Source organism: Glycine max, chromosome 14 (genome assembly GCF_000004515.6).
Source record: "Glycine max cultivar Williams 82 chromosome 14, Glycine_max_v4.0, whole genome shotgun sequence".
Lineage (NCBI taxonomy): Eukaryota > Viridiplantae > Streptophyta > Magnoliopsida > Fabales > Fabaceae > Glycine > Glycine max.
In genome coordinates, this window is record NC_038250.2 from 47,529,890 (window position 1) to 47,648,640 (window position 118,751).

General features: G+C 31.5%; 14 protein-coding genes and 1 pseudogene across 22 annotated transcripts; 7 read left to right on the forward strand and 8 right to left on the reverse strand.

Annotated features, from left to right (window-relative positions):
- Positions 1 to 9,247: 9,247 nt before the first annotated feature.
- On the forward strand, positions 9,248 to 16,530 carry LOC100810630 (protein TIC110, chloroplastic). Its single transcript, XM_003544871.5, has 15 exons — positions 9,248 to 9,808; positions 9,899 to 9,958; positions 10,121 to 10,244; positions 10,381 to 10,449; positions 10,564 to 10,662; positions 10,945 to 11,011; positions 11,407 to 11,471; positions 11,590 to 11,684; positions 11,886 to 12,013; positions 12,114 to 12,214; positions 13,026 to 13,242; positions 13,471 to 13,625; positions 14,236 to 14,361; positions 14,450 to 15,418; positions 16,071 to 16,530. The coding sequence occupies exons 1-15, from the start codon at positions 9,345 to 9,347 to the stop codon at positions 16,311 to 16,313; spliced, it is 2,982 nt and encodes a 993-aa protein (XP_003544919.2). The 5' UTR covers positions 9,248 to 9,344; the 3' UTR covers positions 16,314 to 16,530.
- A 7,267-nt stretch (positions 16,531 to 23,797) lies between these two features.
- LOC100794128 (cationic peroxidase 1) lies at positions 23,798 to 26,965 on the forward strand. Its single transcript, XM_006596394.4, has 4 exons — positions 23,798 to 24,087; positions 25,091 to 25,282; positions 25,929 to 26,094; positions 26,255 to 26,965. Exons 1-4 carry the CDS (start codon positions 23,872 to 23,874, stop codon positions 26,638 to 26,640), a joined length of 960 nt encoding a protein of 319 aa, XP_006596457.3. The 5' UTR covers positions 23,798 to 23,871; the 3' UTR covers positions 26,641 to 26,965.
- Positions 26,966 to 29,317: 2,352 nt separating this feature from the next.
- LOC102669565 (cationic peroxidase 1-like) lies at positions 29,318 to 30,905 on the reverse strand (annotated as a pseudogene).
- A 1,301-nt stretch (positions 30,906 to 32,206) lies between these two features.
- Positions 32,207 to 36,020, reverse strand: LOC100811170 (peroxidase 4-like). Its single transcript, NM_001254186.2, has 3 exons — positions 35,776 to 36,020; positions 34,005 to 34,199; positions 32,207 to 33,118 (listed from the first exon to the last, which is right to left on the reverse strand). Exons 1-3 carry the CDS (start codon positions 35,995 to 35,997, stop codon positions 32,552 to 32,554), a joined length of 984 nt encoding a protein of 327 aa, NP_001241115.1. The 5' UTR covers positions 35,998 to 36,020; the 3' UTR covers positions 32,207 to 32,551.
- Positions 36,021 to 40,369: 4,349 nt separating this feature from the next.
- On the reverse strand, positions 40,370 to 43,052 carry LOC100811869 (biogenesis of lysosome-related organelles complex 1 subunit 1-like). Of its 2 annotated transcripts, XM_041008844.1 has the most exons (4): positions 42,517 to 43,052; positions 42,257 to 42,419; positions 41,971 to 42,176; positions 40,370 to 40,780 (listed from the first exon to the last, which is right to left on the reverse strand). In XM_041008844.1, exons 2-4 carry the CDS (start codon positions 42,369 to 42,371, stop codon positions 40,484 to 40,486), a joined length of 618 nt encoding a protein of 205 aa, XP_040864778.1. In that variant the 5' UTR covers positions 42,372 to 42,419; positions 42,517 to 43,052; the 3' UTR covers positions 40,370 to 40,483. The 2 variants fall into 2 exon arrangements, with proteins under 2 accessions (XP_040864778.1, XP_003544921.2); XM_003544873.5 differs by lacking the exon at positions 42,517 to 43,052 and having other exon boundaries at positions 42,257 to 42,465.
- Positions 43,053 to 48,911: 5,859 nt separating this feature from the next.
- On the forward strand, positions 48,912 to 54,324 carry LOC100812415 (peroxidase 4). Of its 2 annotated transcripts, none has more exons than XM_003544874.5 (4): positions 48,912 to 49,445; positions 51,962 to 52,144; positions 52,524 to 52,692; positions 53,653 to 54,324. In XM_003544874.5, the coding sequence occupies exons 1-4, from the start codon at positions 49,221 to 49,223 to the stop codon at positions 54,048 to 54,050; spliced, it is 975 nt and encodes a 324-aa protein (XP_003544922.2). In that variant the 5' UTR covers positions 48,912 to 49,220; the 3' UTR covers positions 54,051 to 54,324. The 2 variants fall into 2 exon arrangements, with proteins under 2 accessions (XP_003544922.2, XP_040864779.1); XM_041008845.1 differs by lacking the exon at positions 48,912 to 49,445 and adding an exon at positions 51,668 to 51,851.
- Positions 54,325 to 57,912: 3,588 nt separating this feature from the next.
- Positions 57,913 to 59,548, reverse strand: DAD1 (dolichyl-diphosphooligosaccharide--protein glycosyltransferase subunit DAD1). The gene is given in 5 exon segments (NM_001249297.2): positions 57,913 to 58,165; positions 58,386 to 58,429; positions 58,585 to 58,672; positions 59,287 to 59,334; positions 59,410 to 59,548. Coding segments are annotated over 5 exon segments (351 nt in total). The 5' UTR covers positions 59,497 to 59,548; the 3' UTR covers positions 57,913 to 58,081.
- A 2,898-nt stretch (positions 59,549 to 62,446) lies between these two features.
- LOC100794660 (U-box domain-containing protein 4) lies at positions 62,447 to 65,565 on the reverse strand. The gene is given in 5 exon segments (XM_026125462.2): positions 62,447 to 62,868; positions 62,966 to 62,981; positions 62,983 to 63,755; positions 65,228 to 65,427; positions 65,562 to 65,565. Coding segments are annotated over 5 exon segments (1,053 nt in total). The 3' UTR covers positions 62,447 to 62,808.
- LOC100795726 (tyrosine--tRNA ligase, chloroplastic/mitochondrial) lies at positions 65,415 to 67,488 on the forward strand. Its single transcript, XM_003544282.5, has one exon. It carries the CDS (start codon positions 65,878 to 65,880, stop codon positions 67,348 to 67,350), a length of 1,473 nt encoding a protein of 490 aa, XP_003544330.1. The 5' UTR covers positions 65,415 to 65,877; the 3' UTR covers positions 67,351 to 67,488.
- Positions 67,489 to 69,907: 2,419 nt separating this feature from the next.
- Positions 69,908 to 73,924, forward strand: LOC100796249 (pentatricopeptide repeat-containing protein At1g12300, mitochondrial). Its single transcript, XM_041008846.1, has 2 exons — positions 69,908 to 71,764; positions 73,446 to 73,924. Exon 1 carries the CDS (start codon positions 70,116 to 70,118, stop codon positions 71,751 to 71,753), a length of 1,638 nt encoding a protein of 545 aa, XP_040864780.1. The 5' UTR covers positions 69,908 to 70,115; the 3' UTR covers positions 71,754 to 71,764; positions 73,446 to 73,924.
- A 5,291-nt stretch (positions 73,925 to 79,215) lies between these two features.
- LOC100813489 (LOB domain-containing protein 13) lies at positions 79,216 to 80,642 on the reverse strand. 2 transcript variants are annotated; one of them, XM_003544876.5, is made up of 3 exons: positions 80,492 to 80,642; positions 80,009 to 80,262; positions 79,216 to 79,890 (listed from the first exon to the last, which is right to left on the reverse strand). In XM_003544876.5, the coding sequence occupies exons 1-3, from the start codon at positions 80,511 to 80,513 to the stop codon at positions 79,417 to 79,419; spliced, it is 750 nt and encodes a 249-aa protein (XP_003544924.1). In that variant the 5' UTR covers positions 80,514 to 80,642; the 3' UTR covers positions 79,216 to 79,416. The 2 variants fall into 2 exon arrangements, with proteins under 2 accessions (XP_003544924.1, XP_006596459.1); XM_006596396.4 differs by having other exon boundaries at positions 80,009 to 80,258; positions 80,492 to 80,641.
- Positions 80,643 to 89,372: 8,730 nt separating this feature from the next.
- Positions 89,373 to 92,880, forward strand: LOC100814029 (probable beta-1,4-xylosyltransferase IRX10). Of its 2 annotated transcripts, none has more exons than XM_003544877.5 (9): positions 89,373 to 89,469; positions 89,581 to 89,904; positions 90,075 to 90,221; positions 90,329 to 90,393; positions 90,497 to 90,566; positions 91,557 to 91,775; positions 92,111 to 92,254; positions 92,352 to 92,487; positions 92,574 to 92,880. In XM_003544877.5, the coding sequence occupies exons 2-9, from the start codon at positions 89,593 to 89,595 to the stop codon at positions 92,801 to 92,803; spliced, it is 1,323 nt and encodes a 440-aa protein (XP_003544925.2). In that variant the 5' UTR covers positions 89,373 to 89,469; positions 89,581 to 89,592; the 3' UTR covers positions 92,804 to 92,880. The 2 variants fall into 2 exon arrangements, with proteins under 2 accessions (XP_003544925.2, XP_040864781.1); XM_041008847.1 differs by having other exon boundaries at positions 89,443 to 89,459.
- Positions 92,881 to 94,408: 1,528 nt separating this feature from the next.
- On the forward strand, positions 94,409 to 99,287 carry LOC100814556 (uncharacterized). Of its 5 annotated transcripts, none has more exons than XR_005888193.1 (4): positions 94,409 to 95,491; positions 95,572 to 95,635; positions 95,720 to 95,802; positions 96,025 to 96,353. XR_005888193.1 is itself a non-coding variant. In XM_041008849.1 (4 exons), exons 1-4 carry the CDS (start codon positions 95,429 to 95,431, stop codon positions 98,307 to 98,309), a joined length of 279 nt encoding a protein of 92 aa, XP_040864783.1. In that variant the 5' UTR covers positions 94,409 to 95,428; the 3' UTR covers positions 98,310 to 99,287. The 5 variants fall into 5 exon arrangements, 3 of the variants coding, with proteins under 3 accessions (XP_040864783.1, XP_003544926.1, XP_040864784.1); XR_005888192.1 differs by having other exon boundaries at positions 94,409 to 94,669; positions 94,799 to 95,491; positions 95,720 to 96,353; XM_041008849.1 differs by lacking the exon at positions 96,025 to 96,353 and adding an exon at positions 98,241 to 99,287.
- Positions 99,288 to 99,611: 324 nt separating this feature from the next.
- Positions 99,612 to 100,321, reverse strand: LOC102660135 (uncharacterized). The gene is made up of 2 exons (XM_006596398.4): positions 100,075 to 100,321; positions 99,612 to 99,974 (listed from the first exon to the last, which is right to left on the reverse strand). The coding sequence occupies exons 1-2, from the start codon at positions 100,261 to 100,263 to the stop codon at positions 99,870 to 99,872; spliced, it is 294 nt and encodes a 97-aa protein (XP_006596461.1). The 5' UTR covers positions 100,264 to 100,321; the 3' UTR covers positions 99,612 to 99,869.
- Positions 100,322 to 108,942: 8,621 nt separating this feature from the next.
- LOC100815088 (CBL-interacting serine/threonine-protein kinase 11) lies at positions 108,943 to 111,296 on the reverse strand. The gene has a single exon (XM_003544879.5). It carries the CDS (start codon positions 110,473 to 110,475, stop codon positions 109,156 to 109,158), a length of 1,320 nt encoding a protein of 439 aa, XP_003544927.1. The 5' UTR covers positions 110,476 to 111,296; the 3' UTR covers positions 108,943 to 109,155.
- Positions 111,297 to 118,751: the final 7,455 nt, after the last annotated feature.

Genomic DNA, 118,751 nt, shown 5'->3' on the forward strand with positions numbered 1-118,751 from the left:
TGAAATCATGAGACTAAAAACAAAATATGTCATAAAAATATAGAGATTAAAAACAAATGATGACTTAAATATCTTTTTAGTCCCTCAAATCTGTAGAATGATATTTTTAGTCCCTTGGTGTGAATTGTAACAATGTTTTTTTTATAATTAATTTACAATTGATTTAATTAAATTACAAGAGATACATAATTTAATTCAAGTGCTTGAGATAAATTAACTAATGTTTTTTATGATTTGAGGATGTGTATTAGTGTGTTTGGGTCTAGAGGGATGGGCTTTTGAATTGTGAGAAAGGGTGGGTGTGTTAGTAGGAGGCAAGGTATGAAAAGAGAGAATTTATAGAGTTATAAACCTATAAAAACCCTCATATTTCATAAATTTGTCTAAAAAATCTTTCATTCTCACTCACTTCCTCTTCTCCAAGAAACCCAACCCTTGAGTTTTTGAGTTTTTGGTGTATTTATTCAAAGGAGATTCTTCTTCCTTCTTGTTGGAACTCCATAGTTGTCCTTGGTGTGGTATTTTTTTCCTCGTCCTCCCTTATTCTTCATTTTTATCTTTCTAGAGCACCCATGGGACTTCATGGAAAAGCTTGATTTTAACGGGTTTTAATTTTGTTTTTGGTTGGCTTTGGAGTTTGGTTGATGCTTATGTAGTGTGGTTGTTGTGGAAGGGGAGAAAAGTTCCTCACTTGGACTCAAAGCTCATTCATTTTTTTTCCTTCTTCAAAGAGTCATCATCTTGGATACGTGTAAGGGAAGCTTACCCATTTTCTTGATTTTTGATTGTTTTGAGTTGTTTAGTTTAAATCTTGAGTTCTTTTGTTGGAGTTTTGTGATTAGAAGCATAAATATTAATCATTGATGTGTTTATTGTGGCTTTGGATGCTTGGGTAGCCATTAATGGCATCAAAAGCTTGGACTTTCGAAGAAATTTAAGTTGTAGACAAAAAAATGGCTTAATCCACAATTTTTAGCTTTAGCGAATTTTGGACAGTATGTGATAATGAGCTCCGAACAAATTTGGCTTAAGCTATATTCTTGGGCTTACTTGAAATTTGGACAAAATGTTATTTTTTTAATGTTTTCTTGAGAGTTTCCAAACCCCATCCAAATATATACATATATAATTGTTTTGTGAGTTATAAAGAAGAAGTAAAGTTGATTTTTATGATGAGATCATGAAATTTACATTGATAGAAGATTTTGGTGTGATGAAAGTAAGAATTCAAGGTGTTGGAATATCTTACTATATTATTTCAACTATAGGTGGATTCATAAGTCTGATGAATATATGAATGGTGAATATATGATATGATATATCCTCTTTTTTTGGCGTTGAATGGGTGAATATGATTATGATGGTGTATGTTGATTGTTGAATGAATTAGCATATCATGCATACATGAATAAATGACATTACATGTGAGTAGACACATAAGTTAGGGGTACTAAGAAGGCTCTCAGCCTAGTGCTGGAGGTTATCGTGGTGACTAACTATGAAATGACATATAGAATGGATGATCGAATGGGCGAATCCCTATATAGGTTAAGATCTTTGCAAACTTTACTAATGTAAGTCACTATCCACGTTCATCCATTTTCGATAATATCACACATTTTTCATAAGGTTAATTTGAGTCTCCTCGAATGGTCAATGTGTGACTATGTTAAGAGATATGTTTAGGTTAATCGTTCAAAAAGGTGAAATCTCTTTAAAGTAAAGAGTCAGCATGATATAACATGATAGTTAGACACGTACATTAATAATTATAACTTAAGAATGATATGTTTACTTGATGAGTTGTATAATTACATTATTATCGAATGTGAAAGATTTTCCTATATCTCTTTTAAAATCATGATCATTTAATGTTTCAACATATGATTTTTTTAAAATGAGCTTACCTTTCCATTTTTTCTATTGAACTATAATGGTTGTGTCATTTGACAAAGGAACAGATTACGATATAACTTCTAAGAAGCATGTCACTTATGGTGATGTGGACTTGTTGGTGAGCTTAGGGGCGAAATCCAACCCTTTGTCATTTATTTATATTTTGTCTTAGTGAGAATCAGTTTAGGATTTAAATATGATTATGAATCCATATTGTATTTATTCTTTTAAAGGAATCCTTGAATTTTGTTTTGGAGATTTGTTATGATGTTTTGATAATACAGTGTCTTAGAATATAAGTACCTATATAGTTTATGACTTAAAGAATTTTATGTGTGAGGTTTATATGACGTACTTGAAATAGTGAAAAATCTCAACTTATTTTTATTAATTAAACTAATTTAAAAATTTTTTAAATGACTAAATTTCAGACATTATTTCAACAACTGATAGCACCGTTAAATGTTAATTATCACAAAATTGCATCAGCTATAATTTTCCAGTCTATAATTATCATATACAGAATGATCGGACAAGGTCAAGCAGTTTTTCCAATGCCCTAGCATTTTTCCATGCGCACCATGCATGGAGAGATGAGGGTGAAGCTAACCAATGAGAATTGAAAACAGAGAGGAGTTGGTGGTGATTGGTGAGGGGCAACAACTAATCTCGGGTAAAAATGCTTCTCATACTTTTTTGTGATCCAACAAATCAAACTCTTTGCTAAATTACTAGACTTTTGACTCATGTCATTAATTTGAATTTTGAAGGACGTTTAAGTCTTTAACTGTTTCCTTTCGCTGACTAAAATTCCGATCCAATAACTCGGCTCGCCATACACATAGACGAGTGGAGATGTTTTATTGACTTTCTCATTTCATAATCTTATTGCACTGAATTTGAAAGCTAGCTTCTAGAAAGTGTTTATTCCTCTAGTTGTATTTGTCATTAAAGATAAGGTACACATATTAAAAAATTATTTATTTTATATTAATTCCATGATAAAATAATTTTATTTGATTAAAATATTCTTATTAACTACTTTGTATAGTTACAACAATAGACTTTTCTGGTTCTTTTTATAAAAACTAATTAACTAATTCATGAGGATTAAGATCATTAGTCAATTTGTCCCCCAAAAAATAATTAGTTAATTTAGTAATTAGTAACGTTAAGTTTGATATAAATTTTATATGTTCTTTTCTAAATATTACTCCCTGCATTAATAATATATACTCTTATTTCTTTTCTTTAAAAAATATTTTTATTGACTTTAACTTTTTAATCTCTTATCAGTAATATATTTATTAATTTAATTTTTATTGAGTATGCATTTGAAGAGACAAAGTAAAGTTTCTAAGTGCTCTACATATGAAACAAAGTTAGACTCCCATAAGGTTAAGACATCAATGTATTACTCGTTTATTTAAAACAGATAAATATTTCACAAATAAGGATATTTTGTGAAAAAAAATAACGTAAGATACATTATAATTTGGTTATTGTAAAAAAATCAATGAAAAATTCTAATTTGGTTCTCTTAAAAAGACTAAAAAGAGTGTCTGTTAATGTATTTATTTCTTAAGGATATTATTAAAAAAATTAGTTAAGATTTTTTATATTTTAAAATGAAAAATTGTTTGAAAAACAATCCAGAAAGTAAAAGGCACTAATAATCTAAAATAGTTCTATTATTTAATCAAGTATTTTTATTCTTTGTTAATTATATAAAATTATAGAGTTTATTAGTCATGCAATAACAATCTAAAATAGATCTACAGTGCTACTCAATCAAAAATCTTTATTTATATGACTTTTATAGTCAACAATTAATTTACCATATATCATAATTTATAATTAAATGAGAATATAAAACTCTTTTATGCTTGTTAATACATGGCGTATTTTTTCAAAGTTTAAACACTAAACTAAAGGATAAAATGTATAAATTCAAAAGTTAAAAAAATTGCCAGTTGGTTTCGATTGAAAAAGATAAATTAATCTAATCATTCAACAAGATAACAAGTTGTAATTAATTTGGTTCAAACTTATCAATTTAGTTTACTTTGAGTCGTTGTGATTCTCAAGTCAATCCATCCTAATCACCAGAAAAATATGCATTGTGGCCAGTATACATATAAATACAAGAAGTCCATTATCCATACATTTTCTGATCCTCACAGACATACAAACATGAGATTTTTTTGGTTTCTTCAGTGCCTCTTCTGTCTGGCCATGCTTCTCATCAACCCCTCTGTTTCTCCCAGGTAATAACTTTTCTCAAAACCTTTTTGCAACTGAGTAAACTCTTACTTTAGTTTTTGAATTTGAGAGTTGTTATAATAGTTATTGAAATTAGAAAAATATTAAATAAATCCCTAAATTCAAATTATTCTCATTTTAGTTTCTGAAATATACAACTTACTATACTATTATTATTGTTGTTATTATTACTATTTCTAAATTTTACAGCTTACTATATGATTATAATTTCTAACAAAGATAACAACAAAAACTAATCTAACTAAAACATTTAATTTCAAGAATTAATATGACATTATCTCATAGATTCAAAAACTAAAATATGGTTTATTCTTTGCAGAGTCCTTAAAGCATTAAAAATTAAGAGTAATTTAAAAAGAATCATTCCTCATTTTAGTCATTTATTTTCTTGAAATCTAAATATCATAATGAATAAATAACTTTAGCCATTAAATTAAAAAAAAAATAGTGAGAATAGAAGAGTTACTCTTGGTTAGGGGTACTTGATCCTCCTCATATATAATTTTTATTAACCATAAATAACTAAGTTTGTTGTTGTAATGAGATGGCTTGTTTTGTGACAGAGCACCAGCTCCTCCTACAAGCCCAGACCCACTCCATCCACTGCCACCCAAGGTCTCTGATGGTTCACGGCCATGAAGAATTTCTTGATAAGCTTATATAGTTATAGTTATATATATATATATATATAAAGTTTGGTTCTTCTACATTTATGTAATATCTCTTTCCTTCTAAACCTTTTCTGCTTGGGATCACCAGAAATAAGAATAGTCCTACTCCAATGTTTTTGACTATATTTGTACAATTAATACTTTGATCTTCCTTGTTGCGTGCAACATATAATGCCTCCAGCTAATCTAATCTAATATGCATTTAGAAGAAGAGAGAAGAAGGAAAAAACACATCAGAGAATACAATTGCTTATAGAAAGTAAGAAGAAGGAGAAGTAATCATTAGGAGTCATTCCTTCCTTTCATTTCCTTCTCTTATTTTATTTCTCTTTACTAAATATTCTCCTCTTGCAATTATAAAGTCTCCTATGACTATGAGAGACTAAATCTCTTTTGGGAACTTGATAGCTAACTAATCTTGATTTTTTCTATCTATTTATGAATATTACATTTGCATTATCATTTCTTGTGCTTAATATTATTGTTTGTGGCTTGATCACTCATTTGCATGATAAGTTTTAAGGATAGTGTTAATAGACATTATTTTCTAATAGAACTGGGAAAGGGTATCTAAATAAAATTATCACTAGAGATAGGTTGATATTTGTTTAGCATGTTATACATCTTTATTCTTAATGCAATTTACTATTTTAGTTCTGCAAAGAGATCTTGGAGAGAAAATAGATAAATTAGGCTCTTTCATGCGGGAATCAAAGTTAGAGTATACTAGTAGATGCAAGTGTAAATTGAAATAATTATAAATAAAGAAAAATCATTAACATTATATCAAAGAGTAGTCCTAATAGGCTAAGTTCCCAATATTATTGGGTTCTCTAATTTTTTGTCTTTAATTAATCAATTTAAATTCTTGTTTAATTTAATTTTCTGTCAATTTAAATTACTGTTTTTCTCATAACCTTTTTTTGTCAATTTAAATTACCGTTTTTCTTATAACATTTTCCAGTCAATTTTCTTTCACTTCTTTTATTAATAAAATATCAATTTACCTAAGTACAAATAAAGTCTCTGTGGATTCGACACTCAGACTTCTATTTTAACTTTACTACTTGGGACTAATTAATGCACTTGCCAATCCATCAACACATGATTGGTATGACTTAATTTGTAGAAAATAAAAATAACATAAATTAACTTAATCTTAATTAGTTGTGTTTAGTTTATATTAACTAAACTTTTTTCATAACTTAAATCATATAAATTGATTACACCATAAAGAATGTTCTTTCACTATTGATTTATGAATGTTTCCTAGTAAGTCTCAATCCATTTGCATGATTGATATAACATAATTTGTAGAACATAAAAATAACATAAATTTGTATCTTAAACCTCAAGGGCATCTAAGTACATCCATGATGAAATCTTTGTTAAGATTGTTGTTATAACTATTGACATTTATGTTGTATACATGCATCAAGCATAAGTCCACAATTGTAAGCATGGTGTGGTCATCCACCTAAGTTACGATTACTTGGTAGGACCTTTAACCTAGTGTCAAAGAGTTGGTGGGGTCAAGTGATATGTCACAAGTGACAAACCACTTCTACATTTTCATAGATTAGTTGTACGTCATTCTTTAATGATTTATGACACATGTTGTGTTGAGGATTCATGTGATCCATTATTATTGTATCATATTAAAGAAAGTCTTCATGTTGAACGTTCAAGTTGTTAAAATAGTCTTCATTGAGTGAATCTAAATGCATTACGCAAATGTTGTCTTATCATCAATATGATGATTCATAATGGTTGATCTTTTATATATTATTTGATTGATTGTTAATTAAATTATGCTTAGAATGCGATGTTGATATTTAAGGAAATTTGTTCATATATTAGCTAAATTTTGTAAGTTTTACTCAAGTAGTGTATACATGTTGTGGTTGTGATAATCACATGATGTTCACCAAAGTTTGTGTCAAGGTTGTCAATAGATTGTGTGCACATAGGCATCTACTGCATTAACTTTCAAGAGACCATTTGTTAATTGTGAAAATTATATTTATTCCTTGAAAAGAAAACATTTTTGAAATGATAAATGAATTTTTACTAAATGATTCTATTAACAAAAAATGTTTAAAGATGAGACATATAATTAATTCTCGTTTGTGAGTTCTTTTTAATTAAATAAACAAGTTTATAATTTTCAACTTATCAGAGAATTGTCTAATATTTAATGCATACAAAAATTATAATTTTGATAAAGACATCCATTTTTATAATAGTAATATAATAGTTTATAAGATGATTAGTAAGGAAACTTGATAATAGTATTTTTAATTTAAAGGTTATTTTTATAATAATTTCAATTTCGATAGTGATTCTAAAAGCAATAAGAAGTTGAGATTGGAAAAGTAAAGTTTTGAGAAGAAATGAAGATTGAAAAAAGTATAAGGTTTAAAAATGTGCAGTAAACTAGGTAAACATGAATTCATAAAGGATAGAAATAGAATACATATGCACTGACTTGCTGAAATTGTAGCCAATTTTCAATGGTAGGCGTTATTTGTGTTTGAGGAATTAAATGATAGTGTTTCAATCTCCTGAAAATTGATCGTCAATAATTTTATTTATAGACTTCTAATACTAATGGTCACATTATATGATTTCAACATCCATACAATGATATTCCTAAATACATTGATTTGATAATACATACACACTTACTTGATGAGATTGTAGCCAATTTTCAATGGAAGGCGTTGTTGGTGTTTGAGGAATTAAGTGATAGTGTTTCAATCCCCCAAAAATTGGTCCTCAATAGTTTTATTTATAGACTTCTAATACTAATCGTCGAATTATATGATTTCAATATGTATACAATGATATTCCTAAATACATTGATTTGATACTAATAATTGTTTTCGTATAACTTCTTCGCAATTGTGTCAATTAACACTTCATTTGTCGAAAAATATCTTGCTTCCCAACACTTTCCAATTCAGATGCCTGAATGAAATTATCAATCCCAATTGAAATACCTCTCTTCGATTACACAATCAACTTTCTTGAATTTTTATTTTATCATATTTCAATCGCTTTTGAAAAAATTCTTTTACTCGTCTCGAGACAAATATATCAAAATAGAATCGTCACACCATCATAAGAGACCAAAGTACATGGAAGATTGGTTGAAAACTTTAGATGATTTGGTATATAAGATGACTTATATTTTCTTGTGTGCTCACAATAAATTCATATTTTTATATGTTGTTTTACGTAATTTCTTTCAATTTTGGCTACTCATTTAAGAGATATGGAAAGAACATGATGTCACTTAACTGCTCATGTGAGCTTTTACGTATTGACATCCATTCCTTAAAGTACCTTGTCCCTAAGAGACTTTCTACAATAGAACAACCTGATGATATTTCACATATTATTTATCATTTTTAGACATAGTGTATAATTGTTATGTTTATTTAGGTTGTGCGTGATATATTTACCTGTTGAGATAGTTTGATGTTGACAATGGTTATAGTTTTGTAAGGCACAATAATATTTATTTGGATGACTCATGATGTATTTAAATATATTTATCAAATTTGATGTTTCTTTTTCATTCCTTGTATGTGAAGTACTGATTGATTAAAAAATGTAGAATGAACACAAAAAATTTACACTAAATTATATGAATAAATTAATTAAGTGCTTTTTTAAATCAATCTATTTTTTGTTCTAGTTATTTGGTGTCATATAATGACAACATGTCCTTACAGTAAGTGCTTTTTTAAATCAATCTATTTTTTGTTCTAGTTATTTGGTGTCATATAATGACAACATGTCCTTACAGTAAGTGCCTTTAGTTTCTATATAAAAAATTACTTTTAGTATAAATGACTTTTAGCTTAGTTCTAAAGAATTACAATATGAAGAAAAATTAACTTTGAAGCCAAAAGAACCATAATAAATTTATCAATATGTTTGGATGTTTAGTCTTCAAAGCAAGCTTGCTATAAAACTTGGTATACTTTTTTGAACTCAATGCAAAAATACTTTTAACTACTTGTTTAAGTTTAATTTTCAAAAGTATTTTTTAATAAATAGAAGAATTTTATATTTTTGATGTGTTTGTTTAAATTATTTTTCTTACAAGAGGTGGTTTTATACCTTTTTTTTTTTATTTTAATCTTATCTCCTTTTTTTCAAATACTATTTTTTATAATTATTCATTTTGAGTTTAAACAAACTAATAAAAAATTGAGACAAAATTAATTTTACTCAATAATTATCAAACATTTATAAAGATAAACAATTGTCTGTTTTTTTGTTCCATTCACCAAACTCTATCATAATAGCAAATAATCCCCACAACTTTTGAATATTTCTCTATCACCCACGTGTACCATTTACCATCTTCATACTTAAACGAGGAATAACTTATCTACAATCTGCCCCTGTATCTTCTTCTTCTTCTTTTTTTCGTTAAACCCTATAATAACAACTACTCTACTCTACGACGTCGTCTCAACCATGAACCCTTCCACACTCACCCCTTCCCACACCCACCGTCCTCTCCTCCTACCCTCTCCCTTCTACAGCAGACGGCATCGTTTCAGAGTCTCCCTCCCTCGCTGTTCCTCCGACGCCGCCGCTCCCTCTCCTCCGCCACCGACGCCGCCGCAGCGACCGCCCAAGGACCTCAAGGGAATCGAGCTCCTCGTCGACAAGCTCTCTCCGCCGGCCAGGCTCGCCACCTCCGCCGTCATCGTCGCCGGCGCCGCGGCCGCAGGCTATGGCCTTGGCTCCCGCTTCGGAGGCAGCCGCTACGCCGCGCTCGGTGGAGCTGTTGCCCTCGGCGCTGCCGGCGGTGCTGCGGCGTACGCTTTGAACGCGGCTGCTCCGCAAGTCGCCGCTGTGAATTTGCACAACTACGTCGCGGCGTTCGACGACCCTTCGAAGCTGAAGAAGGAAGAGATTGAGGCCATTGCCTCCAAGTTAGTTTCAGCTGCTAATAATAATAACCGTTAGTTTTTTTTTTCCTTCGTTAAATCGATTTTTTGATTTTGAAATGGTTGATTTTTCAGGTATGGTGTGAGCAAGCAAGATGAGGCATTCAAAGCTGAGATTTGTGATATATATTCCGAGTGAGTGACAAATTATTATCATTATTATTGTTGGTGTTGTTTGTGTAGTGGTAACGAGTTATTATTTGTTACTTGCATTTGTGTAGTGATAATGTGTTATGATGATTTGGCTGTTTGATTTTATAACTGAATGATTGATTTGTGGTATAACGTGTTGTTCAGGTTTGTTTCTTCTGTGCTTCCTCCTGGTGGTGAGGAACTTAAAGGTGACGAGGTTGATAGGATTGTCAGCTTCAAAAATTCTTTGGGAATTGATGACCCGGATGCTGCCTCTATGCACATGGAGGTATTTTTTGTTTGTTGTGTGTGTGCGTGTGTGTGTGTGTAGACACACCTGATTACCAGAGTAGATTGAGTGTGTTTATTATGAGGTGTGAAAGCAGTTCCGTTTCTTACTGGTTTGGTGCTTGTTGACTCCCTAGATTGGGAGGAAAATTTTCAGGCAAAGGCTGGAAGTTGGGGACCGTGATGCTGATGTTGAGCAACGTCGGGTAAGATTGTTGTGTTGTGATGTTATCTTAACCGATTGGTGGCAACACCATCATGGGTTTAGATGAATAATATGGATACTTGGAGCTTGACCATTGTTAGAGTCTCCAGTGCAGGCGTTTCAAAAGTTGATATATGTGTCAAATCTTGTATTTGGAGATGCTTCATCTTTCCTTCTACCTTGGAAGCGTGTATTCAAGGTCACCGATTCCCAGGTATTTATTACTTATTTGTTAACTGGTATGCCTGGCTTGTGTAATGTGATATTAATATGCAATTAGGATGAGAGATTTGGAGCATAGGTTTATGACTGTGTATAGGCATTTGCTTGAAAAGGGAAGACCTAATGTGCTGCACGAAATGCATTTTGCCGTGTTTGTGATCAGTGACATGCTGGCAACATTTCTTAATAATTCTTATATGTCCTCATTGCCATTTCTTATCTTAGTGTTTTTGTTATTTTTCATTTGACTAGTTGACCATAATCTATTTACCAGATTGAAGTAGCTGTACGTGACAATGCGCAGCGATTGTTTGCTTCCAAGCTGAAATCAGTTGGCAGAGGTAATTGTGTAGTCAGTAATTCCCCTTGGTCCTTGTTTGCTCTTACTGTAACAAAGTTGATCAACTAACTCATGCTTACTCCTCATGAAGTTGTCATAACTTTATACTTTTAAATTTTTCTTATTAATGCGAGAAGATAGTTTTTTGCACTTTTAACAGTCCAATGTATTTAGTGGAGAAATGATTGTAAATGATACTCTTGTTTTGTAATTGTGCATGCATTTCTCATTAAATAAAGCCTTAAAATTTTGTTTGTACTCATCTGACATGCTGGATTTTGTTCTGTAATTCTCTAGAATTACTATCATCCAAACTAGCGAATTCTTTCTATAGCAATTTTTAGAAGTTTTAAATCCTGTTGGCTTTCTAAGTGCTAACCAATGATTTTTTGGCAGATATTGATGCAGAACAACTTGTTGCACTAAGAAAAGAACAACAATTATGTCGCCTTTCTGATGAGGTTCATTTTCATTATTTCTTCTTTCATAACTTTCAACTTCTCTGGGTTAAATTTGCCATCAAATAGTTCCTAGGTATAGTATAATCTTTTTATTAATTAAAGGAAATTTTCATTGAAGCTTGCCGAGAACTTGTTTAGAACGCACACAAGGAAATTGGTTGAGGAAAATATTTCAGTGGCAATTGGCATACTTAAATCTCGCACCAAAGCAGTGTAAGATTCATGGTTTTTCTAAGTATTCTTTTTTGAGAGATCAGGTCATTGCAGTTAATTACTGAACCAAAGATGGTTCCATATTGAATTTTGAATTCTGGGCATGTTTTTCTTGCTATTTGTTTCATTAGTGTTACTATTCATTTCTTAATTTTTACAAAAATAGAATTTGCCATGTCTGATCATCTGTGAGTTTTTCAGTCCTGGAGTTAGCCAAGCAATTGCAGAGCTGGATAGGGTATTGGCATTTAATAATTTACTCATCTCATTTAAGACTCATCCAGATGTGGATCGCTTTGCCCGTGGTGTTGGTCCAGTTTCTTTAGTGGGTAAGTGTCTGTGATTAGGTGTATGTGTGTATATATAACATGCTGTTTTCTCTTTTTAATCTAAATTCTTGAAGTTTACCGCAATTCATTTTTGGCATAGGTGGAGAGTACGATGGTGACAGGAAAATAGAGGACTTGAAACTCCTTTACAGGGCATATGTTTCAGATGCTTTGTCTGGTGGGCGCATGGAAGATGACAAGGTAAATGGCCATGACAATTGGATATGAACTGTGAACTTCTCAACATGCTTTTTCTCAATATTCTCATTTATTTTGAAGTTGAGTTTGGGTTAGTGTTTTCCAGATGTATGTTTGGATTGAATAATTTATTTTCTAAAAAAAATGGAGTATTCAGCAGCTATTTATATTATATTGGGACAATGAATGGTGCTATAGTATGACTATGTATTGATGATCTATAACTTCCCATGGGTTTAATAGAGATTGAAACCTAGCAGTTTAGCCTTAGTTATTCTTTATCGTCTCTATTGTTTTATCTTTCTTTTTTGATGTAGTACCAGTTACCAAAGCATGATTGAACAGGCTGTTCAGTGCATGCTACCATATCCTTATTTCTCTTAAATTTATTTTCAGTACAAGGTATTTGTTTACTGTTTCAAGCCTACTGGATTTTCGCTTATTGGAGCATTTTTTAGTGTTATAAAACAATGTCCTGGCTCCTTGCTTAACACTAACAACTTAAAGCTTTTAGGTCAGGTGGTTTGTTGACTGTTAAGATGTACTAGCATATAGGTCAGGTGGTTTGTTGACTGTTAAGATGTACTAGCATATGATTCCCCTTTGAATATAGTTACATATGTTCTCTAATCTTCCTCTCATGACGAGTCAGCATTCAGATAAGCAAAGACACAGCAATGACTCGAAAACCATGATATCCATCACTATAAAGAATTCTTATTGATATAAGATATGAAACTTGATCTGTCAAAATACTTATTTTTTTAATATAAAATAAAATATTATATTTTAAATATATTTATTATTTTTTCAGCTTGCTGCACTAAATCAGTTAAGAAATATATTTGGACTGGGTAAACGTGAAGCCGAGGCGATTTCACTTGATGTTACGTCGAAGGTATATCGCAAACGACTTGCACAGGCTGTTGCAGATGGTGAGTTAGAAATGGCAGATAGCAAAGCAGCCTTCCTTCAAAATCTATGTGATGAACTTCATTTTGATCCACAAAAGGCCAGTGAACTTCATGAAGGTAAAACTTATTCATGCTTACAGTTAGTTGGAAGTTGACCATATTTTAGGCCTTTATTATTAAACACTTTACGTTCTGTCGGTTTTTATTCATGTGCAATTCTTAAATCTTAAGGTTGTAAAATGTAAACTTGTAAAACCCTTTTTACATGATGTGACTGTTGTCTTCTTTTTAATATTATATTTATTTAGCTATACCACAATCTAACGATAGTATATTATTTTTAAGAAATTTATCGGCAAAAGCTTCAGAAATGTGTAGCTGATGGGGAGCTCAATGAGGAAGATGTTGCTGCTTTGTTGAGGTTGCGTGTAATGCTCTGCATACCGCAACAGATTGTTGAAACAGCTCATTCAGATATATGTGGCAGTTTGTTTGAAAAGGTAGTCGACGTTTACTTTTCCCTATCTAATTGTTTGGTCCTTCATAGGTGTCAAATTAGTGAAATTACATATTTCTTGCTGTGAAGAAGTACGATCCGTCCATGCATTGTAACAAACTGATAATGATAATATGAATCCATGGATGAACACTAAAATTGCTATCCATATGAATATGGGTTCAAGATGATTATGGAACTGTGATTATCAAACTCATAGGTAGCATGAGAAGTTACAGTTGTCAAATTTTAATGTGGTGATAAACCTGATAATGCTTTCATTTACTGGTAGCATGGAGGAGACCATGAATCTACTGCATTTTTTTTATCTTACAGGAAGGATACACTGTTGTAGTCTGTACTCTGTACATGCTAGGATTTGTCTTGAATTTCTAAAATGTGTATCAATTGGAATTGTTACTATAAAATCTGTTTGTTGGTTTTATTATCTTATATCAAAGTTGTACAAGTCTAGAGTGCTTAACTTGATGACATTGATATGTGAAGAAATGGGTTAGTTTTTATTTTGGTGTATCATGAGATATGTTTCAATCTGTCAAGAGATATTCAAAGTTTTATTGCATTATTACTAATTCATGTTTCCCTTTTGATAGGTTGTGAAGGAGGCAATCGCATCAGGGGTTGATGGATATGATGCTGAAATCCAGAAATCAGTAAGAAAAGCAGCACATGGCCTGCGACTTACTAGGGAGGTTGCTATTTCTATTGCGAGCAAGGCGGTGAGTATCAAGTTATCAAGAAATTCAATGCTCATATATAGGTTTGAATTGGTTTAAATTTTGCTCTGATGTTTTTTTGGCATTACAGGTAAGGAAGATTTTTATTAATTACATAAAACGTGCACGGGCAGCTGGAAATCGTACAGAGTCTGCGAAAGAACTGAAGAAGATGATAGCCTTCAACACCTTAGTTGTAACTAATTTGGTGGAGGACATTAAAGGGGAGTCAGCTGATATTTCAACTGAAGAACCTGTGAAAGAGGACATTACACAAACTGACGACGAAGAATGGGAATCACTTCAGACACTCAAGAAAATAAGACCGAACAAAGAACTTACGGAAAAGTTGGGAAAACCTGGTCAGACAGAAATTACTCTGAAAGATGATCTTCCTGAAAGGGATAGGACTGATCTTTACAAGACATACTTGCTTTATTGTCTAACTGGTGAAGTGACAAGGGTTCCGTTCGGTGCTCAGATCACTACTAAGAAGGATGATTCTGAGTATCTTCTTCTAAATCAGCTTGGTGGGATCCTGGGATTGAGTAGTCAAGAAATAGTGGAAGTGCACAGGGGTCTAGCTGAGCAAGCTTTTAGGCAACAGGCTGAGGTAATTTTAGCTGATGGACAGTTGACAAAGGCCAGGGTGGAGCAGCTTAATAACCTCCAGAAGCAAGTAGGCTTACCTCAAGAATATGCTCAGAAAATAATCAAGAGTATAACCACTACAAAAATGGCAGCTGCCATTGAAACTGCTGTAACTCAAGGGAGGCTCAATATGAAGCAGATTAGGGAACTCAAGGAAGCTAATGTTGATTTAGACAGTATGGTATCCGAGAACTTGAGAGAAACCCTCTTCAAAAAAACTGTTGATGACATTTTCTCATCCGGTACAGGAGAGTTTGACAATGAGGAAGTATATGAAAAAATCCCATCAGATCTCAACATTAACAAAGAGAAGGCAAGAGGTGTTGTTCATGAGCTTGCAAAAAGTAGACTATCTAACTCATTGGTTCAGGCCGTGTCTCTACTAAGACAGAGAAATCACAAGGGAGTGGTAAGTAATATTCAAAGCTTCATGTTCACTTAGTGCATGTTTGGATTCACGTTGGATTATCTAAAATTACGTGCAAATACTAGATCATATGATTTCAAGTAAATGCTCATATATGTTTGGTTTCACTTTAAGAAATTGATTCCGAGTTGATCTTGAGTTGAAACAATTTTAGGTAGTTTTTTGTGTTGAATAAAAAAGGTTTATATTAAGTTTTATTTTTAACTTGCTTTCTGAAAAAAAAATCATCCAAACATAAGTGATTTCACTTCAAAATCAATTTTGCAAATGTTTGTCCCAACATGGTTATTGTTTGTTTGGACGAGCGTTGACAAAATTGATTTTAAATTGAATTGATTTTGCAAAATTGATTATTGATTTTAAATTGAATTGATTTTGCAAAATTGATTTTAGTTAAAATTGATTTTGAAGTGATATGATTTATGCTTGTGTTTTTATTATAAAATTAAGTTAAGAATAAAACCCACTATAAAATTTTGGATCCAATTCCAGCGTAAAAATTATTTAAAGTTGTTTCAATTCAGAATCAATTCTGAGTTCTTCTTTAACCATCTAAAATTTATCTAAAATCAATTCTCCAATGTAAAACAAAGCATGCACTTATTCAAACATATTTTTACGTTTGGTTGTACAGGTTTCTTCACTCAATGACTTGCTGGCATGTGACAAAGCAGTACCCTCACAGCCAGTTTCATGGGAAGTGCCAGAGGAGCTTGCTGATCTATACACCATATACTTGAAGAGTGATCCAACTCCTGAGAATTTGTCTCGTTTGCAGTATCTGTTGGGTATAAATGATTCAACAGCTGCTGCTCTTAGGGAGATGGGAGATAGATTACTCAATACCACTGCTGAGGAAGAGAAGTTTGTATTCTAGTGTTGTGATAAAATGTTTGGCATTTTAGGCATACTAGAGATGCTTCAAGTCCCCTTAATTTTGCCATTTTTTATTTGCCATTTTGTTTAACGGTAGCAGAAAAAGAATATCACCATGTATAAACTTTGGAATAGAGATGAGTGCAGTGCTGAAATCTTAGATAATATTTTGTTTGAGATAGTTAAATTAATCAATTGTTATTTTGTATGAATGAAAATAAGTTCTCATAATCGTGAACAAGTTTTTCACCGAGCTTGTTTGTGTTTGTTTTTACATTTAAAACTCAGTTTAACGCAAATCCAACATTTTTTTGGACCTTTTACGTTGGAAAGTTAGATCGTGAAAATGAACATTAATTTATTTATATCATAAAAGTTTAATTATTCATTTAATCTTTATAATTTTTAAACTTATTTTTTTAATTTTTATAATTAACAAGTAGATTTTTTAGTTTCTAAAGTTTAATGAGTAGATTTTTTAGTTCTTAAAATTTATATTTTAATTCTTAAAAAGTTTCCGTTGTTAAATATACTTCAAAATTCCTCCTTTTTCTTTATAGATCTATGGTGATTTTGGAGACCAGTGATTGTGGAGTATTTTTGTTGTATGGTACCGTCTTTATATCCATCTTTAAAAATAATATTTCATATTTTTGCTAGTAATAATTTTAATTCCTATTCACATAGCCATCGGATACTTATATATTGTTGGATATTTTTCTTTTACATAGTGTTAATAATAATAAATCAATAAAAATAATTTAATCAAAACAAACAAATATAAAATTAATTCATTTAAACTCAAATGATAAGTAAATAAAATTATAAAAATAATCATTTAATATAATGATCGTTAAAGTTAATTAACATATTTTAATGTTTTATTCGGTTAACAAAAATTTTAAATTAAAAATTTAATATTTTTTATTCTTTAATAGTGATACTTAGAGACTTAAAATATTAATCATAAAAAGGATAGTTATATATTTTTTTAAAACTATATAAATGTTACAAATGAGTGAAGCTTTTATATATTGTCAGTGTTGCAGGAAGGCTCTTGGAGTTTTCAAAGAAATACGGCAGAGGATGGCTGGAGAGGGTGGAAGTAGCCAGCGGCAACAAACAGTGGTAGTCAGAGAGTTAGTAGGAGGAGTTACTGGAAGGGAGTGAAGATCCTGTGTTGACAGTACCATGAGGGTAAAAAAATAATAGTTCATGCTAAACCTTATAAAGTAGTCTACCCTAGTCTTGTTTGTTCTTAATTTGTTTAGAGTGTTGCTAGGTGCATCCAGTATTTTTTTAAAATGGCAAAATTATCCCTGCTTTCTTTCTCTCTTTACGGATTAAGTTGATCTGTAAGAAGCTTGCAGATCAAGTTGCTCCGTAAAAGACTTACAGATCAACTTGATCCGTAAGTCTTAAAAATCAACTTGCGGATCAACTTGATCCGTAAGAAGCTTACGGATCAAGTTGATCCGTAAGTTTATGGATCAACTTGATCCTAAGTCTTAAAAATATATTTGCAGATCAACTTGATCCCAGGAAGCATGCGGATCAAGTTGATCCGCAAACTTCTAAATGATCAAGTTGATCCGTAAGTCACTTACGGATCCACTTGATCCGTAAGAAGTTTATTATCTATATCAACTGCGGATCAATTAAAATCTATGCGAATCAATTCATTGCATATGTGGATCAACCTAAATAAACTGGATGTACAAAAATATTTTAAAAAATACACATGGGTATTTTTGTCTTTTCATGTTAAGTGCTGGGTGCACCAAGAATAATGCTGGTGCACCAAGCAACCCCCATTTGTTTACCCTCTTGTCTTGAAACCGTACGTTGTTCATGCAAATTCTTTTTCTTCAAAATTTTCCTATATTTTATTAGATAGATCAACAGCAGTATTTTTTCTGTGTCCATATAAAAGAATGCAAAAGAGACTACAGTAACACATGCCAGCATTTATTGATCTGACATAAGTATTCCAACAAATGAATAAGAAAAAAGGAATAATTTGGCCTAATTTGTGCCGTGAGTGTCAAAATGGTATAGAATCCACCAACCCAATGATCATCACCCCCCACTTGATACAAGAAGTATTGGTAATTTAGCTGTTTGCGCTAACATTGCATGAAGTGCTAACAAATGCTACACCTTGTTTGACTAGATGAAGAAAACCTTACAAATCATGAGGTTTGTACCACCTATTCTTTTAATATTTATTTATTTGAGTTTAATTTAAAATGGATATGTATTTATTTTGGTGCTAAAACTATGAGACAATGACAAATTAATTCTGAAAAATAAAAAATTTAAATTTAGTTTTTGAATGTAAAAAAAAATGTTAGAGGTTGATTTGGTTAAATTTTTTAGATCATTTAAGAATTAATTTAATAATAAATTATTTTTTAGAATTAATTTAATATTAAGTTGTAAAATTTAAGAATCAATTTATTATTAAATTATTTATAAGATTAATCTATCACATTTTTTTATATATTTAGAAATTAAATTTAAATTTTTCATTTTTTAAAATTAATTTTTTATCATCTCGTACTTTCATGGACCAAAATAAATATTTTTTCATTTAGAATTTTCATGAAAGCACTCCAAAAACAACAACGGGCACTCGTGCTTAATGGAATTGAAAGGAATACTTTTGATTATGCTTGAAATAAATAGTTAGTGTAGATAATACATTGTCGACTAAGACGAACTAAATATAGGGGAAGATGAAAATGTTAAGAGAAATGAAATTAATTTATTTGATTTTTGCTTTTAACACAACCAAGGATACACCAGTATAGTTTAAGTAAAATTATAATAATGTCCAAAAAAATCCACAAACATACTTTTCCCAGGACACATTAATTTTCTATCAAATATTGATGATACATTTTCACTATTTTTGCTTGAACGACTTATTCCAATAATGAAAAATGTTAATATATAAATATATAGTATTTGCTTTCATAAATATCTTCCATTTGGTCATCATCGATATACCTCTAACCATACTAATCGTATATTTATAAATTCGCTGCACAAATCGTATATGATAAACTGAATTTTCTTCAGATAATGGCCAATAATAATTATTAGACAATAATAATAATTCTTTTTGATTGTTCTTTTGTTAGAAAGGTATATACATAGTAACTTGAAACTCCTGCTGTATAGTTTCAAACATGGATCTTAATTAAAAGCGTTAGTGGGGTGGTAGCGTAATGGAATAAAGAGTACTAGAGTAGGTATTCTTTCATATACGCAAATTAATTCTAATGAAAATTCATAGCCTAATGAATATGAAGCATAAATATTTTCAGCATTACAGCATAGGAGAGGAAGGTAACTATCTAAAAGAGAGTAAAAGGATAGATGGTTTGCTTCACTCAAAGCTTTAACTAGATATCTCAATGAAACGTGTTTATGCTGCTAACCCTGATTAATTAAGTACTACGTACTATTATGCATTTTTTTTAAAGCTCTCTGATTAAGTACTAAATTGGTTACAATTATCTCCAACTCTTGGTTTAGAATTGACTTGTGCACGCAGCACACTTTTCACCTGCTTAGTTAGAATTCTTCACTTACTCTCACAAACCATACTTAAATATATGCCGTTTACTTTTGGGAATTATTACTATTATCACTATCATCATTTTCAGACAAATTAAAGACAATAAACACTAATAAGTCATAGTTGAAATTAACACTTGAGGATGTTAATAGGTTCGGCGGGTTTGCAGAACTTGGTTTCCAAGTTTCTCAAATAATTTTGTTGACTAGTTTGATTCCTTTTATCGCGTGTTCACACTCCAAACTACCCATTTAGTGGCAAATTCTTTTATTAACTATCAAATAAATGTTATCCCATTTATTTATAATTTTATATAAAATATGAATCAAACGTATTTTGAAACTTAAGCTTAGCTCAATTTATGTTCTCAGGGGATTTTATTTCATGATATAATTTTACATTTATGTGAATCATATTTCTAAAATTATTATGCCCAGAATGTTATTCTCATAAACATGTTTAACATGTTTGGTTGAAATTTAATTATTATAGAAAATTTAAAATTTTTTTAATTAATTTTTTTAAAAATAAAAGTAAATTAATGTAGTGAAAATAGGTAATTATTGTAAAAAATAACATTCATTCTCACGAGAACATTATATATCCAGAATATAGTTTCCTTGAAACATACCCAAAAATAAATTCTCATAGCAGTCTTCTAATAAACATGAACATATATTATTCCCACCTTCATATTTCTGGGAATAAAAGAGAACATGACGTGATGTGTGTGGGTAATATGACATGGGAAATTTTATAAATCACATCAAAAAGAAAATTCTGACAATTATTTTGTCAGAGGTTATAAAATGTTGCAAAATTCTTTAATTGAATGTGGATATGTTGAACAAGGAAAAACAATAGTGACGTACTGCACATCAATTTTTCATTTTAGACTTCCAAATTCATATATTGTTTAATATATAATATAGGTTCTCTATTTTGGATATTAAAATTACATAGACTTGGGAATTTCGATGGCGAAGTCCACATCTGAGTAATAACTCTCAAGTCCTTAATTCAAAATAAAATTAATTTATATCATAACTACTTTGATTAGTAAATGAAAGGCTTTTTGATCATTGTACAATTTCAATTCTCCAAATTTCAATTGTACTAACGGGTCTTTCAGGTAAATTTGTGATTTTTGTCTCTCAGATCCAATTAACTGGACTTTTAGATACTATAATTATACAAATTTAGTATATTATATAATATATTAACATTATTTTGGTTTATATATATGAAATAATATATATACTCGAGGACTAAGATTGTACAATTATAATATCTAGGAAATTTAATTAAACAATTAGAACCTATAGGTTAAAATTTACAATTGTGATCCTTAAAAGATTTGTCCTTGACACAATTAAAACCAAAGAAATTAAATTCTCTAAAACCAAAGAAATTAAATTCTCACAATTATGATAACTGAGATACCAAAAGTACAATTAATTAAGCTTAAACGAAAACATAGCCCAATTTATTAAATTAACACCAGCGCTACTCGTAGCATTTTAATAAATCAGTTGTATAACTTAAATTCGTTTAATATACCTGTGTTTGAATTCATATGGTCGATGACAAATCAGCAAAATTCACTAAAATGACTTAATGGTGGAGGGTTTAAATAACTTGCATGATATTTTAGATTTAAACTTTTTTGTTTTTCGCAACATATGTTCGATCTAGACGTGGTAAGGCGAACCATTTAGTCAAGAACAAGATTATTAAGAAATATTTACCCACGACTCACTAATAAATTTTATTGAAATTCACATATAAAAATATATATTATTGTAGTATTAAACAATTTATTGAAAGAGATCTAAACAATATAGAATAAATTATATACTGAATGATGTTTCATCCAATTCCTTCCATCCTCCATTTCTTACTATTATACTAACATATGTTAATTATTTGAAATACTTTACAATTAAATTTTTTATATATTACACTGTCTATTTTCTCAGTAAGAGAGGTTATTGCAAACTATTAAAAAACAAGAAGTTTAGTGCAATCTGAATAAACTTGGGAAGGATGTATAGGTATATTATTTCTATAATTAATACAACAAGTCTTAATTAACTTTGATGTTAAGGTAGAAAACCAAACCTAAAATGACTGAATTAAATATATAATGAAAGTAATAGAACCTAAACCTAATCCAGCAGTTTCCCATAAAAGTCAAATCTTAAGACTATGGAGGAAAAGTGAAAGAATATTTGACTGTAAATAAACTTTGGTAGCATTATAACTACTCTGCATTCATGAAGATTAGGCAATAGTCCAAGCGTGCTGGACCCAACCAGCTTCATGAAGATTAGGTCGACGAAACTGGCAATGTTATTGTGGATGTAGGATTGGGGGCTTGGGTGGCACGGTTGAGGGAGAGGGAGACATGGGAGCCGATGAAGATGGCAACGTCAATGACTAGGATAGAGAGGCACGACAACGATGACAAAATGAATGCGAATAAGAAGAGTCAGCTGATGTGTCACATTTAAAAAATTAATTAAAAATTACATGTTTTACATTTAATCTAATGTGGTACAATAAATAGATAATTGATGTGTATTTAATTAAAGGACTCTGTTAATAGAAGAGACATAAATCATTTTTTTTAAATATTAAAAGTAAAAATAGTTTTTTTTATTAGAGATCAAAAATAAAAATTATATATATATATATATATTCAATTTTTATTTTTAACATGAACACATATTTAAGTCTAAAATATATATTGGTTCTATTTTAATATAGGAACATACATTTAAGATTCCCCTTTCTGAATGTGAGAGTTAATTACTAGCCGTTAGTTTCAATTTCCATAAATGAAAGCCGTTAGATTTAATTTGTACACCTTGATCGTTACTTTGAAACATTAAAAATTATATTTTTTTAAATCTAATAATATAAGGGTTTATATAAAGTTTAGACTTTTATTTGTTCTAAAGTCTTGAAGTTGGCAAATATGGGCCTCAAAACAAATTATTGGTGATGTTGATCGAGTTTTTTTAAATCCATGTATCAAGGATATGATAATTATCTATTGACTATGTTATAGCATGCATGCTGTTTGGTGATAATTATTTGTTAAAGAACATGGCTATTTATAATTGAGACTCATTAATAATTGTTGATCACCATTCTATTCATTTATATTAAAATTTACCTAAAATACAAAATATTTTTAATTTATAAAAAATGAGACTATAGTTTTTTAAATTAGACTAAAGTAGTATAATTAATTTGAGATTCTTCTAAGCAAGCACAGTGTAATTTAGCTACTTTAAAAGACTGGTAGATCGGATTTAATTGCATAATAACAAGCATAGTGTAATTTCTGCCCCTTCCATACATGTAATGATGAGCATATTGTAGTAGTGTCTTTGGTGGTTCTTCTTAAAGGATTACACCAATACAAAAAAGGCTAGGCACTGTACACAATCATTTAATTATAAATTATATATTAATTTTTTTATAAAATTATCTAAAATGTCATATCAATAATAATTTTTTATTTAATAACAAAATGAATTGTTTTTAGATTGTTGGTGCATCCCTATTAAAACTCTTATATTAAATTGAGAAGTGCCGGTGAAACTTTGTCTCTAAGATATTCTCTTCTATTGGTTACGAGGGTTCTGCTAATATACAAATAAGAGTTACCTAATAATTAAGAAATAAGACGCACATATATAGTGAGAGTCATCACATGCATGCATGGATTTTACTTAATGGAATAGAGTAGAAAAATGTTAAAATTAATATGTCTCTTGTAGCAAATTTGAAGTCATGATAACCACAGACAAATTGGTCCATAGGGTCCAAAATGGAGCTATACCGCGCGCACCACACTATAAATAAAGCTTGAGGAGCAGTGTTTACTTCACAAGTTCAAAGAAACATGCACCATTAACTACTTTAACTTCTTCTAAGTGGTGTGCTATCACATATTAAAACAATGGCCTTTCACTCCCGTGGTCACATGTTTTCTTTCTCCACCATTTTTCTTTGCATGTTTTCCATGGCCTCTTCTCAGTTAACTTCAAATTGCTATGAATCAACATGCCCTCAAGCCCTCTCTATCATCAGAACCGTGGTGATCGGAGCAGTTGCCAAAGACCACCGTATGGGAGCTTCCTTGCTCCGTCTTCATTTTCATGACTGCTTTGTCAATGCACGTTTTCTCTTCCTTCCTAGCCTCATTAATTTTTCTGATCATTTTCAATTAATCTCATGCATATATATAGGATTAAATTCGATCCGAAAAAATATATATACTAGCATGATCGGCATGCATTTACTCTGCTTTTCAAAATGTACTTAGAGAAGCCTACACATTTTATTAGTTTTGTTTTTGTATACAAAGGTCGCATTGAAATTTAAATCTATAACCTCTTACATACTAGTGGTTGTGCATTTAGTTTTGTTTAAAGTCATGAGGGATTTATTTTAGAAACAAAAATAAGACATACATCAATCTTTAATGAGAAAATCATGAAAATAGATTTTAATATAATTTGATTTATCTAATTTGTATCTGTTTAGAATATCTAGAATTTATTTTCCCATTGTTAGGATTGTTTAAAATTCTATTTAGGAAGGCTTATAGTTTTGGCAAACCTTTATACAAAATTACCGTTCTTATCCTTTTATACTTGGGCATTTTTTCCCATAAACTATATATCATGCAATTTTTTTCGTCATATATATGTGTGTGTACGTGTAAGCACTCATGCATCATGCATGATTCTTGTTTTCGTGGTCTAACCTAACATGCATGCGCATCCGGTCCTTGATAAGTATGATCGAGTGTGAATTTTAAATTCAAACTGCTTTTTGTGAGTGGAAGAAAAAAAACATTGTTTGGCGTAGTAGTTGAAAGTTAATTGAATTTAATTATAGCACGCATGAAAATAAAAGTTGACATATATCCACGTTCAGTTTAACCAAATAATATTCTCATATACCTTCCTAGCTACATCGTTTTGCCAAATTAATTAACTTAAGCTTTTAGATTAGTTAGAAATATTTCTTTAAATCGTAGAGGATGTCATGAAAATATAGCTAATTAAGCGTTTAATGCAGATTAGAAGAATGAGACATATTAAATTAACTGCATTTTTAACTTTTTGGATATTGGTAATTAATGTGTTACGTGATACAAATTTGTATTGTAGGGATGTGATGCATCTGTTCTGTTAGATAACACTTCGACCTTTACTGGAGAGAAGTCAGCTGGTGCAAATGTGAATTCTCTGAGAGGTTTTGAAGTAATTGATGACATCAAAACTAAAGTGGAGGCTGCTTGTCCCGGAGTTGTTTCTTGTGCAGATATTCTAGCTATTGCAGCCCGTGATTCCGTTGTTGCAGTAAGTTTAATAAATATGAACAAATAAAATCCAAAATGATAAACATATTGATATATAGATATACTTGTTGGCTTGTTACACTATTATTATAGAACATGTCTCGTTATAAAATTTGATAAAGTTTCACCTACTCGTATTATAAACCAGATGTACAAGAATTATAAATTTTTACAAAGCTATTGTTTTTCTCTCTTCATCTCATTATCTATATATCTTATCTCACACATTTCTCTCTTCTCTTCCTATTTAGAAAGTGTGTTGTGAGAATTTTGGTAATCTCATTATCTATATATCTTACACTTTTCTCTCTTCTCTTCCTATTTAGAAAGTGTGTTGTGAGAATTTAGGTAAGTAAAAATAGTATTACATACATGATTTTTTATTTAACACTTTCATTTAAAAAAGACATATTAATTTGAGCTTGAAGAGTAAATGATTCTAATAATCATTTCAGCTATTATTTAGAAAGATGGGGGTGACAAGGACAGAAATTCAGACCACAAGGCCGTTATAGTAGTTTTAAAAATACTACTATCATAAACTAATTACTCCAAGAGCTTAAAATAGTAGGTAAAATTACATAAAACAGTGTTATATCTAACAATTCACTTTTTAACAATTGAGTGGTATTTTGGTTTTATCTCAGTTGGGAGGACCATCATGGAATGTTGGGTTAGGCAGAAGAGATTCAACCACGGCAAGTAAGGATTCTGCCACTACGGATATCCCATCCCCACTAATGGATCTTAGTGCCCTTATATCTTCTTTTTCAAAAAAGGGGTTTAACACCAAGGAAATGGTAGCCCTCTCAGGTAAATAAATATTAGAGGATCTCTCATAATAATCTCTAACTTTGACTTTAACTAATTAATTAATGGCATTAATATAAATAAGATTATATATTATGTCAACAATATATATTATCACACATATGAATCTTGAATCATTTAATAATTTTTCATGCATAAATAGGAGCACATACAACGGGGCAAGCCAGGTGTCAGCTATTCAGAGGCAGGGTTTACAATGAAAGCAGCATTGAGTCAAACTTTGCAGCATCACTCAAGTCAAACTGTCCAAGCACTGGTGGAGACAGCAACCTTTCCCCGCTTGATGTCACCACAAGTGTTCTATTTGACACTGCTTATTTCAAGAACCTCATCAACAAAAAGGGACTTCTACATTCTGATCAGCAATTATTTAGTGGTGGTTCAACAGATTCTCAGGTCACTGCCTATAGCAACGACCCTTCAGCTTTCTATGCAGACTTTGCTAGTGCCATGGTCAAAATGGGAAACCTTAGCCCCTTAACAGGGAAAAGTGGCCAAATTCGTACTAATTGCCGCAAGGTTAATTAATTAATATGAACAAAAAACATGCTCATTCAGTCACAATATATATGTATGGCCTTTTATTTTCTAGTTTATGTTTAGTCATAATAAGCTAAGAATATTGAAGTGTAAGGTGCTGTGGTTAGAAGCTTTAGTCCTCTCAAAATAGAGGGGAATAAAGAAAAGTTTCTGTGGTTTGTTAGTTAGAGTCTTGGATCAATGTATCATCCTTTACCAACAAGAAAATTTCAGCTCCGTATAACTATATGTACTTTTAATCTAGAGTTATTTGTACTGCCGTAATGCATACTTGTGCCTCAACTATATAGTATATACAATAAGATAATCACTCCAACCAGCTAAAAATGTAGAACAGTGAATAATGCTATTCTTTTTAATAAATTTGGTTAATTCCGGGTTAATTATATGAAGCGCAAGGACCTCAAGTTACTGACAATATATATATATATATATATATATATATATATATATATATATATATATATCAGCACATGAAAAAACTACCTTTGCCAATGATTTTTTTTATTTGTTACTCTCCTATCAATATTTTTTGTTAGGGGATCTTCTTCCAATTAAGTCAGGGGAGTAACTGGTCCATTATAACATACTATACCCTGTCAAATAACCATAATGATTTGATAACTGTTAGAGATGCCTCAGCTTAAATTTTTGAAATAAATGATCCTTAAATAGGCTTAGTTTTAACTGAATATATGTTTTATACAATTCTTTCTACCAAATAACGACCTTAGCATTTAGAAAGACGACTTATGCATGTACCATGAGATTTCTAGTCTCAATATTACATATATTTCCTAAATTTTATCAAATAATAATATAGTTGAATGTAATTAGTGCCACACATGATTTTCTGTGACATGCTTTAGCCAGATCCCGATCATCATCCGTTGAAAAAAATTGCAACCAATCTCCACCATCAAAGAATTTTGCTCTGTAAAAAAAAAACATAGTCAATTAAAAGAATTGCAGACTTCAAAATTGAACTGCAATGCGTGCAGCTGCATGCAGAGTTGGCTATCATATTTTCCAATTTCAGAGGTATGACTACTTTATAAATGAAGCTTCCTAAGTGCCATGGCCAATTGAGTCAACGAAATGGGAAAAAATCAAAAGAGTATAGTGTTAAGCACCAAGTAAGACATTCCAATTATTGAACAGTGCAGCAAAACGCGTGCTTTGTCCTTTAATAGCGAAGGAATATATATTCCTTATGCTTTGTTCATTAAATTTGAACCATTCAGGTATGGCCTTATGAAATTTCTATGAATCAACTAAATCAGCTTCTGAAAATTATTAGCCAAATGTCTATTGCAGGCGAGTAATACATAAATAAGTAATAATTGATGGATGACACGTTTTCTAAAGCTCATTGCACGATATGAAGCTAATATAATAGCACGTTAACCATTTAGCAAAAAGAAAAGCAAGTGAAGGAGTTTGCTCCTAAATTTCTGACATAGATCATCTTATTTTCAAAAACAATTTTTTTTTCAATTCATAAATGTTTCAATTTTTTTTTTAATTTTCAGATCGAATTTTAACATCTTTAATATAGTCAACTTTAATGAATCTGTAATTTTTGTGGATCTAAGTTTAATTAAAATGAATTTTGGTTTCATTGTCTTAGGTACTTAATTTGCAGTACAACCGTTTGTTCTTTTTAAGGTTACACTTCAAAAGGTAGGGTGGTGGGGGGCAGAGAAAACCTACCTTAGTTATCATGATAATGACCCATTCAGCAGTTGATATGTCAGATAATAACTATTCAAACAATTAGTCATAATAATAACTATTCAAACAATTAATCATAGGTTTGTTTGAATAAATTTCTCTACAAGTACTTATATATAGGAGAAAAAAAATAATAAAAAAATAATTTTTTCATAAATTAAAATTAGTTGTGCCAAAAGAATTTGATTGACCATTTTTATTAAAATTTTTCTTTTTAATCATATTATTTTTATTTGCAAAGCTCTATACTTAAAATAGATCCGAGTTCAATTTTACTTGCACCAGTGGTTACTACACGTGTAATTTGATGGTTAAGGGCAGGGCGATACTATATAGGGGAATTTAATTAATATAAAGGGTTTATCATGCTTTGTAAAGTAATTAATATATATATGATATGACATTTTAATTTCTTAACGTTTTGGGGTTGTTGCCCGATCATCCCATACATAATTCTGCTCTACGCAAGAAAGTAGGTGAGAAGTGTGCTTGTGTAAAATCTGTCATGAATATATAACTTTTTGAGATGACTGTGTCAAGAAATATAAGAATCATGTTTTACCCCAATTGAAAAAAGTAAGAAGGAATTATATAAATATGTATGTATCTTTGAACTACTTGATCTTGACAATAAACATGTCCCATTATGATGGGAGTAGGCAGCAACGTGTTATCACATAGTTTAGAAATATCAAATAAATATAATCCATGGTATGGAAGAAATTGCCTAGTTCGCTGGCCTTCACTTCATACATGCATTTTTTTCTTTCAACTCTTGAATGAAATAACATTCACATCAGTTAAATTGCATGATGTTGTTTTTTACTCAAACAAATAGGTCTTGATGCGTTACTGATACGTTACATTTTTATAACCATGCATGCACATGTAAAATTTTAAGTAATATAAACACTTTCATGTAAACCATCCAATATCACTTTTTGATTGTGATTACAACCGAAACAAATACATTTTGATATAAACACTTCAAAGGCAAGAGCCAATTGGTCTCACAACGAAACAAATGAAAATAGTAATAGTAATAGCAACGAGGTTCATATTTTTGAACCAAGAGTCTTATTGCCACAATCAATAAACAGTATTTTAAGATAAGGATTATAAAAATTGGCACATGACTTTATATTAAACAGTTGCTCAATCAATATTCATGACATGCAGTGCTAGTAGTTGACTTTTCTGCAATTGTACACCTGATCTCTCCCTCATAGCCAGTAAGAGGCTTCAAGTTACCCATCTTAATCATGGAAACACCAAAATCTCTTGCAAAAGCATAAGGGTCATAGGTGTATAGCTGCACCAATCTATCACTTTCACCACCATCAACCTTGAATAGCTCTTGATCAGAATGGAGGAGACCCTTTTTGTGCAATAAAGCCTTGTAGTATGTGGTGTCAAATTGTGAAGGAGAGGAGGCATCAAATGGTGATAGATTAGTGTCTCCACCGCAAAAATGGCGCAAAGTGGCTGCGAAGTTGGGGTCTATGTTGGTGTCATTGAAGATCCTGTCCCTGAAGGTAATGCACTTTGCTAGTCCAATGGTATGGCCACCAGAGAGGACCAGGCCATGAGATTGGAAACTAGCAAGAAGCTGTGGGAAGTTGAAGAATGGGGGAGGGAGACTGGCATTTGCAGCATCCTTGCTTGCATATCTTGCATCTCTTCTGCCAAGTAACACTTGGTACCAATATTATGGACCCCCCAACTGTTAATAGATACATACATTATGCATAATTTGTTACTTTTCCCTTTTTACTGTGCGTGAGGCACACAATTTACAAGAGTCCTATAATAATATTTAACACACTCTTTTTAACACATTCAACTTGAAATTTGTATACACAATAAAATAGCATATCAAAATAGAGTGTTCAATAGTGTGTTGAGAGTTTTTTTTTTAATCAAAGAGTATCAATATGTTCAAGAACAAAACGTTGTTATATGATTTGAGACTATCATGTGTTCACATAATCTCAACTAATTTTTATGTGATATATAATTGAGTTTTTTAATTTAGGATTGAAAATTTTGATTACATGCTATATAGAGATTGAATGTATAAAATATCATAGACACGTGCTAGTTTTAGATCATACGATAATTTGTTGTACGAGGAGAATTTAATTTGTATGGCACTCACTATGGCTACTGAGTCTCGAGCTGCTACAGCTAAGATATCTGCACATGATATTACAGGACGATTGCATGCTTTGTCAACTGCTGCTTTGATTTCATTAACCACCTCAAATCCTCTAATTGAATTTAGATTTGGAAGTGCAGTCTTCTCCCCCGAGAAGGAAGGTGTGTCATCTAGCAGCACTGATCCATCACAGCCCTGCACGTGGACATTTCAGATTCATGGTATTTAATAAAATACTACTACTATAAAAGAAGTGATATATGTCATATGTAATGCTCCTGTTCTGAACTTTTGCTATGGGTTCTTAGTTTATCATAGTTGGAAATTTTTGTGATTGGGTTCTGACTTGTACCCTACGCATCATGTTACATCACACTTGTTTCATTTTGCTACTTGCAGGCATTGGAAATTAATTAATTGTTTGACACGATGATAAAAATATGGAATTAACCTGATGACTACCTGAGCTAGCCAAGTCTGATATATATTTTATATTTATTTATGCAGAATAATTGGATGATGAGAGTTGACGAGGTTTTTCAATCATTAGATTTGACATACTAACAGTTGAATTATTGGTTAATTAATTAGTTGAAACAAGCAGCACTCGAAGCTTATAAGTTTACTAGTCTAATTAAAACATTAGTTAAGAAGCTTGACATATAGAGTTGATTCATGCGAGGTTTTATGGAAACCTAAAGGAGATATTTCTAAACTTGATTTAATTGGAATTGGGCCTTGTGGTTGTCATATTAGGCTTCAAATACATAACTGCTGAACAGAAATGCTAAAGGCAAAAAGGGAGTTTTTCTCTCCAAGGAATAGAGGCAATTGCTTCAGGCATCTTTTTAAGCTTTCGAAACACTTAATTTGAAATGTAAAATACATTGAAAAATAACCTTTCCTGACGGATGCAGGAAGCAACTATGGAGACGCAGGAAATACGTAATTGCCAAGAATAGAGTGCAATTGCATAACTACTTCTTTATTATTATGAAGGAAAATGCTAAATTGGAGAGTTGCTTCATTAGCAAATGGTCCCAAATGAAAATCTAAAGTGGTTTTTTGTATCAGACTCTTCTTAATAGTTGGATGTTAATTATTGTCCAAGGAAGGAGTATACTACCAACTATATACTATCAGAATTAAATTTGCTTAACTATCTTGTTGCTAGCTAATATATATATTTTTAATCTGCATTTGGCATAAATTCCAAATTGGTGTCTTGGTTGCGATGACGACAGGCATGTTAGTATGTTACTGATAAAATAAACAGGAACGTGAAATTGTTCTTTTGTAATTGTTGCTCTGATACAATTCACGTGATTATAAATTTTATATGCAAACTTAACAAGTGTAGGCTTTCCATTGGATAGTTTAAAATTTAGAGTATTAATTATTACTCCATTCTATTCATTTAATATTTTGTGCATACTAACTAAGCTGACAAGAAATTATCTGTGCATGGATTGAACATGACCATAAATTTTTAAGTACTGATTATTTGCATCCAAAAGGCACAAATTATTGTATTTTTTTGAGTATTTCAAAAGATTTATGTCCTATTTTATTCGCCTTCGAGTATTTATATACCAATATTTGTCTAGTACTTTTAAACAAATAAGTAAGAAGTAGTATTGGTTTGCATGCATAACATTGGGCTTAGAAGTTAACGATGTAATAACCATTTGAGTTCAATTCACGATACATATGAAGTTGCTTAGTACTTGAAAAGAGTAATTCCTTTTGGATTGAAACCAACACATACAACATAAAAATACAATTGAATCTTAACATAGAAACTCAGCATCTCAACCCAACGGCTTAAACTTTTTCGGAATCCAACTCACTTAAACTCATTGAGTCTTGATAAGTTTCCGAATCCAACCCACTTAAACTTTTTTATAGCAAAAATAAAAACTGACATGACTAACCTTATAAAACAATACAGTTTCTTATTCTTTCCACTGTATATGCCATTATTGTAATCCAGACCTTGCAATCCAACTAGTTGACCCTTCTGCAATTGCATCTGATTTCTCCCTGCCTCCCAGTGAGAGGCTTCATGTTCCCCATCTTGATCATTGAAGCTTTAAAATCTCTAGCAAAAGCCAAAGGGATTCTACTATATAGTTGCACCAATTTGTCACTTTCTGTGCCTTTTCCCTTGAACAGCTCTTGATCAGAATGGAGAAGACCCTTTTTGTGCAGCAAATCCGTGTAGTATGTGGTGTCAACTCTTGTGGGTGTAGCATCAAGTGGATGCAAGTTGTTGTCTCCTCCGCTTTTCGGACATGTCTTCCTCACAGATGCTGCAAACGTGGGGTCTATTATGTTGTTGCTTACGTTGTAGATTCTGTTTCTGAAGGTGGTGCACCTTGCAAACCCTATGGTGTGGCCTCCAGAGAGGGCCACAAGGTCCCTCACGTTTAAGCCGTGAGATTTGAAGTTGGAAACAAGCTGTGAGAAGCTGAATGTTGGAGGAGGAAGATTGGAGTTTGCAGCAGCTTTGCTTGCAGTTCTTGCATCTCTTCTGCCCAACAATACTTGGTACCAGTAGTGTGGACCCCCATACTATTAACAGTGAAAGAAGCATGTTATGTCATTACATTTTCAAAAACTTTCAATATTACTACTATCACAATAAAAAATAGTTGTTAGTCTAGACTTGTTTAAGTTGAAATTGATTTTGTTGAGTGGAAATTAAAGTTTAAGTATAGATTTACACTATTTTTACATGTAACAAAACGAGTTATCCGACTCGATACATGTTACAAGTTACCATAGGCCGGACCAAAAAAAAAGTTCATATTTAATTTGGATTTTTAAAATGAGATGAGTCAAGTATGACTTTTTGTTCTTTTGCTAGTTTTTTGCAAATTAGATCCCATTCAGACTAACTCAAACTCAAAATTTTATCAAGTAGATTTGGCTCAGCCCTTCTATATATCTTGATTCTTGACCCATTTTACCATCTGAGTATTGATAGGATACCTTAATAATTATTGTTTAATAAAATATAGTGATGCTTGGGTATACTTAGGGTGTGTTTGTTTTTTTCTTTTGCTTTGGCACACATTCCGAGGTAAATCTAACGATTCAACACAAAATAAATGCAAAAGCAAGAGTATTAATCCGTTGATAAAATTACATTTGATTTCTTTTCTCTTTTTTGTTTTTAATAAATATTTTTCTATTACATCATGTTATCTATACTACTTGCATTTATTTATCTTCTCTTTCTATCTCTTTAGGTGTTAAAGTTTGGTCTTCACTATAATATTTTCTGAGGGCTCTCGCAATGGCAGATCGAACTAATAGTTTCTGTCAGATCGATAAAATATTATAACCATATATATGACTCATGAGAGCAAGCTTATTAATTAATCTTTTCTGTTAGTAATGACATTTTCTAATAGTGTTAGATATGAGAATGAAAAGTTTGTTAGTAAGTACTTACTATGGCTATAGAATCACGGGCTGCAATGGCCAAGATATCTGCACATGAGACCACATGGCGTTTGCAGGCTTTGTCCACCGCAGCTTTGATTTCATCAACCACAGAAAAACCTCTGACTGAATTAAGATTTGGCAATGCAGTCTTCTCGCCAGTGAAGTTTCGGGTGTCATCTAGCAATATTGATCCATCACACCCCTGTAATTTCGAATGCATTCATATTATATTTCAGTACGTAATTAAATTAAATTATGGTACCATTACTATATATAGTAGAAGTGACATGGTGAATTAATTAATATTGTCTTGGTTTTCTTTGGACAATTTTTTTATGTGACCAATTTTACCCTGTTATAAACCTTTTACAGCTCACAAAAACAAGATAAAGCATTGAACATCAAAGAAGATTGAAATTTGTCTTGAAATTGTAATTACAATAAGCTACTGTTTTTATTTGAAAAATTAATGAAAGCTAGCAGCCATGAGTTAGGTGTGCATCGTTTTCCAAACAATTTAAAATTTGTATATAGTTTCATTATTTCATATCATAGTAGCATGATTTTTGTCAGTTTGTCTAGCATATATAATAATAAGTTCAATTGATTATTGCTTGCTGGCCCACTGTTACTGTACGTGGATGATAAGATAGGATAAAAAGTGGTTATAGGAGCAATAATTGCAAAAAGAAAAGTAAAATATAAAAATAGATTGGTACGTAAACTTGTTATGAAGTTCCTATCAACTATGCATGTAATCAAGTTAAGAAAATTTTAAAAGAATTTATTTCAGACCCTTTGAGTGATGTATATATTTTAAAAGGGAAAAGATAAACTATAAAGATCATAAAGTAGTGATATGATGATAAAAAAAGAGAAATATAAAATTAATGTTAAAATTAGAGTGCTAAAAAATTACAATAGAAAAAAAACATTTATAAATTAGCTCTAAATAAGAGGGTTTCGGGACACAAATTAAAATTACGAAAAAATATGTGTTAATAGTATAAAATAATTTATATTATTAATTATCTAATTATAAAATATCATATATGATAATTTTATATATTTTTATAATAATTATTTGTAATTGATTGATAATATAAATATTTTTATAAATAGTCATTAAACTTTAAAGTTTACCTCTGAGCTTCATTTACTTTTTTTCCAGCCATGGTTTTACACGAATGGACCAAAAACTAATAGCTAATTTGATTTTTCATTTTCATATTCCGAGAGGTTTATATTGGAAACAAAACTGTAATGATTCTTTGTTGTGTCTAAATGGTGATACTACACAAATTTAAACATGCCATATATGCACACTTAAGCATTTTTGTTAACAGTAACATAGGCATTCATATACAACAGCTTAATGGAAAAATTTAGATGCTCTTAGAGTGAGAAATTTCATATTCTATACAATCGAATGAATATTGCATCTATATATATCATTAAAAAATAGTTATAGTGAGGCACAATAATAATTTATAAAAGGACAAAAATGTTTTTAATCCCTGTACTTTTAGTTAAATGTGATCAAGTTTCTTATATTTTTACATTAATAAATGTTGTCCTTAATTTTTTTTAAAAAAAAATATGAGTTATGTTCCTGCGTTAACATTAAAAACATAAAAGAGACTAAATTTACATTTTTTTTTTTATTTAAAAAAACCCTTTATGAAACTAGCTAGCACATGTTAACTGGTTAAAAGCTAAGATATTTTTCTTGTTCCATATAGCACATTAATTGAGAGTGTTTAATAGTAGTAACTTACATTTACGAAACAATCATGGAAATGCAAGCGCAGAAGAGATGCTCCGATGCGTCGCTCACGGATAATTGCTCGTTGAACCACTGACTTTATAACTGGCAATGCCTGAGGGCAAACTTTATCATAGAAATGGGGAGAGAGGGTTGCATTGGTAGGGTTCATCAATGTGATCACCATAGCAAGCACAAGCACAAGGAATGAATATTGGATATGAAAAGAAGCCATCTTGTTATATGTTTGGGTGTTACAAAACATTGCTAACAAAAGAAAGGACTTATATAAAGTGAAGGTACAAGGTACCCACAAGCCATCCAGCCTCATTATTGTTCATTGGTTTAATAATTTACATTAACAACATTATATTTTAGTTAACTATATGTGATACCTTTGACCAAATTAAAGTTGGCTGGAAAGTTGAATATAAGTTAATTATTACTAGTGCATCAAATAGAGAAAGGAGGAAGTACATAGCCAATTGTCTTCAACATCGATCAAAACCAATTGCTTCAAATACAGTAGACGGCCATCACCTTTAACATTTATAAAGTACATTTTTATATTGCAAAACAGCAGCTGGCATCCATAACAAAAACCGTTCTTTTCTTCTTTGTATCAATCTACATAATTTTTTTTATTAATTTAATTAAAATTTATTTACAATATACAATAGTTTTTAGTATATATATATAATTCAAGTATATATATATATAAAAGATTGTTAATTTTTGTAATAACCACTAAAAAGTTGTGATAAGATTATTTCTAATTGTCTGAAGATGTATCAAAATTAAGTTAAAAGGTTATTAAAATACTTTGGGAACTTTATTACGTAGACGTAGTAGCTATTAATACTGTTACAAATCAATGTAACACATGCAATAATACGGTATAGGTATATAGTCATATTTAACAAATAAAATTATTTGGTGATTAATCGATTTAGAATTATAGATCTAAGATGTATATAACTCAACCTAAAATCAAAAGAATACATAATCATTTAGCCTCGAATCAAAGAATCGAAGCTAATTAATGTAACTTAAGAAAACCATATAAGGAGAACATCACTGAAATATGGCTTGGTCTAAAATCAAGAAATTACATATAGATTAGTCTTAAAAAAATATGTTGGATCCATTAAAAAAGATACAGCAACTTCTATTTAATCTATCAAGATCAATCTAATAATAAAAGATTTAGCATAAAAATTTAAGTTGAGTTTTAGTGAAAAAAAAACATAGGGTGAATTGAAATTAATCTTTGAATCAAAGTCATGCTTGGTGGCCCATTAATGACTATGTCATCAATTTAATCCCGTCATCACAGGATTCAATCATCTTCGCTACTATAGACAAGTTTTGCTGCAATTAGAAGCACCAACTTAGGTGACAAGTAAAAATATTAGGTTAGCATTACTAAATAATCCCAACTCGTCAGTTTACAGTACATATATTATTTTTCATCAACAAATTGTTAACAGAACAGCTAATATTCCCAAAAGTTGTTGGACAAGCATTTGATTTCTTCATTCTGAAAAGACTGAAAGGTTATAAATTACAACAACAACGACAAGGAGCCTTATTACAGTCAATGGAATTCGTTAAATTATTCAACCGACAACATCATTGAGTTCTATAAAAACTAAATCTTTTTATCAAATAAATAAAATCAAGGCGACCATTTTCTTATCTCTAAAAAAATAGTTTTTAAATAGTAACAATAATACTATAAAAAAAAGGTTAGCATCCCCATCATTATCTATTTGATATGCACGTGGGACCCTTTATAAATTATAAGAGAGGGTGGCATAGAGAAAAGGGACAAAAAGCATCTTATTATTCTTTCCCACCACCAAGAGGCATGCATGCACAGACAAGAGAGCAGCTGCCAAAGCAAGACCCATAAAATAGTGATGGCTAAGAAACAAAATCACTTAGAATCTTTTTCTTTTAATGAATTAAGAACAACCTATTGCCAAACCAACAATAGTCTCTCTATTCCTAAGCTAAAAGAAACATATAAATTTCTTCCTCTCAAAAAGTTTTTTTCCAATCAGCCAACCCTATTAGAAATTTCTTCCTCTCAATCAAAGGTTTACTGGGCATATCGGCAGACAAGTCGGAAGCGATGATCTCAATATCCCTATGGACACCAACTTACTCAAGCTCCAACATTTTGATTAAGCTCATCCTTAGCCTCATTTTTTGTGTGTTTCATTTGTTTCTTCCTAAGCAAAATTTCATACTAAGTCTTAGCCTCTGCCCCCTAACACTAAGAACCTCATCAAGAGTCAAGACTATGCTTCCAATATATCACTCCCATCTTTTCCTTGAGAATACTGATTTCCTCATTAATATTTTTTTTTAAAAAAAAAAACATATTCAGCCTCATGTTTTCAAACCTAAACAAGGTGGGACCCTATTTCATCTTACTAGACTCTAAAACAAAGAGAAAATTGTAAGGAAGTAGACAAGCCAAACTCTCTTGCTCATGATCAGCAAAAGCATATATCACATTAGATTATATACATGGTCTTCTTGCCAAATAATGTTGATACATGATCACCATCTAGTTCTCACTTAATGGTCATTTTATTTTGGCTCATCAAGTTTAAGGATTATTCTTCCTACACCCAACAAATTTTAAAAAATTTTAACTTTATCTTTTATTCTATAAGGTCAATCTATAATTCATAGAGTCATACGAATTGTTAAAAATATGTTTTACAAAATAATTTCAAATTAATGACATATATAAGTCTCAAACTTGTGACTTTCAAGTTACTAGTACGTCACTTTAACCAATTGAGCTAACAAATCAATTATGTTAAAAAATAATTAATCTTGATATATATGACACTACAATTTTTAATATATATTTAATACACACATAAGTTTACTTAATAAATTTTATTACAATTAATTTTGATTTAATAATTTATTTTTTTACATATATAAATTTTTATTATGGATTGGTAAAATATGTAATCCTCTTATGAATTCGTATGGATTGAATGTAAGTATATTTTTTATTTTTTCCTCTTATTGTTGGGCGTATTGAAAAAAAGTTGAATGCATGAAGAAATCCCCCAAGTTTAATAAGGTGATTCTAGCCACATGACGGGGAGATTTGGGTCAACTTACAACAAGTGTTAGTTGGAGCCCTTTTGGGTTGATTTAACCAACACCATTTACCTGATTTTTTTTTAACTCAATTTACCAGAGATTTTCGAATGAGACTATATAGGGAAGTTGTCATCGTTATAATAATGTTTATCACTTAGAGATACTTGCTGTATCAAATCATAATCACAGATGAGATGTAAACCTTTTTTTAAGTGACAGATACCGAAATCGAATGAAGGAAAATAAGTACATCAACTTCTGATGCCACTCATCATTCTACATAAACCACATAGATATTCTTCTAAGCACGAAATTGACCTTGGGTGGAGAGTTTCAACTCATTTTTCTTGAAAATCATACTTGGTCATCTCAATCTTTCTCCTACATAACAATCACTGTCTAATACACATTGCCATAAAATCAACAAGTTTAGGATTCTATGTAGAAAAATAGAGTTGGCTCACTCTCAAATGCATCTCTCAGTAGAATTGAGTAAACTCGGTTAAGCTATTTCACACTTACAGAATTTTGAGCCACAACTGAGTTAATTAGCCTGTTCTTTTAATACATACCTGATCCCAAATTGTCCAAAACAACCATGCTTTGGTTGTCCCCTTCAAAGCACTGTTCTGCAACTAAAAACACAAAATGCAGATGAAACACCTACACTGTTTCTGCTCATAGCTGCAACAAATTCTTGACCCAGCAAGCTATGACTCAAGAAAGCAGCACATTTGTATCCAGCAATTCAACATATAACCAATTTTTATGCAAACCCAGAAATGCATTGCATAGTAACTTTTGAACCCAGGCACTCAACCACAAATTCAAATCATTTTCTGCAAATCTGTTATGTTATAAGTGTTATCTGCAAACTGTTTTATCACTTATGATTTATGTGTTCAGTTATCTGTTCTATTCTGCAAATCATTTTGTCTCTGGTTAAATTATTTGCATGGTGATTCTGTTTCATTGATTGTCTTCATATTTGTATGTTCTAAAATGTTGGGGACTTCGATTTTTGTTTACAAGTTTAGTTCATCAAATGCATTGTATATGATATAGTTGTAGTTATATAACCAGGTTATGTAATACATTATGTACAGAATTCAGTAAGGGGGACTGGGTGAGTGCAAATAATAACTCAAATCCTTTGCAAGTATGACTTAGAAATTCCATGGATAAAATTTGAAAAAAATAAGGCAAAATGCCACAAAAAAGCTAGGTTGCCCATTCCATAAAAATGGCATAGGAAGATACTTGTTGCTAAAAATTCTGCATTTGTGCTGTATCTTCCAGATACACCAGACTCTTGAGATAAGAGCATAAGGCAAAGCATCCTGTTTTTTTTTGTTTTTTTCTTTTAATCCTTTCTAGTTTTGAAAATTTTATAGTGTTTACAGGGAAAAAAAATTAAATTGAATAAAAAGTAGAAAACATAACTTATTCAGAATAAGGGTAATAATCAATTCTTGCTTCTTCAAGCTGGTTACTTCACTGAAAACAAAGTCAAATGACTAATACATGATATTCGATATTATGCGTAGAATAGAAAAATGAATGAAAAGGGATTAGAAATTTATATTTCATTGTGATATGCATGGATAAAGTTGTGCTTTGGTGACTTGTTGGTCATGGGTTCGAATCCGGAAACAGCCTCTTTGCATATGCAAGGGTAAGGCTGTGTACAATATCCCTCCCCCATACCTTCGCATAGCGAAGAGCCTCTGGGCAATGGGGTACGAAGTTTTTTTATTGTGACATGCATGAAAACTTGCTGTAATATCACTCTTGGAGTCTTGGTGAATATTCTGTATAGCTGTGGTGATACTTTTACAATCAAATTCCATGATCTTCATCCAGTTCTCAAAGTCTCCAATTTCCTGAGTTCAGATGAATGTTTACAATGAGTTAATAACCAAATTTTATAACAGTAAATAATTAAATAATAAATTATGCACAGATCACCTCTAGATGGCATGCCTTTGACGATTACCATTGCACTCCAAAGAAAATATACAATATACAGTATGCATTATTATAATATAAGCCAAATTTAATAAGAAAGTAGGCATAAGTCCTCTCCTCCAATTCCATCTTTATACTTGATCATATGACTGTGAACAAGGAGTCTCTTAAAATAAAGGATTCTAAGTACTAAACCGTTTATTCCATGGTTACTCTGTAACCAGATTAATGCCTTATTTCCAGAATTAAACCTCAATTACAGGGATATCCCCGTCCAAAGAACCAAACCTCTAAAGCTTTTCATAAGCCAAAAAGTGCCAAAAGAGAAACTAAAAGACAGTGCCATCAATCTAAAGCACAATGAACATCAGGTAAGAAGAAACGTCACAGTCTAGGTTTACTAAAATTTAATTATCAGCCCAATTACAAACCCAATAACAAGGTCTCTAATTACAACCCAAAACCACAACTGCAGCCAAAATGCCAAGCTTTTTGTAGTCTTATGATAACACTTGTGGCCATTAGCCATAGATGTATGCAATTTTTCACAATAACAAGGATCATGACAAAATTACAACTACACAAGTAATTTAAAACCTTGCCCAATAAATTCAAATGCAGCCATGTCAATCACACTCACACCCTTTAACTCGTACCCTGATCCGCAGTCAGGCAACAACAACAACCACAACAACCATATACAAATAAAATTCTGTCTTGAAAACTGACTTCAGCCATAGTCTATGCACTCAAGCAGGGTAGACGGCATGCGTCAACAAACACACCACCCTAGGTTAAGGGTTCATCAGCAAATGGAGTAATGCGCATTTGCTATCCTAGTTTTAATCAGAACAGAACCATCCTTAACATCACAATAGCAACACTCCAACAATCATAATCAAGGTTGTTGCTTTCTTACGTGTCCTTTCTAATCCATACAAATTACCCAGACTCATGCCCGATGCACAACACAATAATAACAAATACATTGCAATAAAAAAGCAAGGAAGTAAACTAAATTATAAAGTATGCATCTCAGAATATTGTAAATGCAGCATATTGATCGAAATAAAAACGATGAATGATAACAAGTGAATAGCAGTACCTTGAGAGCAGTGTTGAGGGCATGAGTGGCAGCGAGCCATTGATCGGTTTGCTTCATGAACCTGGTGATGGTGGCAGCCAGAGTTCGAATTTCAAGCTCAATTCGCTTCTGGTTGATGAAAGAATCTTGGACCCCACCATTCACTGCTTCAACCAGCAAATCAGAAACACGCTCGGCTTTCCTTATTGCGTCCTTCTTGGCTTTGTCTGCATACCCAGATGAAGAAAGTTGGTGTTAGCAAAACAAAATAGGATTTTGAAGGAAGGTGGAGAAGGGGGGAAAAGACCTGTGTGGTGGGCAAGGACAAGAGATTTGTGGTGGTGAAGATCAATCAAATGTTGCAAGGAAGCTTCTAGACCTTTTGGCTCTGCGTCCATTGCCATGTACCCTTTTTCATTCATTCAGTTCTAACTTCACTTTGTAAAGTTAAGAAGCCCCAACTACTTACCCTGCAAATTTGACAATGAAATATTAAGTGAATGTTGTTTTAACATTTTCTTTTGACTTAAATATCACTTTGATCCCTGAAATTTGGGTTAAGTTTACCTTTGGTAGCTCAAATTTAAAAGTGATTTTTTTTAGTTTCTGTAATTTGGAAATAACTCACATTTGATCCTCCTTATCATATGTAACTATGAAACTAACTCTATTCATATTTATTTAGTGGTGTTTACAATTATTTTTGGGTATAGAATAAAACATTTTTCATCGTTGAGTGAATGGCTTTTTGAAAACTAGAGATAATCTCAATCCGGAACAAGTATGTGTTTGTTTCTCATGAGTAAGTTTGTCATGTAAGAGCTGTGTGCCAACAAGTTGGGTTAAGGAGGTGAGAAAAAAGGAATACCCTCTCTGATGGGCAAAAGGGTACCCTTGGTCTCTTCATTTCCTATGGCTATTTGTGAAGCAGTACTGCCACCCATTTACTGCGTAGAGAACACTTACTAACATGCTGGTTTAGCTTATAGGATCAACTGAAAACAATAAAACCTGATTTGACAAATCACAGCTTAATTTTCTTTTTTTTTTCTTTTATCATCAAATATTATTTGTTAAAATGTTAATTTTATGAGTAAAAAAATTAAACCGTGACCTTTTTCTTCCTTTCTTCTATCATTCTTCCTTAATCATTTAACTCATTTTATATCTCTTAAACCACAACTTAAATAATATGGTTGATTAAACTAAAACGAAATTTATAACCTCTTCAGTTTGAAAACAATAATCCAGGCAGAAACAACATTTTGGCAATTGAATTCAGTTGTGGGTTAGCATCTACCAGAGGATTGTGCAGAAAAGATGATAAAGCTATAAATTTAGTGTTTTTTTAATATATCAATAATGGGTTGTCTTTCTTTCGGTTTTGTTGATGTTTTTTTCATGAGTTTTAGTCTAGTTTCCTCATGTTATCTTGCTCCTTTATCTTTTTAAATAAATATTGTTGTGCTGCACAAATATTTTTTTATGGGCAAAAAATTTATATTAATGAGGTACCTAGGGTACCACAACCCGTTTACATACAGGTATACCACCCTATTATCAACCAAGGTTACTAACTGTCACTAACTATTTACCAGACCCAACTCCTAAATACCTAGTAAAAATATCTTAATAGATTCTCCTTCCATATGATAGAAATCGATAAGTGTATTCCCTCACAAATCCAACTGCAAACACGCACCAACACCAAATTCAGTAGGCACCTGATACACATGTTGTGCTGTAGATGATTGATAGGATTTTGAGGTACCAACGTCGTTGGAATCATGGGATGTCGAGATCCTATAGTGATAATAGTGCATGCCAAAGCTTATATTAAAAAATATTTGTAATTAATTATTAGTAGAACCAACTTTTATTCAAATTCAATAAATATCTATCCACGTATAAAGGGTTTAGGGGTTTAAGGAATTGCATCCATCCCCACACTTCTATCCAAATATTAATCCAATAAGACAACCTTAGCTTGATAGGATTGATACATGCTAAATTAACAAGTATTCCACCCTTCCAAGTTCAAACATGAATGTCTAAGGTCTTCATTTTGAATTCATAGTTATCCTAATTCCTAACCTAGGTCTAAAACTGTAGCTCGGCTTTGATTTTTCAGCAGCCTTGGCTCAAACATCTATGCAATTTTAATAAAAGATAGTAGTATAAGAGTTGGTACTTGGTTGAGTGGAAGTCGTCAACCTTATGTACCTGCTTTATTGGAATTGTTCAGAAAATTTGTTCAAATCAATTTTTAATTAATATTATATAGTGAAGAATATCATGTACACCAATTATGGAGATATAGACATTCTATTTGTTTTTTCTTCCTTTTTCCAACAAATTGAGAAAAATGAAAATGACTTATTTCTTTTGCCCGTAAAAGAAACGAAAATGATGCATTAGAAATAGCAGATATCACTAGCACAACTCATTAACTAATTTGTCATATTGGTATTTGAATTAAGTGCATAAACAAGTAATATGTGTTTAAGTTTTCAAAATCCGAAAGGGACTAGTATAACGAAGTGATAGCAACCAAATTGCTTCTCTTCCACACCCTTCTCACTTTTGGTGAGCTTGAATGAAAGTATACGTATCCCTCTGGCATGCAACGATTGAATATGACGAATTTTAAAAGCTTAGACTTTAAGAGCAAGGTAAGAATGATAGTTTATAAATAATAATAATTATCACAAATTTTAGTCATATATGTTATTATACTTGCTTGCATATTAAACAAAATTATTGAAATTTGACTCAAGAACTTACGACAATTATTAACTGCAAAAGAAATTATATAAATTTCAATGTTAATATGCCTTCGTGGTAGATGCAAATAATTAATATTCCTAATGTCGATGCAAAATTGCATTTTCTATTGTTTCTCTCACATTCAAACTACTAAAGTGTAATTTGTTAAAACGTGAAGTGTGTCAAACATATTCATCGCAGACAAACAATAAAACGAATGATTGCTTTATGGAATTATAATTAAGTTAATTCCATGTTCGAGGTATGCCAGCTTTGCTTTATTGATTGAAGTTCAAGTTTGAGGGGCATTTATCAAGAAAAGCAAATGTTGGTATGTGATTGGAGCAGCCTCTATTGGTAAAGAAGTTAATTATTGTCTTGAATGAAGATGTTTCTGACCCTTTTCAAATCTTTTACATACGTCCCATATACACAGCCATCACTAGTATTCGTGTGTTATCATCATTCTTTTTTCCTGTATATTTTATGCATCTTGATAACTAGTGTATTTAAGATATTGATTTAAAAAGTTAAAAAAATAAAATATTATATAAAAATGTTAAAAAATGAATAATATAATATTTTTATTTAAATAAAAATATTTCTTCTAATTATCTTAATTAATACCCTAAGTATACCGAATTAGCTTTTTTCATCTTTTATTTACTTGCCTCTTATTTGGTTCCTTTTCTCCACCCACGTACGTTAACGGCACCATTGGTTTTATGTGCATGTTCCTTGTGATTTTCGCTCTATGCAATGCAAGTGTGCAACAATAGTCTTTGCAAATTGCAAGCCTAGCACGCCATCATTGGTTGGTGACATTAACATACTATTCTACTTCAACTTTACTAACTTGTCCTTCTCAAATCCCATGTGAGTTTTAGCATTATTATATTCTTAAACAAGTACTAAGTCGTAACTTTGGCAGCCATAGCTTTCTTTATTTTCCTTAATTCCATGTTTTGTTCTGTTTAGCACAGTGGCATCCACAGGAAATTCAAAGAGACGTTGTACTATCAAATTATGTTTGTGTTAAGCACGATAATCAATGATAGAGCAATAATTAATATAATGTTAGCTTGTTGCTCAGCTCTTACATATAAGAACCAATTTAAGAAATTATATGTAAGTGCAATTACATGTGTGAAGACCTGCATGTACTATTATATGCAAATTAAATTAAATTGTCTCTTGCTAAATATTAGAAAGATAGAGTGGTGACTGCTATCTCTTAAAGTCAAGAAAAGCTATCATATTCGTATTGCATTTAGTTGACTGAAATTGCATGCCAAAATTATTCTTAAACAGGAACAATAAATATGATTAGGATAGTTAACAAATGTTATTAAAGTAGGAAAAATACCAATATAAACAAGGCAACAACTTCACGGTATTGGTTTTTGGGAGCATAAAAACTGTAGAATATATATAATCTTGTTTTTTTTTTAATTCTATCCACTGTTATTTTAATATAAAAGAGCTTGAAAAAAATTTTAAAAAGTATTATAATCGTTCAGATATCGACTCAAATTAATATTGACTATAGATTTTGGGAGAACTTTTCTCACTCGAAATTCTCTCACGCCACAGAAAAGAGAAAGATTAAAGAGAGAATTGAGAAACGGTAATGAAAAATCTGCACTACCTTTATTAGTTACTATTTATCATCGAATCCGGATCCTGATTTCCTGCATTGTTATGCCTCTCCAGTACTTTTGTAAGCCCTTTGATCAATCACGTGGTTTAGAAAAATTTGTCTCTTTTATACTCATCCCAAAAACAAATGATTTAGAAATCATAAAATTAATACTAGGTGAGTCTTTTTTTTTTTTTTTTTACTTATAATGCGAAACTTTGTAATAAATTGTGTCTTTTTTTTGTTACTTAAAATTGTATTAGAAGATAAAAAAAAATGCTATCAAATACCCTTAAGCATTTGCTAAGAAACCAAAAGTAAAACTTTTTCTTATTAGAAAGTGTAATGTGCATTGCACCATGACTTCTAATACAATTTTAACTTAAAAAATTTCTATTTATTGATTTTTTTGACACATTAATTTATTAATTCATTAATTAATTAGTGTTTTAGGACATCAATAAGCAAAACCCAAAAAGAATAATGCGAGAAATTAAACATGAATTTACAATTTTTATTTCGCAATTTGACTCAGTTTAGTAATTTACTGGATGTAACAAAATTGGAATAAAAATTGTAAATTCATGTTTGATTCCCCACATTATTCTCTTTCTTTTCTTGTCTAATTTTTCTTCACGACTTAACGTTTTATTCCAATTGTGCACTCTTAAAAAGACTGATCAAATAGCATTTCTTTACAAGGAAATGGAGATTAGACACGTGTTACTGTGTATTGTTTAGGGAAAGAAACAAGAGAACATGATTAGTAACATCAGACGACAGTAGTAGAATGAAGAAAAGTCTTAAAATAAAACGAAGAATAAAAAATGAATACATGCCGACAAAGGGCGAAGAAAAGTAAAGTAAAGAAATAGAGACACCAACAAACACTCAAACAGGCATGATTAGGAAAACATATTTGCTGTATGTCATGTAAAAAAAAAGAAGAAGAAGAAGAAGAAGAAGATGAAAATTTGGTATCTGCTATAAGGGTGCATGCGTATTCCAAAACACAGAACAAGAGTTTCTTTTATTTTGTTTTGGTCTTCCCATAGACTAGCACGTGCATGCTGCCACATGCACTGCGGCAATTAACTCTCTAACTCTATTTGATTTTAAAGATCATTTTATTTTAAGAGTTTTTTTTAACATTTTCTCAAAATAAATGTTGGTTGGCAACTTCATCTTCATGTTTTTTTATCTAAGCTTTGTGGATATCATAGATCGACTAGTCAAGTTTCTGATTGCGACACTGTCAAATTAATAAATAGTTCACTAGAAGAAAGTTTATGTATATTGACAGATTATTTTCGACAACATCAAATTACTGAAGATCAAATTAATATATAGTGAGTGGAGTTCGTATGCTCGTGACAGTCAATTTTCAGTAATTTTCGTGTTGTATATATTGTGCAAAGCAGTGACAGCCAATAATCATAGATTGGTAGTCATAATATATTTTTATTAAAAATAAAAATAAAAAGATTTTACAGATGGCTTTGATCATTAGTAACGAGACTTTTTGTATGTGACAACTTCAAACTAAAACATTCGTATTAATTTTTTGCACAATGATTAGGGTATTTTTCTTGTAGGAAACATGTATGAGAATCCTACATAAGAATCGATACCCGCAAAAGAAAGTAGTATGAAAAAGACAAAAATATTCATATTGTGATTGATGTAATAATTTTATAACAGCGTATACTTTACGCTATTGTTTTATCTCATTTCTAGCTATGAATGTGTAAATTCGATTGAAAAGTATATATAATACGTCTTTCACTTGTTTTAAAAATATTGAAATATATAGAATGTCTGTTTTCCTGCATGTGTAATATGTAGTAATAATCTGTAGCCGAATGCAAGTGATCGATAATGGTAACATATATAGTACTGTACTAAATATTAATATATGTAACTCGGTGGTGATGTTCGTGGGATTAATTAGAACCACACAATACCCGGTCTTGATGCTGGTGTAGTGGTATTAGCTAGTACTGAAGCTAGCAAACAAGCATCGAAGTTTCCATCATCTTTTCTAAGAACTGGTGCAGCCGTGGCCTTCAAATTTTGATTGAAGCTCCACCACACTGGTTTCTATAGTGTTTTCAATATTAAATAATGATGATGATTGATAATGATCCAGCCCAAATAATAATACTTGTATAAAAGTATATATTTTTTATTATTATAAATGCAGGCAATTTTGATTGGGTAAGTTGATGACTTGTTATCTCTCTGGGCTCTGTTGCCTGAAAAGCCTGCATGCATCTTCATTGTCAACTTGCCAACATGAGATATTATAGATCTTGGCTGGTTATTAAGATTCGACTTTTTTTTTCATCACTTTCCATTAAATAATTTATTCGATAATAATAATAGCATCTAGTGCAATACTTATACAAGTAGCATTTCTCTTTATTATATAATTATATGATATAATAATAAACAAATAGCATGGGCTTTTGCAACTTTTGAATAGTCAACCTCGGCATATATTCTTTAACAACAACAGCCAAACAAATAAGAACCCTATTTTTTCACTAATAATAATGACAAATGCATAGCTAATGATTCGACCAAGTTCATTTCACCAGAACCTTGTGTTTTCCTAATTTAAAAAAAGTTACCACCTTATACAATAATTTCATACTTTTCATTTTCAACCGGTCAATTCAATCCACATTTCCAGACATAGATAAACGTTATATGTGTCATGCACTAATTTGTCAAGTTCTTGATGATTAGGTGAGCGTTAATGAGTTGCCATCTCACACATCCTCTCCTATATATATTGTAGTATTTTCCTTGCATAGTCTATAAGATCACCCATCTTCTCATAAGCTCTACTTAGCAAATCAAAATGGCACTTTCTTCTTCATCTTCAACATCCATATTTGCTTTAGCTTTGTTCACTACTCTTTTGCTTATAGGAAGTTCTTCAGCTCAACTCTCTGAGAACTTCTATGATAGTAAATGTCCCAAGGTTTTCTATGCCGTAAAATCCGTTCTTCAATCTGCTTTGGCTAAAGAACCTCGCCAGGGAGCATCTATCGTTCGCCTCTTCTTTCATGACTGCTTTGTCAATGTAAATTACTCTTCATCTATGTTTAGTTTTTATTTTTCTTTAGTTATATATACTATAATACTATATGTTATTCTATGGTTTATCAAGGGTAATACTTTTATTTTGTCAGCTATCAAGGGTAATAATACCTAACTACTTTTAGCATCAATCAAACAAAACCTATAAATTCATATGATTGTCAACAAATTTTTTTTCAAAGATTTCAAATCGTTCATTTATTCATTCATTAGGAACGTAATGGGTTGTGTGTGGATAATCGTAATTGCTAAAATACAAGTATTTAATAATGCAATACTATGTTCTTTTTAGTTGCTACCGGTCATTTATACGTATTTTTCTTTCTTTCCAAGTTTAATCGCTTTCAACAAGTCTTATTCGATGATGTGACATCACCAATAATGACACGTTTGAAGCATAAAAAAAATGAAGTGAAAATGTTGTTCTCATTATTGAAAAAATAACATTTTATGACTGTTTTTAAGGATTTTTAATAATTAACGGTTTTTAATTGTAGTTGTAGTCATTATTGTGAAATTTTTTTAACTTTTCACCATAGTTCACAAACCTTTTTAAAAGTTACAATTTCTAAAATAGTTTTTTTAAGAATCTTTTTAATTAGAAATTATTTTCTTTAAAAAAAATAGATTATTTTAAGGATGTTTTGCGTAAAAATCATCTTAAAAAATAAATTTTCTAATACAATTTTTTAAAAAACTGTCTTATAATATCTTATTTTAAAAAGAAAAATTAAAAATTAAGGATTATAAAATGATTTTTTTAAAAAATAATCTTAGAAGTAGACTTTTTGAAATTATTTTTTAAAAAATATCTTAAAATATATATTTTTTAATTAAAATAATAAATTATCAGATGATGAAAAACCAAAATTATTATATGTTATAAAAAAGAAATATTAAGAGACAAAATACAAAGAAAAGGTCTGAATATGAAGATATATCCAAATGTTTTTATGGTTAATTACGTACACCACTTTTTTTTAAAACACAGGGTTTTGGTTTTTCCGGCCATAGGTCCGAATCTCTAATAGAATAAATTAGTATATTTAAATATTTTTAGTCGAAGTTGAGTCATCATGCAAGATAACATAATAGAGTTTTTAAGGTGGCGTGAATAATACTGTTAATTTTTTAATCAATCAAATTATATATTATTTTTTATTAATAATTTTTTATTTTTAAATTAGTTATTATTATTATTTTTAAATTAAAAAATATGATTAAAAATAACTTTAATTGATTAAAAAGCTAACCGTATCAAAATTTCTAAAATTATTGGAGTACATGAGTACAATCTCAATATAAATTCTATTTATTTATAACTAGAATAAAGTGTTTTACATGAGTACAATCTTTCATAAATAATTTATACATCTATTTTTCTTTTCAATTAATTTCCTTTGCACAGTAAATTAATTTATCACAATGCACATTAGATGATGCAAATTATGGTCACACTTGGGTTGAATGTTTATTTTTTGTTTTTATTTTTTGAAAATAACTTCTTTCTAAAATTTTCAAGATTTATAAAACAGCGAAAAAAAAGACTCTAACATATTACCATGTTTTCATTTCTTTAGAAAAAAATAAAAACGTTTATATGTTTTTTTCAATTTTAAATTTATTTTTAAAATTTTAAACAAACGTATTTTTACTCTTATTTTTTGTTTTCTTTAAAAATTAAAACAGAAAACACGTACTCCAATTAAAACATTCCATGTAGGTTGTAGAATAATATATTTCCATCAAGAAGTAAAAGATAATCGATAATAAAATACTATCCACAAAGAAGTAAGAATGTCAAAATAGATTCAATCAACTGTAAATTTATTTTATTTAATACTTTAAAATGAGTTGGGTTGAGTTATTTAATTCAATCATTTAACTTGCATAATTCGTCTAACTCAATTATTGGCCAACTCAATGAGTCCTGACTTTAGTTGACTTATCAGATTAAACTTTTTTTAGTTAATTATTTTGATGAGTTTAGTTAAATATTATTTTATTAAACATATAAATTCTATGTTATTTTATTGCTTTGTTTTACATTCATTTAAAACACGATTATAGTTTTTAAATATCATTTGTGCTAAGATAATCTAGTAAGATAAAACTTTTTATAATTATGACATTATGTTTCCTCATATTTCATATATATTTCCATAAAATAATTTTGGCAGCCAAGTTCGACCCGCAACCTATATTAATTGTGTAGGGTTGAAATTCTTAATCCAATCTCTAGTCCAACCCATCCCAGCAGGGATGAGTTATGTTAAGCCTATTTTAATTAACATCCTACCTACATTCATGCCAACACTTAATATATTCAACTATGGTGTTCATTAAACATATGCATTTTTTTTTTGGCTTAGAAGTGCTTCCTTCTAAAGTAAACTTTCACCTACCAATCCAATTTCGATAAAGTTAGTCACTGTTCTATAAATTAATTACAACTAATTATTGCTAATTGTGTATTGCTGCTTAATTAATTGGAAACAGGGTTGTGATGGATCAGTGTTACTTGATGGCCCTTCCTCGGAGAAGATTGCACTTCCCAACAAGAACTCTTTGAGAGGTTATGAAGTCATTGATGCCATCAAGTCTAAGGTGGAGGCACTATGCCCTGGAGTGGTGTCATGTGCTGATATCGTTACCATTGCTGCTCGTGACTCTGTTGCAATTGTGAGTTCAAAACCAATATAGACTATAAGATCATATTTAATTAATTAAGATTTTATAAAAAAATATATATTTAACATTTTTAAGTATTTATACAAATACCAAGTAGAAGTTTGGTTGTGCGTTCAAAACGTGAAAAACCAAGTCATTCGCAAGAAAGACGTGGAGGCTAGCTACACTGTGTAGCTGCTTGATGGATGTCAAAAAATGTGAAACCAAACATGCTCTATAAGTAACTTTTAATTTTGACAACTTATGTATGGTTATATGCCTTTGATAGAGTATATCATTACTCCACACACATATATTATATATAGATGTATAGGGTTGTTGAATACTTATTTATCAATTTGTATGGTTTATAAAATTTCATGATATGCAGCTTGGAGGGCCAAATTGGAAGGTTAAACTTGGTAGAAGGGATTCCACGACTGGCTTTTTCAACCTTGCAAACAGTGGTGTGCTTCCAGGACCGAATTCTTCCCTCAGCAGCCTTATCCAAAGATTTGATGATCAAGGGCTCTCTACCAAGGACATGGTTGCATTATCAGGTACATTTACTTTTCTCTTTTTTCTAGTTTGGTATATTTTCAAGATGACTTTATATTTAATTTATACAAACGTATGGCTTTCCATCCAAAGAAATTTAATTTGTTTATTTATACAGTATTTCCATAAGACTGAGATAAGAGAAGAAGTGAGAAAAATAAGAAATGAAATAATAGATGAGTATTGTGATAATAAAAGAAATTTTATTATATAATACAATATCTCACTATCTCTTTACTTAATAATTACTTGTAGTGGATATATATGTGGACCTGGATGTGACATTTAAATTACCACGTAAATGCATGCCATGCTCTTTCTCTAGGCTAAAAGCCATTTGACTTCTAAACAGAGAAGAGTCAAGTTAAAGGAAAAGCATGTTTAACTAACTTGAAAAAGATATATACGGTATTAATTGTTTCCACAGCCAAAAAAGAATAACACCATCCATTTACATATCATTTTCAGTTAGCATTATTCTGCCTCAAGAGTCTTTCATTATTTGTATATTATATTTATTTATGTTAACTGCATATTCAATTTATACACTGGATTAAGGAACGTACTTACTATTTGACAAGTAAATTGTATATGTGGTGAAATTCAAATGTAAAAGTATGAATTAATTATCAATTTCATTAGTGCATCAATTCTATATATAACACCATGAATATATACAAAAGAACTATTCAACTATATCTTCATGTTTCAAATTTTTTTTGTCATGTTAAAAACTTTATTTACATTGCAGCTGATTTTAATTATTGAAATCTTAGGCTAAATAATATTTTTGAAATTTTGATTTTTAATCATGTCAAATAAGGTTGTAATCTATATAACCAACCTCACCCAATGTGAGATAAGGCTTTCTAGTTGTTGACTTGTTGTTAAACACTTTACATGTCACAAGTGTTATTATTTAGACCACCCCTGTTTATTTGATATTTTCTTTGAGATTTCAGGAGCACACACAATTGGAAAGGCAAGGTGTGTCAGTTATAGAGATCGCATATACAATGAAAACAACATTGACAGTTTATTTGCCAAGGCAAGGCAAAAGAACTGTCCAAAGGGTAGCAGTGGAACACCAAAGGACAACAATGTAGCACCACTAGACTTCAAAACTCCTAACCATTTCGATAACGAATACTTCAAGAACCTCATCAACAAAAAGGGTCTCCTTCGTTCTGATCAAGAGCTCTTCAATGGAGGATCCACAGATTCACTAGTGAGAACTTACAGCAACAATCAAAGGGTCTTTGAGGCTGACTTCGTCACTGCAATGATTAAGATGGGAAACATCAAACCCTTAACTGGGTCAAATGGGCAGATAAGGAAGCAATGTAGGAGGCCAAATTAGAAGAGACACAACAAATAAATATATGAATTGAGTTTTTGTGTGTTACATATACACCCCAAAAGTGGGGTACCGGTAGTTCTTTTGTGAGCATGATCTGTTAAGTTGTTTTCTTGTTCCTTCAAAAATTGTTTTGTTGTTAAGTTCAATTTCAATTTTACTAGAGAGTTATTGTAAGGAATTAATTGTAAAGCATGTAATGTCATTTTAAGGATTGTTGTTACGGTTACAACAATTGTTACTGTTTCAAAAAACGTGATATGATGAAAGTGGAAAATTGTTTTTTTTTTTTCATAAGAATTACTTTCAGTATATATTGAATTAAATTATTTAGATGCTATTATAAGATTGAAGATAATTTTAAATTCAATAATAAAGTCATGCAATAAAAGAAAAGTAAAGAAAAAGAGCAATGCAATTAAACAAAATAAAGGATTTGTTTCAATTACTCGAGAGCTTTCTCAAATGAGTTAAGATGTCATCAAGTAGTGATGTACGAGTAATCAATATCTATTTAATTTTTTTCGTACATATAATTGTAAAAGAGTATTTTAGTTGTCTACGAGATTTTAATTAATCTCCTTTGAGATTCTATTGGCATATTCACAAATTTTTTTTCATGAACATTAGTGTCACTCAACCAACCATTTCTTTGGTATGAAAAAGAAAATAGATATATCAACAACTGGTTAATTGATACATCAATTTAATTACAACAATTCATTTGTGATATAGAATTGAATTCTTGTAAAATAACTTACTGATCGTCTAATTTCTTAAATATAAATTCTCTTGAAGTTTCACAATTTAACTAATCCCTTGATTTTAATTATATGAGAAAATTGGTGTGCATAATTGTGTTTATAGTTTTTTGTTTTTAAAATTATTTTGAAAAAAAAATTAAACTATAATTTTTAGTGAAGAGTATGGAAGAGAGCAAGTGGAGAACGAAAATAGGACAATACAAAAAAATGAATAATAAAAAAACTGAAAGTAATTAATTAAAGAATCAAAACTGTTAGCTTATATATGTTTTGATTTTTTATTTTAAAAACTATAACATATTAAAAAAATCTGGTTTTAAAAAACTACTTTTATCTGAGATAACTTCTTTTCTTTTCTTTTCTTTTCTTTTTTTTTAAAAAAAAAGCTTTTATAAACAAGACACATTATTCAGGGCACATTCCATAAGATTTATGATGCTAAAAAAATTCACAAAATCCAAAAGCTATTGAATTATATCTACAGTCATAGGTGCAATATGTTTAAAGATGAAGACAAATAAATCAATTAGAAGCATGGTCCAACATTTTATTTTGCAATTTGATAAGAATATCCGTCCAGTCAATGGATGACTAACTACTTCATACAAACATTTAATAAAGGTTTAGTTATAATAAACTACGACTAAAAGCTTATATTATTAAGAGTAGAAGTCAATAACATCACAATCCAATTAAATCTTATCCATCAAACCTTAGCTAAAAAGATTTAGCAATCCATGGCAAAGGAATAAGAGACGAGAAAAAGGGAAGAAAACTCTTTATTAACTTCAAGAAACTAGAAATGAACCTAAAGAAATCATCAAAGAACCTAATTTCTTAAAATGCCTAAATCCTTAGGTGTACTTGGGTGTTACTGTTTTCGTCTCGCTTGAAAAGTTAACATAGAAAACCCTAACTATAGTAGCCTTTTGAATATGTTAGATGCTAAGCTTGGTGTCTTAGCAACCATTATTCGATGCGTAGGTATATATATGTATATACGTATTACACCAACTACATTATAGACTTTCCCTTAAAAAAAAAAAACTACATTATAGGCTTTGGAAATCTTGACAAATCTATCGCAACATTTGGCTTTGTTTGTTACTATCGAAAACGAACAGATTGATAGGGAAATGAAGGAAAAAGGCATATATTTTAATCTTGTCGTCCATTTGGTATGAATGTGAGAGGGAAGCATGACTAAAAAAGAACGGGGGGCCCACTGTTGCACTAATTGTCCATTTTAGGAGAGAAAAAAGAGAAGGAAAAGTGTTTTAGTGTAGTAAAAATACAAAAATATCCTTACTCAATTGGATACTTTTTTTTTTATTAAGGATGTTTCTATCATTTATTTCTTTTCATTTTCTTTCCTATTAAAATTATCTTACTTTTCACTCCATTTTTTTTTTCTTTTCCTTGTTTTTTTTTTTTCAAACTACACAAAACATTACCTTTCTTATGTGAAAAATACTTGTGTGTTTTAAGTGTCACCACATTTAATCCAATCCAATTTAAATATAAAAAAAATGTGTTTGTTCAATTCATAAGAGGTGAAATCCAATGTAGGATGGGGTCGTGAATTGAAAATTTTAACCTAATAAATATGAACTAACTAATACAAGACTTTTACTTTTGAAAGATTATTTTAATTATTTTGCTCATTTTTTAAATATATTCACATGGAATTTGTTTAAAAATATATACCTTCATTGACGCAACTCGATCCAAGTCAAATTTGAATTTGTTAGCTTAATTGAGTTATTTTCCTAAAATGAATTAACCAAATCAATCATTTATAAGTGGTGGTTCGGACTAACTTTTTTTCAAGTATAATTGTTTCTCTAGGATTCAACTTCTTTAAGATGAATAATTTATTTTAGAGAATAAAGAAAATAATCTTATTCATTGATGAAAATATTTGGTTAATATTATGTGTACATATATAACAAACTGTGAAGAAATTAAAATATCAACAATTATTTTTTTTATCAGCGACTAAAATTACTTATTTTATCATTACTCGTCTTAGAGGAGCCAAGTCTATAAAAATGAATTAAAAAATAAAATATGATTGATTCTTACTCATATTCTATTATTTATTTTTATATAAAATATTTTTTCATATAAATCATTTATAAACATGCCTACAAACAATGAATGTGTGAGTGTGACCCGTGTGAATGCACGGATTACCCACTGGTTTAAATGAATGCAATTATTTACTGACATGAGTTCATAAACAGAGTGTAAATGATTGAGGCTTGAGGAGTGTAATACAAATTGGTGTCCCGTTTCTTGAATCCCTTCGCCTTGGATTTGTTTTTCTCATGTGCCTTTTTTTCCTCTTTTGTGCTCTACTGCTGTCTCAAGGTGGTTTAAAGGGGGAAGGGTGCCATGGCTTTTTGGAGAAGGTTAATGGAAGGATGAGCGTACTGTGTGAGGAGGACGAAAGGTGTTCATGTTCTTTGTGTGTTGATGATGGGAAATGTCAAGGTCAAAGTCAAAGTGTGAAGCCTTGACCAGTGTTTGAATTTATCGATGATGTTCTGCAAAGGGACATTGGAAAAGGAGTGAGAAGGGGCACGATGAACTATGAAGGATGGAAATATTTACATGAATTTTGTTACATTATAAGCAACTTGAGTTCCTGAATCTTTTTGGTCAATAAAGGATTAAAGGCAATATGTCATAGATACTAATTCATGGCCAAACATTCGATTTATTGTTTTCATTTTCATCAGTGTATATATATCATATGCCTTGTGCTAAAGCATACAAACAACTTTTCGTTTGCTCTTTTGAAAGCATCACCATGGTATCAGCTGCAATATATTATTCTTGGTCTCCTGTAATGTCCAAAAAGTTGACTTCACACAAAAAATTATAAATTCCTTCTGTACAAGATCGAGACAGACAGGAGTGTTCTGCGACCATTAATCATCATTTTATTTTCAAAGAAGACTACAATTTGCCAATTTCTGAGTGTTTTGGACTAGTGCTCAGATCTAGATATCCATGTGAATAATAACAATACCTTCTTTATTTCGCCATTCAAAAGTACTTTAAACTTCAAAAGATGGCAAAATCTCTTCGTTCAAAACAGGGAACCAAAAATGGGGGGTGGGGGTAATCAACATAAAGCTAAAGCAATTAGTAGAATGCCGGCTACTGTCTATAAATACTATTACAAAAGTCTAGGTATACTACTATTTAATTTTTATTATCCAAGGGTTCAATCAGAAACAACAACCGCCACACAAACCCAATTTAACCAAGGAAGTTCATGATCACCAAATGAAGCACCAAATTACAGAGAACAAAATCCGCAAAAGCGCGCTCAGGTGCAAGATCCTGCAGTAGGATAGTAAGTCAAATATTATATCAAGCGAAGAAACCAACACACAGAATATGAATTCATTTCTTAAGTTCCTTCTTGCTTTGGCTTGTTTGTCATGTTAAAGATGTTGGGATCCAAGTTTGAAACTCCATCATAAAGCCAGATTGTTGAAATATAACATAACATGATGAATAAAAGAAAGCAAACCAAAACAGACAAGAAAAGGATTTTTACCTTGAATTCCTTATTCTCTTTATTCACTTGGATCCTGAGACAAACTGATCCAAAATGAAGAAGGAAAAGAATGATGAGAAAGACAAAAACACAATTTATGCATATGCACACAGACTTAGAAGACTCATAACTATGTGTGTGTATAAATATGCATAACAAGCTAGCCGCAAATTGTGATAGACCAAGCAAGCACACTTACCAGCAAGAACAGCAGTTCCTACACAAGAAAGTACTCCTGATAGGAAGGAGTTAAATGGAAATGATCCAACCAAAGCCATGTAAACAACCTGTTCGTTCACAAACAAGAACACAGGTTTGAACTATCATAAGCCCACTAAACCACCTTGACCGAGGAAATCATTAAAAAACCGGAAACAGGAAGAATATCCAATCCAATAAAGCAAGTTTACAAGGAGCAGGAGGCACTTCCTGAATCCACACTATCTATTGCTAAAACAACTCAGGCATGAGGTAGCTTATTGCAACCCTCCTCTCTAAACTAAAGGTCAACATAGGAGGGTTTTGTAACTACACATTTAAGACTTGAGAGCGTGTATAAGTTCAGGCCTTCAAGGAAATCACATCCAGAGGCCAATCAAATACCCAACTTCAGGCCTTCAATTATGGATCTGCCATTAATCAGATGCAGAAATGGCCAGTGCCAATGACATCACATAGAAAAAGCCTAAGAGTATTTGCTACCCTGCCACTTTTTAAAGACTTAATTTTTTTTTTCTAAAACAACTCTACACTACTAAACAATCAATCAATTTATCATTCAAATCTACAGAGTTTTAGAAACAATCAAGCAATTTATCCTTCAAGGGTTTTGTCTCCTGGGCAATAAGAGCATAAAAATCAAATAAAAGAAGATCCATTGCGCAACAAACAAAAAGTGCACCTGGATGAAAGCGGTGAATACGGCATAGATGACATAGAGATCAATGATCTGAAAGAAAGAAAGAGTAAAATTAGGGTTAGGAAAAGAGAGAAAGAGTGGAAAAAACAAGAATAATGTAGGGACCTTGAGATTAGTGGGGGTTGCAGCATAAGCAGACCAAAGAGCGCGGAAAAGGTCTTGGGCGTCCTTGCTGCTAGACCGAGGAGCCATTCTCTCAGATCAGATCTAGTCTTCGCGATTTGCCTTCTTCACTCTTCTCTCCAAACTCCTCTCTCTCTATAACTTCAACGCACAAAGTCACCAACCTCTAAAGTCAAATGGATTTTTTTCAATCTCTCTCTCTTGGGCTTAGGCCCTAACCCATCATCAAATGAATGAGGGCCGGTTAAAGCCACAAAATAATGTTTTGTTTTTACTTTTTCTTCTTTGATATAATTTTCATGATCTAGGACTAGTATGATTCATCTATTTTTTTTAAAATAAAAGGATAAATTCATTATTTACTCGTTATTAAAATTTATTTATTTTAAATAGGTTTAAATACATTTTTTGTCCTTACAGTTTAATGTTTTTTTTTTCATTTTCTTTCTTGCAATTTTTTTTTTCATTTTAGTCCTTTTAAAATGCATTTTTTCGTCCTTAAAGCACTTTAAATAAAAAAAAATTTGCTGCTCAGAACATTTTTTTACTGTTTAAAGCATTATAAAAAATAAAACAAACACATTTTAGAAAGACTAAAACGAAAAAAAAAACATTAAATTACAGGAACGAAAAATATATTTAAGTATTTTAAATAAAAAAAAATTCAATAATTATATTATCAATTATTGCTCTAACACCATAGATGTTACCTGTGGCTGATGTTAGAAGTGAACGGGTATGTATGCATATCCCACTCTTTTAATAATTTGAGATTATCCACATTTGGATATTTGATGCAAAACTATTTATTATGTGTAAATGTCTCTCTTTGTTGGTTCTGCCTTATGCAAAGCAGCAGCAGTGTCCAGGGGCATACAAGCCATAAGCCTAAGCAGGTTTGTCAAATGTATTTTGTTGTATTTATTTAACCAACATTTTGTTTTACAGGTCAGGTTACTTGGATTTCAGGCATATTAACTTATTACTAAAATACATTTTTTTTTTTGTTACTGTAATTGGTTAAGGGCATCCAAGCATACACAGGAAGAGGGCATAGTGAGAGTAAACACCTAATCAATTATTAAGATTAGTAATGATACATACACATTGCTACACACTTCTTCATATCTTTCACCAATGTGTTCGTAAGAGAACTTTGCATATTTATCTGTTGCCTTTCTAATTTGTTGTATGTTCCTTTGATTGATAAAAGAACCGTATCTTCAATATTATCTTCTGATTTCTTTATGGTCCTTAGCAACTGTTGGAGTATTTTATAGTAGCCTGAAGATATATACCAAGTGTGCTCTGATAAATAAGATCCTATTTGGCGAATTATTCTTGTTGAATTGTGAGTATTTAAAAATCATAACAATATAATTTGTATGGCATGTAATTTATGAAGCTCAGATACTTCAAAAATGGAAAAGTATAGGTGTTAGTACCTGTGTCTGACATCGATACGCCCTTATACGTGTTCAAGAAGTATTTAATTTTTAAAAAAAAATGTAAAACATGATTGGAATATGACTCCGATACGGCTCAAGCCGGCTAAATACTACTTCAATATGGCTCAAGCTGTTTTAGATACGGCTCCCATACGGCCTGAGCCACTTTTAATTTTTTATTTTATTTTCTTGTTTTAACATTAGGATTTTTTAAATAAAAAAAAAGATCAAGATATATACAAAACACAACTCCTTTTCTCTTCTTATGACAAACAAAAACACATGTTCTTTTCCTCTTGTCCAAGCATGACAACTTTTTGACAATTTTGAATGTTTTTCTAATGAGGGGATTTATTTTTCCAGCAAGTGTTTGCAATCTTTGCTTAAACAGAATTTGCATATTTGCAGTGTTTAAACAAAACTGAAAAGCATTTGCATAATTGTCCTTTAGCACCAGCACTATTGCATTTTATTTTACATCCACATATAATTTTTATTAACATATCCAAAACATATCCTTAATTTCAAAAAAATTATGATATCCCCATATCTGTGTCATATCATACCCATGTCGTATCCCATATCTAGGCTTCATAGCATGCAAGCAATTTTTCAAGTGATGTCTTCATTTTGCCTGATGAGCAGATGTTTTCTGTGTAAACTGGGATGAAGTACTTGTTGGAGCTACCTCAGTTGTTTTCAACACTTGGAGGTTTTGGTAGTGAGGAACAGATGAAAAGAATTAATGGCGAGGCTAATGTTGTTGCTATGAATATTGCAAGGGAATACGGTGAACCATCTCATTGAGCATGAATTTCCAGATAAATTAACCTGCATGCGTTTCAGCCTTCATTCATGTTAGACATAATAGAGTTTCATGCATACCCTTCCATAATGCAAGACATATATAACCTGTTGATAGCAGCAATGTGCTCTGATCTTTATGAAGCAAGCCTCGTCCTCATTTTAATTCTCTTAATTGTCATATATTACTACAGGTAGCTAGCTTTATTTGAAGAATTGCAATGAATTATTTAATAGTATCACTACATCAAGTATCACAATTATTTACATGTATGTTACTAGTTATGTGATTTCTAGAGTTCTTTTTTTTCTTTTTTCCAAAGAGCTGTTATTCTTTATCTGTCACTTTGTCGAACTCTGGAAATTGCTCTTCTTTATTTCTTTTTTGAGAATGTTTATGGATCCGGGGAAGGATTAGTGGAATTAATCAACACATCTATTTTTTTTATAATTGCAAATTACATTATTTTCAGTTGTCACTGAAAATTGGATCAAGCAATAGGAGATGGTATGTAAGGTTTTGTAACTAATTGTAATAATGTTGTCTACGATGCCTTCTTTCAAACACACAAACCCCGGCCAAAACTTTCAATCTACTAAATTGTTAGGGAGTGGAGTTATGAGATTCACAAATTCCATTAGATTAACGAGAAATGAATCCAATGATAATCGTTGATGAACCAACAAAGAAATACAAACTTCATTAGCTTAATGAGAAATGCAACTCTTATGCCACTTTTAACTGTTAACACTTGAATAATTTCTTCTTCAAATGCTTGTTATATACTATCATCTAAGGATGAAGACAATATCCAGATCCCTGTCTTATTGAAAGGGACAGTTAATACATCACCAAATACAACTATTTGCCCACTAACATTTTGCCTGGGCTCAGAAACAAAAGTTACACTTGCATGCATAATTTTTCTTCACATCACAGACAGGTGTGTCACGTGAAGACACGATCAATCCTCTTCCTCCATACATATTCTCCCCCTTTACAAGCACGTCTAAACAATAAAAAAACAACTTTACCCATATTATGTGCACAATGCAATGTATAAATCTTACATATTTTTGTAAGTAGATTCAAAACCATTGGATGCCTCACAAGGTTGGAAAATCGAGATCAAGCTCTTCCAGCACTACCATGTCTTTGGCTTCTAAATTGATTAAGGAGAGCCAAGGCCTAAATTGAAAAACAATTCCAGCACTTCTTTTTTGTAACAAGAAAACAAAATATAGTAAAAAGGAAACTAAATTACGAAACCATAAAGAACCTATACCTTTTCTTTGGCCCTTGCCTGATTGTGACAATGCTACTAAAGGGGGCACAGCTCCTTCTTGGAGCACCATGGTTAAGTATCTATGATTGTCTGAGCATAGATGTAGAAGAGCTGCTGCTGCATTCTCTTTTCCTCTCGCAGAACCCGACTCGATAACTTCAACCAAAACAGGAATGCCACCTTGCTGACCAATTGCTGTTTTCCCTTCTGGTATCGTAGCAAGATTTGCTAAAACAGCCACTACCTTATCAACCATTCCGGCTGCCAGGTCCATTAAATCTACAAGGTTTTTCACAGCACCAGCTTGCACAATCCGATCCTTGTTTTCATGAAATAATGACAAATTAAACAAAGCAGTGGCAGCATCTTTCTTCCCTCTAGGGGTCCCATTCCCTAATGAATCAACCAGTGGTCTAATTGCCCCAGCCCTGCCTATCCTGATCTTGTTTTCCTCAGTAACTGATAGGCTGAAAAGAGTGGCAGCTGAATTCTCCTTGGCTTCTGGACTCCCTATCTGAAGGACGTGAATCAAAGGTTCAATTGCACCAGCATTAGCAATAGCAGCTTTGTTGTTATCATTGATTGATAAGTTAAGAAGTGTTGTAACAGAATGTTCCTGGATTGTAGTATCCGTTGATTGCAGTAAATCGACTATTAAGCTAATGGCTCCACAATTCGAGATCACAATTCGGTTATCCATATTTTCCTTAGCAAGAAGGTGGAGTTCTGCTGTTGCCTCTCTCTTACAATGAACAGAATCGCACTTTAACTGCTCCAATAATTTCCGAACCTGGGTTTCAGCAGCAGAAAGATCAGCTCTTGTTTTGATAGGATTAGACACTACCCTAGGAACAAGCCACTCAGATGACCTTTACAAATACTAGAGATCATAAAACAATTCATAATGCATTTTCCTACTCTGAAAAACTCCAATGCATAAATCCATTTGTACAAAAGGTTTTAGAAAACTGAAACTCTGATATGAGAAGAACCAAATACCACTTGAAGAAGTGGAAGACCAACTCCTACCATAAGCAAGGCTGATAAGAGAAGAACCCTTGACTATAAACAGGATTTTCATGTCTGACACATAGCCAACAGGGGACTCATGCTTATGCATTGCATTTCCTATCTGGTATTATCCAGAGAACCTCAATATAGTAGAGTTATAAGATGTTATTACTCAGTATTGCACTATTATGCACATGAAGCAAATATCTTTTATCACTGGATAACAATAGAACTTGAACTGGCAGCTGAGTTAAGCTAAAACCACCATTAGCTCAACTTAACACAACTCCAATAATGACATCACGTCATCAATAAAAGCTTTTCCCTCTTGGCAGGGCTGACTATATGAAAAAAAAAAAAAAAAAACAACCTTGTGTTCTGTCAAAAACTAATTTTTCATCATGGTCATTTAGATCTTTGCCTTTTTTAATGGTTTCTCTTTATAGTTTTCCGTGGTTTTTCTTTTCCTCTATTTATTGGATTATCCTCCATCCACTAAACATTTCCTTTCGGGGGAATCTATTGATCTTCTTGAACACATGGCCAAATCATCCTTTGGCCAGATTGTCATCTTTTCCTTGGCAAGTGATATTCCGACTTCTTCTCTACCATATTCATTTTTTATTTTATCTTGTCTAAATCATCTGTCCATGTCATAAAGATCCAACAAAGTTTTACGTTATCCATTGATTACACAACACAACCTGCCTCTTCAACTCAGGCTAAGCACTGGCTATGTAATAATTGGAAACAAAGCACAACATAAACAAACTTAGGCTCAATTCAACTCAATAAAAAAAGAGGAAGCAAAAAAAAAAAACCATGCAGCATGCTGAACTCAAGTGTCCAAACAAGTAACTGGGAGTATCAAATCAAACACAACTTGACTCCACGTGGTCTAAAATCAATTTACTTCAGCTCGATCACAAGCACATTGCAATAAGGAATATGACAAATCCAGTCAAAAGTTTCGAGTTTCAAACAGAAAAACATAACATTACACAACAGTGAACCAAACAAGATCAACAAAGAAACATAAAATGCTACAACAAAGGAGTGGGTAGTAACCAATAACCAATACAAAGCAAATGCAACAACACATGCTCAAGGTGCAGCACTAGAAACTCAACACAACCGCACATACCCTTTAAGTAAAAATGCAATTTTTTTATAAAATGAAAGCACAAAGTGATGAAATAAGGTCTATATAAATAAATAAAAATTGAGAAAGTAATAAAATATGGGTTTTACCAAAAAGAGGGGACTGAGGGAACAATTCCCAGTTGATTGTGAGAGAAATGAGAAAAATTGGCTGACAGCGCCGCTCAAATGGGTTTTCCGGCCACCGTTGGAATGGGAGGAGCTGAAAGCCGCAGTGGCGGTGCTAAAATAAACTTGATGTTCGACGACGACGACGATTTCCGAACCATCTTCCTTATCTCCCTCGCGGCCTCAATCTTGGCGCTGAGGTTCCCATTCATCAGCTTCTCCGAAAGTTCGATTATCTGAGTGTGTTTTCCGAGGCTCCATGTCGATGTTGCTTCTGTTTCTGTTTCTATTTCTATTTCTGTGTTCTCTCCCTCGCCCATCTCTCTCAGTGGGTGTGTGTTTTGGGGCCGAAGCCAACCCTTTCTTCTTCTCCTTCTCGATTCCTAACCCCTTTTCATAAAAATACAGACTAAATAAAAATGAATTTTATTTTGTGTAAACTAATGTATCTAATTTACGATCCGGAGGAAATCTAGCTGATTAAACTGTGATAAAAAATTTTACATTAGAGGGTTTGGTTACGTAGGGAGTATAAAAAAAAAAGAGAATCCTAGACCTTAAGTGATGAACGAAACACACCCTCATATATCCCCAACTTGGAAGAGTAAGCTAGAGGCACACACACACACCCAATGGCCTCCATTTATGCTCCAACAAGATCACTTCTCTTCACCCATACAACCAAATGCTTCTTCCGTCCCTTCAAACCCTCTTCTTCTCCCTTCCCTCTCCACTGCGCCACAAAAACCACCTGCAGCACCCTCCAACAACAACAACAACAACCTCGCCGCAACAACAGCAATAACAACGTCATCGGAATCCTCGAAGAGCGTGGTCTGGTCGAGTCCATCACCAGCGACGCGCTCCGCAGCGCGTGCCTCACACCACCACCCCTCAAGGTCTACTGCGGCTTCGACCCCACCGCGGAGTCCCTCCACCTCGGCAACCTCCTCGGCCTCATCGTGCTCTCCTGGTTCCGTCGCTGCGGCCACCGCGCCGTCGCGCTCATTGGCGGAGCCACCGCGCGAGTCGGTGACCCCTCCGGGAAATCCCTCGAAAGACCCGAACTTGATGCCGAAACCTTGGAGAGGAACCAAATGGGTATCTCGAACACCATTCATGAGATTCTGGGTCGCGCTCAAAATTCGAACTTGGTGGGTCCCGATTCTGATTCTTCTGTTGTGATTCTGAACAACTATAATTGGTGGAAGGAGTTTAGTTTGTTGGATTTTTTGAAAAGGGTGGGTAGGTTTGCTAGGGTGGGGTCAATGATGGCTAAGGAGAGTGTTAGAAAGAGGTTGGAATCTGAACAAGGGATGAGTTACACTGAGTTTACTTATCAGTTGTTGCAGGGTTATGATTTCTTGCACTTGTTTCAGAATGAGGGTGTTAGTGTTCAGATTGGGGGGAGTGACCAATGGGGTAATATAACTGCTGGGACTGAGTTGATTAGGAAGATTTTGCAAGTGGAAGGTGCTTATGGTTTGACATTCCCTCTTCTTTTGAAGAGTGACGGCACAAAGTTTGGAAAGTCCGAGGATGGCGCCATTTGGTTGTCTCCAACGTTTTTGTCTCCATACAAGTTTTACCAGTATTTTTTTAGTGTGCCTGATGATGATGTTATTAGGTTTTTGAAGATTCTTACCTTTTTGGACATTGAGGAGATAGTTTCCTTGGAGGGGGAGATGGGGAAGCCAGGCTATGTCCCTAACACTGCTCAGCGGAGGCTTGCAGAGGAAGTTACGCGGTTTGTTCATGGAGAGGATGGTTTGGCTGAGGCTCTTAAAGCCACTGAAGCATTGAGGCCGGGGTCTGAGACAAAGTTGGACTGGAAAACTATAGAGGGGATTGCTGAGGATGTGCCATCTTGTTCTTTGGCCTATGATGCAGTTTTGAATCTGTCGTTGGTGGATCTTTCAGTCTCTTCTGGTTTGTTTGAGAGTAAATCTGCTGCAAGGCGGTTGTTGAAGCAAGGAGGGCTTTACTTGAATAATAACAGAGTGGATAGTGAAAGTAAGAGGATTGAGGCTGCGGATATAGTGGATGGGAAAGTTCTCCTGTTATCAGCTGGCAAAAAGAATAAGGTGCTGGTGAGAATAGCTTGAGAGTATTTATTGGATAGGATATTCTTTGGAGACTATCATTTGATCTGGTTTTGTTGTATTCTTAAGAAACTTTTGATTTTCTTGCTACACGGAAGCTTCGAAGTTACCTATGGAATTTCAACCGATTTGGCTTTACAATCCCATGATGACATATCCATGCATTCATTAGGGACAAAAATTAGATGCATTTCTTTAAGTGTTCTCCAATTGGAATTAGAGTTTCTTCTCGGTAACTTTTATTGATCTTTCATGCAAACCTTTATTTCATAGATTATCAAAGGTGAAAATTTAATTCTGACCAGAGAACAACATCAAAAACACCTAAGGAACTGCATCTAAGTTGTCTTTCTAATAATACCTCTAAGTTGCATCCATTCTTTGGTAAACATTGCTGCAACGTTCTTATTTATGGAGTATCTAGCATTGCAGCTTTAAATTTGTACGTTCAAAATTTCAAGAGAGAATATTGAAAGTAAATACATTTATTAACCATTGTTGAACAAATGCTAATTGCATTGAGCATAAATTTATTATTCATGAACTCTTTGGTGGTTGGTTGGGGGTGTGGTCTCTTTGATGGAAGTTTTGATCTTTGATCTATAATATTTTGATGTTTTGCTACATATTTTAGTATTGTGTGTCTGACTTGGAGTAATAGTCTGGTTGAACTAGTTGGAGTTCTATTTGCCATATATTTGTATGGCATATTGATATTCATGCCAACTTATATGCTTATATATCAAGAACCTGATGTAGCAGGCTACACTACTATCCAATGAAAACCCTGATGTATAGTGAATCATTAGACTGGTCAATATAGCAAATACTAATCTTTTCACTCGAGCTTTGTCTTAAAGCTGCAGCTTCACTGGCTTAATGGCTGCTTCAAAGTTGTTGCTCTGTTGCATGACATTGAATAGGGTTGTTTAATTCTTCTGGTTGATTGGGGAGCTACAACCTCATGGAAGAAAAAGATGGGCAATGATTCTATAAATTCATTAGCATGGTGAAAAGATATTTTCTTGGTTAATTTATAATCTTCAATTATACCTAAAATAGCATTACAATTATGATTTTCTATTAATTTGATCATTCATGTTCTGAAATGTTTGGTATGGCTAAAGAGTTGTATATTAAGGTTTCTCAATAAAGATTGAATCTTCATTAGTGTGAATGTTAAAAACTCTGATTGATTTTTGTTTTCCCTTCTCTTGGATTTATGTACTTCCTAATTTACTGCAAATTTGGTATGTAGATCGTGGAATTTCGTTGAGTTTGTGAAGAAAACAAGATTTTTTTAATAACGCTAGCTGTGGAATTATATTTGGAGCATATTGATGGGTTATGTAACAATTTTCTACAATACTGTTTTTGACTTTTTTTTTTCTCTCATCTCACATTAAGTATCTTATCTCATGTTTTTCTCTCATCTCACATTAAGTATCTTATCTCATGTTTTTCTCTAATCCTATCTCTTTACTGTACATTTTTTGTATAAAAAATTGTACAAATGTAATTTCGCTTAATTGTATTAATAGTACAGGGCAACGTAAATGCTGCAGAACCACATCTGCAGGTTTAAATGAAAATAATGCTTACTAGATTTTCTTTTTTGGAGACATCTGAAGCTATATTGTTTTTGTGCGTATTATTTCTCTTTTTCCAAAGAGTTTAAGATAAAATGATATAAAATAGATTAAGAAAGATGATGTGAATTACCACTTAGAAAGTGAATAATGAAGAATGTGTTGTCACATGAATAATTAATCGAATGTACTGGCTAAAAGTTCTAATTCGATTTCAAAATAATTTAAGCGATTGATACTGAGAGAGGGAATTTGTCTCTCATCAGTGGGTTCTGAAGCTATTTAAGTAAATACTTGACTTACAGACTTAGTCGATCGTGGTGGGTCGTCTTAGCTGATTGTGGCTAACAGTTGCAATGTTACAAAACCATAAATCAAAAGAATTTTAGTTAAGTATTATTCAAATAAAATTTCAATAGGCTGTGTTAAAGGTTACCCATGTGAAACTTAGATTCTCTAATTGAAGTGCTTCTATAGGTGGTTGTCACTAGCTTAAAAAATCTTATACACAAAAAAAAAATTAACTAAGGAAATTTTATACAAGAGAAAATTAAACATTAATTTTTTCATTAAATGAATTTTTTTATATATAAATATAATTAAATTTTATATTACTGTGTCAATCTTATGAATTAAAATGTTCCTTATTTTTGTAATGTTAATAATAGAATTTTTACTTAAAAATATACTTTATAAGTATTTAAATATTTTTTTATGAATTATAATTTTAATATAATTCACATATTAAAAATATCTTGAAATTGCCTTCAACTTTCATTGATAAAAAATATTAAAAATACCTCTTTATGAATTTAAATTATGTAAAAAAATATTTATACTGTATTAGATAATAATTTAATTAAGATGCATTAAGCATGTAAATATTTTTTACATTATTATTTAATAACATATTAATTCAAGATTGATATGCATAAATAAGTTTATACTAAATACAATAGATTCCCATTTTATTCATTTTTGTAGGTTTTTTAGTTCCATTTTCTTTATTATCGGTTCCATCTAGCATTGCTAAGCACTTTTTGTTACCATAAAACCCTCCATCAGTTATTTCCTGTTCTCAGAAGCTGAAATCAGACAAACAGAACTTCGATCACTCTCACGTAAACCAATCAAACACAATCGATTCGATTATATTGGGGTCACCAACACAACACAATAATGTTTATGTCAAGAAGATTAAGGTATTGTCTTTCTCTTTCCATTCCCAATTTTCCTCCTTTCCTTCCAAATCTTTGCTTCCACTCTCACTCTCTGCCACCACTCACTCACAATGCTGATGATGCTGTTTCCCAATTCAATCACATGTTCCATGTGCATCCAACCCCACACACTTTCCATTTTAACAAGATTTTAATTTCTCTTGTGAATGTTAAGCGTTACCCCACTGCTATTTCTCTTTACAAGCAAATGGAACTCAGTGAAGTTGAGCCAGACTATTTCACTTTGAACATAATTATTAACTGTTTCTGCCACTTTGGTCAAGTGGTCTTAGCCTTTTCTGGAGTGAGCAAGATTCTCAAACTTGGGTATCAGCCAAATACCATAACTTTGAACACACTCATGAAAGGCCTGTGCCTTGAGGGTAAGGTCAAGGAAGCGCTGCGCTTTCATGACAAGGTGTTAGCACAAGGGTTTCGGCTCAGCGGAATTAGTTATGGGATTTTGATTAATGGGGTGTGTAAAATAGGAGAAACTAGAGCTGCCATCCGGTTGCTAAGAAGGATTGAAAGGTGGTCGATTAGGCCTAATGTGGTAATATACAGCATGATCATTGATCGTCTGTGCAAAGATACACTTGTAGATGAGGCTTATGATTTGTATACTGAAATGGTGGGCAAGGGAATTTCACCTGATGTTGTCACTTATAGTATTTTAGTTAGTGGCTTTTGTATCGTGGGTCAACTGAACAGAGCAATTGATTTGTTAAATGAAATGGTATTGGAAAACATTAACCCCGATATTTATACCTATACTATATTGGTTGATGCTTTATGTAAGGAAGGAAAGGTAAAAGAAGCTGAAAATGTGTTAGCTGTGATGGTGAAAGCATGTGTGAATCTTGATGTTGTTGTTTATAGTACTTTAATGGATGGATATTGCTTGGTTAATGAAGTGAATAATGCAAAACGTGTATTCTACACTATGACCCAAATGGGAGTAACTCCTGATGTTCACTGCTATAGTATCATGATTAATGGATTGTGCAAGATTAAAAGGGTGGATGAGGCCTTGAATCTCTTTGAAGAAATTCATCAGAAAAATATGGTTCCTGATACAGTGACTTATACTTCTCTTATTGACTGTTTGTGCAAATCAGGGAGGATCTCTTATGTTTGGGATCTTTTTGATGAGATGCTTGATAGAGGTCAACCTCCTGATGTAATCACCTATAATAACTTGATAGATGCTTTATGCAAAAATGGTCATCTTGACAGGGCAATTGCATTGTTCAACAAAATGAAAGATCAGGCAATTCGGCCAAATGTGTACACATTCACTATACTTCTTGATGGACTATGCAAAGTTGGAAGACTTAAGAATGCACTAGAGTTTTTTCAAGATCTTTTGACTAAAGGCTATTGTCTAAATGTTCGGACATATACTGTTATGATCAATGGACTTTGTAAAGAGGGCTTGCTTGATGAAGCATTGGCCTTGCAATCAAGAATGGAAGACAATGGTTGCATCTCTGATGCTGTAACTTTTGAAATAATGATTCGTGCTTTCTTTGACAAAGACGAGAATGATAAGGCAGAAAAACTTGTTCGTGAAATGATTGCTAGAGGTCTATTGTAAAAGTAATGTAGGTGAGATGATTTCTAGTGACACACTATGTTATTTTGAATTTGGTGATGTCCTACTAATATTTATTTCTTTTGATGGTTTCAAATACCATGTAATGAGCTCACTATGACATTACTTTTGATTAGAAGTCATATGTTGTTACATGCATTTATTTTCATATTCTAACAATAAGAATCATTGATTTTTTTGAGTCTTGATATAGCTTTTCTTTTTCTTCCCACTGTGCTGTCTGTTGACTTCGTCTACTTTTAAGGATTTTTCAATCACTGCTAACTGTTAGTGTTTCAGATAACAAATCAAGTTGAATTTGAGATGATTAATTGGAATGATTTATTTCATATAGCTGACCCTATATACCATGATTATACAATGTAGAACTGGAATCTTTTTTTAGCAGTATATTTCTTGTGGTCTTCTGCAGGAATGGAAAATTTAAGAACACCGGCGTATTTTGTTCATGTCATCTGTGTTGTCTTAGGTGTTATATTTGCTAAAATTTTCCTTGATGTCATTGTTACACAATTAACTGGAGCTTTTATAAAGGATATGGTTTATTTTGGTGGTACTTAACTACTTAATCCGGAAAGTGTGTTCCAGTGATCATCCAAAATTTACCTTTATCAAGGAATGAACAAACGAGATATAAGGAATCGGGATTATCTAGAAGGCTTGAATATTGTTTTCTAGTTTACTGATGATTCTACATTGAGTTAATGCCTAACCCATATGGTGTGAATTTCAACTCTTTAGTCAGCTGGGTTACTACGATTCAAGACTTTAGTTTGATCTTCTATTTTCTTCTAGAGGGATTTGTTTTCTTTCAATATAGTTGGGTGCTTCATTCTACTGATATCAGTGACTAGGGGTTGAGTTACTTGTCACTTTTGGTTTTCATACCACTTATCTTAAGGCACACAAAAACTAGCTATGAACTTTTTTTTTTGGCTTAAAAAATATCTGCAAATTTAATCCCATTGCACAGTTTTACTTTTTAATGGCAGATTTTACTCCTCTAAAGTCTTGAGGATCAAAATGATTTGTATTAATGCTAAGAACAGAATGTGTGAAATTACTAGACAGTACTGCTATATGAGGTACAAATATGGCATTTTTCAGATGCTAAATGAGCACAAAAATAGATGAATATACGATGGATAGGCAAAACAACATGATGAAGACAGAAGTAGAGTGAATGGTTCCATTGCTTGTCTGTTCCATACATGGTTTGCCTAGACCTCTGTACACTTGTTCAAATAAAGGCAGTTAGTTAATTGGACAACTTCCCCCTAGATTACCTTCATTAGGAAGACAAAACAACTTAAAGAAGACAAGGATAAATGTTTCAAAATCATATAATAGTAACTGTGCAATGTCATTAGACTTTCGGCATAACTATGACAGAGTTTCACTTCTGTTCCTTTTCATTTGTGTAGCGATATTTTCACGACATCTATGTTAGGTAAGTAAGGATTTTTGTGTTAGTTTTATTGTTCTTGTTATGTAGATAAGTAGATTTTAGTACTTTACATGATAGTATAATTTTTACTGCTGTAAGAGCTTGCAAACTCCATTCTCCATCTCTTGGGTTTATCTCTACCTACATGGTTGAGAGCTGTACAACTTTGTTGCTAAAAATCACCAATGTAACTTTCAGTAACTAGTCTACTTTGCATTGCTAATCAGCCTTTCTTGATGTTGAGATTGATGCAACATATACAAAATCATCCGACCATATCAATCTTCTAGCAGATAGCAGATCTCCAATTATAAAGGTGTATGCTGGTTGCTGGCAGGAATAATAGCGATCACAAAGGGAGTAAATATTGCATTGGTTTCTGTTATGCTCAAATTGGGGTCAGTTGAAGTTGTTAACAGCTGTATTTAACAGTTAGTTAAAGATCCTAACTAATTTATAGAAGAGTGGGAAAAATGGCAGGGTAAAAATAGGAGGGAAATATTAAGAGTTAGATTGGATGAGGAGTAGAGGTTGGAAGGATATGCAGGACTCTTAAATTTCCTGGAGTTGTGAGAGATACCTATCTGTAATTATTGTTTTGTATCTTCCCTCTTGATTCTGCAATCATATTAATTCAGATTCAGGGAGAAGAGTGATATTTAATTTGTCTTATTCTTTTCTTTACTCATCTTGTTCCTATTAAAAATCATGGCTGTTACTTGTTACCTGGCAAATTGAGAAGCTTTTCAATGACTTTTTTGGCTCCATAGAGTTCTTATTAATTTTGTATATTAGGCTATTGTTACTTTATTTTGGACAAAAACAGATGAGAGTTCTTATTTAATTAGTCTTCATATTGTATATTAGGCCAGTATTACAATCAATTTACCCTCACATAATTCCAGTACTCTTTTTCACTAATCCCAGTTCTATAAAGTATTCTCAAGATCTGTTTGGGGGTTGATTCATGCTATCTGCCAACACAACATAGCTATAAAGTATCTTTACTGGTGTAGGAAAATTATTCAGATGCTATATTTTCAGATAGCTTTATTATGATTGCAGAGTTGGAAGGTGATTAAACTAGAGTGGGGAAATGAGATGGGAAGCAAAACTAGCCGCGTCGAGGTTTCTGGGACATGGACACTCTCAAGGCTATATGTTTTGCTTTGTCTTATCAGTTTCCCCCTTATACTGATGTTAGAAAAATAGAAAATGTAGTTGAAATGGCCACTTATTAGGTCCCATTAGACAATAGTTTAAGCTAGCCAAAGCAAATCAGTAATAAACTTTCTGAATTTAAGAAGATAGCATTTTACTTTTGTTGACTTTGTTATTCATAAACAAAACTCAAAAGCATAAAAAACAAGGCCACTTATTAAGAACTATTTTGCAAATTGAAACTTATGAATTATGGAAAAGATAATTACTTAACCTGAAACATGAACAAAGCCATTAAATAATTAAATATTGACCTTGCAGTTCGATTGATATTGGAAATTCTCAAGATTTCTCCCTTTAGTACACGTTTGAAATAGCCTGAATGTAACACAACCCAGAGAATTATATGTATCTAATATACTTCCCTACACCTCCATTTTTTTTAATGTACGCCATTGCATTATGGAAACTTCATTACGATGTAAAAAAATTACAGAATGAGCTTTCCATAATGCAATGACAGAATGAGCTTTTCATAATGTAATGAGGTGCAGGAAGTAAAATATGGAGGCACAGAAAGCCAGTCTATAAAATTTGTAACTCCAAAAGCAATTATTCGTATTCTTTTTTGAAAAAGACGAGAATGATTTTGTGAAAAAACTTCGGTGAGAAATGATTGTTAGAAGCCTACCATAAGAGTATTTTCATGTTTTATTGGGCGTTAACAACACTAAACGTGGATCAAGTTGAAGCAAAAAAAAGTTGCTTCTACATCACTTCATGGTTTTGGACGTGAAAATATTAGAAAACGTGGATCACAAACTCAGATCCAAACACACTATAAGACTTTGCTTTCTAGTTATGCATTTCTCTTCAATCAAACAATAGCTTAATAAGAGACCTCTCAATTTTTGATTACCTATTTTGTCTCCCACCGTATGTTAAAATGTATCCACTTCTACTCAATTTGTTAAACAAGTACGTAGTGTTTAAGCTCTTTGCAAGACATCTTCAGTTTGTAAATTCTTATGTGACTACACATAAATTAAATAGACAATGATGGATTTGCTCATGAGCAAACATTTTTGGTGAATGAAAAAGTGAATGAGTACTTCAGGCTGATATATTAGCAATTTAGCATCTATAACTATAAGTACCGACCAGGGTACTGTAGAAGTTGCCATTAAAAGCGCTAATGATGACATAATGATGAGGTTTCTTCTTGTAAGTTTCTTCCTTCATGCATCTATATTAATTGGCTCATTCACTTTAATAATGTAGTTGGTTTGATTTTCTTCCTTCGTGTGTGTATGTAGACTTCTCTTTTGATCCCTAAAAAATGCAAACTTTCTAAATTTAGTTCCTAAAAAGTTGTATTAAATATTATACTATTTATTCAATATTTTATATTACTTTTAATTACCTAAAAGTAACATATGGCACTCGAATCTCGACCCATAGTCAAAGACTTCATTTCTTTAGATATGTAAACATCACTCAAATGAAATTTACTTTTCTTTCTTTTTTTTTTACAGAGGATTTTACATTTCTAATTAAATATTTTTTCCAGAGACGCAATCAAGAATCAAATCTCATTTAATATATGTTTAAGGAACCATGTTATAATCCAATCTACCCAATTTTAACATTATTTTTTCTTTTGGATAAATCAAAGAAATATTTTAATAACTCATGACCAAACATAGCATAAGATATTCCATGATTAGAAATTAAGTTTAATAATAATGTACTAATAATAATGTAAAATAGTTTTACACCATTATTCAATTATAAATTATTATTGTTATGACTTTTAAAATAATTTTATAAAAAATAATAAATTTATCCTAAATGATAATTTGTATTTAAAGGACATAATCTATTTTCTTTAGAGATTTCAGCTCATGAATGAACCAAATGGAGGAATTTGACCCATTTTAATCGTCCTTTATTAGGTTATACTATACCAGACCAAGTTGTAGTTGATGATTCCATGTGAGGACTCATTAATACAATGCAAGTTTTGAGCTGTCCTTGTGACTGAGAAGAACCTCTCTGATTAAATACTGTGACACAGCTTGACTAATAGTAGTTAATTAGGCATACATAGATATATCCATGTGGGTGCTTTATTAGATATGTATCTTTGACTTTTAATCACATATATATAGATCCAAAGACCTATCATTAATATACATGTAGCATCTGGGAATCCTCACAAGCACATAATTTATCTTTTCCGACATTTAATATCATATTAGAACTTGTCAACCCCTCATAAATGCGATATTAGTTTGATAAGAATTTTTTTTATATACACCATTAGTTAAAATATTACATGATTTATCACCAAGTCGCTCAAGTAGCTTGAATTGCGTGTTATAAAACTATTTCTTGCTTTCACTTCTTAAAAAACTAAATAAAGAAAACCAAAACTCTCGTGCCTTCTTGTTGGGGTGTTTGACATGAAAGACAATATATATACGTTTTGTTGGAAAGATGAAGTTTCTGAAGCTTTGAATATTAAGTGAGAGCTATTAAGTAACAGTAAATTGAACAATCGCTAATGGCCATGTTGAGCCAAAGATGCGAATATTTCAAGCAACGGTGACAAAACCAAGTTCGATCTGTGGCATAATCCATACGCATCTTTCGTCTCAACTACCACACAATATGAAAACTGAGATAGAACAGAGGGAATAAATAATACAAATGGAGCATTCTATAATATAATATATGTGTATTAACCATCTTTTATATTTATTTAATTTCTAGGCCTATCTTTCACACTAGCTCAGGTTGAGTTTCACACGTCAAAGGAATTGAATGCTACATGGGTTACGAGATTTTGTTGGTAGAAAGATTGACTTAGATTGCATATCTTTACTTACATAGAACAACTTTAATTACAATGCAAGCAAATTAACGATTCCACCATTTTTCTTTTCTTTTATTCTTTGGTGTTCAACCTAAAAGGAGGTTCTCCTAATTAAGCTTGGTTATGCATAAGAGGCTAAGACTAAGTTTCAGTTTATTTAAGCTTATTTTTTTCCAAATACATGTTTTTTTTTATAAAAGAAACAGATTTTTACTCTTTTGATGTTTATGTTTAAATTACTTCCACTTAAAATAAGTAGTTTTTTTTTCTTTTTTTTTAAATTATCTACTTAAAATAATATTTTTTTACAAAACAAATTTTAAAAGTTTAAAAAAACTCACTCTAAATATTTGAATTATGTTAACAATACGATTTTATTTATTTATTAATTAATTAATTTGTTTGTTTATTTATAATAGTTGAGTTAGTTGATGTCATGGTTGTAACTTTGGCTGGACCCAAGAGCTGCTTAATTGTCTCTTTTGGCTACTAAATGAAATTGAAGAATTATTTTATTCTACTTCTTCTAAGTTTTTTTTTTTTTATCTTATCTTTACGAATGAAGATATGGAAGTCTTTTATTATGATCTGGGTTGGGCTTTTTTCTTTCTTTCATTTTTTTTTCTTTTTTCCTTAAAGCGTAAAAAATAAATACAGACTCTTGATAACAAAACAAAAAAAAAAATGAAAAATTTCTATTACACTACGTGCTAGCAACTAGTATTACCTCCAACAGATGATCAATCCTTCTATTATCATACCTAACTTTTTGGGTGATCACATATGATTCCAATACCACTATACCTAAATATATATCACATATTTTGATACAAAAGTTTATGCATAGCATTTTTATTTATTTATCACAAGATGCACTTTTTTTTCCTAGGTCGATCACACCAATATCCGGACATGCACCATATATATTGGATATATACTTCATCAAACTAATATGGGTGGAGTTGGGTAGAGTTACTATATGATATAACTACATATATTTTCAGTGACTTGTTAAGCTATAACAATTAATTCTAGTTAACTAATCTTGCCCTCAGTAGTAATTACATTTTGGTTGTTTACATCAAAGTTTAGCTACCACTTCCACAAGCATTTAATTCAACAAAGAGCACAAAAAAACTTAATTTCATTCTTTTATTATATAGGTGGACTAACTAATTATTTATATATATTTTTTTTCATATATACTTAGACTCATGATCTGGTCTGAGAATCTAATTAATACGAGAAAAGAGTTTAATATATAAACTTAGATCTATATATATCTATATGACGTTTATTTAACTTCACATGGGAACAGGAACTAAACACAGCCACCGTACCTTGTCTCCCTTTCAAGAAGTTAAATCTTTCACATCCTTTAAATCTGCAGCTGGCACAGACTCGTGAGTGAGTTATTTTAAGCTTTGAGTCAAATGGAGATATTCCCCCCACGTGCAGTGGCCAATTGTTCAAGGCTACGCTTCATCTCTTCATGTGATCTTCAGCGCCAATTCTATAATAAAATCATAGTTCTCAGAGCATGATGCATTCTTTATGGTTTTGCTTTCTTCTCCTTTTACCAACATCTAGACTTTCAAGCTGACTAATTAGTTTATTCACTTTTCTCCAAATCTTTTCATCAGTTTAATTTGAACCTCCTAAGGTTAACACTATTTCAAAAGGAAACATAGTTTTAATTACAAGCCATGAAACTTTGCAATCTAATTACCAGATAAAAGCGTTTATAAGATTGGTTTAGTAGTGAAAGGAGAAGAAAGAAACTAAAGGAGAGGTCGTAGTTTGAATTCTCCCACTACCAAAAAAACTAACAATTAGCATTTGTTAATCATTTTTTTTTACCTGGTAAAAAAATTGATATCTATGTAGAGTTGTTCCTTCCTCCACTTAGAATGAATAACTCTTAGAAATGAAGACAAATCAAGCATATATAAAAGTTATATAAAAATAAGACCATAATAATAATGTTTGTGAAAAATCACATCAAAAGAGTAGAAAATACCACTAAAGGCATATGAATATGTAATGGGGTTTCCCTTTCCCATGATTAGCTCTAGATGACCAAGTGATACATTCTACTCTGTTGAGAAAAGCATGATTAATTATTCCTACATCAAATGAATAATAGTAAACAAATGGACCTAAACAAAGTATGGGACATTTGCAGTGGTGGAAATGGATCCAAGGCTCATTGTGCTTTTAGGAGGAGTGTACACAGAAGAAGCTGAAGATGAAGACAAGGATGAAAGGATAATAGAAGGAGAAGGCAATGGTTTTGGTAGAGGAGAAGGCAATGGTTTTGGAGGAGGAGGATGAGGATGAGCATGAGGTTGAGAAAGACCTTGTGATGAGTCTGCAGGAATTGCTGCTATTGATATTGCATCAGCAGAAGAAACCAAAGCAACATGTTGAGAAGAAATTATACTTGCAGCCTCTCTATATTTGTATTTTAGTATCTCTGCCCTTATTGCATTTAGTTCTGCTTGTAAAGTTTGAACTTGTTGCTGCAAAGCTGATATTGCACCCATGCATCCATATACAGGATCTCTTAGCCTCAAGTTAGCTTCATAAACAAGGCTATTTGCTGCATCAGCTCTTTGGCCCTCTGGTACCTCCTACACATGAATAAAATTTGAAAACAAATCAGTTTTTACTTCAATAAGAGAAGTGAATCTAATTGAAGAAGAAAAAAGTAACTAATTTGGTATGTGGAGCTAGTTATTAGGTACTGACCATTAGCATCTTGGAGACATTGCTTGCACCAAACACCTTGTGAACTGCTGCAAACTTTTGAGGCTCATGTGGTGAAAAATAAGGAGAGAAAGGGCATTCTTCAGCACACCTTCTTCTCAAAAGCTTGCATGCAGCACAAGGAGTTACTGTGTTTAAGGTTGTCCCAGGAGTTGGACCATAGAAATGCTTCCTTCCCATTTGAGAAGATGCTTCTTCCTCTGCTCTCGCCGTTGTAATTATCTCATCTAATCTATCTTTGGAAAAAACACAAAAACAGCATGTTAAAATCCTGAGTCTATAGACAAGTAGTAATGCATATTTTGGATGTTTAGCATCATGTCATGCCTCCAGCTATCACCATCATGAGAAACCAAGAACATCATGGTCAAGACAAAATCTATGGTATGATACTAATTATTTCAATTCATGAGTAAATTGATTCTTAGAGAGCAACAAAATTGATGTTTATTTGCTAATATTTACCTGTCTCTGGATGTCCAAACATGCCTTTTGATTGTCTTGATCTAAGTGGTGGGTTGAGAAAATGGAAAATTTTGTTTCATACAAAGACACAAAAGAGAGAAAAAGGCAGGGAAACAAACAAGTCTTTAAAAGGCAAGGTGGTGATTAGGAAAAGTAGGTCAATGCTTTTTATAAGAAAAAAAGATATAGAATTATTAAAGGTTTAGATATTTTAAAAAGAAATATTTAATTAGGGGAAGGAGAAAATTAAAAAAAAAACAAAATGATTAGGTTGCATTAACCATTTAAAGAGAGAAAGAAAGAGCTCTTTGTCAATATGCACACGTGTTAGTTCTATTGGAAAACTGGCAATTGACTTTGAAAAAAAAAAAATAAACATCAATGTCAGACTAGTCAGCAAATTGAGTTTTCTGAAAATAAAAAATTATTGGGGAAATTGCTATGGGCTGCAAAGTGGTATGCTTCTCTTTGTTGGGTGTGTTGTATTTGTCACAATAGTTTTCAAGTATCAGCCATGTATGAGGGACCAATTAGATTAGAAGATGCAATTCTTAACAATCTTTGGCCATTTTTCTTCCCTTTTGGAAGCAGTTTATATTGGAGGGGCGGGGCAGATAATTTCTGTTCATGACATTTTGCAATCAACGCAGCTTGTGTATTGCACGGACTCAACATCACCATCACCTCACCACTCTCTCATGCAGACAAACATTTTGCAGGAAAAATACAAAAAAAAAAAAAGAAGAAATTTGAGAGGGTACGGGAGAGAATTAAAAACAATATTTAAATGAACATTTGGACTTTTCTCAATCAGCACCTAGAAAGTTTTACAAATTTTAAATGAAAATTGCGAAAAAAAATCAATCTTTCTTTGATTGGTTTCTTAGTAAATGCTCATTCCCAGCAAGTGAGACTATTTTTTTAAAATACAATTGAGCGCTAAAGCTAATTTTCTTTTCAAAATCCTTTTTATTATTTTTACTAATCAGAAAAGTAAATTATTTTTATTTATGTTAACTTTTATGATGGAAAAATGATGATTAATTATAAGAAGGGAGATCTCACCAAATATAATTAATCAGGTTTATCAACATAGATTAATCAATAATAAAACCAGATTTATTGACATAAATTAATCATCAACAATACTTACACCAATAATATCATGATGATAAAAAAAATATCTACATTAAACAAAATTGATTATTCTGTCAATTTTTGTACTAATTGTGTTAATTTTAACTTAAAAATACTTTTACTATCCAAGTAATAATTTTTTCTTTCATTTTATTCATTGGAATTTACATTTGTGCATTGAAATTTGTAAAAGTACTTTTTCAATTTTAATCCAAATATAGTCCAACAGCATGTTTGGGACAATTTAAAATTATTCATTTATCTGTTTTTGTTGAAAAAAAAACTGTTTGAGAATTACTACAAGGTTTAAATTTAAGAGATTAAATTAAAACCATAAAAATAAATAAAATGTGAGACTTAACATGTATTTTAGTCTTAAATTAATCAGTAGAGGATTAGAGACTAAAATTTACAAAATGTATAAAAATATTCAAATATAAAAAATAGGTAAAACGTTGAAATTTAAAGATTCAACTATCAAAAGCATGGACGAGTATGTAGGGCAAAAACACAATTCATGGGGAAGGGCACATTGAAATTAATTCTTCACATGTGGCAAGGGAGGACGCCAAGCCTCCTCAAAACTTCTTTGTCCCAGGTTTTGGACCTATGGTCCTACATTTGTTTGGCACCATGAATGAATTGCATCAATCTACTTCCTTTTTGTCAAATTAATTATTGGCATATATATATATATATATATATATGCACTCTTTTTCCTCAAAGGCGGCATATTGCATCTGTAGATTTTTCACAATTATTTAAATTTCTCACCACCTTATATCATGCATTGAAATAAAGTGAGTGATAGCGAAAGTTCTTATTTTCAACTCTTGGTAGGGTTACAATTAATGGCAGATACTCAATTAATTCGGAGATATAAGTTACCAAGATTTTTTTTTTGTTACAAATGAAATGAAGTAGTTCCTTTTTTCCAACTAGTTTTTTTTTTATTATTTATATATAAGAGGGTATGGATCATTGGGTAATTCTTTTTTATACCAAATGATGATGTTATATCGGGGGCATACACTTTCTGATTTGGTTGCAAGTCTACACTTGTTGGGGGCACTTCGTCATTAGCTAGTTGGGTTTACTGATCGAAGGGATTGGTATGAGGATTTTGATGTAATATATGTTAAAACTTCTGAGTTTGCTAATTTGTACATATCTTGTGACAAATTACAAACTGCTCTTAATAATATACTCCACCCGATTTCGATTCTAACAAAAATTATAAATACTTTCTAATTAAATAAGTAGTTATATATTTTTTAATATATTTGTATAAACTGCAGTTTTCTTTTTCTTCTTTTTTAATAATAAGTAACTTTTATTTTCTTCTTAAAAAATCAATTTTTTAGAAATCACTTTTTAGAATAATTTATTTTAAAGTTTATTCTCGATCGTCGCCTTTTTTATTTCAGAAAATTGTCCTTTATCTAGATCAATTAAGAGGAACCTCGCGACATCATTAGTCTTCTAAATAATAATAGAGAATAATTTTATAATATTACCATGTTAATAATAAACTGGAAACAAAGTTTTAATTAGCACATGCATATAAATTTAGACACACCAACTCTTGTTTATATAGCTTGTTTATAACCTAGCTAGCATATGTTATATGTATGCGATATGCCCTTGTTTATAACCATCACCTAACTAGGTCGTACACCTAGCTCAATCATTTAATCCATGTATACTTACAGAAAACATATAATGTATCTAATAATTCCGTGTTCATAAATTTGTCGCTTTCATTTGTTTTGTAAACCTCAACTGGATAATCAAGAGAACTAATAAAGAGGGGTTTTTTCTTCATATATTAATTTTGTAATAAATGAGGCAAACTATATAGTGTCGTAAAGAAGATAACAATTTTAAATTATGCAAGCTAGATAGAAGGCAAAATGTTAATCTCAACTAAGATCAAATAATCTCCAAAGGCAACTCTAAATGCCGTTTATATATATAGTTACACTTCTTACACTTGTTTTATTCTCCATTTTCTTCCTCATAACATGCTCTCCTTGAGATCAATATCTATCCTTGTTTCATCATTACGTAAAACCAAGACCAAACATTGGGGCGGTGAATGTTATAATACACCAAGTTCCTAAAAATTATAGGCAATGGTTAATTTAGTTCCTCACTTTAATAACAATAATTCAATTATAGTTCCTGATCCTGAATGTGCATGGTACGTACTATTAGGAAATTACTTGGTTCTTGAATTTAACAATTGATTGTTCAGATCACCATGTTGTATATATGTGGATGGTAATGCCCTGAATCAGACGTTTAGTGGAGTATCAGGGACCTGAATCTGGATTCTCAACTCGTGCTGCAGCTTGAAGAGGTCCAATATTTACGATTTCTAGCTAGCTATAATCTTATACTATCAGTCTGTGGTGCTTTGGACCATAAGAACGGCTCAAATAAAGTATAAATTTTTTTAGACTAGTATTTGAATATACTACTATTAGTATTATTCTATCGAACCAAGAGGCACAATAATCATTACCAATTTATTTTTAAAGTCTGATGTTTGGAACCAAATTGACTTGTATGCACCAAAGTTAAAAAAATAACTTTATTGTAAAGTTAAGATCAAATAATTCATTCCCGGACTCTTAATATCATGGATAGAAATAATGGTTGTCAATTTTCAATGATATATTTTTATAAAAAAATTAGAATCTAATTAAAATTGACAAGTAATAATAGTTTTAGGAATTAATTTGATAATTTGCGCATTGGGTGATATTAAATCTTCTAAGATATTGTGTGGTTACCCTTTTTTTGCACAGCATGACCTTTAATTAGGCTTTAATTAGCTTAAAAAGTTGGTCATTAGACCTAGTCTTTCTTCATTTGGTAATCTTGGTAGGTGCATAAAAGCGCAATTCGGCAGATGAATTATTGTTAAGTTAATTATTTTAAAATTAAATCCCGGATTGGTTGTTCTACACGATTTTGTTCATCAATTTTCAACGGTCAGCTACCAATCAGTTCTATGATTTACCTTGTATTAGTTTCACCGTCAAAGATTACTCCCTTCGACTTATGAGTAACTCTTGCGTGAAGACAATATCTATAGGTCTAATCAAATTAATTAAAAGTTTCACAAGTCATCATTCATCGTTTTGCTTGTCACTATGAACACTGGAGCATGCTCATGGAGAACTTTTTATGGTAAAAAAAGTATTGCTAGCTGTTGATTCCAGAAAGCTATCAATAGGAGTAGCGGTGACAGAAGCACAAAACGTAGAATGTGAAGATAGAAAACTCAATTTTGAAAGTAAAAAATTATCTTTTTAAGTTATTCTTTGCTAAGATATATACTTCCAACGACGTGATTTGATGAAGAAAAATATAAAGGCTATTATTCTAGAGTGAAGTGTGAACAACTTCAAACCCTTGAGAAGTTACTTTGAACTTTTATAGATGAAAGGATGGGGAATTTGTTACAACTTTTTAGGAGAACTATATATAGAGATTTGCAAACAAAATACAATGTCATTGAGAAAAAAAATTGAAGATGTTACCATAGTAGAAAAAATTCTATGTACTACATAGTGCGAGAGTTTAACTGTCATTTCATAAATTAAAAGAGTCAACAGACATAGATAACCTCTCTCTTGATGAATTGCAGAGTTTTTTTACTGGTCTATAAACTAAAAATGAACTGGAGCTTAATTACAAATTAACAAGATTTAAAACCTTCTACAAATACTCATTTCAACAACTTAAGAGGAAGAGGTATTGGTTCAGGAAGGGGAGAACAAGGACACATTGATGGCAACAAAATTAGAGATGACAACAAAAAGCCCATATTGACCAATTTCAAAGCAAATGTAGAGGTTGAGATCATGGCAGATCTAAGTAGGGTGCTTTGGGTGTCATAAATATGGTTATTATGCATCTAATTGACTGTTTTATGATAGAGAAAAAGAAGAGATCGAATTCAAATTTCATGTAAGAAAAAAATGAAGCAAAAACATTGTTGATGTTTGTCCATGCATGAAGGACTAAAGACCGAATCAGATATTTGGTATATGCATGTATATAGACTGCAGCAACTACATGAGTGGAGGTAAGTCTTCTTTCTCCAACAGATGAAGACATGTTCACTCTACTGCTGTTGGTTTTAAGTGATTCTTCTTTTGTGAAAGTGATCGATGAGAAAAAGGTGATATTTAGATAAAGAGCAAGAATAGACTTGTGGAAAACATTTATAATGTGTTGTATGTTCCTGATTTGAAGAATAATTCGTTGAATGATGATTAATTAGTTACAGGAAAAATGTATAAAACTTAAAACATTTAAACTTATATATAACTATTTTGTGTATTATATTATTTTGCACGTTTAATTTCATTCATGATTAATTGTAAAAAAAATTATGAAAAATATAAAGTAATAACCAAAAAAGTCAATAATAAACTAATACAGTAAATATAATAAATAAATACCAGCTCGTCTTAATTAACATATTTTTCATATTATATTGCCATGATAGAATAATTAGTCTTAAGGAAATTGTGTAGTAGCAAAAAAAATATGAATAATAAAATTATAAGCTAACTATAATGAATAAATATGAACCTATTATAATTACATTTTTTGTATGAAGCTTATATAAAATATAAATACTATATTAAACAATATTATAATAAATGATCCGCGATATGCAGAGAGTTACTAACTAGTGTTATTATTGAGAAAGGTGATTGTAGAATTTATGATCCTATTATAAGGGGTGAGGTTGCAATTATCCAAATGAGTTACATCATATTGCTTCCAATGAAGATGGAAAGCATTCAATTCTATTTGATGGGCTGATGGATAGTTGAAGCAAAAGACTTCAATTCTCATGGTTGTGGCATTTTTAGCCTCTTAATTAATCATTCTTACCTCAATAATATCAATCAACCGCTTTGTTTACCTCTTCTTCGCTTCTCAAATTCCATCCTCACTTTTTCCTGCACTACTTTAATTTCTCCTCTCCTTCTCGCTCTTCTCCTTGGTCGCTGCCACATGCCATAAAATCTTTGGGTCCCTTATGGGATTTGTGAGAAAATTGACACTTTTATTAGACGGTTCATATGGGAGAATGATCGCTGCCATTGGGTGAATTGGGATAATATATCCCTCTTAGGCAAGCATTCTTAGGATATCATGCATGCACGAGAAGGAGAAACTAATTAAACGCTTGTAACAAAATATTTGAATGACTCTTCTGTACTCCATGCATTAATTATTCAAAGAGCTCGTTACACTTGGAATTCTATTGTTAAGGCTACCTATCATCTTAAATTAGGATTCCAAGTCAAAATTGGCAAGGGAGAAATTTCATTGTGGCATGACAAATAGCTGAAAGAGGATTTTTTGTGTGTGTGCAAGATGGTTTCTTTTGTCAATATTCAAGATATCAACTTGCGCCTTTGTGATATCTACCAAAATGGGGTTTGGCATTTTGAACGAGTTGCAATCATATTCTAGATAACCTTAAAAAACACCTTCAAAGCTATATTCTTAATAATAATTTGGAGGATGATGTTATTTGGTGACACTCACAATCCAGAGTCTACTCCTTTCCCAAACTATCTAGAGATTAATTGCATATTCCTAAGAACATTAAACACTTTTTATTGCTCATCCTCCATGGGAGCCCTTCCCACTAACGCTTTTCTTGTAACAGGTGCGACAATGAAAAGGAAAAACAACTATTCATTTGCTCTGTGATTGCAACTTCTCTCATTCATGATGCTAATGTCTACCAGGTTGATGTTATTGACTAGGTCTATATCCAACATTAACAAGTCTACAAGCATTATCTTTGAACCCTTGGAACATTTACAGCAAAATCCGGACCCTTCATGTGGATATTATGGCTTACTATCAACACTCAAAAAGTCACAGACCAGGTCGTTTAATCTCTTGGGAGACTACTCCAACTCTGCCTTTTGTGAAGTTTAACACAGATGGAAGTTCCTTTGGAAATCTGGGAATAGCTGGTTTTGGTGGTATAATTTGTGATTACTTGGGAACTTATATCTCTTGCTTTTCAGGTTCTTGTGGTATTTCAGCGAGCCTAGCTCAAAGCTGAAATCATTGTCGTTTATAATGGTTTGATGAAAGATTGGGATGGTGGATTGAGATTCATCATATGTGAATCAGACACCCATTTTGCTTTGGACCTAGATCAGAAGGATATAAATTTGTTTCATCCTCACTTCTCATTGATAATGTATCAGATATTTCCTAGCTAGAAGTTGGATTGTCATTCCGTCACATTCTTCAGCAAGGCAACTCCTGTGCAAATCTATGAAGCACCGACACGGACACCGGACACGATACAGACATAGACATGTAGAGACCTGTAATGTTCAAAATATAAAATGTAGTATGAGTGTCGTGTCGGTATTGGACACGTATCGGACACCGGACACCAAACATGATAAGGGGTTGAGATGTCCGAGTTTCATAGGTAGTGCAAACTCATGAAGATAATTAGCATTCTTGTTTGGAGCTCATGCCCATCTCAATTGTCAACTCTCTTACTTGCAAATGCAACGGGGGTGGTTCATTTAAGGCATTAATTTTTGTCTTTAAATTTAGTATGCATTAACATTCATTTGACATCAAGAGAATCGTGTGTGTATATATATATATACTCTCTTGCTTCTTATGAATATTTTAATTTTATCAAACAGTAGGCAATAACCTTATTTAAAACTAGAAAACACAGGTGAGAATAAGGTTACTCTATTTGGGATAAAAAAAATTGACAAAGTTAGTTAAAGAACCGGTGTCAAAATTATTTTGGTATGGAATTTGTGATAAAAAATATTCTCACAATTTTACTTAAGTGAAAAAAGGGGTCAATATATAGTATTGCACACACTTTATAGTCATTCAATCAAACCTTGAAAAGAATCTTAACTTAATCATCAATTGTTTTTCCTTGAAAAGTATGACCATGAATCTTACATGTTAACAACAATAAATAAAATACAAACAATATATACAGTTATATCAGTAAGACATCACACTATCAAAAAATCTTATTAACCAAAGAAGGTCATACAAAAAAAATAGTAATTTACATAGACCAATGTATATTTGAATAATTATATACTTAAGAAATATCACAATCCAATTCTAAGTAATATCGCAAACAAAAAGTTATATATATATATATATAGATAGATTTCAGTACAATAAATTTTAAAGCAACCACACATGCACAAAATATCAATATTTTTTAAAATGGATCAGTTATTGAATTAGAAGCTCATTCAAGATTCATTAGATCATGATTGAATCGATTTTAATAAAATAACGTTAATAATTAAATAATATTAAATAAATATAATAGCATAATTTTATAACACTTACGACTTAAATAAGATGTTATTTATTTGATTCTTAACATTTAAAGTACACACAAAAATCTAACTCAAATATATCAAAATACTTAATTTTAAATTTTAATAAAATACAATAATATTTATCAACAACAACATGTTTAAATTCAGAATAAAAAATAAAACAATAAAGTAATATAATATAAAATCATAAGAAATCAACATAAACAATTTATATCTATTCGCAATTCTTATTAAATGTGTGCTTTTTTTATTCTTACAATATTTTAAATTAAAATTTAAAATTCAAAGAAAAAAAAAACAACTTTTTAAAAACAATACAAAACCAATTATTTTATTGGTTCTATATCAACTTGACCCTTCCTTCTCAGCATCTTGATTCTCTCCGTCACAGTGAAGAGCAACGGCGAACCCATTTCCGTTAAGTCGCGAACGTTCGCTCCGGTATCTCTATCGAAACTCGCCGTTATTTTCCACGGCGCCGTTCCCACCTATCTCCTTCATCACCACTTTGGTAACTAAGTAACTAACACATACATATCTTTTTTTGTTCAGAAAGCCGCTTCCATGAGCGCGAGCAACAAATGGAGAGCAATGTCGCACCACCAGCATCAGCCTCTGTGCACGCGCACGCACCAGATCGGCGCCCTCCTCCTCGTGGCGACCACCTTCTTCTTCACGAGAATGCTTTCCACCTCCACGCTCTCCACCAGCGTCGTCCACGTGTCGCAACCCCGGTTCCAGTGGGGGCAGTCCCAGCTATCCCTCAAGATCTACGTCTACCAAGAAGACGAAATCGACGGTTTGAAGGAGCTCTTGCGCGGAAGGGACGCTAAGATCACAGACGAAGCTTGCCTCAAAGGCCAGTGGGGCAGTCAGGTAATCAATTCATCAATTCCATTTCCAATTTTCTCTTCAATGGGTTGAATAGAGTGCGTGAATTGTCGTAAAGTCTCTGGTATCAGTCTTTGATTCTTAGGGAAAAAAAAGAAAAATCTAATTAGTTAATTAATCATTGATTCACTAATTAATGGTTAATTAATGCGTAGGTGAAAATACACAAGTTACTTCTGCAATCGAAACAACGGACATGGAAGAAGGAGGAAGCGGATTTGTTTTTCGTCCCATCTTATGTGAAATGTGCGCGAATGATGGGTGGCCTTAACGACAAAGAAATTAACAGCACCTATGTCAAAGTAATTAATTCATTAATTAGTTATAAATTTCATTGCCTCTCTTGAAATTGAGATTGCTTTGCTTTGTTTTAATCAAAACTAATAATAAAAAATTTAACTTCTCGCAGGTCATAAGTCAAATGCCGTATTTTCGATTATCTGGAGGCCGCAACCATATATTTGTTTTCCCCAGGTAAAAAGGGTTATTTAGTTGTTTCTTGCATTGTGAAAATTGAAAAGCACACATTGCAAATAAACGCTAATGCTTGATGTGTCTATTGTCTTGTGGTTTTCAGTGGAGCTGGTGCTCATTTGTTCAAGTCATGGGCAACGTATATAAACCGTTCCATTATTCTTACGCCAGAGGTGAACTCTTTTTTGCCTATCATCACAGTTTGTTTGTTTTTTCTGCTTGTGAGAATAGAATTGCCTGCATGATGTTTATGAATCAAGCTGTTTGTTTGGTGCAACGAATCCCGTCTTTAACCATTTTGGAGATGGAATTGTGTGTAGTGTAGAAACAAGCCGGGAACAAAGTAGGGAATGTGACATGTTTGTGAAATGGTTTGGATATGGAAATTGTGAACTGTTCATGTGAAATCATTTATTCACCACTTTCTGATTTTTATTTGAGTGAAAATAGTATATAAGGATTCAAACTTGATTGAAAATTAAGAGAGTGTATGTTTTACCTTCAGTTTTCGTGGTGGTGATTTTGATTTAGATTTTACCTTTTTAATGTACTTGGGGAAAAACTTATAAAGTCTTGTGAGCCGGGAACCTACCTTTTATTAAGTACATTTAGTTTTTCTCTGTCCTGATTGTGCACTTGAAAGACCCGAAGAATTAGGTTCTAGAGTATTGCATTGGCATTTTGTTAGTGATGGTAATTCTGAAAAGAATAAGCTTTGGAATGATCAAGAACAAGTAAAGATGAAATTGCATTGTCTTTTGTGGGTATGATGCTTGATTGTTCAACATGCCAATGTTTGATTCCGGTTGTGTATGAGGTCATATGCATCCTCAGAAATGACAAATAATTCTGTCTAATTTTCTTATACCTTATACCTGTGGAGGCATTGCTCAAAAGCTTAATCCTGGTAAGAGAGTGTTTGGTGTGCTGAATGAATAATGTTCATGGAATCAACTTTGCTCGGCATGTTGATGTTGATGTTGGTTCCCAAAAATGTTGCTATAACTGTTTGGTTCAATTAAAAAAAATTGGGAATTTGGATTTTTTTTCCCTTTAAAAACTATCTTGCAATATTTTCTTTTGTTGCAAGATCCTCATATTCCCATATCTCTATCCATCACGTTAGTATCACTAAACATCCATTCTTTGACATGCCAATGTAGGGGGATCGGACTGACAAGAGAGATACAAGTGCCTTTAATACATGGAAAGATATAATCATTCCAGGTAATATTGATGATGGTATGACTAAAACTGGGGATACCACGGTCCAGCCTTTGCCTCTGTCAAAGCGGAAGTACTTAGCTAATTATTTAGGGCGTGCACAAGGAAAAGCAGGTCGTCTTAAGCTTATAGAGCTTTCAAAGCAGTTTCCTGAGAAGGTATGTCATCTTCTGTGTTGGGTTGGATCTCCAAGTGAAAATTTGCCATCATAATTCATCATAATACTGTCAGGATTATTTTTCAGCTTTGAATTCTATTAAATTACAAAATTAGCGTATGTTCAGTGAATGTGATGCTAATGCAAACCTTGTGATGGCTGAGAAACACTGATGATTATCATTTACATGGATCCAATCCCCATGTCAATTCAATCATTAGGTTTATTAAGATTACAATTTTTTTTCTTAGTTTTATGTCAAAGCAATTCTGTCCCACCAATATATTTTTAATGGTACAAAAAATATTGAGCAGCATGTATTGATGGTACAAACAGTTGGAATGTCCAGATTTGAAATTCAGTGGACCTGACAAGTTGGGAAGGAAAGAATATTTTGAACACCTACGCAATTCCAAGTTTTGCCTCGCTCCACGTGGGGAGTCATCTTGGACCCTTCGCTTCTACGAGTCCTTTTTTGTGGTATTTTTTCTCTCCCTCCCTATGTGTATTTTTATGTGTATCTCTAAGACTAGATGGGCTTTTACATGAGCAGCAATAACCATATTCCATTTGACAGGAATGTGTTCCAGTTATATTATCAGATCAAATAGAATTGCCATTCCAGAATGTCATCGACTATAGCCAGATATCAATAAAATGGCCATCCAATCAAATAGGCCCCGAACTATTGCAGTACCTGGAATCTATACCAGGTCGAAATACACCTCTCAGTTCCACACATAATACCCCTCCTCTTTCATATTTTAGCTTTAAATCTTTTTTTTTTTTTTTTGTGCAGATGAAGAAATAGAAAAAATAATAGCCCGTGGTCGACAAGTTAGGTGCTGGTGGGTGTATGCTTCAGATTCAGAATCTTGTTCAGCTATGCGTGGAATTATGTGGGAACTTCAAAGGAAAGTGAGGCAATTTCACCACTCAGCTGAAACATTTTGGTTGCACAATGGATCTATTGTAAACAGAAACTTGGTTGAATTTCCCAAATGGGAACTCCCTGTGCCTTTGCCTTGATAAGCTAGAAGATAGTTAATTTCTTGTATAAATTAATTTTTCTTATACCTTGATATTCCAGTATTATTTCTTTACAAGCACATTTCAGGTGCTCTTGATTTTCATCCTCATCTACTATTATAAACAAGATATCAGCATGGGTTCGTCCACTTTTTCATAAAAAATGGTATCTTATTCATGAGGTGCCAAATCTGCTCAACGCTAACTCATACTTTGGTTTTAGTGTGTTTGGATTAGTGATGAGTTGAACTCATCATGATTTTTAGAAGTTTATTTGATAATGAAGTCACCAAAAATCCTAATTTTATTATTAGTAAAACAAATATTCTTGCTGGGTCTGTCTAGGGTGTACCAGTTTTTTTTTTTTATGTAATTTTACCTATAGGTCAATTACCGGTCAACATATATGTTCACTAATTGTTAAAAAATAAATTTTTATACAATTAAGTAGTTAATAATTAATTAAAAGTTTTAATTTTTTTAATCCGAATCCTCTTTCTCTTTCTCTTCCATTTTCTGTGGACATTTTCGTACGCACCAACAGGGCTTTGGCTCCATGCAAGGCTTTGGCTTGACTCCGTCGACACTACTGAAGAAGCCGCTTTAGCTAACGACATGCATCATTTTTGCAGCAAAAAGGTCCACCGGTGGACCACTTGAAACTTCTCCACCGCAGTAGACCCTATTCTTGCTATATTAGTTATAAACTTAATAGTATATTTTACTGCAAAAAAGAAAAAAAAAGAAGAAGAGCATAACATAGGATGGAAGTAATGCGGCTTCTCCAAGGCTTTGCATTTTGAAGTCTCTAAGAAATACTCAGTCGTTCACTGATTATTGGGTGTGTATAACTATAGTAGTTCTTGTAACTATGTGATCAAGGGGTGGTATTGGGGTAGCTCCATCTGGAGTGGGAGCCAACCTATAATGGTCAATGAAGTCAAGGAATTGCTGATTTTGAAGATCTAGTGGAGGATCGATCCCATTGCTGAATTTGAAGATCTGGTAACATCTTTCGGTCAACTTGGTCAGGTGATCATTCTAATAGATAGACCAGGGAGAGGATCCAAATCAAGAGGGTCAATGTGGTGACAATGTGGTCAACTTGCATACTTATTTATTACTTTCATTTATCCTTTTGGGTCGAAATCTTACTTAATTGTCCAAGTACCTTTTGCAGCCTCTATTCCTTTAGAGGATTGTTTGGCTGAATATTAAGATAGAATACCATAAGAAAGACATGGTAAGGAAGAAAGTACCCACCCACCTTAAGAGAGAACAAGCAAAAAAGTCAATTGAAAATAAGATCTTAAAAAAATAGAAATTGTTTGTTTATTAATATTTTTATTTACCTTAAAAGATTCCTGAGGAAAGTATATTATCAAATAATAATATATATATATATATATATATATATATATATATATATAACTATTTTAATCATAAAAATATTAAAATTCAGAGATTATAAATTTTATTTTTAAAATTTCAAAAAAAATAATTAAAATCACAATTTTTTTTATTATCAAATCATAAAAATTTATTTTAATAACCAATTGCAAAATGTTTTTATATCTTCGAAACTCTACATGGACATGTACGTTGTATACTTTAGATTTTAGGACTCCTACGAAAAGTGAAGAAACATAAACATTGTCTCATCCTTGGGGTCCTGTTTGGATTTGATTATCGGCAAATACAACGAAGTTTGATGAGCCTACACTTTGTAATTTTTCGATTAAGAAATTTGTTCTTCGTTATGGGTATTTGGGTTCCCTGGTTCCTTCGATGTTGCAAGAAATAGCTTATTTCCATTGTGTTATCATCTTCACCGCAACAAGATGCTTTACAGCTATATTCATTGTAGTTGAGTTATGAATTTTATTATTTCAATTTTTAAATTTGTCATTTCATGATTGTGAGTGGTGACCACAATTTTGGACAATTGTTTTGTGCTTTTAGTATATCATATGTAACACACCTTTGTCTTTTCAGCACTTTCCTTTGTGATACGCAGTTCCGATGTAGTCAGAATAGTTAGCATCTTCAGGGAAGCAGAAGATATTCACTCAAGGGAATCTTCAAACACATACATTAATAGTTTAGGAAGTTATTTCATTGATTTCAACTTGCTTGTGGATCTTAGTAACACCTCAATTGGGTCATTGGATTCTAATTATAGTTCAGATGCCTCTATGATAAGATCATTCCTGGCTCAAAATTGATGTTGATCAAGACCTTTGACAATTCCCACAAACAAAAGCAATTGCCTAGCTTTTGTTTCTGCATTAGCAGAGAATTTCATTGAACCAGTACTTGTTAGATTTCTGACCAATGCATATGATCTGCATGATGTTAAAGCCCTGAGAACTAGAACTCAGCTTCTGTTGGAAATTGTGAACAACAGCACGCATGGTTTCTTTTCGTCTTTCTCAATTTTGTTCTTTTGATATTAGTACCAATTGTTTTGGTTTGCTTACATTTTTCTGGTGTGTTTTTGTCTAAATTAATGGGCTTCTATCCTTTGAAGCAATATTGTAGCTGTAATCTTTCTAATGTCTGATATATGTATGTTTTAGTTACATCTGCAATTAAAATAGAGGAAGTGGATCTGTTCTCCATCCTATGTTAAATGTGCATGCATTGAGTGGCCTTGACGACAAAGAAATTTACCACACCTTTGTCAAAGTAATTGATTAATTCTAAATTTCATTCCCTCACTTGAAATTGCTTTTGCTTTTGGTTAAAATGAAATTCTCTCTGCTCAGGTCATAAGCCAATGCCATATGTTGGCATATCTGGAGGCCATCAACCACATCTTTGTTTTCCCAGGTAACATTGAGTTATCCTTGTATTCTGAAAATAATACGAATAATAACTAATATGTGATGTGTCTATTGTCTTGTTTGTTTTCAGAGGAGCTGGTGCTCCCCTTTTTCAAATCATGGGCAACATGTGTATATTATAAAGATATGGGAAAGAGGTGGTATATTCTTGTGGTATGTTTCTCTTTCAACTCCCTATATATATCTTTATATGTATATCACTAGACCAGATGAGTTTACTTGAGAGTTGAGAAGCAATAACCATATTCCATTTGCCAGGAATATGTTCCAGTTATATTATCATATCAAACAGAATTTCCATACCAGAATGTCTTTTATCATAGTCAGATATCAATAAAATGGCCATTTACTCGAATAGGTCTTGAAACATTGCAGTACCAGGAATCTATATCACAAATACCCCTCTTACATATAAAAAATAAATAGCTCGTGGTTGACAAGTTAGGTGCTTGTGGGAGTATGCTTCAGATTCAGAAACTTGCTTGCAAAGCGTGGAACACATTCCTCAGCTGAAACATTTTGGTTGCACAATGGATCTATCTATATATTGTAAGCAGAAACTTGATTGAATTTTCCAAATGGGAACTCCCTGTTGATAAGCTGGGAGAAAGTTAATTTTCTGGACAAATCAATTTTTCTCATACTGTTATGTTATTCCAATATTATTTCTTTACGAGCTCATATTAGATGCTCTTGATTGTCAATTTGTCATCCTCATCTACTATTATAGTGAAGTCGCCAAAACTCTTATTTCTATTAATAGATAGTTGTATAAAATGAATCATATTAGCATGCCAAGATATTGGGATTTCTGTACCAAAAAAGCCAAAAACTATTGGGATTTGAACATAATTGAAAGAATTTTCAATGTTGGTTATATGATAGAACTGAACCATAGAGGATTAAGGAGAAAGAAAGCATGCAAGTAACTGATAGAAGAAAAAGGAATGTAACAATCTGTGTTATTCTGAAGAGAGACAAAATGGTACAAGCCAGGTAGTTTAAGGAACCTGGTACCTCACAAACCAATTACAAAATTGCAAAACTAACTCCTTTTTCCTAAGGCTTCCTTCTTACATAAACTTGTCTGATATTAAAGGAGGCCTATCTGGATCATTATACCATGAAACTAGTGCAGTTTCCTCTAGATTTTCATTTAAAATTTGCTAGAAAATCATTGGTTATTATATTGTTTGGTTGGTTTAGCCCTTGTTGGATTGGTTGCTCCGGCAGCTCTGCGTTGTGTGGCTGTTCCACTACTGGTTCCCTGTGATGTATGTTCTGTGGCTGTTCCACTACTGGCTCACTGTCATGTATGTTCTGTGGCTGTGCCACTACTGGTTCAATGTCAAATATGCTAGGTCTTGCCTTCTTGCCACTCTTTTGGCGTTGGAAATACTTCTGTGCATGGCTACTAACTTGGGCTGGAGTTTTGGTCAATACAACATTCTTGGCAATATCTCTCACGTTTGACGCGCCATATAGTTCGATCCCGCGAAGAAACCTCCTATCATAAAAAAGGCAAAAAAGATACTGAATCTTTGAAAATAATAATTCCAACAAGAAAGAAACAATCAGATGAAGTAAAAAAATTCAAGAAAAACCGATTAGCAAATTCTGCCACGATTCCTAATTAATGATTAAAAAGAAATCATTCTTTTTTTGCATTGAATTACAGTAAACAACTTCACCAAAAGCAGCGTTTCTTGTTCATTAGTCAAGAAAACAATTTGATTTATCGAAACCAGGAAGAAGAACAAAAGAAGATAAATTCACTTGCTACGTTTATTTTTGTCATTGGTCACTTTTCTTTGACCCAAAACAATTAAATGTTTGAAAAATGGAAAGAAACAATGATTAAAACAAAAAAAAAGAAGTAAATGGGTGAAGTAAAAATCCAAGAAGAACCCATTTCAGAAACAAACATATAATAAAGCCTTAAAAAGAAATGTGTTTCTTTCACAGACATACCTGTGTTCCTCTTCAGTCCAACGGATGTGTGTCCTCCTTACACGAATGGGATTCGCTCCTGCAGCTGCGTTCTCACGATTTCCAGCCATTCTTTTGGAGTTGAAAGATCCAAATCTTTGAAGTGAATAGAACTATGGAACTATGGAAGATTGTATTACAACTCTCGTGCTTGTTGTATCTGTATATATATAACACTACTATTATATATATTTCACAAAACAACGCCCTGCCTAATCATCTCTTTTTTCAAGCTTAGAAAGTATTAAGTTAATATTCAGCGTATAACATACAATTTTAAAGTAATTTGTGAATTGCAAAATCATTTTAAAATTGGTTTACAAAACTTCACTTTGTATTGTAATTTAGAATTAAGAAATATGAGAGTCTTATTTTTCATACTCTCTCTCGACTATCTTTGATTTTCATCCGTATACATTATAATTCTTATCTGTCCGTCCCTCTCAACCTATCTCTATATTATTTCTAAGTTTAAAATTGATTGCCCTTTTTTTTAGCTTTATATTACAGTTTAAATTATTAGAAACTTACTATTTTATAAATGCCTTCGATATCATCTCCCTTTCTCCTGGTTTTAATCTTTGTGAGTTCCTTGGAGACAGTTTTCAGAAAAGGGAATTTTACTTCAAGACTGGCTTCGTTCATCATCTACAGGCTGGAAGAAATTGTGAAGCAGATGAAGCTGAAAATAAAGAAAAGGGCTGCAGGATTGTTGAAATTAGAGGGCATTCATGAAGGTAGGAAGGGGATTTTATCCATTGATGCTGAGATCTTTGAGGTTACTGCACTTTTGCATTTGGTGGAGATGAATAAATTAAACGGGGATACATTGGAATATGAGAAAATATTGAAAGAGATAAGGCGGGCTCTTAAAGATATTGTTTGGGTTTGGCTAGTTGATCGTCAAGAACAATCACAACAGTTGGAGCAACAGCAGCAGCAACAACGATCGCAGTCTTAAGTACAACATTTTCTTAGTTTTCAATGTCTCATGCCTTATTATTTGTGCATCACATAATATGAAATTTTATTTTGAATAATAATGCTTTCTTTGCATTGCCATGACCATATTGTAATACACTAATACGTCTTGTGTCTCAAATTCTGTTGGCAGATGTTTGTTTAGTTTGAATGTTTAATGGTTAACAAGTTAACAGCCGTTTCTAGTGGCTCCTCGTGTTTTTAAGGACATGACTGAATAATGAGAATGTAGTGGCCTATGAAGAAAAACTATAAATGGTTTAGTTTCTTTATTGATTTTCTCTGGCGTACAGCTTGCCCATTTATAAAATTACCTTCTTCTGAAGGTAATTGTGTCACTAATGTAACATAATTGATCTCAACATATTAACCCTAATATTTTGAAGTTCAAAACACACTTCATATTATTCTTCTCTGTCTAGAATAATGATTCTCACAAACAATATCCAAGCAAATCTTCACACTTTGAGGCTAAGTAGAATTGTTTTGAAGCCAAGTACAATTGATTTTAACAGAATTGAGATGTGTATTAAAATTAATTTTAATTTAATTACAGATTTTATATTAGAACAAGTTTTATTTTTCTGATTTCATCAGACTAATCCTTACTTTCAGAAATGAAGCAATTGTCTACACCTGGATTATATTCTTCCAAAACCAAATCTAATAAAGACAATACTCCGCACAGCAAAAAGCCTAGATCCTTGTAGTATTGAAAAATCAATTCTAAATAATTGGTTAAAAACATTTCAAAAACCTACACTTGTCTTTCGTGAAGAATTTTAGAAGCTATAAAGATCTTCTTTTTTTTGGACTATATAGGTGAAGCAAGTTGCATCCTTTATTAGTGATTGGTAGCGTATCCGAGTAAAACCCGTTCTAGTCTTGTAAGCATTTATTTTAGTCTCTAATTTATTAAAAAAGCATTTATTATGAAGGCCAGTTTCCAGATTTTCGGTATTTTCAGAAAGCCAAATACTAATTCCATGAATGAAATACTGATTTATTTAAAAATTTGACCAATTTCAGCATATCCATGGTGATTTATATAAGAGACATGGTTATCTACCAACCAACTGCTGATATACTGCACAACGTTGGTATTCCATTTACAACTTTACATAAAGAAAAGCAAAAAGCAATTACTAGAAGAGAAGTCTAAACCACATGTCATGAATCATGATTATTGCATCTATGTTATGATTAATTATTACCATTAAAACTATATATATTCCATGTCAAGTAACCGTTCATTCAGGCTTTGGGGAAGAGGATGAGACCAATTGCTTCCAAAGATAGCGACCGCTAGCCATGTCAAGGAGGTTCCAGAACCCAGATAGCAATGCTCCCTGAACCTGATGCATGAATCACCAATCATTAGGGTTTTTCAAAAAGACATTATTTTTGTGAAATCTGAAGCACAAATAGAAAAAGGTGGAAAAGGGTTGTTTCTACCATGGAAGTTGCATTGTTTAAGGAAGGAGAAGCAGCATCTGAGGTTAGGGTGGTGTGATCATCTTCATTGTTTGCGTCCTCCAACTCAGTGTCAGTGATGTGGTCAGGTTGCCATCCCAGGTTTCTGAGGACCAAGAAGCCAGCAAGAGTTGCCGACAGGAATATGAGAATGAACCTGAGTGGACACATTTCCTATGATTCAGAAACGTGTGTGTGTCTGTCAGAGGAATATCAGCGTATGACTTCTTTTGTGGTGTGATTTAAGGGTTTTTTACTGATTTAGAAAGACACGAAATACGTTGACATTGGGAATTGGATTTGGACAGTCAAATATTTTTTTCGTGTATTTTTTTTTCTCATAATAAGTGTGATGTTTATTTTTTAATGTAATATTAATTGTTCTTATTTTGAAACAATCAAATACTCTTTTGGTATGTTAAAAAGTGTCACTGACTTGAGAGTCAAGATTATAAAAAAATAAAATAAAACAAATAATTCAAACGGATCAAAAATTTAATAAATCAATTTTTTATTGAATCGAATAAATGGCTATAATCATAACATAACTAGCTGCAATAATATTACTAGCTACCAACTTCTCCCTTAGTTATTCTTTGCTACTAGCTAATTGTATCTAGCTTGCTTTATGTTAAGTTGTAAATGAAATACCAAAGTAGTATAGTATAATTGACAAATAACTATATTTTTTATCTGTGCGATAAAAAAAATTGCTTATTCGGGGAATCCATATTAGGTGAGATCATATCCTTAAATAAATTAGTATTTTAAGGATTAACCTTTAATTTTTTACTAAAAATGTTTTGTTAAAAAAAGTTTGTAAATGGAATATGGCTTTTCTCCTCTGAAAAATGGCTTTGATTGGATGACCTACCGATCACCAATTAAGGATATATACAACTTAATTGCTTCTCCCAGTTCAAATAAAAGATCTTCATAGCTTCTAAAATCTAAAATTATTGGTAAAAGACAAGTATAGGTTTTTGAATTTTTTTCTCTCCAATAATTTGGAATTGATTTTTAATGCTACAAGGATCTAGACTGAAAAACAAAAAATGCATATTATAAAAGGTAAAGATGAGAAAAAGCGTGATTGAACCCGGCCGGGGCCGTCTGTGTGATAGGATCGGAAATACTTACCAATATATATGATTTTTACTATATTTAATAACTTTGATATTTAATGAAAAATATTGGAATGAATTATAAATAGATCTATTTTAAAAATATTATATCTAATTTATATGATTTTATAAATAATAATGTTAATAAGCATATTAAAAAGAAAAAATGTATGTAAGAAGAGAGATATAAAAATAAAAATAATAAGAACTATAATTCTAAAAAGAATGCACTACTATAAAATGCAGTTTCTACATCAGTGAAAAACGACATTTTACATTGGTGATTGATGGATGTAGAATAAGATGTCGTTGAAAGTTAAAAGTTTCAGCATCGATTCTACATATGATATAAATTATATATAGAAAATGAATCGTATAAAAATAAATGCATTATAATAAATAGTAAAATTTTCCATATATTGCATGCCTGAACAATGCCTATGAGAAGCTAGAATTGGCAATTTTTTATTTTATTTCGAATTTGCCATTTTATTTCGTTGCATATTTTATAAGTTGGACATGTGAGATATTTTATCTCTTAAATGTGGATATTTTGAATGTTAGATGAAGTTAGAAGAAGATATAAGATAAGAAGTAACTAGGAGAGACACGAATATATTCATAAAATTTGCCTAGTGTGGGTGCAAAAAGAAAATTTGGGATAATGTTGCTGTGCTGGCGATGTGGTTATAATAATGCTGGGGGTGTCCTATTCAATTTTGAAAGGGAATGTAGTTAGAAGGTCTTGACAGATGCATAATTGCATGCTTCTTTATTTGAGGCTTTTGTTTTGTTTATTTTAAAATATGACTGCAACTTAATATTATTGATCGATCTACGCTGCAAGTTTTGGTTGGATTATTTCTTGAATAATGTACGTTATATAATGTATTTGGCTATATTCGCCTCAAAGTTACAGAAATATGTTGTCAAAAAGAGGGAGAGAGAGAGAGATTCTCATAGAGATGGGATATGTATTCTCTAGTGTTGTGACCCCTTTTCTGCCAAGTAATTAGTTATTTAGAGATTATGATAGATTTATACTGGTGTATCATGAGTCATCACAGAAAATTTTACATCATACTTTAACTCAAAATCTTAAGACTAAGATCTATGAATCTTCTACTCATTTATATGATATTCAACTTTTTCATTTTTATCCAACGACGTCAGATTTCATCTCACACTAATCATGTCCTATGTGCTGGATGCATTGGATATCCCATACCCTAAGTTAAGTTGCACAATATGAAAAGATATAAGATTCTTTGGATGATTAAGAAAGAAGGAAAAAAAAATTACAAGTTTAATCCTCACTCCTAACAAACTAATAATATATTAACATTTGTGGGTAGAATAAAAAGTTACAAACCGGATTTTCCTGCTTCTAATGCCTTATTTATTCCAGGGTATAGGTGTTTTATTAGCTTTCATTCACTTTCACAATTGACTGGTCATTATGTGCTCATCATGTCGAAATGGTAAATGATGATACATTGTGTTGTCTTCTTCGCACGGACTGAGTCAGTGCATAGAATGTAGAACACAAATTAGACGAAGAAGGAAAATGTGTTGCTCAAAGTGGCAAACTAGTCACATATATGAGGTTGTCGCAGTGGCAATCGTAATTAATTTGAGAAAGATAAAAATTGATTCACAATATTAATACATAAATAGTGTGTATATATAAATACATTTTAAGTGCGGTCAGTTAACTACTTTTTAACATCATGACTCGAAGTCTTTATCCTAACCACACAAATCAAAGCAGCTAATTGGAAAAAAAGAAAAGAATAACATTCAAAATTTGATAACGATAAAAATTATATCCTTTGTTTTGAGTCCACTAAAAAAAATTCACAAAATATAATGTATATATACCTTTTTTATATACATTATATTTTTGAAACATTTCTGATAGGATCTTCTTTTATTACAGTATTAATATTTCAGTAAAAGCTGGAATATTTATTTTTGAAACGTTTCTAATAGGATCTTCTTTTATTACATAGTAGTTGATAGTGGTAGAAGTAGTAAAAAAAAAGAAAATGACTATCTATTAGACCCAACAGAAACGCTTCACACTTGTAGAAAACACATTCATCATGGGTTGTAAAACTTGTTGCCACACTTGCACAACCACCTCAGTGGGTAGTACGTACCACCCTCATTATGCACTGAGCACAGAGTTGGTTTGCATGGTGTACACTTACAACACTTGGAGTGACAAGTCGGTGGCACTGACCCAGGCCCACTTAGAATTCCCCTGGACAAGCCCAAGTTCATTGAGAAGACCTCTATTTTACCTTTAGACACCAAGCTTTGTCCAATGTTTCCCTTAAGTTCCTGACCAACAATCATAATTAACCAATAATAAGTGCTAAATTAAGATAACTATAGTAGTAATATCCTTTCTTTTCATCCAGCATCAATCAAATTAATATTATCAAAAAAAAAATTAAAAACAACTCAAAATAATAATAAATTTTTAACTATTCATAAAATAACCATTAATTAAAAATAATAATCTTGAAGTTGAATCCATATGTTTTCTAGTATGGTTTGGTTGTGGTAACATAGGGTTTGTGTTTGTGTGTGTGTACAAAACGAGGCTAAAGTTCACTCTTAAGAAAATCATTCGACCATAATATTGTGTTTGCGGCAAAAACGTTGGGCATTGCACACTGACTAAAATCTAATAATTATGTTCATCAAGCTACCATTGGAGTTAGACTTAGGTAGGTTAATTTTAATTAGTTATGTGATGCAGTATTTTTAAAAAAATAAATAAATGCTACATGAAATAATAAGCACCAAGGTCATGTAAATATAATAAGAAATTAAAGCATGTGTATAGGCAGAGAATATACAACCAAATTATACCTCAAAATCAATATCAGCATTGGCAAGCATGGGACACCTAGTATCTGCAATGAACAAAAAAAAAATAGATGATGACGTTATAAACTTACCATATTGTGGTATTAAATAGAATTAGAGAAGTGAATACTTTATATAGGAGAAAGTGTGAGAAATTAGTAGTGTGTTGAAGAATTGGATACCTAGACATGGAATGGAGGAGGCGATAGTAATACTGCAAAAAGCCAGTGTGCAAATTAAGAACAAGAAAAAGGAGACATTGCACAAAAGATGTGTTTTGTTCACAAGGGTAATGGTATTTCTCTTGCTCTCCATGATCAAAAAGAGAATTCGTTCACAAAAATAACCTAAAGGAACAAGATGAGACAAAAGTATCTGATTGACTATATTAGAACATTTTAATGAGTATTTATTAAAATTGAATTGTTTTAAATATGATACCAAAGTGAGACAATTTTGACTTTATGCTAACCCGGTCAACAATCTAAATAGTCTCATTTTAGTAATATGTTTGAAAACAATCCTATTTTACTAAATAGTTACTAAAAATGTGCTAATATGGTCAATCAACCATTAAATACTTGTTTAAATATAAATACAAAAAACTATAAAATAAGAAATATTTTAAAAAAAGTTAATATAAGGTTATTTTATTAATTATTAAAATATAAATCAAATATAAATCCAGTCCTTTAAAATGTTTAGTTCTGAAAATATTAAAATGTTAAAAAAACAATTCAATTTTTCAAATAAATGTAAGTAAGCAAAATTTTAAGAGGTGCATTCCAAAAAATAATGGAATGTATTTCTTGATTTTAGAGAATTCTACTAGTATTATATATAATGAGAGGTTAGGTGGAGGGATGAAACATATAAAGTCCTCTAAATCACATTCATGATTAGATAGTTGTTCACTATTATTATAAGAATTCGTCTTTGTAATTAATGAGAGAAAATGTCACCCTAAGTGAAAGAGGGAGTCATGTGAAGGAAGGAGAATTCTAAGTAAAAGAAATGTGAGTCTACGAGATGAAAAGTCTAATATTATTTTGGATAATGTTCAAAATGAATAAATCAATTCTTACATAAACACATCGAACCGTATGTAACTAATGCTAGTAATTTATTACATAATTAGTTACTAGAATAATTAACTTGTAACTAACTAAATTAATAACTAACTAAACTAATATATATCTCTAATACCCCTTGGAAGGTGTTAAAAATACTTCCACTTGGAGAAGATAATTCATTACCATCAAAGGAAATGAGAATAAAGTTTGAAAAATTAAAATATAGGTAAATATGTAACAAATACATCGACTAAAACAAAAATATATATAGAAACAAATCAAAATGTGGGTGTGATCATGGTGCATAACTCCTAAAAATCTTCGATCAACATCGGTTTTCTCAATCTTCTTTCAAGAGTCCAAAGCAAACATCAATACTTAACCATAAAGCAAAATCAACAACAAGGTCATTTGACAGAAGCTCAAATCATCAATCCATAAAACTATCAAAATTTAACCACGAAGCAGAAACCATATCTCAAAATTTAACCACTTGGTAGAAATAACAAGGTTTAACCATTAAGAGCAAGTCAAAATCAATAATCCAATGTTTAACCATTCATGGCAAAAGCTCAAACAATGCTTAATCACCATGTACATGAATGCATTAAACCTTATATAACTAATGAGCAAAATCAGTTTTTACATAAATACATTGAATCTTATATAACTAACGTTAATAATTTGTTACATAATGAGTTACAAAAGTAACTAACATGTAACTAACTAAATTAATAACTAACTTGTAACTAACTAAACTAATCTATATTTTTAATAGGTAAATCTCCAACATAAAGAAAGAAATCTAATGGTATCTTGGAAGGGATAAAGAAGGTTTAGTCGCAAAAGTCATTTTGCTAAAAGAATAACTAAGTCACTGCATTCTGAAGGAGGATTCTTATCGGAAACAATGGGAGAAAATGCACTAGCTCCAAGAGGGAGATACCAACTCGAAATACTTTCATGCAATGGCTTCAACAAGAAAAAGAATCAATTGTATCAACGAGCTGCAAAATGCATAGGGGGAGATGGTTGGTGATCAACAAGGGATGGAAGCGGTGGCCCATGATTATTTTAAGGATCTCTTTAGCCCTTCCCAATGAGCTAATCATCAGGTTTTAAACGTTACTCAAGCTGTTGTTTCTGATGAATTAAATCATATGCTCACTGCTTCGTTTGAAAAAGATGAACTCAAGGAAGCTTTATTTCATATGAACCCTGAAAACACTTCAGGGCTTGATGGTCTTAATGCAGCGTTTTATAGAAGATTCTGGAATTTATGTGGTAATGAGTTTTCAAAGCTTGATGTTCTTGGTTAGTTTTAGGTACCTTATCGGAAAGAATCAATGATACTTCAATTGTTCTTATTCCAAAATGTGATAATCCGAAGAAAAATGGAGGACTTCAGACCGATTGCATAGTGTAATGTTATTTTAAAAAAAATTGTCTAAGTCTCTTGCTTATGGACCAAATTGGTGAAGAGCAGTCAACCTTTGTTGTGGGCTGGACCATTATGGATAATGTTCTTATGGCTTCGGAGGTTATCCATTACCTTAGAAGTAAATGCAATGGAGGTCGTGGTGAATTGGTTCTAAAGGTTGATATCAGTAAAGCCTACGATAGAGTTTATTGGGGGCTACCTTAGAGCTATTATGATCAAAATGGGTTTCAATCACGATTGGGTAAAAATGGATTATGTTGTGTGTGTGCAGTATAAGGTCAAAGTTAATCATGATCTGATAGGACCCATTAACCCAAGACTAGGGTTAAGGTAAAGAGATCCATTGTGTCCTTACCTTTTCTTCTTATGTGCTAAAAGATTAAGTGCTCTTCAAAGCTAAATACTTCCCAATGTTATAGCAGTCTGCTGTAGAGCAAGTTCGGTGTTACAAGATTGGAGGCTAGCTCAAGATTCTTGACAATTCCAGCAGTTTTATTGCTCTCCAACTGATAATGTTTTGGTTTGGCAAAAACCTTCCTCAGGCTTTGTCAAATGCAATTCGGATGCTACAATATTTGAAGAGCCAAATATAATGGCCTTCGAGTTATGTTTGCGTGATGAATTTGGGAACTTTCTGATAGCTAAAACAAGTTATTGGAATTCTCAAGTTTTGGTGCAGGAAGTGAAGCATTTGCTTTGTTGCAAGCGATGAAGATGTTGGCTCAACTACCCTATTACATGGTGATATTCGAGACCAACAGCAAGCAATTTGTGGATCACTTACAGAGAGCGGAATCATCATTCAACAAATAAGAATTTTTTTGCACCAGCATAGTGGCTTCCAAGTAAGATTTGTGTGCCATAATGCTAATAGTGTGGCTCACTTACTAGCTAGATTTGCTGTACAGAATCATGAAAATAATGTTTTCCATAGTATCCCTCTTTGTATTGATCATATTATTGCAATGGAAAAGTGATGATTCTCTTCTGTAAAATATATATATATATATATATATATATATATATATATATTAATAACAGTTAATGTTGTGTCAAGTAAACATTGATTAAAACCATAATAATTCCTAACCGATTAATAATTTATCAACCTTGACAGAACCATGGTGGCAACAGATGGTTTCAAAAGTATACTGTACTCTTTCAATTTTGGACCGCTTGAGTTTGTACATAGAAATGAATAGAAAAGTCCAACAGCAGAGACAATGAAAGTACTGCAGCGTGTCCATTTGCCATTAATTAAAAACAACACTATCTCACCAATCACCAACTTTTGAATGTGACTGAACCTGATAATTTCATGGAGCTGAAGAATCGTCCTTTCAATTCACATGGCATATTAGATTTTCTGATAAAAACATTGATTCTACATCAAAATATCTTAAAATAACACTTTGTTTTAATTAGTACTCCTATAATTGTAATGTTTTTTTGGTATAATTTGTGAATGTAACTTGGTGCTGGGATCCATCCAAATTTCTTAATGTTTAAAACTGTGAATATATTGTTTAACCAAAAAATAAAATAAAAAATTGTAAGTATATTTCAATGACCATAGACTAGCCAAAAACTATAATACATGGGTATCTTAAATCTGTCATTTTATATGGTTTAGATTTTTTTACAAATGATAATCATATATGAGCCGAATTGTAATATTCAATAGTTTTCCATGATTTTGATTTTGTTTCTTACAGGCTATATACCAATGGTAATGTTTCCAACTATAAATCACGAACTGGTATGTGTATGTCGATCCCATTCTAGTTATTCTCTAAAATTTTGTTTTGTGAGCTTTGAAAGTGATCAATAAATGAATAATTTATAAATGTTTAGAAAAATAACTTGAGCAATGCTTATTCAGTAAATTTTTGTCACACAAGTATTTTATATAATAAATTTGATCACAAAATTTATAAAAATAAGAATTTACATTAATAAGTTACATCCAGAAACTTGTTGAAAATAGTTAAAAAGGAGTAACAAATATCATAAGTAATTTTCTTAAGATAAAATAAGATCCCTTCCGCTTAAAATGTTCAAATGCAAGTTTCTTGTTTTATTTGGGGTTCAAAAGAATCCAAAGAAAACAATTATAATAATAGGTACATAAACCACAAATAATCTACAAATGCATTTTTGTGCAGAATTCATAATCATTTTACTAATTGTCGCTTTGCACCACGAGAAACATTAGGGCGAATTAACTTGTTTAAAAAAAAATCATTGTTTTCATAATTTTTTACAAGAACCAATAAAACCATTACTTTTAGAAAAATAAAGCGAAGCAAAAAGTATACTTTACACATAAGCATCATAAAAATATACATCATTAACTTGCAATGCACCCTTGGTCACACAAGTGTTCCAAATCCATTTGTGCCCCCACTTCACAATGGCCAGCCAATATTACATTTCGGCCATAACACATTTCAATTTTCAAACCTCCACCTGCCTATTTTTTTTCAATTTTATTTAAAATTAGGAATTAAAAAGAAGAGAGAGAGAAAAAAATAATAACCCCTAATCATGAATCACCGGCAACCGGCTGCGCCAAAGTTGTTCCATCCCGATCCGACGTCGTACTGCTACTCGCAGCACACAAACACGGCCTCAGCTTATTCCTCCACACATCCCTAAAAACCCCACCATCCCCATCCCTTCTTCTAACCTCCACCACAACCAGCTCTCCCGGTAACCGGTACACCTCCACCAAAGCAGCGAAATTACCCCCACACCCCTCCAACTCCACCCCACACTCCTTCCTCATCCTCACCACAACCCCCTCCTTCTCCGCCGCCGCCACCAGCATCTCCACCACCTTCTCCGGCGACTCCCTGAGCAAAAACCTCTCCCCCTCCTCCACCCCACACGACGAATCAAACAACCCAGAAAGATTCAACCCCGTAGAAAACGAAATTATATCAAAAGCATTCAAATCCTTGACACCCTCACCCTCACTCTTCCACTCCAAACCCAAATCCCCAAACTTTACCTCCTTATACCCCTTCTTAAACCACGTGTCCTTCATGATCTCATCAACGGTTATTCTCGTATCAGGATTCGTATCCAACAACCTCGTCAGAATCCTCCTTAACTCCATCGAAAACCACCTCGGACACCGAAACTCCCCTTTGTAAATCTTCTTATACATAACCATCAAATTAGGATCATTAAACGGAAGATACCCAGCGACAAGAACAAAGAGGATAATCCCACATGACCAAACATCAACCTTCGCCCCATCGTAACCCTTCTTCGCGAGAATCTCGGGTGCCACGTAAGCAGGGGTCCCACACAGCGTGTGAAGCAACCCGTCCACCCCTATCTGGTCCTTCACCGCGCTGAGTCCAAAGTCGGAGACTTTAAGGTTGCCCTGCTCGTCCAGCAGGAGATTCTCCGGCTTCAGGTCGCGGTGGAAAACGCCGCGCGCGTGGCAGTACCCGACGGCGGAGATGAGCTGCTGAAAATACCGTCTCGCGAGATCTTCGCTGAATCGGCTCTTCGCGATTCTCGCGAAGAGCTCGCCGCCCTTCGCGAATTCCAAGATAAAGTAGATCTTCGTTTTTGTAGCGAGCACTTCGTGGAGTTTCACGATGTTTGGGTGGTGGAGGCGGCTCATGATGGAAATCTCGCGTTTCACGTTGGAAGCTAACCCTGACGAGTTTAGTTTCTTTTTGCTTATGACTTTAACCGCCACGCTCTGCCCAGTCTCGGTGTTGCGCGCGTGGTACACCTTCGCGAACGCGCCGCATCCTAGGAGCCTTCCAACCTCGTATTTTCCGAACAGGGCGGTGTTGTTCTCCTCCTCCACCGCCGCCGCCGCCGCGCTTTCGGTTTCTGGCATTGGTTTTCTTACTTCTTCGGCGACCGTGCTCTCGTGAGAGAGAACACGATCGGTTTGGGAAATTGAGGGTTAATGTGAGTTGGTTTAAATAGGATCAGGGAAATTGAGAGGAAATTGTGGGTTGGGGGAAGCGAAGCAAGAAACGTAATTTTGAATGAATTGGTTTAAAGGTTGTTCTTTGCTGGCTTAAGTTGCTTCTGTTTGAGAAGTTTCAGGAAACAACAACGGCGTTGGAGAATCGCGTTATGGTTTATAAGTTGGTGCTGATAATTTGTTGAACTTGGTCTAGTAAGTTTCGGGGTAGGCTATTTATTTGGTGATTATTTAATCATATAATGCGTTTGGATAGAGAAATATTGAAAAAAAAACTAAAAAAAATGACGAAAAATGACGAGAGAATGAAAACTGAAAAGAAAAGATGAAGGTTGCAGCATCTTACGCGTGATGACTGCGAGGGGGTTGAACTTTGAAGAGTGCTTGGTGGGAACGTGATTCCCCTTTTTTTGCTGGTGTTGATTGTGGCCATACACGTGGTGGAAGGTGATTGCGATATGAGATTCATTATTGATTATTGCAATAGGATATGCCACGGGACGGTGCCGTTTTATTGAAAAAAATTACAGAAGAGTTGATTTTTCTTGGCTCAAAAAAAAAAAATATGATTTTTCTCTTGTACAGTTGTCCTCGTTGAGATTGACCTATACTTAGTTGAGACTTTTCTTTTTTTTTGGTTATTATACTTAGTTGAGAATTGAGATTACTTGTAAGGAATAAAAAAACGGTTTACCTATGTTTATGGACTTTTTCCATAAAAATATAATAATACTTTTTAATCTTCACAAATATTTTATTTATTTTAAATGTATCTCTTTAATAAAAAATATTTTTTTTACTTTTTTAGCATTGCATAAAATGGAAAGATGTGTGATTTTCATAATTTTTAAAAAAATATTTACAATCAAATTAATTTTTAAACTTAATTCGATCAAATAGATATTTTTATCATTATATTATTCAACATGGGATTTCTTTTTCTCCTCTATCTTTTTAGTTTTATTTGCATTCTAACAAAAATTATGCATAAAAAAATTGATAAAAATATATAATCGATATTTATACTAATGAAATATGTAGCTTAAATTCTCAATTGTCATAACATTTAAAAATTATTATTATAATAAATTAAATTATCAAACGAGTAATATAACTATCAATTTAATATATAGTATTTGTTAATATTTTATGTACGTTCAACCATTTAATTAAAAATTTAGAAAATATATTTAATTATTTAATTAAAAATATTATGCAAACTAAGAATAACAAATAAACTCATACCCCTAAATATTTATGAATAAAATTCGTAATAGATACAAAGTAGTTTTATCTGTTAATATCAAAATACTTACATATTCTTTATTTATTTACCAAATTTAAATACGTAAATATTATATATATATATATATATATATATATATATATATATATATATATATATATATATATTATCTGTAATCATGTTTTGAATTATGATTTATTTGGAATTATATTTTCAGTATATTTTAGAGAATAATTTTTAAATAATTTTATTTAGAGTTCACAATATTTATTCATTTACAATTATTCATGAACATTTTTAATCATGTAAATTATAGAATATTTAAATAACTTTAATTTAACAATTATAATTATTTCTTCAAAAAATATTAAAATAAAAAAAATTATTAAAATATTTTTAAACTAATTTTTATTTTTACAAAAATATCACATGAGTATTCGCGGATATCCAAGTCCACAAATATCCACTTAATGTGTATCGTGCAAGCGCATGACAAATAATAACTATCATTGTCATCCATGTGAACAATCTCACGTGCATTAGGTTATATATTTTTACATATATACTAACATATATAAGTTCTTAAAATTAATTCATAAATATATTATAAAAAATAATAAATTATAAACTTAAGCACACAGGATATTAAACTAGTATCGTTTATAAAACATAATCATAGTCATAAAACATCACACAAATTAACCTGTCGTTGCCGGATGTTACAATTTGATAGAAAGGATGATAACTACATTGTTTTTAAAGAAATTAAGGGTCCAGATTGAATTGTTTTGAAAATTAATGAACTAAATTAAACTGTTTATTAATAATAGGATAAAATAAATAATAAATAGTAAGACCAAATAAATAATTATGCTTTACACTTTACAAATAGGATAGTAATTAAATTAAAATCTCATTGTAAGATTTTACAAATCATAATTATAATCATAAAACATTACAAAAATTAAAATTTTATTTAAATATCTTTTAAAGAACATAATCTTTTAGCAAATAAAGAGCTGATCACTTTTTGTTGTTGAATAAATGAATGTGATCTATCTCCAAGGAATATGATATTTTTTTATCAATTAAAAAATATAATTTATCTTTTAGCAAATAAAGATTAAAAACACATGATATTATTTTATGAATTAAATATTATCTATTTTTATGGATATGCACATAATGACAGATTTGCTTGCTCAGGCTTTGAGATTTTATGGACAGTGTGGAAAATTGTCCATGGGGTATAATGAGTTTAGCTTTACCAGTGTGTTTGATTGTTTTTGTGAAGAAGGGAAAGAGAAAGAAGAGAGAAGAGAAGCTTAAGGAAAAAAATTGTATCTTAAAATATTTGTCAAATTTACTAGTGTTTGTTAGTAAATTCCAGGTTTAAAGCTTTTTAAAATCATCTAAAACTTAACTTTTTTTAACTATGTTTTATTTATATATATATATAAAAAAAAAGTTTTGGCCAAATTTATATAACAAATAAGCCCAACTTATCTTAGGTTTGATGTAAGCTGAATCACAAAGTTTCATTGAGAAATTTAATCTATTTCTTTCCTAATCTAATCCTTTCCTTACTTTTAAAGTAAGCAACATCTTAAACGCATCAACGTCCTTTGTAGTTCTTTTCAAAACAAAAAACAAAAAAAAAAAAGCGTCCTTTGTAGTTAAAATTTGGATTTCACAAATCTAATTAAACCCTGAATAATGTTTCATTACTTATTAAAATTAAGACTGTGTTCAGAAATTTTAAGAATTTGGACAAATTTTATATTTGAATCCTACTTAACAACTCATCAATTTTTTTTTTCTTCCATCTTTTTTAGCTGAAAATTCATTAAATAAAATTTAAGTAGTATTTTAGTCTATGTAAATTGTAATGCAAGGGATAAATATTAATTTTGTATGAGTCAAATTTATCATGAATAAATACTCTTGAATATATAAATTATATTATAACTAAAATTTATAATATATAAATAATTTTTAAGATATATATTATATTTTTTATTTATGATAAAAAATTATATAAGATTATTTTTAATTATAAAAAATTTATTTTAAAATATTAAAATAATGAAAGACGCGGCCCTTCAATCATTACATTTTACGACTGTAGTTAATTTTCCGAATGGTTTCTATACCTTTCAATCCAAACCTTCGCGTTTAAGACTATATTTTACATACTTTTTCCTCCAAAGAAAGTACACTATATATTAAGGATACATAATTATTAAGTTAAAAAATTAAAATTAAAATTCCATATAACTATAAGTCTCTTCACAAAACAAAAATTAAATTTATAAACAATATTATTTATTAAGTCCTAGAGTCTTTTCTAACATAGTATATAATTATTAATTTATTTTTAATATAAAAATTTTATTACAAAAAATTAATGTTAATCATTGATGGGATTGCATTTAGTCATAAAATTATTTGTTTTAATATAAAAAATTTATCACAAAAAATTAATGTTAATCATTGATGGGATTGCATTCAGTCATAAAATTATTTACTAATAAGATTAAAATTTATTGAGAAACACATGATCATCTAAAATAAATTAGTGATTATGTATTTGAGTTTTGATCATTTAATTATGTAAAACGTTATACTATCAAAGAGTTTTAAGGATCAAATTGAGTATACGGAACTGCAAAGAGTACAATGGAATAACATGCATGAGGTAAATAATGAAAGGCTCGATCTTTTAAGCATTACATTACGTGTTGCAATTAGTTTCCCAAATGCTTCCTTTGTGTTTAAGAATATATTCCTCAAAAGAAAGTACGTTATTATTTTCTCGAGGATAGAAACAGTAGGTGGCAAGCTCTGGGGACCATTATCCTCCCTTAATTTAAACATTCTATACTCATAAATATTTATAAACTTAATTAGAATGTAGTTGCAATATAGAGATTTTTTATATTCTCAATTTGTCCTTACATCGTAGATTAATACTGTAGTTAAATTTTTATTTTTTTATTAAAATATTTAAAAGTCATATATAATAATTTTTAATTGACTAATAATGTAGAAATTTTTAGGCTAACAATGTATTGAAATTAAGTTTAATATTTATGACGGTAAGTTTTTAGTTTAAATGTTTTTATAATTTTATTTCAGTTTAATCTTTTTATAACAAAAAATAATATTTATCAATGATGAAATTTTATTCAGTAAGAAAGTTATTCACATAAGAGTATAACAAATAATTTTCTTAATCATACTAGTGTAAGAATCCTTGTAATGTACGAATGTTAAATTTGTTATATTTTTTAATTTATAAAATATCTATTAGTATATGTATATATATGGATATTAATTAATGTCAATTCAAATAATTTTACATTTACACATCTTATCACTATAATTTATAAATTGTGTTTAAAAAAGATTGTTTTCATAAATATATTCTCATTTATATAACTTCACACACACACATATATTAAAGAAGTGTGGTTATATATTGTAAAAATGTGGTTATATATTGAATAACTATATATGCACAATCACCTCTTGTAAATTTTAAGGAATATTAAAACTTAAACTAACAAAAACAAAAAGTGGATTTGGATATATAATTTAATTTAAGAGTTGACAAAGTTATGGGCTTGAAAAATAACTTCTAACTCTAATTCTATTTTCTTTATAAAATATATTTTATATTTAATTTTTTAATATTTAATAAGCATATTTAGTTTAACTTCTCATTTCCTATTTTCTAAAAATGAAACTGTTGAAAATGTGTTTGCTTTAACTGCTTTGAGTAAAAGTTCATACAATGTTTTTTATACAAGTTTAAAAAAAAGTTGAATAATACAAACATATTTATATGTTTATTAATGAATAAATAAATTTATATAATATATATCGTCAACAATATCAATTTTTTGTATTTTTTATTTTAAAAAACAATTAAATAAATATAAAAGGATGTATGCTATATATGTTAATTATTATTAACAGAATAAAGTCAAAATATCAGTGTGCCAAAAATTAACATATATATTGAAGACAAATATAAATTAGATATTAAACACAATTATCATTGTGCCAATATTTTAGAGTTTGATGACCGTATCTATCCTTTGATATAAGCTACTTGCTTTTGTTGCGTGCAGAATAGGATAACCTAGGAGTAGTAGGGCACAATAATCTTCAAAATCATCTAGGTTGCCTTCAGCTTATTCTACGTGTACCTAAATGTAATTAATATTAATACTATATGAAAGTACTAATGTACTATATCCTCCTATTAATTATCTTACAAATTATTTTACCTACATGTTTTTTTTAAGTGCTAGATATAGCTTGTTATAACTTATAACCATAAGACATTATTTGATCTCGATTTTTTTTTTTTACTTTTTTTTCCTTTTATAATTCTATATCCCTACATTTAACTAAACATATATAATTAATAAAAATCACCAAGCGCCATAATTAATTTGCATGAAATTATTTCAACTAGGTATTTCAACTTAACCTAGTAATTGTGATCGCTTCAATCACATTTTCCTGTAATTATATGCAAAGTAAATGTTTTTTTACTCACCATAATCGCAATTTAAAATCTTAGGTGAGAATTGATATTCCATTACGTTCAAACTAGATCCTACCTAATTATTAAGTCTTTCTTCTTAAGTATTGTTCCTTCCCGTAAAATCTAATGGATTCTTTCTTTTCTAAAAGATTGTTGAAATAATGTTTTCTTTACTTTCCAAAACTTTTTTCTGTAGTGGATTTTCAATATCTTCTATAGGTAATTTCTTTTTTAGATATCTTCTATAAGTCATGTAATTAACATTCCTTGTTGGCTACCTTTAGATTGACTGAAGCTAGAGGAATGTACTGGAGTTGTATGACATATATAATTACTTAGTTAGTGGACATATAAGCAATTGATTCGTTATATTATCTACTAATAAGCTCGATCAGTATAATTGGTATAAAAAGTTGCAATTAACTCATATACATGTTTTAATATTCTAATAATAATCAAGGTGTTATTATATAATCAAACACCATAAACCACATGATATCTTAGTCATGAGATGACAAAACCAAACTTATCAGGAGCTGCATGGTGCGGGGAATGGCTGCAGTGCAAACAGGACACTGTGGTTAAATTGGAAACAAAACGTTGCAATCTGGCAGCGGAAATTCACGTGTGTGAATAGTGATGAACACGCTGGAACGTACCAAACACTGCCTTAATCATGTGAGCCATGCAAGGCACGTTATGCCAAACACGTGGACCCAAAATCATTTAAGATGGTCTTCATGCCACGTGAAGGTGCTACATTGTAACAAACACGCGTCCATTTCATCACCTTTTTTTTAATAGACTCCATTGTCCATTATGTTATTCCATTATGTCGTTAGTTTTAGATTTTGGTATAGAGTAATAAGTAGGACTAAAATGGATTCAAACTCGTTTTTATCATTTCTTTTATCAATAGAAATATCCTGTGGCGGACCTACCTTGGTTTTAGAGGCTGTATTTGCACCTCTTTATTTTTTAAAATTTATAAATAAAATTTTATATTTTTATATTTTATTTTATTTATATTTATATAATTGAATTCGTTGATTTTATTTTTTTATAATTTGTTCCTACTAACTTAACTTAGGTTCTTGAATTCGCCACTAAAAATATCTCATTCTGTCGTTAGTTTTAGATTTTGGTATAAAGTATGTACTATGTTTCGTGTTGCTGAAATTCAAAAGGACAAATTAAATATCACAAGTTTTTGTTGAAAATGTAATTTAATTATATTAAATTTCATTTATATATTTTTTATTTATATTCGTTTGTTTTATATGTTAATTATTATTTTTTAGTTAATTATTTAATATCACAAATTTTCATTTGATTCTTCTAAATATCCAGAGTTATTTAGTTGATTTTTTATTTTTTAACAGTAATTTAGTTCTCTGACTTAATTAATTTTATCCGTTAATAATCACTTTTGTAGATTTAGCTAGCGCTTCTAAATTAGGAAGAAATATTATAAAAAAATATAACTGTAATCATTGTCTAAAAAATTAATGATTGAAAATTTAAAACTTTAACTTTATAATTGTTATCAATATACATTTATTTTATCACAATTTTAATCATTAATTTTCTAATCAGTAGTTAAAACTATACATTAGTTTATTCTTGCTTTGAAGTAATTAAGGAGAAGTATACATGGATACAAATATATCAATTGTTAATTTGAATTAAAATATTTATTGTACTTAAATTTCCTTATATTAACAATGAACATACTTTTTTTTAATCTTACACATGGTTTTTTAAAAAAAAAATAAAATTAATATAAATACATTCTTACTTCATTGGGGTACTTTATAATTTTCGTTCTAGAAGAATTAAATTTCTTTAAGTTTATTTTTATAATTGCTTTAATGAAGAGAGTAAGGGCACATATAAACCACACAATTACTGAAATTTGATGGGTGTATCATTTACGAACGCCACTCTTTAGTCAAAGACGTGTGCTAACTGAACAGTGCCCACTCTCCAACTCAATAATTTGAAGAAAATATAATCAGTTGTTGAAAGTGATAGACATTAGCACATTAATTTTGAAAATAATTTTTAAAACTTAATAGATTTTGGATGAGAAGTTAATTGTTGAGTAGTGTAAATTTATTTTAAATTATTAATAATGACTTAATTTGATTCGTTTATTCCTTACAAAGTGAATTTTCAAAAAGAGCTTAAGATGGTGCATTGGTGAGGGATTGACACATGTAAAAACTTACTTTTTGTGTGGCCCTCTCTTTGGGTGTGTTTTATTTAATGAACTTTTACGTGACTCTCACAACTTATTTAACTAAGTTTATTAGTTATTTTATGATTTTCTCATAATATATTCAAGGATTAATTAAGATTTTAATTTTTAATTTTTTT

Excerpts from the sequence above, each read along its gene's own strand:
- LOC100813489 (XM_003544876.5), bottom strand. The coding sequence starts at position 80,513 with ATGTTTGGACATCCAGAGACAG. Across the intron at positions 80,263-80,491 it reads GTTTGGACATCCAGAGACAG|ATAGATTAGATGAGATAATT; the intron begins GTAAATATTAGC and ends TTTTTTCCAAAG. Across the intron at positions 79,891-80,008 it reads ATGTCTCCAAGATGCTAATG|GAGGTACCAGAGGGCCAAAG; the intron begins GTCAGTACCTAA and ends ATTCATGTGTAG.
- LOC100812415 (XM_003544874.5), top strand. The coding sequence starts at position 49,221 with ATGGCACTTTCTTCTTCATCTTCAACATCCATATTTGCTTTAGCTTTG. Across the intron at positions 49,446-51,961 it reads TTCATGACTGCTTTGTCAAT|GGTTGTGATGGATCAGTGTT; the intron begins GTAAATTACTCT and ends AATTGGAAACAG. Across the intron at positions 52,145-52,523 it reads CTCGTGACTCTGTTGCAATT|CTTGGAGGGCCAAATTGGAA; the intron begins GTGAGTTCAAAA and ends CATGATATGCAG.
- LOC100814029 (XM_003544877.5), top strand. The coding sequence starts at position 89,593 with ATGAGCGCGAGCAACAAATGGAGAGCAATGTCGCACCACCAGCATCAG. Across the intron at positions 90,394-90,496 it reads CATATATTTGTTTTCCCCAG|TGGAGCTGGTGCTCATTTGT; the intron begins GTAAAAAGGGTT and ends TGTGGTTTTCAG. Across the intron at positions 90,567-91,556 it reads CCATTATTCTTACGCCAGAG|GGGGATCGGACTGACAAGAG; the intron begins GTGAACTCTTTT and ends ATGCCAATGTAG.
- LOC100815088 (XM_003544879.5), bottom strand. The coding sequence starts at position 110,475 with ATGCCAGAAACCGAAAGCGCGGCGGCGGCGGCGGTGGAGGAGGAGAAC.
- LOC100794128 (XM_006596394.4), top strand. The coding sequence starts at position 23,872 with ATGGCCTTTCACTCCCGTGGTCACATGTTTTCTTTCTCCACCATTTTT. Across the intron at positions 24,088-25,090 it reads TTCATGACTGCTTTGTCAAT|GGATGTGATGCATCTGTTCT; the intron begins GCACGTTTTCTC and ends TTTGTATTGTAG. Across the intron at positions 25,283-25,928 it reads CCCGTGATTCCGTTGTTGCA|TTGGGAGGACCATCATGGAA; the intron begins GTAAGTTTAATA and ends GTTTTATCTCAG.
- LOC102660135 (XM_006596398.4), bottom strand. The coding sequence starts at position 100,263 with ATGTGTCCACTCAGGTTCATTCTCATATTCCTGTCGGCAACTCTTGCT. Across the intron at positions 99,975-100,074 it reads TAAACAATGCAACTTCCATG|GTTCAGGGAGCATTGCTATC; the intron begins GTAGAAACAACC and ends TTCATGCATCAG.
- LOC100795726 (XM_003544282.5), top strand. The coding sequence starts at position 65,878 with ATGGCCTCCATTTATGCTCCAACAAGATCACTTCTCTTCACCCATACA.
- LOC100796249 (XM_041008846.1), top strand. The coding sequence starts at position 70,116 with ATGTTTATGTCAAGAAGATTAAGGTATTGTCTTTCTCTTTCCATTCCC.
- LOC100814556 (XM_003544878.5), top strand. The coding sequence starts at position 95,429 with ATGTTAAATGTGCATGCATTGAGTGGCCTTGACGACAAAGAAATTTAC. Across the intron at positions 95,636-95,719 it reads CCACATCTTTGTTTTCCCAG|AGGAGCTGGTGCTCCCCTTT; the intron begins GTAACATTGAGT and ends GTTTGTTTTCAG. Across the intron at positions 95,803-95,907 it reads AGAGGTGGTATATTCTTGTG|GAATATGTTCCAGTTATATT; the intron begins GTATGTTTCTCT and ends TCCATTTGCCAG.
- LOC100810630 (XM_003544871.5), top strand. The coding sequence starts at position 9,345 with ATGAACCCTTCCACACTCACCCCTTCCCACACCCACCGTCCTCTCCTC. Across the intron at positions 12,014-12,113 it reads TGGTCCAGTTTCTTTAGTGG|GTGGAGAGTACGATGGTGAC; the intron begins GTAAGTGTCTGT and ends TTTTTGGCATAG. Across the intron at positions 13,243-13,470 it reads GGCCAGTGAACTTCATGAAG|AAATTTATCGGCAAAAGCTT; the intron begins GTAAAACTTATT and ends ATTATTTTTAAG.
- LOC100811170 (NM_001254186.2), bottom strand. The coding sequence starts at position 35,997 with ATGGCTTCTTTTCATATCCAATATTCATTCCTTGTGCTTGTGCTTGCT. Across the intron at positions 34,200-35,775 it reads TCCATGATTGTTTCGTAAAT|GGGTGTGATGGATCAATATT; the intron begins GTAAGTTACTAC and ends TCGAAATTACAG. Across the intron at positions 33,119-34,004 it reads CCCGTGATTCTATAGCCATA|TATGGGGGTCCACACTACTG; the intron begins GTAAGTACTTAC and ends CACTGTTAATAG.
- LOC100811869 (XM_041008844.1), bottom strand. The coding sequence starts at position 42,371 with ATGAATGAAAAAGGGTACATGGCAATGGACGCAGAGCCAAAAGGTCTA. Across the intron at positions 42,177-42,256 it reads TGTCCTTGCCCACCACACAG|ACAAAGCCAAGAAGGACGCA; the intron begins GTCTTTTCCCCC and ends CTGGGTATGCAG. Across the intron at positions 40,781-41,970 it reads CCCTCAACACTGCTCTCAAG|GAAATTGGAGACTTTGAGAA; the intron begins GTACTGCTATTC and ends ATCTGAACTCAG.